Source organism: Hydractinia symbiolongicarpus, chromosome 11 (genome assembly GCF_029227915.1).
Source record: "Hydractinia symbiolongicarpus strain clone_291-10 chromosome 11, HSymV2.1, whole genome shotgun sequence".
Lineage (NCBI taxonomy): Eukaryota > Metazoa > Cnidaria > Hydrozoa > Anthoathecata > Hydractiniidae > Hydractinia > Hydractinia symbiolongicarpus.
This window is the reverse complement of record NC_079885.1, coordinates 9633615-9775654: the sequence shown is the minus strand read 5'-3', so window position 1 is coordinate 9775654 and position 142040 is coordinate 9633615. Positions and strand designations below refer to the sequence as shown.

General features: G+C 33.8%; 13 protein-coding genes across 23 annotated transcripts; 3 read left to right on the top strand and 10 right to left on the bottom strand.

The window, feature by feature from the left end:
* Positions 1–1331: 1331 nt before the first annotated feature.
* On the bottom strand, positions 1332–5490 carry LOC130614341 (uncharacterized). Its single transcript, XM_057435765.1, has 5 exons — positions 5165–5490; positions 4469–4574; positions 3057–3245; positions 2181–2372; positions 1332–1660 (listed from the first exon to the last, which is right to left on the bottom strand). Exons 1-5 carry the CDS (start codon positions 5182–5184, stop codon positions 1574–1576), a joined length of 594 nt encoding a protein of 197 aa, XP_057291748.1. The 5' UTR covers positions 5185–5490; the 3' UTR covers positions 1332–1573.
* Positions 5491–8814: 3324 nt separating this feature from the next.
* Positions 8815–12547, bottom strand: LOC130614587 (uncharacterized). The gene is made up of 4 exons (XM_057436013.1): positions 12424–12547; positions 11576–11887; positions 10452–10539; positions 8815–10280 (listed from the first exon to the last, which is right to left on the bottom strand). The coding sequence occupies exons 2-4, from the start codon at positions 11672–11674 to the stop codon at positions 9877–9879; spliced, it is 591 nt and encodes a 196-aa protein (XP_057291996.1). The 5' UTR covers positions 11675–11887; positions 12424–12547; the 3' UTR covers positions 8815–9876.
* Positions 12548–19438: 6891 nt separating this feature from the next.
* On the bottom strand, positions 19439–23106 carry LOC130614415 (uncharacterized). Its single transcript, XM_057435841.1, has 2 exons — positions 21255–23106; positions 19439–20749 (listed from the first exon to the last, which is right to left on the bottom strand). Exon 1 carries the CDS (start codon positions 22967–22969, stop codon positions 22517–22519), a length of 453 nt encoding a protein of 150 aa, XP_057291824.1. The 5' UTR covers positions 22970–23106; the 3' UTR covers positions 19439–20749; positions 21255–22516.
* A 5250-nt stretch (positions 23107–28356) lies between these two features.
* Positions 28357–35514, bottom strand: LOC130614254 (uncharacterized). The gene is made up of 4 exons (XM_057435672.1): positions 35278–35514; positions 35008–35196; positions 30707–30868; positions 28357–29903 (listed from the first exon to the last, which is right to left on the bottom strand). Exons 1-4 carry the CDS (start codon positions 35386–35388, stop codon positions 29631–29633), a joined length of 735 nt encoding a protein of 244 aa, XP_057291655.1. The 5' UTR covers positions 35389–35514; the 3' UTR covers positions 28357–29630.
* Positions 35515–36949: 1435 nt separating this feature from the next.
* On the bottom strand, positions 36950–52383 carry LOC130614194 (RNA-binding protein 39-like). 5 transcript variants are annotated; one of them, XM_057435611.1, is made up of 18 exons: positions 52235–52383; positions 51197–51271; positions 45184–45245; positions 44090–44143; positions 42835–42873; positions 42713–42751; positions 42079–42111; positions 41779–41823; positions 41659–41700; positions 39737–39793; positions 39411–39449; positions 38921–38968; positions 38569–38791; positions 37990–38461; positions 37776–37884; positions 37502–37607; positions 37340–37418; positions 36950–37255 (listed from the first exon to the last, which is right to left on the bottom strand). In XM_057435611.1, exons 2-18 carry the CDS (start codon positions 51257–51259, stop codon positions 37155–37157), a joined length of 1611 nt encoding a protein of 536 aa, XP_057291594.1. In that variant the 5' UTR covers positions 51260–51271; positions 52235–52383; the 3' UTR covers positions 36950–37154. The 5 variants fall into 5 exon arrangements, with proteins under 5 accessions (XP_057291594.1, XP_057291593.1, XP_057291595.1 ...); XM_057435610.1 differs by lacking the exons at positions 51197–51271; positions 52235–52383 and adding exons at positions 46594–46668; positions 47773–47927; XM_057435612.1 differs by lacking the exons at positions 51197–51271; positions 52235–52383 and adding exons at positions 46594–46668; positions 47773–47927 and having other exon boundaries at positions 41779–41820.
* Positions 49887–51116, bottom strand: LOC130614201 (uncharacterized). Its single transcript, XM_057435621.1, has 3 exons — positions 50677–51116; positions 50177–50252; positions 49887–49944 (listed from the first exon to the last, which is right to left on the bottom strand). The coding sequence occupies exons 1-3, from the start codon at positions 50867–50869 to the stop codon at positions 49902–49904; spliced, it is 312 nt and encodes a 103-aa protein (XP_057291604.1). The 5' UTR covers positions 50870–51116; the 3' UTR covers positions 49887–49901.
* A 1886-nt stretch (positions 52384–54269) lies between the features above and the next one.
* Positions 54270–61471, bottom strand: LOC130614192 (organic cation transporter-like protein). Its single transcript, XM_057435604.1, has 10 exons — positions 60980–61471; positions 60657–60760; positions 59750–60073; positions 59155–59364; positions 58581–58715; positions 58157–58257; positions 55861–55969; positions 55160–55368; positions 54660–54735; positions 54270–54427 (listed from the first exon to the last, which is right to left on the bottom strand). The coding sequence occupies exons 1-10, from the start codon at positions 61385–61387 to the stop codon at positions 54385–54387; spliced, it is 1719 nt and encodes a 572-aa protein (XP_057291587.1). The 5' UTR covers positions 61388–61471; the 3' UTR covers positions 54270–54384.
* Positions 61472–65560: 4089 nt separating this feature from the next.
* On the top strand, positions 65561–72841 carry LOC130614196 (organic cation transporter protein-like). 2 transcript variants are annotated; one of them, XM_057435615.1, is made up of 10 exons: positions 65561–65622; positions 66625–66984; positions 67667–67770; positions 68606–68929; positions 69216–69425; positions 69862–69996; positions 70155–70249; positions 70801–70909; positions 71897–72093; positions 72649–72824. In XM_057435615.1, exons 2-10 carry the CDS (start codon positions 66634–66636, stop codon positions 72693–72695), a joined length of 1572 nt encoding a protein of 523 aa, XP_057291598.1. In that variant the 5' UTR covers positions 65561–65622; positions 66625–66633; the 3' UTR covers positions 72696–72824. The 2 variants fall into 2 exon arrangements, with proteins under 2 accessions (XP_057291598.1, XP_057291599.1); XM_057435616.1 differs by lacking the exon at positions 71897–72093 and having other exon boundaries at positions 72649–72841.
* Positions 72842–75032: 2191 nt separating this feature from the next.
* LOC130614193 (organic cation transporter-like protein) lies at positions 75033–90883 on the bottom strand. Of its 5 annotated transcripts, none has more exons than XM_057435606.1 (11): positions 90796–90883; positions 82002–82375; positions 81262–81365; positions 80068–80391; positions 79535–79744; positions 78281–78415; positions 77959–78053; positions 77674–77782; positions 77090–77298; positions 75906–75939; positions 75033–75781 (listed from the first exon to the last, which is right to left on the bottom strand). In XM_057435606.1, exons 1-11 carry the CDS (start codon positions 90866–90868, stop codon positions 75751–75753), a joined length of 1698 nt encoding a protein of 565 aa, XP_057291589.1. In that variant the 5' UTR covers positions 90869–90883; the 3' UTR covers positions 75033–75750. The 5 variants fall into 5 exon arrangements, with proteins under 5 accessions (XP_057291589.1, XP_057291590.1, XP_057291588.1 ...); XM_057435607.1 differs by lacking the exon at positions 90796–90883 and adding an exon at positions 85455–85602; XM_057435605.1 differs by lacking the exon at positions 90796–90883 and adding an exon at positions 83932–84025.
* Positions 90884–91739: 856 nt separating this feature from the next.
* Positions 91740–98293, top strand: LOC130614198 (solute carrier family 66 member 2-like). Its single transcript, XM_057435618.1, has 5 exons — positions 91740–91805; positions 95258–95555; positions 95710–95843; positions 96507–96723; positions 97862–98293. Exons 2-5 carry the CDS (start codon positions 95299–95301, stop codon positions 98034–98036), a joined length of 783 nt encoding a protein of 260 aa, XP_057291601.1. The 5' UTR covers positions 91740–91805; positions 95258–95298; the 3' UTR covers positions 98037–98293.
* Positions 98294–107854: 9561 nt separating this feature from the next.
* Positions 107855–113166, bottom strand: LOC130614191 (contactin-associated protein-like 2). The gene is made up of 3 exons (XM_057435603.1): positions 112177–113166; positions 109127–110625; positions 107855–108984 (listed from the first exon to the last, which is right to left on the bottom strand). Exons 1-3 carry the CDS (start codon positions 112410–112412, stop codon positions 108221–108223), a joined length of 2499 nt encoding a protein of 832 aa, XP_057291586.1. The 5' UTR covers positions 112413–113166; the 3' UTR covers positions 107855–108220.
* Positions 113167–115612: 2446 nt separating this feature from the next.
* LOC130614200 (charged multivesicular body protein 4c-like) lies at positions 115613–127205 on the bottom strand. Of its 2 annotated transcripts, none has more exons than XM_057435620.1 (5): positions 126895–127205; positions 119068–119245; positions 117468–117582; positions 116609–116732; positions 115613–115914 (listed from the first exon to the last, which is right to left on the bottom strand). In XM_057435620.1, exons 1-5 carry the CDS (start codon positions 127073–127075, stop codon positions 115847–115849), a joined length of 666 nt encoding a protein of 221 aa, XP_057291603.1. In that variant the 5' UTR covers positions 127076–127205; the 3' UTR covers positions 115613–115846. The 2 variants fall into 2 exon arrangements, with proteins under 2 accessions (XP_057291603.1, XP_057291602.1); XM_057435619.1 differs by lacking the exons at positions 115613–115914; positions 116609–116732; positions 117468–117582; positions 119068–119245 and adding exons at positions 120863–121353; positions 121566–121689; positions 122632–122746; positions 123041–123218 and having other exon boundaries at positions 126895–127200.
* Positions 127206–132742: 5537 nt separating this feature from the next.
* LOC130614197 (uncharacterized) lies at positions 132743–136548 on the top strand. The gene is made up of 4 exons (XM_057435617.1): positions 132743–133052; positions 133590–133902; positions 134760–134847; positions 135563–136548. The coding sequence occupies exons 1-4, from the start codon at positions 133045–133047 to the stop codon at positions 135964–135966; spliced, it is 813 nt and encodes a 270-aa protein (XP_057291600.1). The 5' UTR covers positions 132743–133044; the 3' UTR covers positions 135967–136548.
* Positions 136549–142040: the final 5492 nt, after the last annotated feature.

Here is a 142040-nt window from a genome sequence, read left to right as displayed (position 1 = left end):
CTTATCTTAAAATTGAAAAGAAATTGATTTGAATTTGGTTTTTTGCTCTTGCCAAGGACTGCCAACGCTAATTTCCTATCGAATTTATATTCAAATTGATTTGAAATTTTATGTTAAAAAAAATTGAATTGGATTTTTCTTGTTAAAAAGGTAATAAAAAGCAATTCAAACTAAAAATTAGCTGTTGAAATATAGGAGTTAGCTAGAACACGTGATGTTTGGTTATCAGCTTGTCATATACCTGGTGTATTAAATACTGTAGCTGATTATAAATCAAGACAATTTCAGGATAACATTGAATGGTCTTTGAATGTGGAAAAGTTCTTGCAAAGATTAATATGGATCAAGCCACAGGCATTCTTATAGTACCTTTTTGGTCATCGCAGACTTGGTTTCCTGAAACGATTAATATGTTATACAGGACACCTGTGTTTTTTCCTCCTTAGTCTAGATTGTTGTTTCTACCGGAAACAAAAAGACAACATCCTCTACACCAAACTTTTTCGCTGCTCATGTTGCCTGTCTCCGGGAATCGTTACAAGATAAAGAGCTACTGTCGATATCATTGCAGTGAAGAGAAGGTAACAAGAAACAAAAGTCATCTCCAATCAGACAAGGTATTTCCTTATGACCCAGATTTATGCCAAATAAAATGTACCGAAGTCTACCTGTTAAAAAGAGAAGTTGATACCTGAGAAAATTGCTCCCCTTTTTTTATCCTTTGGGAAAGCCCATCATGTTGCCTCTAAGGATACACTCTCACGATGTATACAATCAGCTATGACCTCGGCTGGTATTGATACCAGTGTTTTTTCCGGGTCGCTATCTTTCAGCAAAGCAAAAATTACAGGGGCACTTTTTTAACGTCATTTTAAAGTATGGCACTTGGAGTATTGTAGAGATGTTATTGGTAGTGTGATAGTCTTCATGATCTTGGTGCCTCGCTCTTGGATTCAGCAATGGAAGCGACAAGTCATGAATCTTAGTTTGCGTTTTTTAACATTTACATACTGTAACATTATATTGTTAAAAGACGTTTGCTCAGTTTATTAATATTTTTCTTTATCTTACCGTTCTAACTGTTTTTTAAGCGCACTTGCTGGCCGTGTTTATGCTTTGAAGTCTAATACTCACCTTGCGCAGAAGACTGGGAAATAAAGTCGGGATCAATCATCGTACGTAAGTACTCAATTAATCCTTCAATATTACTGCATTTTGCGCTATATATACCGTATGCGGAATCTGACAAAAATTATAGATTTTGTACAACTGCGCATGCGCTAACAAACAAGCCCGTAAGCAGTCAAATGGAAACGATAAAATCATACAAGTACGTTAAAAGTACTTTGTTTCAGTATGTGGAAGGTTTAGTGGAATGTCTCATTCACCCAAACAGAAAATAATATAACTCAAAATGGTCTGTGAGACAAGGCTTTACTTATAGGCAAAAATTGATAACTTAATCTGAAGATTCTCAATCTATCGCAGTAACCATACAAGAAGCCTCATTTAGGCTTCAAATGAACAACCATCACATAGGACTCCACTTTCATTTGGAGGATTTTTTATTAGTTTATTTTGCGGTACGATTTCGATAAAGTGCAATGCAATGGAGAGCAGTTTGAATGAGACATCCAATCATCAGAATGAGTGCTAGTCCCTAAAAGAAATATCAAACACATGAGCAAAGAAGAAGAAGAAGAAGAAGAAGAAGAAGAAGAAGAAGAAGAAGAAGAAGAAGAAGAAGAAGAAGAAGAAGAAGAAGAAGAAGAAGAAGAAGAAGAAGAAGAAGAAGAAGAAGAAGAAGAAGAAGAAGAAGAAGAAGAAGAAGAAGAAGAAGAAGAAGAAGAAGAAGAAGAAGAAGAAGAAGAAGAAGAAGAAGAAGAAGAAGAAGAAGAAGAAGAAGAAGAAGAAGAAGAAGAAGAAGAAGAAGAAGAAGAAGAAGAAGAAGAAGAAGAAGAAGAAGAAGAAGAAGAAGAAGAAGAAGAAGAAGAAGAAGAAGAAGAAGAAGAAGAAGAAGAAGAAGAAGAAGAAGAAGAAGAAGAAGAAGAAGAAGAAGAAGAAGAAGAAGAAGAAGAAGAAGAAGAAGAAGAAGAAGAAGAAGAAGAAGAAGAAGAAGAAGAAGAAGAAGAAGAAGAAGAAGAAGAAGAAGAAGAAGAAGAAGAAGAAGATTTACTTACCACTGCAGCAGCTAGTAGTTCACACTTTATAGAGGATTTTTGGGTTTCACAAATATTAGTATGATTTCTAACTTGGAGATGATAGTGTTTGTATTCTATAACTTTCACATCTATCCAATTGTGTAGCTTGGTAGCAGATAATGATCCACCAATCAGAAGAAAGAAAGCAATAATTAAACAGTTGACTGCACACTAAAAAAATAGCGTTTGGTACATAAAAATCATATTTGATAACTTTGTGGTAGAGAATTCAGTTCAGTCTTATGTTCAAACCCCAGCGGAGCCATGTTAGAGGATATAAAAGAGTGAATCGATCCTTTTAGTATAAAAATAGAATTATATTCTTAACCGATTACTGTGCCTCTATAGCTGCCATAGTTTAAATGGAAGCTTTAAATGCACTAGGACCTCTTTTGCAGGATGTTTTTGATAACAGTATCAATAGAAATTAAAATTGTCTTGGGTAAATAAATCTAATAAATAAATTATTAAAATGGTCCACATGATGCTCAACTTTGATTTTAATTGCTTCATTTTAATTTAAACACATATACATGGTCGTTCAGCGTTTTTGTTTTTCTTTTAGTAATATTTCAACCTCCTTATTGAAGGTCTTCATCAGACTATACAAAAGTTGTTGTAACTGAAGGTTATTATTACATTGATATCAAATCGACGTTACTGCAACGACTTCCGTCTAAGGTACGCAAACATTGGTCTCCAGAATTTCGTCGTCACATACTGACCATCGTCTAGATTAAGACCATGTTCACTACGCGGCGACGTATCCTGCAACTGGATTGCTTAATTTATCAAAGTAACGGTAAATCTCTTTAGACGACTGAGATCAGGGAGATTCTTTACGTTATCACTTACCACGCCATCCACTATCCTGGGATTGAATTTCTTCTTTCCAAGCAAATTCAGCATTACAAGAATGACTAACACGACAAAGCTGTGAATGGTGGTGTACATGAAGAATCTTGTTTTGCTGTCTCTTGTGTGAAGCTGATAAACACTGTCACTCCAATAGCCCATGAGTATTAACGTGAGCAAAGCAAGTACCTTTTTAAAACGAAGAAAGCGTTATTACAATATGGTATATATAAAGGTTGTTTTTATTTTACTATAATTTTAAGGGCAATTAAAAATTACGTTAGGTCAATTATTTATTTTTTATGCCCTCCCCCTCCCTCACCCCTCTGAAATTGTTCGCTAACGTTTTCTGGTGTTATATGTCCTGTTTGTATATTCGTGCATAACATCCCCTTCCCAGAGAGCACGTGACGTTTATTTAACGTCACATGCAATATCTTTTAAATGTCTGTTCAAACTGGGTTCTTCTTTGCGAAAACAAAGCGCTAATTATTATTTTATAATAAAGAAATGCGATGATCAAAAGGGCATAGTTTTTACACTTCTAGCGATCACTTTCTCACCCCTCCCCAGAGTTCCCCTGGGGTAAAAGTACTTTTTCAATGTCCCCTTTCCAAGTTTTGCTCCACATTAAGAAAGTGCTAAACTTTGCTTTCGCTTTTCTTGTTAATAACAAGGCTCGGAGTTCCATTGGTCTTTTTTCCCTGTTCTTCTGATTATATTTTAATTTTGGAATTCGTAATATGAAAAGATATCTCGTACAGTCAATTTGTTCCTTCTGATATCTCTGATATCTATATTATAATACCCGTACACGTCTGTCTGTCTGTCACGCAAAATGGTAGCTTAGCTGCGCAATAGCGAGAAGCACGCAATGCGGTATAAAAAGGACGGGCGAACCCGTGGATTTTCCACGGGCTAACGACTATGTACGTAATTCTTCTGTCTACTCACTGGGGCTGAACAAGTTCTAATAATTTTTTTCTAATTTTTGGATTCTGAGCTCAATTGGCTAAAAAATGAAAGGTAAGATTAAATTTGGACAAATAAAGTTTGTCAAATGTTGACGTGATGTTCTTGTAGATTCATAAGGCTTCATGGAATGTAAGAAAAGAAGCCTGATTTCTACATAACTCAATCCTGAAAAAAATATTTGTAAACTTGGTGTATGCTATTATTAGAGGCTAAGCAAAGAACGACTCAGCTCAGGGAATCTCCACAAATTTCTTAACCGCACAATGCATGTTAGCACGACAACTACAACATAAGAATTCCTTGGGAATCTCCTCTTTTCAGAAAAAACAGAATGGTAGCCTCACTTGCGCTACTTGTTCAAAAACCTTTTATTTACTTATAAGTAAACTATATTTATATTCTGTATAACTTTTTGAAGAAAAACTACTGTAACTCACGGTATTGACCGCATTCACGATGACAAGATAACGTCCGTGGTCCAACCTTCTCTGAGCAGTGACATCACCCGGTTGCTCAACAATGGGGACTTCATCATCCTCAGGGCTAAAAAAAAAATGAGAAAAAAACAAAAATTAGGTAAAATACAACACCGTTCTATATTAGAATATTGTTCCTTTGTTTCAATACGAATATTTTTATTATTTGGGCAAAAATCATTTTGATATATTCTTAGCACGGTTAAGATTGAAAGATCTGAGAATGCAAATTGGTATAAAGCGTAGAAACATAGACGAATAGAATCTGTGAAAAAAAATCATCCAGGTATGTTCTCACCATATTCTTGGTACAGTAAAGATTGAAGAATCTGAGAACACAAAGAGAATACTGTTGTTTAACCAGCCTAATTCAACTTGTAAACACACAACTTGAATTATTTGGGGAAAAATACTTCGAAATGATACCTCACAAAATACATTATATATTAAAAATAGAATAAAAGTTTCTATGAATTAATGCAAAAAATAAAAAATCCAACGTTCATAATCATGGAAGCAAAATTTCAAGATAAGCATATTCTTAAGATATCATTAACTTTTTGTCTAATTTCATCTTGAATATTATGATGAGTGTATTCTTATAAAAAAAACTTGTGTTTGTTTATTAGAAAAGGTTTAAGATACTTAAATACAAACCTCGCATTTATTGTGAACATTTTTTGTGTCGTCAAATAATGCGTATAGATTTATACAGTGTTATGTTATTGACTGAATATAATTTTCTACTTTGTAGCTGTGTCTAACGAATTGTCAATTAACGCTAATGAGTTGAAAACAGTGATTCAACTTAATTGTGTACTACATCTGTTTATTACTCATCTCGTAAAATACGTCGTTATCAAGAAAAGAATTGCCAACAGCAATTAGTTTCCGGCACGTAAAAGTTTTTTTATGAACAGCCGCACATGTTAACAGTTATGATAAAACATAGCATTCAGATCCACTTCAGTCCACTTCAAACTATTTCAATCCACTTCAAACAACTTTATCATTATAAATATTTGATTGTTTATTTTAGTTTATGCGGTTTGCCAGAGTCACAAACTAGTACCCAGGCTTTGTAAAATTTACTAGAAAAGCACACACATAAATTAATATCGGGTTTAGCATAACTTATATTACATTCTTGTTACGCTCAAAAATGATTCAATTTCTTGAAAATATTTTCGTTGGTGAAAAATTAAAAGTTTTTATATTTTTAAAAACCTTTTTAGCCCCGCATTACAGGTTTGTCGTCCCAGCTATACCTGCTTTAGCCAGGTTCTTTTCTTATCGCTTAGTTTGTGTTCGGTAAAATTTATAAATGATGGCCGTAAGAAGCACATTTTTGTTTGATAAAATAAAACATGATTTTGAACTTCTAAGAGAAGCATTTCATAAACTTGCATCATAGCTAAATTTGCTTAATGTTGTTCGGGGCCATTCAAAGATTACGTAGCACCTGCGTGATGGGGTTGGGGGGAACTGTTACGAAAATTTAGAGGAGGGGATGGGTAGAGGGTGGACAGAACTCTTTTGTCATGTAACAGAAAACTTTTGTGTATTACGGATATTTTTAGTTGGTTTAATGTATGATCTACATCGTGAACTTGTTTCTCGCCCCCGGATTTACGCAAAAGTACCCAAAAATGTCATATAAGAGCATTAAATCATATAAGAGCACCAGTTTGCGTGGTTATTTGTTATATGAAGGTTTTTGGTATTATAGGATATAAAGAGATGAGGTCTTAAGATTCGAAATATTACCTAACAACGGGATGTGTGGTAATAGATTTGTTATGATGAGTTACAAGGGGTGGGTGGTAAAAAATTAGCAATTTGGGTGTTACGTAATTATTGAATGGCTCTTTTATCCTTTCCTACTTTTGGCAATGTTAACAGGTGGCATATTTAACTTACCAAGCTGCTGTGATAGGATTATCTAGATGGAATAAGACTTAATGTAAAATGATTTGCAGGAATATAGCTCAGAATGATTTAGGTTTATTCTTGAAGGAAAATTAGAGACCATGTAGCTACCTCATTTCAGGTGGTGCGTTTTACGGAATTGTACACTAAAGTCTTTTTGACAAAATGTAAATGCGTTTAAAACGCTTTTCCGCAATAAGTCTTTTTTCATGAAGAAAGTATGTTTTCGCGCGCATTTATTTTTAAAAAGAACTACGGACCAAATATTGTCCACGCAAACGCAATGCTAGCTGCTCTCATTTAAAGGGACCCTCATAATAGTTGTGCACAGCTGTTCTTAACCGTTATTGTGACTCACATAAGAGGCTATTTTAGTATCTTACATCACCGCTAAATTTACAGCGACTCTAGCACATTGAAACCTACGCTCTCTATCCATTCAACTATCTTTTCGAAGTTACGTTTGATTATCTGCAATTGATCAAAAACACTTTAGTGGGGTAGAGTAGGGAAGGGTAGTATAGTATACACTTTCATACTATTACGATTAGAACATGGAAGAAGAGGAATTGTGATGTTGTTATTATCATGGAAACATGCCAATGGACGGGGTCGGAGGAACAATAAAAAGAACTGCGGCGTAAAACCAGAAAAAAAATTAAATAGCTGATGCTGAACTCTGCAGGCATGTCATCAGATCCAGATTTTTCAAGACAAACAAAAAGAAATATTATTTCATGGAAGCCACCGATATCGATCTTTATTTCGTTTGATTTGACTTACAAATTCTTTCTAGGTATTTAAAGCAAATATTCCAATATTATAGAAAAGAATGAAGAAGTGTATGCTGGAGAAAAAAGGAAGGAGGGGGAAGGGGGTGATTAAAATCTAAACACTTAATTAATGTTTATCTAGTAGCTTTTCAATTTATTCTTTCTGTTACGTTAACAAAAGCGAATTGATAGACTAAAAATAATACAACACTGCTCCAACCATATACTTTCTGACATTTAACTCTGGACACTACTGAACAGGAAGTCTGTGAAACACGGTCATGCGCAAATTAAATCTACAATTTCATTAAAGATTATAGATCGAGTTTCGACAAAATATACTTAACGGTGGAATCAGATTCTCTCAGGAAGTTTTCAACCAATATAGCAATCATTTTTATACAAATTTATACTATATCGCAAGCACACACGAAGGTGCTGTGTCAGTTATTTTGAAGCTGAAAGCTCAAGGCTAGGTACCAATAAGAAAACCTAAAAATAACTGGAAACAAGAAAGAGCTGTTGGGTGTTTAAAATAATGTGTTCAAAAATGTGGTCATGATGATCAATTAAATTATGACCTTATTTTTTTATTTATTTCATGAAGCTGAAGTAATACAACTAAATTATTACTATTTTGATGACGCATGTGTTTTTTTTAGACGAACCTAAAATTCTAAATTGAGATTTCTTTTTGCTTTTGTTGTATTTTGAGCGCCCCTGTCGAAAAAGTATCCCTCTTCGAAGTATCGACCTTTCCTAACTGGTTACTTTGTGTTAGTGCGTTCGATTCCTGTTTGAAAGAATTAATATTTGGCCAACCTCATCCACAGGGCTTGTTAGGCTTTTTATATTTGAAAAAGCCTAACAAGCCCTGTGAATGAGGTTGATATTTGGCTGGTTTTAGCCTTTTTCTAAGTAAACACATAGGTGTTTACTTTGCTATTGTGACAAAAAAGAACTCATTCTGGGACAAATAAAAATTCAACTAGCCCAAATTTGTAAAAAATGTATAGAGGGTTGATGAGACTAAGGATGTTAAAGATGAACTCAAGCTAGGAAATGATTCAACATGTAACCTCGTCCATCACCCATTTGATTCTCCATTAAATATCTTGCAAATTCTTAGCATCTTTTGTTCCAGAACATTTTCAAACATCAGCGCTACGTATGCCTATAGATAGACGATGCAATTTTTGTGATTTATTTATTTTTCTCTCAAATTATAGTTACTCTAAATTTCTGTGCAAAATTAAATACATAATACATTTATTATTATAAATTCATGAAATCTAAAATTATTTTTAATAACTTAACAAAAAAACTAGAAACTACAAACTAAAATTATTAAAAACAATACAATTGAGAAATGTAATGAATCTCATGTCAAGTTCTTGAAAATTCCACAAGATTACTTCCAAACTTTTCAAGTTTCATTTTTTTATTATTATTGAATATATTTTTTTACATCGATGTTGCATCGCCACGTCATAAAATTTAAAATTTAAAAGTATATAGATTAAAAACAGATTAAATATAGTATAATTCAAGATTTAAATAAGTAAAAACAACAGGGGGAGGGGTGTATTAAATATACTAAGCTGATTTGTTGAGTTTCAAGGAAGTCGTTCATTGCAACTCTTCATAGGACTATGAGTTTCAACTTTTTGGCTTCCTCAAATGATGCAGCGATACTTCCTATATTTTTCACATCTTAAAACCTAATTACATAGATAAAAATAAATAGATAAATATGGAAATAATGCTCACTAGGAGAAAGATATCAGCACTTGTAACTCGTTGGAAAAAAACATTGATTAAGAGAATTATCATTTTGTTGAATCTTCTATGCACATTAATTGGTTAATCTACACAACTATGCCTCTTTTTTAATTATGTAGTCTTAAAGTATAATTTTTTTCTTTTTACTGCTTTGATTGGTTAAAAATTCATTGAGCCAGGTTACTCTTTCCTTAAAAGACGAGAAATTGCAGCTCCGTGAAACAAAAGTTAACAGCAATATTACAAACAATAATTACCAACAAAACAATAATTACCAACAATAATTATTAACAATAATTAACAACAACAATTATCAACAATAAATATCAACAAGAATTATTAACAATAATCAATAACAAAATAATGATTAACGACAAAATAATAATTATTAATTTTCAATAATAATTATCAACAATAATTATCAACAATAATTAACCACAACAATTATCAACAATAATTAATAACAATAATTCACAACAATAATTATCAGCAATAATTAATAACAAAATAATAATTAACAACAAAATAACAATTCTTAATTTTCAATAATAATTATAAACAATAATTAGCAACAAAAAATTAACAAAAAAATTAATAAAAAAGTAACACAAACACCACACAAACAAAAAATAAACAGCAAATATAATATATGCGTATCCATAGAAACGCTTACTTATTGTAACATTTTAACTTTTAAATTGTAAAAAATATACACTTTGATGATGTCTACTGAAATGTGTAGACGAATATATAGTTTTTAAAGAAAATCCTTCTGATTTTCACAATGATTAAACTTCTGGTTATTTTATTTATAATCAAGTTAAATGCCCGAAATGATATTTTCCAAACAACAAATAACAAACAACAAAAAAAAAAACAATTTTTTTACACATCTCCGTAAGGTTTCATATTATACGCACGCACGTATTGAGCACCATACCCAGCTGTATTGTGCAAAACCACATATCGTCCAGACAAGGGATTAGTGCATTCCACCAAAATTTCAACTTCCCCGTATGGAGGGAGCGATGAGCAAAACCTGTTACCTCTATTTGCATTTGTGTTACCAACACGTATTTCTTGGGAGGCGCCAGACGAGTATATCTTTACCATGACGAACCTCACTAACTTTTCCATTCCGAGATCTATCAAGATAAAGGCGTCCACCCGGCTGACCGTGCAAGCGTAGGTTCCTGAATTGCCATCATTTAGGTATTGAGCTGCATAAGCGGGATCAAGAGCATTTGGAGCTATAACAACCGCTCCAGACAGTTCTTGAAATTGATTGGCTTAAATATAAATTATACTTTGATCCACTAAATAACTAATTTATAAGTCGTAAAATTAGACTTTGTTGGTCATAAAATAAAGTTAAAGTCTTCTTCTACAGAAAAATTCAGGTAAGATATCTTATTCGTAATGTCTTGTACTTTCCTATCTCAGTAACGTAAAAAACATACCGATGCACTGGTATCCAGGACTTTCGCATATATCCTCACAAGCTGATGTGTATGGACAAGGTGCTAAAGATCTACACACTGGACCTCTCTAAAAAATACATTAGTAGTTAACAACATTCTACACAATACCATTTCCACGCTAAACATATCAACACCTAAGGCTACAATGACAATGTCATTATTAACTACACGAACGTTTTGGGGTCGTGCCATAAGTCGCCTGCTCTAAATTTTAAAAACTCGCTCATATTTTTTAATAATGTTTTTCGCAAAGGTAAAAAAAAATCCGCGCAAAGACAACTCTCCTGAAAAGTTTATGTTTATCTATAACAATAGAATTATCGAGTAACTGCAAAAATTTCAGCTGGTTTGTTATAACTTTGAAACTGTGGATTACAGGATATCCACAATATTTCAGTCACTTCTCTAATCAACGCACAATCTAAAAGGCGGAAACTTCTAATTAACAGACAAAAAGTGAATACATCAACCAAGCAAAACTGATTATAATAAGTTAACTAGTTAACGGACTAAAGCTCCTTGAAGCCTTTTTTTGTCAAAATTAGGTGGGAAGATGACACCCTCAAAATAGCAGAATCCGCTAATTAACGGAAAAAGTGAGTGCACGAAAAGGTGTCCTTTGATTAGAGAGCTAAGTTTTTATTTTTGATTAACATTCAATCATAAAAGGCTTGGGAAACCGCGAAAACTACAAATACACAGAATTAAAAAGTCAGTTTTTACAGTATCGTACTGCTTGCAATAAGAAGGTGGCAAATACTGATGTTTTCTACTTCTAAATTCACACTGTTTGAAGGTAGCACTAACCCTTTTTCAGCTTTACAAACAGCCATATGATTTACTTAACTAAAGGTGTAGTTACACAAGACAAATTTAGACAGTGGGAGGCGCTAATTAAGCTTGTATAAAGAATTAGAAAAGTTCGTGTCTAATCAAAGCACCCATAACACTAGAAAAAAACACAAAACAGAAGAATATTCACACCAAGGATGTGCAATATGCTTACCATGTGGTTAAAAAGTCTCCTATCTGAGCCTGAATATGCTTATGGACAAAGGTACGTCCCCTTTGGATTGATTATAAACTAACAAATAATTACATACGTTTGGTGTGCCATAGCTTGTTGAGTAGAATTTCCAACCAGATGCACTTTGTTCTGTGCCAGAATTGATTGTTAACAGCTCACACGATGTGTTATCCATTTTATGGTTGAAATAAGCGCAAGCATCGCGTGAGAGACACAACAAAGCGCAATCACGCGCTTGACATCTGCATGTGTTTCGAACACCGCGCCTGCATATCTTATATCTGGTTTCATGACTGTGAAGTTTGCATGACGCTTGCACGGCAATCTCGTGATGTATGCGACACAAGTCGTGATCCAGAGAAGTGTGATATAAGCGATGTAACAAGTTCTAAAATAAGTTTATGGGAATGATTCATTTTTGCGTGAACAGAAAAGTTATTTTTAATCATGGCATTTACATCCATATATAATAATTTTTAATAAAATTTTTGCATTGGTTAAGCTATTGTAGAAAACCTTTTTCTGTTCTGAACTATCATCCGAAAATCTTGTCCAGGCTTTTTGTTTTATGATCAACAACCTTAAGAATGTGGAGGAACTGGTAAACAATAACTTGTGTGAGTAAAGAGAAAGCAAACTTAATTATACCTGTAGTGAGTAAACACGAGAAAGAAAAACACCATGAACAGATACAATATGTAGAATTATAATTTTTGGCAAGTTTCAAACCGCGTGGTAAAAACTAAAGATGAATTTCGATTGGCGTGGTAGCCTAAGTAAAAGCCTAAAACAAGTGAATATCGTCTTTTCTAAGTCAATAGGCAAGTAACAGTTAGGCTTGCTAAAGAGAGATTATGAACAATATTTAACCTCTTACAACAACCTTATATAAAAAAAAACGTTGCATAAAATTCTTGAATTTACCTTCCCATTTTCAATGCCGTTCTTTTTTTCTTTATTTTTTTTTAGCTCTTTCCAACTTAAACCTTGCGCTTCCGTTCAAAATCGTTTATGTATCTTCGATAGCCTGGCAACAAATATTATAATTTCAAGATTATTATTTCAAGATTATGAGTTGACATTTATAATTTATAACAGATCGCTTCTTCATTTTATTATAAAAAATTGAAATGATGTGTTGCGCTTAACTCTATTCAGACAGCGGTGAGGCGCGGGGCAAAGGAGGGGGGTGGAGTATTTTTTTGTGTGAATACTACACAACTTTATTTTATCTATAAAAAAATTCTATAAAGTTCGAACACGTGACTAATCCGATTTACTATTTTTGGGGGGTTTTGCCCGAAAATCTGAAAAAAATTGGACAAACTTCAAGCTTCCATTGACGTCACACAAAGTTCTGGATATGGGAATTCGCCCTTCTTTTTTCCCCGGTCATAATATGTTAAAAAAAACCTGGATCTAATAGGGTTAAAGTGATTCATTATGTATTAAAAATTAACCAGTATTAACAAGTATTGATCAATCTCACATTTTAAACTATTTATAGTGGTTTTACTTCCTGTCGCTTTATAACAGTGAAACACGTTTGGCGCTCAGTACGTCTATTAATTTTAATTTTCGTCCCCAGAGCTCTTTGAAATTAAAACCTCGAGGATCAAAATTGCATAATTTATCGTTGATTGTTTCGACATTATTAAAAATTATAAAAAAGTAAAACAAGATGCCTTATTTGTTCAAGTTTGAAGAAAATTTAGAGAGGCAACTTTACCAGCAGTCAACGTGGATAGGTATTTCTATGGATAAAAATGGAGTGGTACATAGCCAAAAAAGAATGGTTTCTACGAAAATTTTAATAAAATTAATATTATTATCCTTTCCACGAGCACGACAAAACTGCACAGCTGTGTGGCAAAATCATATCTATGACAATTTTAATGGGGGCAATTACACACCTAAAAACCATCCTACGCTAAATTACAATATAAAGATTGTCCTCAGTTCTGATGCTAACTCCACTGGGATGGCAGTGCATGTTATCAACAGAGAATTGCATATAGACAGTCTCTACAGAACGAACAAGAAAAAGCTCCGCTTGAAGGGAATTAAAAGATGTAGAATACTAACTGGAGTCTTAAAAAGCATTTTGATAAAACAAAAAATTCTATGGAAAACGAATAATTTCGCAAAAAAACAGGAATGATCTTCAAATTATTGGTATATGCACGAAAAACTGAATTTATCTAACTGCATTTATTTATTTTGTTTATTTATTTATTTATTTATTTAAAAATATTTATACAGGATGAGGACTTCAGTAATTTGCAAATATATACATAAATACAAAAAAACTGCTATCAATGTCCGTCCTCTCTGAAAATAAAAATGGAAAAAAGCAGTAAAAACAGTAAAAACGGTAAAAACAAACAAAAAATTGATCAACTAGAAATGCAACAGTATGCATATTACTAGGTTCCAAAGGAACACTTAAGATTTGCTGACACTCTCCGTCGTATTATAACTTACGATGACTGGCAAGTAAAAAAAAACGTTATTTGATCATTTGAACTATAGGGTTCTCTTACTGTTGACAGATTTGCTGACAACGATAGCAAAGAATAAATCGGTTTTATTGAAAGTTTCACTGCTCCAACACAGGAAAAGTAAATGCGCTAAATTACGACTGGAAAGGCGAAAACAACTATACAGTACCTTCAACAAGTCTTGAGGGAAAGTTTTAAAACATATGAAAAAATGTCAAAATGTAAAATAGTTTTACCTCTGGCCTTCTGTTTATTTCTGGCTTCTTCCTTTTTTAGAAAAAAAAACAGCAATTACAGATAAAAAGGTTTTCTGACGACCTAAAAGTGTTTCATCGCAACGGCAGCAAATTTCGTTTCGTTTCACCAATACTAGCTGGTTTTTTTGGATTTCAGCTAAATCAATATAGAAAGAGTTGCGGAGAGGTTGCCAAGGCAAAGGCATTAAGCACGGCAAGGAAAGGGCAAAGGCAGGCAAGGAAACAGGAAGAGGAATCAGGAAGGCAGGGGTGGGTAAGGCATGGTAGGCACAGGCATGGGAGGCACAGGCAAGGACATAGTAGGCAGGCACCAAAAAAGGCATAGGAAGGGTAGGCAAAGAAAGGCACGGTCAGTGCTGGCAAGGAAATGGAACGGCAAGGCAGGGGTGCATGACTTTAATAGAAAATATCCACCTTACAACTCAAAGATTGTGTATACTCAATATATCTAAGATAAGTATCATATTAGTCCAGGAGTATAGAAAGTATTGAGGTGCAAATATTTCAAATTCAATATCTCAAAAAAAAGTCTCAAATTTATCTCAGGTCAATATACAGTGAATCATGTTAGCAGAATTATGTGCCATTACAAGTATTTAAACAATCGGTCATAACGCCATATGATTTTTTGATAAATCTGAGATTAACTTGATTCCAATGACAACAACATTAAAAAGTCAAGATATGGAAATAATCAGAGAAGTCCACGAGAAAGGCAAAAAAAATTTAAAAAACGCCTTTTTTAGTTTCTTGTGCCTACCAGGTATGTCAACACAAAACTTTTTACCATAAAGTGATAGATCTATTACAAAAAACAAAGCACTTTTGGGCTCTATAAATGAAAGTGATAAATGTATGCAACTCCCCCCCCCCTCTACAACTCAAAGATTACCTATTATATGAAAGCCTGGTTGTTGTAGGTGCAAGATAATTATGTTTTTCCTAGCCCTGTCCAGGATTCGAACCTGGATTTCTCATTTGCATGAGTGTCATAGCCATTAGACCAGCAGGGCATAAATATATATATATACAAAACTTTACAGGTGAACATTATATACACTTAGGAACTTACAGCACACAGCCTAGTTAATTAACCTTTTGAGAAATGCTGGTTAAGCCACAAGTAACTGTGTTACCTGGCGTAAAACGCTTGGTGGAACAGTTAATACAAATTGAAAACTGTACCACACATTCAGGTGGAGCGCCTTAGTACAGATGTGCAGTATATCGTAAATCGAGTGAAACACACAACATTTAAGGTGTTTTGGGTGTAATTATATTTATCCTTTAGCTTGAATAAAAACACAATTTACATATTGTGCCATGTCATAGCGAAAACAGTCAGCAAACCTTTTTTATTTTTCACAAAATGTTCCCGGTAAAACTTAAAATATATGTACTTTAATCTGTGGTGCGCCATTAGTATAGGTAAAAAAACCCTTTCAAAAAAACTTTAGCGCAACTTCTGTTAAATAGAAACACAGGTAATAGCTTATCGTTAACACTAGGCTGAGTGATTAGTACAGATATACTGTGACGCACATATACGTTTCGACATAACATCCCTTTCGGAAAAATATCCTAACTTTGGTTCAAATAAACAGACAGTAAACACCCTGTTGTTATCCTACACAGCTAAAACAGTCATTCAGCAATTTTATTTTGCGGAAAAGTTTTTGTAACATTTAAAAATAAAAACATAGTTTAAAACCTGTTATTACACTCCTAAAGCAAAAAGAATCCTGCAATAGTTTATGGGAAAAAATCTTGTGCAAGATCAAACATTAATCGTAAAATCGGATAGCCGTAATACATTTTTCCAAAAAACTTTACTGCAACTTCAGTTACCCTGCATGACAATAAAAAATTCTTATTTCTAACTGAGCAGAAACTTTAAAATAATAGCAATTAATTAGACTATTGAGAAATTAAATCAGAAATACATGTTTCAATACATGTTGATGATTGCACGAGAACAGCTTGTCAGAATTTAAAAAGCCTCTTAACCCTATTCGGTCCGGGGGGGGGCGGATTCCGCCCCCCCTGACGGTTTTTTTCTAATAACTCCTGATTGCTTTGCTATATGGCTATGATACTTACTGAGTTTCAACATTTATCTATTAGACACCTGCATGGTAATTTTTTAGGTCCCATACCTTTCAGAGGCTTTGATATTGGCCATTACTCGAAACTACCCCTGAAAATCTCTATGAAATCCTTATAATGGGGAAAATATAATAACTCCTGTTAGGATTATCCTTAGAACTTGAAACTTGCAACACAACTTTGTTTTATCAAGAAGAATCATTTGGAACAATTTGAACACGTGACTAATCCGATTTCCCGATTTTGTCGGATTTTACTCGAAAATCGGAAAAAAACGGATTTTCGGGCAATTTTTGGCACTTTTTTATCCGATCCATGTAAAAACCGGAAGATATGTTAAATAACTTTCATTTAGCTTTCAGAAACTTCAAACAGAATGTAAAAATTCGCTCTAGAACAAAAGTAATTATATTTCAAGCAGATAGTGCCATTTTTAACAATTTTCAAGCTTCTGATGACGTCCCAGAAAATGTGCTGACGCAAGCAAAAGTTTATTGGCGCCATTTTGTTCCTTTTATGTCGTAATATAAGTGTGCCAAGTTTGATTCAATTTAAACAACCCTATGAAAAGTTATTGAGGGGGGGGCGGAATCCGCCCCCCCCCGGTCATAGTATGTTCGAAAAACCCCGGACCGAATAGGGTTAACAGAAAACGTAGACGTTGATGTTAAAGTTAGAATTTAAAACGCCTGGGTAATAACAAATGCAGATGTTGAAAAATTAAATAATAAAACAGGTATGTTGCACATCCATATAGGTTTAATACCATTTCAAACCAGACATAATCAACATTCAATGTGGCACAGTTTACAAAACGTATAAATGGCGCCAGGTGTTATAGTTACTTGTGACTAAACCAGATTAGCTTAAACTTCTGTTAAATAGAAACACAGGTAACAGCTTGTTGTTAACACAGGGCTGAGTGATTTGTACAGGTAGCTATACTGTTTCGCACATACGTTTCGGCACAATATGAATGAATGAAATGAATGAATCAAACAAACAGACGGTTAACAACCTGTTCTTATCCTACGCAGCTAAAACAATTTTATATACTTTGTGGAAAATTTTGTAACATTTAAAAATAAAAATACAGTTTATAACCTGTTTTTACCTTCTCTAAGCAAAAAACCCCCGCAATATTTAATGGAAAAAGTTTCTGTTAAAGATTAAAAATTAACACGGCACTATGATTGAGTGTATTATCTCACTCACTGTGTAGTATATGTAGAGCTATAGCTAGCTATAGCCAGAAAATCTATTTCTTTGTAGCTAGCTAGTTTTATACTAGCCATTATGATATTGCTTGATCTTTTTTATGCTATTAGCTAGCTAGCTCTTCAATTCAAGTAGCTCTAGCTAGCTATTTAAGTTCTATTATTATTCCAGCTCAGTCAGTAGTTTTATGCTAGCTAGCCTTAGGTGTGAGTGAGAATAAGAAAGGGTTCGTTACATGTAAAAAATAGTTAGCCTTTCTTCCTTTTCTTGAACAATACGATATAGCTTTAGATTAACGAAAGTTTGAGTTTTAACAAACAAGAAACACTCCTTCGCCGTGCTATAAACAAGTTGTCTCGCTTACTAAAAAATGTACTAGAGAATGACCATATTAAATTGCTAGATTACTGTGATCCTTTGGACGAAATTTTAATATTTCCATAGTAACCATGATAATTTGGATGTATAGGGACGAAATCCTATATACTCTCCACCGTACTTACATTTCCTTTATATTTGGCTTATATAATGAGGAAATAGGCTCCGCTACGCTCCGTGCGCTGACGCGCACTCCGCTTCTCTCCGCAAAAATGCCACAAGGTAAATACGTGTGCTGGGATTATGAATAGTTTAAACTATATACCGCAGGGTACGGTCATTTGTTCACTGGACTTTGGTTAGAAAGTTCTATTGGAATTAATCGTCACACTTTCTCTTTATTAGACTTTATCACAAAACACTTGAAAATTGAGTAAGAAAGTAAGTAAAGAACGTTTTAACGTCCTTGGAGATTTCATCATAACACGTCTGGCTCCTTCTCTTCTACGACTGTAACTATGTTACATTACCGCTAGAGATACATATAGCATTGCTCTAACTTGCTTGTCTGCCACGCAAGCCGATTAGCAGTCACTAGATGGCACTAAAGGGGCTGACAACACTACTTTTAAAATGCGCCAGAGTGGGGACTCGAACCTGGAATCTTCTGTTTACAAGCTAAATGCGCTATTACTACACCATCTCCGCCCTTGAAAATAAATCTTTAAGGCATTTGGCTTCTGAGCTACCATTATATATGTTGCGCTGTTTTTAATGACCCTATTCGGTCCGGGATTTTTTGAACATATTATCACAGTGGGGTGAGGGGGTTTAAAATCTTAGGGCAGCAATTGAGGGACAAAAGTACCGAGGGTCGGGATTTTCATCTGTATGGTGTGAGTGCTCAAACCGATTTGATTTCTTGGGTTCTTTATGAAACGGAATCAAAGCCTGGACTATGACCAAAAATGCAAGACATCAATGTAATGTATATATTTTACGTCAGAATAATTTTTTGTACATGTTTGTTTACAATCAAATAATGACTGGAGCAAGTAGAAGACATATTTTGTCTTATCATCAAGCCCCATCTAGTTGAAATAGGTTAAAGCATAGTCATAAGAAAGAGAGATAGTCTGGGTACCGCCGTGATTGAGCTCCGCTCCGGTATCTGACTCGCGTTCAGAAATTTTCTAGTGCCCAGTCTACTTTTAGGGGGACCAAAAATTCAAAAACAGGCGGGAAGCTTTGTATGCTAGGTACTTTGCAGAAGTTTACCTGGATTTTTTGGTATTATAAACTATGGTTGGAGCTAATTGTTCAGTGTTTGGTTGCTCTAGCTCCCGTAGAACAAGTGGAATTTCTATTTTCAAAATTACATAAGCGAATGACGAGTACAACGCATCCTGGAGAGACAAGCTAGTCGCTGTGATAATCAAAGATCGCGTTATTGATAAACAGTTGAGAGCACAAATAGATAAACGTAATCTGTATATTTGTGAGAAGCATTTTCTACAAAGCCAGATAGTACAACGCAAGTGTGATTCAATACACTTTCAGATATTTCAACTACAGAAAAAGGATATTTCACATATAATAATCACGACTGTGATAATAATGCATATATAATACTTTCTTCTAGATGATAAAAGAAAAACACTCATTCCTGGTTCCATACCAACATTGAATTTTCCAGAGAAAAGTATTCCTGCTTCAAGGTATATATATATATATATATATATAACTATAGCTATATTTACATTTACAAAACATGTCACATCAGTCAAGTATATAATGTTTGTGTTTACTCTTTTACAGCACATCAGTCAAACCAAGACCTTCAGCAAAAAATATTGCAGAGAAAAAGTTAAATACAACAGTGGAACCGACCACCCATATATGCTATCAATCGTTCGAGAATTTTGTAAATCGAGCCAAAATGCTTAAGCTTCCTTGTGGTTGGAATTTGGATATATCTGCTGCTGATGCAGTAAAAGTTTGGGCATGTGACAATATTCATGTCAATCCTAAGTTGGAAATATATGTTGATGACTCATTATCATTCACTATCCGTGGATACACTTGGAGTCTTCCTGACCATCACAATATTTATAAACTTTATAAACGATCAGTCCGAAATATCACTTTATCAAACTTGATCAGAGAGATTTCGAAATATCAAAATTGTCCTGGGGTTACCGATTCATCCATTTCACAAACATTGTACTTCATCAAACACACCATCTCCAAAAAATTCACAATACATTCAGATGAAAGTCCATTACAACAAACCGTATTCATTCGTTCTCTGGATTGCATGTTATTGAATTTGGACGGTGATATATGCATACAATGTACTAGTTTCGTAAAAAAAGCACATATTTCAGTGAAACGCACATCCTCAAATCTAAATATTCCTGCTAAGTTAAATGCACCAATTGCATTCACATCACCAGAGCGTGTGTTATTGAGACTTCGAAGAACGTAGTGAGAAAAAAGCATTGCAAATAGAAAACATATCACTAAAACATGAGATAAAGTTACTACAAGAAGAAATATCTGCATCATCCATCTCTGTCAGTTCTGATCTTGGTTCGGATTTCAAAACGATCATGTCCAATACTGATCCTTCAAAAGTTTCTCCATTCATGAAATTTTTTTGTGTAATGATGGATGGATTTTTTGATATTCTCAACATTAGGAACACACAAGAATACAAGCACAAAAGAAAACCATTTCTTGCTCCATTTACAGATATCAATGATACTCGCTTTGTGTGGTTACGTCAGGTTTTTCTCCAATATTTTGATGATTGGCTACAAACCATTGAAGATCGACCAGGTAATTATTCTAAAAACGCAAAGGCTAACATGTTTATATCTTGGCAAACACATGAAGGTATTAAGATTACTGTTAATTCGATCATCGAGTTGACTCAGTACTTACTGAATAATAATGTGCCTTATGTTCTTACTGAACGTTTATGTCAAGATCCTTTAGAAAATTATTTTGGTCGGCAAAGATCTATGGGAGCACGAAAAGACAACCCTTCAATGAGAGACTTTGGCTACAATGACAACACCATCAGGAACCAGAAAATTTTCAAACCTATTTCTGGTAATGTAGTTAATAATGCTGTAGTTGATTTTAGTGATGAACCTGTACCATGCAGAAAAAAGAGGAAACACTGAAGAAGAAGCAACACTAACAAAAAACGGTTATTTTTATAGCCACACATTCTTATAAAAACATTATTTGGTAGAAAACTAGCTACACAGCTCCAGCTTTCCTTCACAGCAAATATTTCTACCTTGGCGTAAGTATAAAGTTGATGTACTTAACAGTAAGTTATTACCTTTTACAAATATCTTTCAGCTAGCTAGAATTTACACAAAATTCCCCATTCGGTTTACTTGCAGTTTGCTTCTTGTCAAAATGCAAATCTACAAGCTAATGTTTGTTTTTAATTAGTTTTCGAAACAGATCGGCCAATTATTAGAGAGATAATAACTATCACTGTAAGAATGTTGAGCTCCATGTTTTTTTAAGTACAGCCATTTCCCCGTAGGTTTTTTATCTCCATTGTAACTAGCCTCCCGGATTAGCGGAATTTTCAGACACTTAAAAACGGCCTCAGACGTTGAAATAGATACGGGGTGTAACATTTATTTTGTTTGAAAAGTATATCATGTTTTTTTTCGAAAAATATTGTCAACCATCTCTACGGTTTTAGCATTGGAAGATAAATCATATTTTATTTCCTACTTAACATAAATTTTCCTGATTACAGTTGGATGATATTTTTTTTATAAAGTAGTAACCCTGGTAGCATAATTAAACAAAATGCCAGTGAAGGTTTTTTCAACCATAAAAACTTAGTTGAATAAGGAGCAAGTATTGCTTGATCCTTTATGACTCTCAGAATTTGACCTGGGCATAGTTATGATCATATTCATACTAGCTACAATTTTTTTAAAAGTATAGTATATATTTAAAAAAAATTGTGAAAACATCAGAAATTCAAGATCGGAAACTACAGCTAGCTCACTAGCTATAGCTATGCCAGCATAATGATTTTTTATAAATGTGTAGCTATAAAAATAGCTGTTTTTTTATGTGATAGCCATTTTATTAATGACCTTTTGCTGGTGTATGAACGAAAAAGTTCTTCAGCAGATGTAAATATTAAAACCACTTTTTAACCTTCCATAAGCCACCACGGTCCCTAGCATTGACTAATTTGTTTTGTGGTATATCTTGTGTGTCCTCAGATTTTCCTGCCAACAGGATAGCTAGATATTGTTGGTGGTATATGTGTTGTGAGGTCTTTCTTGACGAGAAGCGTATACGACGATACATGGTACTGAAGACATATCCACCAAGATAAGATATCACAGATAGTTCTTTATCTGAAAAGGTGTATGATGACTTATTTGACACTTGCAGAAGATCGTCTTTGTATGTTGAACCAGACAAGTGACACAAAACTAGATTTGCTAATTCAAATCCCAACAGTACGCTACAGTTGCGACTCAAGCTTGAACCAAAGGGATGCTCTATATCCAAAATATTCTTATAAAACAATGGATAAAACTTTTCAGCATCCCCATCGAACCATTATATAAGGTCTTTCACAAGAGCATAAGACGGTAAAACATTGTCTAGGCCACCAACTTTGAACATTTTAAATTCATTGGTGATTTCTGATGGGTAACATTCATCACCAGCCAATTTTGAAACAGCTTCTTCCATATATTTTTTAAAATACAATGGATGTAACATCTTCTCAGCTTCCTTGAAATCTCTCTCACCCGATCCTGCAGAGTCACCTTTGTCGTGGTCACTATGTTTCGCGTTGGTGTGGCGTGTTAATCCTCTTTTAGAAACACAAACTTTAGGACACAAACTACAGCTAAAGGTGACTTTTGTGTCCTCCTCCGGTATGTCGTTAACAACTGTGGTTAGTTCCACGTCAAAATCTGAATTACTTAGCAAAATGTCTTCATCTATAGCCTCCAATATAGCATTAAGGTCTTCACCATAAAGGAAATCTTCCTTCGCCGCAGCCATTTTACAACATTCAGTCCCCTTACTTTCGGACCACCCGTTCTAGGTCAGGTACTTTTACCGTAGCGGCCCGAAATGGCCGATTACCCAGACTATCTCTCTCTTGTGACTATGGTTAAAGAGAGGAGATTAAAATTAACGTAAAGTGTAGAAGCTAGGATTGCGCATTGCGCATGTTTCTATTTTTTGTATATAGTATTGTGATTGGTTATATTTGGTCACGTGCTTATATTCTGTATATTAACGTTACCTCGTAAATAATATTTCTCTTGCAAATAGCCTTTCGAGAAGGAAGTAGAGTTGTGTCTTCTAATCTCGTTTTTACATAACGAAAAAATATTTACAATGGGGGGGCTTTAGCTGCTATAAGTGCATAAAACAATAGAATAAAAATTATGCACAAATATTTGACTATTAAAAGTGAGGAATTTTAAGGAAAGTGAGCGGGTATTATGAAAGTGAAACAAAGTCCATTCGTATGTGAAAAAAACAACAACATGAACATGAGTGGAAATCAAAATATTCACGAAGGATACCAAGCTTACATAGATTATTATAGAACTGCATTTGGAATTGGTGCACCTGTACCCACATTTACCGAATGGTTGTTTCAAAATCAGATATACGGTCAAGCAGTATCTTCAAATTCTCAATATATGCAAAACTCTGAATCATCCCCGTCAATCGCATCAAGTGATAACGAAATACAAGCAAGAATGTTAGTCGATATGTGGAAAGAAAATTTTAATGATTTGGAAACAGCACAACAAAAAAAACAGCAAATCGAACCAATTTTGATCATACTCAAACATCCAGTACCTTCTTTGGATGATAGATCGTGGACAATATTAAAAAAATTGTAATTATTTGTATTCATTAATAAAATCAGAACGAGAAGTAAGTGTCTCTTTCTACTTGCAGCATACTTTCGTCGTAAAAACGTTTTGAGTGCAGGGGCGGATCTAGGATTTCTGATGTACCCCGTCGTAAAATGTACTTATATTAGTGACACGCGAAGGCCCACCATGGTTGGGCCTGAGGGGCCAGAAAATTTTTAAACATTGGAGGATCCTAGATTGTCTGAAAACAACATTCCCGCATCTAAATTGTAAATTATTTTGAAAATAAAAAGGCTATTTGTCATTCATACAGCATAAAACGAAAATCGTTACCGTGTCATCTTTTCAACAATGTTGTTTGGTTGCTTCTCTTTCTTGCTGAGTTTCTATTGTTATATATGAAGCCTATGAACTAAAGAAACAAGATTATCTCATATAATTTATAGATGTTAATAGGCTGTTTCGCTCAATATCAGAGCTCATCAGCATGCCTAGGATAACAAAAAATGTCATCCAGACATGGACAGCCAAATAAAAAAGAAGTAAAGAATTAAGATAACAAGATACAATGATGAGGAAAAAATAGAGAAAAATTTAGCTGTCATTGGCATATTTATATTTAAAAAATACAGGATAACTTGACAACTGCAACTATGTTCTACTATTTCTTGACAGTTTTCAATTAAATGATAATGAATATTGCAATGAAATGGTTTGATATGAATAAAAATGAATGCAGGATAAAATGACAACTGAGTAACCCCATAGTCCCTGCAACAGCAGCATGAGATACTGACATTGCTAAAATATTTGATGGACTTAAAGATGGATATTTGTCAACAAATAAATTGGGGTGAGAACTATAATACTCAGAATTGACAAAAAGTTTAATGCAAGCAAGTAGCTATAACTGTTGCGTCAAACTATTATCACCTACCAGACATAAGGATATGGAGCTAAACAAGCAATTTCCAGATGATTCGGACCTAAACAGTGAAAAATAAATAAATATTTCTTAGAGAAATTAAAGAGAATTCACTCCTCAGAGCAAAGACACTAAGTTTTAACATTTTGAGAAGAATCAAAACCATTATTAATTCCACACACACACATCCCAGCTAGCTTGTGGCGCCGTAGATTAGTGGTTATGTGGCGCCGTAGATTAGTGGTTATGTGGCGCCGTAGATTAGTGGTTATAGCTCTCCTACTCTGTGCGGGAGACAGGGGTTCGATTCCTCTTGACGGCGATTCAACATGGGCCAGTGAATGTTAAATTGGGAAGATGGCACACTGTGTGGGCCGTTGGATGTTGCCGGGAGTTGTCTAGTAGAGCGCGGGCTCTAATTGGGTCTGCGTAGCTTAAAATGAGCATTAAATACTCGACTCTCCATCTACGCCATGGCCCCTCCTGGAAATAATAGACAGGGTATATCCCTCGATATTTGTGAGGCTAGCCATGTAAAATATGCACATCTATCTATCTATCTATCTACCATAGATACGGTTGCTAACTCTCCAAGAGTAATAATCAAAACAAAAACCACGAATACATGTAGCTAGCTAGCTAACCATAAGTAGTTCATGGTGATGACATAGTGATGTACACTTAATTACTATGGTAACAAATGGTCAGCAAAAATCAGAAATGGAAATTACAGAAAATAAAATCTTACCTCAATGCAACACAATTCTTGGAAGAAACTGATGCAGGAAGATAATTCAAAGCATCTTCATTCACACCAATTTCTCCACAAGAAAGTACAGCATAAAGCTGTTCTGTGTTTAAATACACATTTTTATTTGAATTTATCCATTTCTCAGAATAAATATTAAATACTTCAATCAATTTCTGCAAATCTTCGTCTTGAAATAATTTCAAAACATCTTCTCTCACTGAACTAAACGCCATGTTGAGCAATGATGTTGAGGAAGATATGAAAATGAAGACTAGCGTGAGCATTTTGGCTTTTGCAGGGTATTGATTTTTAGCCAATCACAACTTAAGAAAACTTCTGTAATGACCAATCAAATCCTGCCGGTGTTCTTCTCCTGCAAACCCGGCACTCTAGACCAATAAGAGTTAAGAATAACCTCATTGCTCCGGCAAAAACCTGCAGGGCCGGGTCCATATTTTTCTATCCGCCATCACGGCAGCAACAGCGGCGGCAATATTATTAATTTTTATATTGATGAGCGCTCAAATGAATACATTATTACACGCCTCAAATATTACTGGTTAGTACTAAATATTTGAAAATTAGATAAACTATACTTGTTATTTTTAAACCCCGTCCTTTGACCCAATTGACGGGGTTTGGATCCGCCCCTGGAGTGTTGTCAACAACAAAATTTTCTTCCTTGGATCCATTTGCACATCTGTCTCCCTCACATGTAAAAGAACATTTGTTATGTATGATTCTAAGTTTCGTTTTAAATTTTGTTTACAACTCTCCCTTTGATGTTGCTGGCAACTTGCTTTAGTCAAAGCATGCTTTATTTTTATACTAAGCATTTTATTGTGACCCCCCCCCCCCCCCGCAATACCTCTAGTGTTGCAAAAAATTACAAAAATGTGATTCTAAAAATACTGCGAATAATCTAAATCATTATATAACAAGAAATGTTTTGTGGTTTTCTTAAAATGCGTCAAGAAGCAAATAGTTTTTTTGTCTCCATCTAAAATTGTGTTCCATAATAATGGCCCACGACAAGATATGGCGTATCGAGTGATCACTAGAAAGGTCTTTGAAATGTTAAAATTGTTTGTTGAATATCTTGTGTCATACCCGTCTTTTATTTCTAAAAACTGATTTGTGAAGGCCTTGGTGCAATGCTGTATCTTAATTTATACATAAATAACAAAACCTGGTCTATGTTCAATTTATAGATAATCAAGGCCCTTATTTTTGTCAATAACGGTTCTGTGGTGTATCTGTCCGTGCCAAATATTATACGACATGCGTGCTTCTGTTTACTGTAAATACTTGGTTGTTTTCAAAATATTCCAAATTAATTTCAAATTTGATTATTCTCCTCTTATATAACATTGGTGATAGTTTTCGTCGTATATACATTAGCATATACATACACCAAAGCAATTTTTTTTCAAATGTGTGGCTTTAAAAAAGCCGTTTAATTAGGAGTACTGTAGGAATATTCAATTCCTCTGATACTTCAGTACTTCGCGAAGTTCTTACAACAACATTTACTATTTCTTTTAAAATATCCTTGCATGTAACAATATTATGTATTCTTTTTTCAAACATTTCTGGCAAGATATCCATATTGAAAAAACCCTCCAAAAGTGAAATAACATTAATGAATTCTGAATCTTTAAGAACTCTCACTGTGCATGACTCTTTTGGTAGATAAACAACAAAATATTTGTATGTAGAACCAGTAACAAACATTTGATGCTGTACTTGAATGTAATATTGATGTGTAAGCTTTGAACCGTATACACTAGATTTTAATTCCAACCATGCATCTTTCTGTTTCACATACTCTTCAATAGTTTTGTCCCGATGAGTAAACAGACACTTAATTTCCAGATTCACAGGTTCACAGGGCCAGGTTCACAGCAGGAGCATTGCACCAGTCCATCTACACTAGCACCAAGTATATGTTTCTCCTGATGGATCTTAAGTCCAGATTCTGGACATTTAAATTTCCTGTGAAGTTTGCGGTTTGAGGCTATGTATCTTTTATGAGCATATTGCTCATGCTCAGTTCCCCAAAACAAAGCCGGCGCACGAATCAGTTTGTTATAACCCTAAATTTTTGCAATCAAATTATCAACAGATGATTGTGATGGGTTTTTATTTTTTGACAGAGAAATAACACTGTGTGGAACATGTTGTGATTATACCGTGGCGGTAACTGAACCAGTGTACTTGCTTGACCTTTAGGCAAATTTTCAATAATGTTAATATGATTCTCTGTCCTGTTTTCTGCAAATGATTGTTTGCAGATGTCTTCCATGGTCAGTGGTTCCACATTTAGTAGATTTCCTGCTACAAAGTTGTAGCTAGCTATGTTCATTTTCAAGGTGAACATTCTTTCGAAAACATAAAACAGAAGCCTGTCCATCAGTAGCCGATGCTAATTGATCCCAATTAATATTATTAGCTGTACGTTGATGCACAGCACGAGGATCAAACAAAGTTTGTGGTACTTTAACATGGTCTGGTAGATGCTCGGGATGTGGTTTTTTAAAAGATTTTGACAACATTTTTGCAGGAAGATGAACTTTTTGTCGACCTTTAGCCACTGTTTTGTTCAAAACTTGAGTTTTGGACGAACATGTTTTATTTAAACCCAATGCAACCTGATGTACAACAAAATGGAGCAGTGCAAAAACATGCAGCTTTCACTGTATCAAGCAACGCAACCACATTCACCAGTTAAAACTTCATGGTTATTAATGTTCATACATACCCAGGTTTTATAAGGAGCTTCATTAACCCGTGTTTGTGGTATAACATCTCCACGAACAAAAACAATAACGCAGACATTGAGATGTGTTATTGAACTCAACATTTTTAACATGTCCAGCATTCATTAAATTTTCTCCCTCATTTAAAGCTTTGACAGCCAGACTTTTTGTGCATACTCCAGAAGGCATTTGGTTGTGATATCAGGATAGTGCATGTATTCAGTTATCCATCCAGTGGTTATCTGTTCTGGAAAAGGTATTTTGATACATGCTACAGTTACTTTAGACACACGTCGGTTTGGAATTTCTTCTTGTTTTCTTTCCAACGATGAAGATACAGGGAGATTAAGCAATTCTGCTGAAAGCACTTTCTTTATTAAATCAGCTTTAAGTAATTGAATTTTTAAACAAAGGCGCCAGACTATGTTTAAGTCATCTTTGTAATTTTATGATTAATGTTATGCTTTTTTTGCATGGTACTGTAACCGCGCTTCATATATTGTAGGAGAAATTTCTTTTTTCATAACATTGCCATGAAGAACAGTTTTCATAGCAGGATATCTTACTGTTTCTTTATTAGGGAAAACACCCCAATTTCCAATTGATTTTGTGTTCCTTAAATCCCTGTTTTCGCAACTTGTCTATCTGTGAAGAATAAAGAGATTCTCCCATGTTAAAGAATTTACTGAAACGTTCTCAAGTGAAACAATTCTTACTTAACGCATCTAGAATTGGTGTGGCGGACCATTTGATCATTTCTTATAATACAATGTAGTTACGCAAAACTTTTAAAATAAATTCTAATAATTTGGAAACTAATTTCATAATCGCAAGTTGATGTTTCCTACATTTGAATCGTTGCCTTCATGTATTGTTTAATAGTGTAAAGGCAACGTAAATCGCCGAAAATATATTTATAATAAGAAAGGATAAAAACTATGTGCACACACACATAAAAATACGAAGCGACCACTATTCGCACATCTTATCAAGGTGAGGTGAAGCAATCTTTAGTATCATGTATTCTTTTTTTACTTATAAAGCTCACCTCCTACTTCACAACGCCTTAATCTCAAAACACTCATATAACATTAGTATTTAAGACAAAATATCTCTTTTTTGCCTGAAAAGAGGCCAAAGTGGGGAAAACACTATCTTTAAGGTTAAATTGCTAGTTTATGCGATACGAATTCGCTAAACGAATACTCTTTTGCTCAATTTCAATGTGTTTATGAACATTTTAAAATTAATTTATATGGGCAGGTAGTCTTTAAATCGTTGCCTATGAAATGGTAGCAATATTATCTCGAGTCTCTGGAACGTCGCTAATGTCTGTATTTTCAGAAGTTCCTGCTGTTGTTGTTGTTGCTTCTGGAAGGCTTTCTGTTTTCTATACATTTTCATATATTGCTGTTTGTTCTTGTTGTTGTGTGGTTATTGACGTTGTCTCTGGAAGGCTTTTAGTTGCCTCTACATTTTCATGCGTTGTTGGTTCTTGGTGTTGTGTATTTGTTTGTGATGTCTCTGGATAGGTTTCCGCCGTGTTATCAAATGTTGTTGCTTCTATTGTGATTGTTGAACTTGTTGTTGGTGTGATTCGAATCATACAGTAATGTAAAATGGCTTGTATAATACACCCAATGATCAAAAGAAAACTCATTACCTGAAAAGAATGGGAAAGTTGATCAATCTTCATACAGTGGGTAAATGAGGCAGAATGGCCAATTTTATTTTGTTTCAGACGAATTCGTAAAGAAACTGTTACAAATTAACCTCGATAAAACAGGCACTTCTTTCTGCGCGAACATATCAGCCGTATCGTCCTCCATAAAGCGGATATTATCAAATATTTTTTCTACATTTTCTACTTCTTTCGTAATATTTTTATAACAGCTATAGGTGCATTTTTAAGAATAGAAGTTATTTTCAGACAGACAGACAGACAGACAGACAGACAGACAGACAGACAGACAGACAGACAGACAGACAGACAGACAGACAGACAGACAGACAGACAGACAGACAGACAGACAGACAGACAGACAGACAGACAGACAGACAGACAGACAGACAGACAGACAGACAGACAGACAGACAGACAGACAGACAGACAGACAGACAGACAGACAGACAGACAGACAGACAGACAGACAGACAGACAGACAGACAGACAGACAGACAGACAGACAGACAGACAGACAGACAGACAGACAGACAGACAGACAGACAGACAGACAGACAGACAGACAGACAGACAGACAGACAGACAGACAGACAGACAGACAGACAGACAGACAGACAGACAGACAGACAGACAGACAGACAGACAGACAGACAGACAGACAGACAGACAGGTACCGTATACGGGTATTATAATATAGATAAAAGATAAGTAACGTTTATAAAAAGTTAGACTGATATTATTATTAAAAGCAGAATCATGTAAGGAGAAAGTTTGAGACATACCGCAGCACTTGTTAACAGGTCGCATTTTATGTCCTCTTTGTGCATTTCACAAGAGCTTGAGAATTCGCCAAATGGTCTGTGTCTCCATTCTCGTAGGGTATCAACGCACGAAGATGCGCCGATTAATAAAAATAGGATGGCAAACATCATGTTTATTAAGAGCTAAAAATAGAATAGACATCATCAAATATTAAACGTACAAAACGAGTTGTTGATTTTTGACTTTAGTGATTTACACGAAAGTCGAGCTTATGGCGAAGAGATAGTCTGTGAGCAGTGAGGAAAAAAACAGATCTTTAATCATTTTGGATATCATATTGGACACCCAAATATAACTGAAAACGACAGAAAAAGTACCTTACAAATACTTAATATCTAAAATTTATTCTATATAAGCACTACCCTTGCTTTTAAATCAAGTTTTTCTTGGTAAAAGAACCTTTGAACTTTTTTGATTTAGCTAAGCTAGCTATTTTCTTCTTAATTCTTCACAGAATCATACTAAGTTATTGCATGTAAAGACAGCTGCAGCAACAAGAAGGTCTTTAAAATTTTTTTTAGCATTTTTAGCAAATACAGTCCCTCGTGTTGTCTTTGCTTCCGCATCAAAACAAACTTTCAATTTTACTGTTATATATATTATATATGCAGACCATTTATTTTATTGCCAAAAGGGAATACAGAAAGATAATATATTCTATTTTTAAAAAATACCATTAAAGAAAATGGAAATCATAAGATTATGCATTAACATGGTGTCTATATTTTGGAAATAAAGTGGGTATAATCTCTTGTTGCTCGACCTTCTGAGTTGTCTGGTTATTATACAATGTTATTTGGAAGGTACCAGGACGGAAAGTAACATCAATGACGGAGATCTTACTGGAGCCGTTTTGTAGCGCCTTTAATAAAATTGCATGCTGAGCTGTACAAGTGGGAAAACCGTATGAAAGAAAAAAATAAAAATCTTTGACATTGAAATAAAAATTAAAAGAGGTTACTGCTTAGAGTACGAGTGTTGTATACCTTCTTCCATGAAATTAATTTCATGACCGTTAATTAAATGCCGTGTTAATTTGCAGACTGTTAATTTCATGACCCATTAATTAAATTACTGTTAATTTCGTGACTTTTTGTAATATATAAAACCTCAAAAAACATAAAAATACATTTTTTTTTACATATTTTATACTATTTCCTCCTCATCGGACGATAGCTCAACAATGCTCTCTTTTTCGGCGATCTTTTTTAAAAAAGCTTTGGTATCATCTTTGACTTCGATTTCTTAACCGCCTTGTAGTAGAGGAGACCGTTTCATTACCGTGGATTCCACTGTTGCCGTAATTTTTACTTTGTGTGTTATCGCATACCGAAATATCTGCTGATCTCCCGGGGAATATGGCCAACGACACACACTGCTAAATGATGCGGTAGTTTTGTATATCTAGCTACTGCATAGTTATCAAATTTATTGTTTTTTTCTTTTTTCAAATCGATCATTTGTTTAACATATGGTTTCCATATTGTTTTGTACACACGAAAACCCCTTAATCCAGTAAAAAATGTAATCGAATCGTCTTGACAAACAGCCATCTCTACTAAAATTGTTTTGTTAAGAGTTTTCTTACTTTTTCACTTTTTTACTTCTGCCTTTTGTTTTTACTAGTCGTTAGCCCGTGGAAAAATCTACGTGTTCGCCCGTCGCAGCTAAGCTACCATTTTGAGTGACAGACAGACGTATGCGGGAATTATAATATAGACTAGTCGTTGCCCGTGGAAAAATCCACGGAGCCGCCCGTCCTTTATATATACCCGTCGCAACAAAGTGGATAAAAATATGTCGCATTTGATATTCGTGTTTCCGTAACATCATTTTCTAACTTAGCGGGGGGTCCACGCAGAGACAGACAAAATACCGCTATTATTAAAGGGATAGTCGTTAGCCCGTGTAAAAATCCACGGGGTCGCCCGTCCTTTAAATTAACCAGTTTTAAATACTTTACCAGTAGTAGCAAGTCGAACTCAAAAAATCAAACAGAATGTAACATAATTCTTTTATCCAAAGACACTTTCACGGGTTTATCAGATACACAATATGGTAGTGTTATTGAAGTTTTCAATGAAATGCAATCTCGTAACAAAAAACAACGTGTGACATATGTTGTATCCTGCATGTTAGGAATCAACTGCCGTGTATTTTTATATGTTTTTAGTTCGCACGTTGAATATTATAAGAAGAAGATAGTCTTCTGTTTTGAATGTGTTACTAATACATGGCTGTGTGTATCCATGTGATCCTAAGACACAACAACATACAAAGAAGGGGACACGGAGAAAGTTGCTAAATACGCTGGGTCGCATGGTGTAGCTAATGCTATCAGGTTTTTCAAATAAAAATTTCCTAACTTGTCTAATAGTATTGTGCGTCCTTGGCTTAAAACATATAAAAAAGAAATTAAAACAAAACCAGCAGAATGTGCAGTCATCTCCTCAAAAAGAGGTAGACTACTTCTTCTCCCGAATGAACTAGATACAAAGTTGTATCTATTTATTAAGAATATAAAAATGGTAGTAAGCACTATTAATACGCATGTTGTTTGTGGAATTTTAATGGGTATTATTAAAGCTGATCTTGAAAAATATGGTTCTTATTTGGAGTTTTTGGTTACAAAAGGTTGGCTTCAATCGCTTTACAAAAAAATGAACTTTTCCATGATTGCTACCTCCAGACTGATTGTAACAACCTCGTTATGGGAAGAAGTGAGAAGGAAATTTCACTTTAAAACTGCTTCAGCAGTAATTAAGTATGACATTCTCCATCAAATCATTATAAACATTGACCAAACACCGTCAAAGTATGTGTCGACAGAGAATGTTACTATGGCAGAAAAAGGTTCTAAACATGTCTCCAGAAAAGATGCCAATGACAAGCGTGAAATTATTGCAACTTTATAGCAAACGCTAGATGAAAAGATTTTGCCATTCCAACTAATTTACACCGAGAAAACAGTTCGCTCAGTCCCAACAGTTGAATTTACTAAGAGGTTTTTGTTTGAGCTTCAATCCAAAACATTAGAGCAACGAAGAAAAAACAGAAGTACTTTATTCGGAGAAACTTTCGCGAGAGAAACTTTCGCGAATTTCGCGTTTTTTGGCCCTTTTCGCGAACCTTAGTCTCGCGAAACTTTCAAAAATGGCCATTAGCGAAAGTTTATTTAGTACAAACTTTCTAAATTCTCGATTCGCGAAAGTTTATCAACTAAAATTTAAAGTTATTTCTTGACTCTCCCTCCCGATAAAAAAAGAGACAACTGGCGCTGAAAACGAGATTGAAATAAACTTAGAAATAAACAAAAGCGATGATGTTTCAAATGTATATAACCCAGTTACTGACAAAAACGACGATGACGACTATGCGTGGGAGCCGGAAGAAGACGAGCCTAAAATGTGTTTGATTTGTTTTGAGATTTTAACGATGAATCCAATTTGTAAATAGAAGTTTTTACATACGATTAGGAAGAAAATTACATTGTTAAAAAACAATTTTCTATCATAAGAAATATAGGCCACTTTTATAAGATATAAGGACATTAAAAATACGTTCATAATCATGAATCGCGAAAGTTAATCTCGCCAAAACTGTTCAATTTCAAATTTCGCAAAAGTTTATCTCCATTTTTTAACTTGTTGATTCGCGAAAATTCAACGTAAGCATTCAACGAGCTTCAGCTTCTTAATATTGTCCAAGTCATGGTGCCAAAAAATATGACTCACCTCCTCCAATCTCTTGATTTAACAACAAATGCATCAATGAAAAAAATGGAGAAGAAATCATTCAGCGAATATTTTACAAATGTTATTACCAAGGAAATGCTTCTAAACCCCGGTCGTGAAGTGGCAACTATTAAAGTTGATCTTCGTTTGTCAACTTTAAAACCAGAACATGCGAAACTCATGAAGAGCATCTACGAGTTTTTCAAACTGAAAAATGTCGTGACATCATCACTGCTGGTTGAAGGACTGCTGATATAACAGAAACAATAAAAAGCGCCAGAGAAGAAGACAGTTATATCAACATGGACCCATTTTTGTAAAATTACAAATTTATGTTCTTCTTTTTCAAATTCGCGTTAATTAAATGCATTTTTGAAAACAAACTTGCTCAACCGCGTTAATTAAATGCCCTTTTCAAAATAATTTTATTGAATCGCGTTAATTTCATGACCGTTAATTTAATTCGCGTTAATTTCATGACTCGTTAATTTCATGGAATACGGTAAGTATAAGTATTACATAATTACCACAAAATCCCAAGCTTTTGCGTCACAGTTCGGCCGTACCATATTAACCGCCAAACAAACAAGAAGTGCAAGAAATGCGTGCCATGTAGAATAAACAAAAAAATATATCCCTAGATTTCCAAATCCTGTTGGACCTAACTGTAAGTTACCCCAGTGGCTTGCCAAGACTAGAGTCATGAATCCAGTTACCTAAATGGTGTAAAAATAAACAGCATCACAGAACTACATCGGGATAACAACAACAGTAGCAATAATCAGGAATAGACTTACAGTATTAATTATGTTCATGACGCCAACCGGCCATTTGAAATACTTGCAAACATTTGAGGGTGAACATTTAATTTTCAACTCGTACCCAATATCATTGTGTGATAGAGACATGTCATCAGACCTAGATTTTTCACAATCCTTAAAAGTAAAACGGATTGGTTGAAGATTTGGTTAACCTCACTAATGTAGAGAAATATACCTTGTAAGTTGTTTCACAGAAGAGAGACCACAAAGGTCATTTGAACTACAAAAAACTCTGAAGTTTCAAACAACACATTTAAGTGAGGGTCAAACAAATCCACTACCTTTCAGTTTGAGTCGACAGCTCTATTAATTGAACTACGTATCCTCGAATGCATATTTATAAAGATAAGAATCATACTAAAAACGAGTTGAAGGTGTAACAGATAAACGATATTTTCAACAGAATTAAATTTTTTACCTACCTTTAAGACTTTTATTTATGTTTCCTTGTTATCAAAATTTTATTTGAAAACGGACAAACATGAACATCATTAGCAAATGTAATTAACTGCATGTAATTAGCAAATTAATTGGTTGATCACCTTTCGCCTACTTAAGGTTTTTTGTTTATCAAAATGAAAGAGTTCTTTAAAAACTGTATGATCATTGGAAATTGATTTTATTATAATACACCAGTTGTATTACTTGGTATTTTTGTAATCCTATTGCCTTGTATAAATTGTTTTTTCACACCGCAAGATTGCTGCACTACTATACTATCGCGAAACACAAGGTGGAAAGATACATTGTCCAGAAACTAGGAAGGGTGTCAACTTCAACAATTAAGGGGGTATGTTAAATCTTGATTGTGGAAGGTACATGTTTGAAGGTTGAGGAATTCTTTAGAATAAAAAGATTACGATTTTTAATTCTTTTTTTTAAATAACTGTCAATAAATCTTGGTACATCAATGACCATGCGCAATGGTATTAGTATGAAATATTACGTATACGTATACACCACCCTTGGAAATATAAAGACTTTTTTGAACTATTTGTAGAATTTGTACATTTACTTCGGGACTTCTTATTATATACAAAAATATAATAGCATAACATATACTTCAGAAGTCGCCTTCCCTATTTTCCATATTTCAAATGTGTAACAACAACAAAGCATAAATTACCGAAAAGCTGACGTCAGTGGTTATTCTCGTTCGCTTTATAATCACAAGGTCCATGGTTCGGTCTACCGGGAGGGCATGTTGAGTAAATATCTTTATCACAGCTACAGGTCAACCCATGCCATGTGAGGGAAAATTGGTAGGCTAGCCGGTGTATACTTAATGTATCCACCGTTTCCAACACTGAAGTGGCTTTATCCTGTATAAATATTAGGAAATATAATGCATACAGAACAAAAGGTAGCCGTGATAAAGCTCAAAAGCATTCGCAAAAACTCGTGAAACACAAATCCATTTTTTATATTTGTCCAAGGGAAACATTTTCATTTACCCTGAAAGTTAGTCAAGTACAAGTAAGTTTTACACGATTAACTTACAAGAAAATTTTTGGTTAATGTTTAAGCATTGTTTGTTTTCTGTACTAAAGTTGCAAATTACCGAAAACTTAATAAACTGGTATTCAATTTATCAAGAATTGCAATTGTAGGGAGGGGATCAACTGTTTGTCATACACAAAAGAGAATATTCTTGTTAGGTACTATAATTAAAATAGTATTCATTATATATTTCTTAAGTAAAATCTACAAGCTAAATGCTAAACTGCGATGCACAACTGTTCGTTAAAACTTCCGTCTCGTCAACAGCGGGTGAGACATTCGCTTTTTCTTACATCACGTATTCGCCTTCACAAAGAGCGTCTAGGAATCCAGAACTCATAACTTCAAGTCAATTAACTTGGATCCGGCTTAAGCGGTCGTACGGCGCTTGCTGCGGTAGGGAACATTGTATGATAATTCGTAACTGGTATAGGAACAGCACGAATAGTCCGACCTGAAAAAATCAAATTAAGATTTTATATTACGTTCAAAATGATAATTTTTTTTAAGAGATAATAGATCTAAATTCTTGTTATACCTGCAAACCAGCGACCATTAAAAGACTGAATTATTTTTCCTGCCACGTCTGTTGTTAAACATTTCAGGTAAACATTTCCCTAAAAAGACACACGAGAGGTGTTGGTTAGTTAGTTATAAGCAACAGACAAGCGTCAGTAACGACATGACTACAAATACTCACTTCTGGACTGACTTTGTCGACCGATATATGCACGACTATTCCTTGTTTCGTAACTTCCTCAAGTACATCGTTTCGATAGTCTTGTTCCCAGTCTTGATCTGTTTCTCTAAACAATTACTAATAAATCAATAAACAAATACTGTAATCTTAAAACAGAATGTCGTTGGGCGGATCCCGCAAAATACTAATTGCACGGTTCTACACGAAATTCCTTACTTCGTGTATTGAGAAATCCTGGCAGGTTTTAGACAATTATTCTAATAAAAAGTCTTACTTCCTTGGGTCAAACAGATTTGACAATACAAGACATGTACTTCCACCCATGGGCGTAAGAGGAGACGCTAACATTGCTGGAACTACTGGAGCAGTTGGCACATGCATTCCTAGACAATAGAAATAAGTAAACTTTATTGAAACGTTAACAAAGAACTAAGATGCAATTTTACTACCAAGACACTTCCATAATTCTTATTGTATTAAAAACCTACCTGCCCCATGGGTTTGTGCCAATTTTTGCATTAGTGATGCTCTTGATTGCGCATTCATTTCAATGCCACCTTTTTCAGTTTCTTCATCATCTAAAAAGGACATGGAACCATCCATACGTTCAGAAACAGTATTCACTTTCATAGGACGGCCAGCTAACTCAAACCCATTCATTTGTTCCATTGCTCTCTTGGCTGCAGCAGCATCTCGAAAATTCACAAAACCAAATCCTTTGGAATGGTTAGTTTCAGTATCGTACTGCAGTTGTACACTTTCAACTACACCGAATGGTTCGAATATAGCTCTCAGCATTGGTTCAGTAATGTTATAATGCAAAGACCCAACATATAGCTTCATAGGTCCTTGTGGTTTGACCAATGCTGCCTGTGCAGCCGCAAAACGATTTTTCTCTGCCATGGTAGGCGAAACCATGATTGGTACACCAAGGAGACGTTGACCTGATAGCTTTATTGCCTAATAAGAAAAGTACAAAATATAAATACAGTAATATAAAAAATAATAAAAATATAAATAAAAAAATAACAAATTAAAGAAACCTGCAAAACAAAATTTGTACCTACCAATGTTACAGCACTTGGATCAGTAAACTCTACATAACCAATTCCTTTAGATCTCCTTGAGTTACGATCAGAAATTAATCGAACATCACGAACTTGTCCAACTTTACTGAAGAAGTCCTGAATATCACGTATCGTGACATTACGGGCCAACTGCATAATGAATACAGTACGAGCATCCCTCTCTTCTTGGGTTATACTATCATCCTCCATTTCACGCTCACGACTACAAAATAAAAAAATAAAAATGAATAACTGAATGAATAAGTAAATACACGTTTTATAGTGTATTTATATATTTTTTCTTCGAAATTATATATAAATCACTCTATATAAAGAGAAATAGAGGACTTACTCTGTTCTTAGTGATATTGTGGTCACTCCATCCAAGCTACGACGTACCCTAGAGCAAAATAACTATAATTTTCAAACTTAATTTTATAAAGACAATACCACAACCATATATAACAAGTGTTTTGCATTTTTAATATTATATTTATATAATATTTATTTATATTTTTTAGCTTCTGCGATTTTCATTATTTCGCATCTGCTCCATGGTTTTTAAAAGTAAACGTTTTGGGGATTAAAGTAAAGTATAGATAGTGAAATACATGTGCAGTGTGTTATTTCCCAAATGAAATCGTCTCTTGGTGATTTTTAATATTTTTACTTTATAATTCACTACAGGCAAGAGCTGAACTCTTCGCACACTAAATTAGAATAATTCGAGCACATTAACAGGTAAAAAAGCTTGAGTTGTGAAAGTTTGAAGATGACATTGTATACAGTGTAAATCAAACTAATATAAGAACAATTTAACACCTATGTATGTACGTTTGTACCTATCATTCGTAGTTGCTTTGCCAAGACCATCAGATTTCCTTTACACATAAAACATAAGTAGACCATTTCCATAAATATATTATTACCATTATAGTACAGCAAAGTTAAACAACACGGCTTAAAAAATTTACCGCAACACTTTTACAAATTTAAAAATTAACAAAACAACCACAGCATAAAATCTGGCCAAACATTTGATGGAGAGATTTTGAATTCTGAAAAATGTTATTTTCTAGGGGTATATAGAAGTTCTTTGGGATTAAATTTGAAAAGGTTGACATGAGGATCAATGAAGTGATGCAAATCTAAATTACTGTATACTCACACTTCCTGGCTGCGATCAGGTGAAGATCGTCTCCTTCTAACAGGACTGACGCTCCTTCTAAAAAATAAAACAAACAAGTGCTCTATGAATTGACATATTTCGTCAGGTCTGTGTTGTTAGCAAATTTGTTAGGCGATGCTGTTTTACATATAAACAGGACTGTAGGTAATTAAAGGAGTTTTCCCACGAAATTTTCGTGTTTTTTTTATTTGTTCTTTGGATTCTGTTCAATCAGCATAAAGTTTTTAATCTTTTTTCGAAAAATTGTTTATTGATCTTTTCATCAATGCGCAAAGATTGTCTTTTTATTAAGAACCTTTCGCTGTGACGTCATAATTGGCGTTCGTGAGAGAGAGATAGAGAAAGAAAAGCTTGATCCTCAGATCACATATATGAACACAGACACAGCGAAGAAGAATTAGAGTATGATATTATTGAAGAAGAAAACAATTTTGGAGAAGATGAGGACGGTGATAATGAGATGGAAACCTTTGATGAGCTTTTATTTACAGGCACAGGGCTGCAACTTTTTTTAATTCGAGACCACTAAATAAGATGATAATAAAAACATTAACTGAGAGAGAAACGATATTTTTAGTAAAACATTGGGAAAGTTTTCGTGTTGGGAGAAACGAATGGTGCAAGTGCGATAACTGCAAGACTGAAACTAGGGAGATTGATTGTCTTTGTTGCACGAAAGAGGATACATTAACAGACAAACAATTCCAAGGTATATGTGCTTAAACATATTTTTTTAATATGATTAAGCTACATAAAAAGTATTAAAATATGAAATAATAATGATATGTATCGTACAAATATCCGTTGTTTTTTTAGGAATAAAATGTATAACTAAGAATGAGAATTTCAAGCAACTTTGTCTCGTTTTAATATTATTTATATGAGACAAGAGGGAAATTTCTGCAAGACACGCCTACAAACAAATCTTTTCGGTTTGCTGCTTACAAGCAATTTATTTGGTTCGTATTCTAACGACTTGGAAAAGGCAATCGCCGAGTTATAACATCGCGTGTTGTGTGGAAAATAAGACAAGTTTTTCCTGAAGAGGGTGGTGTGTATGTCCCTTACTCGAAAGAATAAACACAAAAATATATAATATATAATATGTGATTATAATTATAAAAAATGAAATAAAATAAATATTTCTAATTATGAAATTACGATCTTGGATTCTCTAAAATATCATTCTATTTGCTGAATTGTCATAACACACAAAAAATCATTCGCCAACTATGACGTCACGGCTATTTAAACAGGATTGTAAAAAAAGGGCCGAATAAGAGAAAAAAAAGAACTTTTTTTAAAAAGTTTTTTATAATAATAAATAAAACATTTCCGATAAAATAAGACGAAATTATTTTTTTTGATTTTTCGCGAGACCACTCCTTTAACTTCAAAATTATAGTCACAGTTTAATGAAAAATTGATATACAGAGGACAAAATAAAACAGCTTTCTGTTCCATGTAAGTACAACTAGTTTTTGAACATTCTTTTGGATAGATTCAGTGGAGTCAACGAGGAGGAGTGCCTAACTTTTCATAATTTATTATTTTTCTAAATGAAATATTCAAATTACCCACTGGACTTTCAATTTCTGCTATATTATATCACACACAAAATATATAACATTGTGCCCTGTTTACTATAGCAGCTATGTTACTGCTCTTGAGGGTATAGACAATTCGTTCCTTTTTAACAAAACAAAGAAAAGCTTTTCACGTAAGGTTTGTCTCACAAAAGGTCCCTTATTTTTCTCGTTATCTGGTTGTAAAACTTGCATGAATGTATGTATGTTGTACTTACAGAAAAACCAACAATGACGGTAGATATGTGAGAAGAATTTATAACATGGTTAAAAATTTTTATAAACAGGTTGCCTGCTGATTTGTACATTTATTACCTTCTCCTTCTATCCCTTGAGGTAGATCGACTGCGACTATGCCTAAATGAAAAAATTCTCAGATTTAATAATTTTGCAGCCTATACAAAAAATATTCTGACAAAAAATGGTTTCACAAACCTTCGTCTCCTGTCTCTTGATGCAGATCTGCTACGACTACGTCTACTAAAATGAACAAAAGAATGTATATTTATTGGAATTATCATTTTTTTATTGTCCGCCCATATTGGGCTGCATAAACTTACACAAAAAAGCAATAAATACGTTAAAACTATACTGTGATAGACATTTTTTTACTGTAGGAGTGAGGTAAAACAAACCATTTATAACATCTTTTACATAACACAAAATTCACAAAAAATTATGTAATTTTTAAATGTTAACATTATGCACCACTACAATGTTATCTAGGTAACTAACCTTCTTCTTCTTTTGTCTTTTGACCTTGAGCGTCTGAAAAAAATTGTTTAAATAAAGGCAAAGAAGTCCACAAAAATTAAGAAAGAGAATACAACACATTTAATCATCATCATCATCATCATCATCATCATCATCATCATACTGTGCTGAACTTTTGCACTAAATTGTTTTGCTACAATCTCTTCCTTCAGCTTCCAGACTTTTCGACGGGGCCTGTACTTTCCCTTGGCTTCTCTGACACTCTTCAAGATAATATCAAAAACCAGCAACCTATGCTGGGAAACACACTCTTCCCCCGATATAACTTTCACGTCCTTCACCACTTTCTTGTCTGACTTTCTAACCAAAAAGTAATCTATCTGTGTCTTACAACCACCTGACTCATATGTTATCAGCCTACTCTGTCTCTTACTGAATGATGTGTTGCAAACCACCATGTCCGTTGCCATTCCAAACTCAAGCAATCTCTCCCCTTCCTTATTTCTGCTCCCAAATCCATAGCCTCCATGCACACCTCTATAACCTTCAGATGACTTCCCAACATGACCATTAAAGTCGCCGCCCACCATGACAAGTTCAGTGTCTCCAAACTTTGATGTGATGTTAATAATTATGAAAATACTAAATATCTTACCTGCGTCTTTCCTTTGAAGCAGACCTGCTGCGGCTACGTCTAAAGACAAAATATAACGTATTACTTTTATTCCCCATGCCGCAATATTACAATTATTCTTTTTAGTTTATAAAAAAATGTACCTGCGCTTTTCTCTAGATCCAGATCTACTACGGCTACGTCTAAATAACAAAAATATACATGTATGTATTGTTAAGTGTCTACTGAAAAAAAACATTATACTGAAAACAATTATGCTAAAGAACAAATTTTTAGTTGCTAAAAGAACTTTATTAAAATGTGGTTATTTTATAAAATTATTAGAAGAATCTAGTTTAAAATGGGGCATTCCATTCACCTTAGAGCAAAAGATATCTATGCCAAGCAGGGTTGATACTAGTCGGTGGCCATATATGAATCCACTGGTTCACCTGTGATTTTGTGTCTCACTATGGCAGTTACCATTTTGCGTGACAGACAGACGCATGCAGGTATTATAACAGACTAATTGTTAACCTGTGGAAAAATCCATGGGGCCGCCGGTCCTTTTTATATCGCATTTTATGTTTCCTGAACAGGACAAGCTTTTTGCGGACACACAGACAGACGGAATACAGCTGTTATTAAAGAGGTACAAGGATGTAAAGAAGGGTGAATGAAGATTCTAAATCCAATTTCGTCCTGATAATCGTAAAAACTCACGGATATTAACAAGATTAAAGAAGTAGGTAATTGTAAAAAAGACCATACCTTTACATTCAGAATTAAATATGAAGGGTTGTATTTAAAGGGTGCAAACACAGTACTAAACATGGAATAGAACACACCAAAAGTTTTAAGAGGTATTTAAAGAGGTTCTTTAGAACTTAATAGATACTCATTTAGAATTTTTAAGGTCTGGCATCCTAAAAAGCAGTTTTTTAGACAAACATTTTTCATTGCAAATGGAAGGAATTTGATTTGATGTATGATATTATTGCAATAATACAGGCATGTCAATAAGAAAATAACACCCAAACAATAAATCACTCCCTCAAGGTTACAATAATTTAAACTGGGCGAGCAATCTGAATAAATAGAATAAGTTTATAAACGCATATTTTATCACAAGTCTTTTTATCAATTTTATTTTATCTTTTCTATATATTCTGGTTCTTTTTTACTGTAAATAATAAGAAAGAGAACATTGATTTCCATAGAGATAAATTAATATTGCTCAGCCGAAAAAATTTTTTTGGGAATTGGGGGAGCTATTAATGGCTCATCTAGATTCTCCTTTATCAGTTGGGTGAGCCTTTCCTTGAGGAAGAGCAATTGCTATTCCCTTTTATTGATAGGCCTGGTAATACATATTTTGTTTTTGAGTGAGCCCAGATATAACTACAGATAACATCTAACCTCTTTTTTCTTTCCTTTGATACTGACCTTGACCGTGATCGGTTTTTTCTAGAACTGTAGAGAAAGAAAAAGTAAAAAATTTTGAAATCAAACGCAGGAATCTAGCTTGCGCGCAGGCAAAGAAACAACGCTAGCAGACACTTCGCAACTCATGGGTGGAGGAAGTTATCAAACCCAACTAGCCATCAAGTATAAATAACCTCTAAAGTTTGCCTCTCCATAATTACAGCAACATAATATCAAGCCTCTTCAATCAAACCTATATTTAAAAAAGCCTTGCACCTACAATAAAAACAAACTATTTAGAATCAGTTGGTGAAAATTATTTTTATATTTCTTTACGGTTTTCTTTTAACATTAACAAAAACAATAGCTGCAAATTCTTTTTAAAACCCTGATTGTTACCTTTTAACTTATGTAGAGTTTTTTGCACCTAAAATAAGAATCTTTAACAACAGAGAGAACAGGTGTGTCACTTTTTTTAATGAAAAATTCTAATTGTTGTAAAAAAGAAAATATCATTAATTAGAGATCTCAATTCCAAGTGTAGATTCCAAGAACAAAAATCTAGGGACTATTTCAAGAAAAATTTCAAATTCTGCAGATTGCAGAGGATTATAAATATTAGCATTAATTGATCCTTCAGATTTAGCAGACAGGTGTAATTTTGATATTTGTTTATAACAAATTAAGCCAACTTTGATCTAACGATTAGAAGAAAAAAATTAACAAAGAATGCAGAACTTTACCGAGTAACTACCCTGTAAAAACATAAAATACAACAAGGACAATACACCACTACACAGAAAACTACAACACAGAGAAGAGGCTTTATGTGTTTGAGGTGGTTACCAGTTAAGATCTATAAAAAATAAAGAGAGATTCTTGTCAAAACATTATTTGGAATCGAACAAGCCACCAAGGCTTATATGTCACAAGTTTTATTATTCAAAGCAATTGAAATATCATGACATTGCTAAGAGCGTGCAGCTAAATGTATTTTAGTTAAAACATCTTAATTTTTAAAAGCAACCATTTTTAAAATGAATTATAAAAATTTTTAAAGCAAATTGACAAAATCTAAATTAGCAAACCTTTTCTTTTTCTTTATGATGGTATCGACTTCATCACTGGCACTTGATGCATTTCCATTTTCCTGGCAAAACAAGAACAAAGATTAAAGCCTTTTTAATGCTTTTTCTGTATATAAAAAAAACAGTTGGTATAAGGGGCCAAGAACAAAATGCTCAATTTAAAAAAGGTGAAAAGTATTAATAGAAAAACACATGACAGAGAAATACAGGAAAACAAAAATACAGGAAAATAAAAATACACCAACATAAGAATATTATCTCTTATTGTGGAAATGAATAGCAGTCTGCCAAATTTCTGTTTCTATGGGCAAAAACAGCATGTTGTTACTGGTTTTATAAATATACTTTTGAGTCTCCAGATTCTTTGAATGATACATTTTAATTTTGCAGTTTGTAATTAACTGTTTTTTCAGCAAATTTTAATTTTTGGGTTGTAAGAAATCTGAATGCAAAACTGCAAAATTTTCATACTGTTAAATTCTTTTCACTATTTAAATAACATTATAATAGTCACAATTAGCAGAATAGAAAAAATCTTGTGACAATCAAAGGTTTTTTAAAAATCACAACTGCGAAGACTCTAGTTTCATTCTTCACAACCTGCGTACATTTGTTTGAGCGTGACTAATTGTACATGTAAATGTTTCCATCATGTCTCAAAAACTATTTTAAAATTATTAGAGCACGATTTAAAAAGGCTTCGCAACCCGTTTGATTTTATTTTTTTTCTTTCCGAAGTCTATTTAATTAGTTTGTTGTACATGTGGCTGCACTTATCACTAAATATTGGTATAAATAAAACAGGGATATTTGCTCCGTTCAGTAGCGATTTTTTGATTTAAAAACAAACTTTTAGGCTTTATTTGTTTGGTATAAGTAAAATGCTTTTTCTTAATACTACTGTATATACAATGGTCATATTTTTTGGACATATTTTGGAGAATTATACTTAAAATTTATTTAAAAAAATAAAATTAAAAAAAATCTTATCACAAAATGATTTCAAGTCATGCCTTCATGATCCATTGTTGTAAGCATGAGGCTTATGTTTAATAACATTATTGGCCACTATTCAACTTTTTATTTACTATATACAAAAAAATGTCAATTGTCCCACGCGTAGTTTCGGAGTTTAATTAATGACCTTACCTGACTTGCTTGTATATATATAGGTTAAAGTTCACTGTTTTACATTCCAAAATAGGAGGCCCTATATGGTGCGCAGGAGTAAAGGAATTTTGTTGTTAAATTGTTGCTAAATTTAATTTTTTAAGATTACACCTTATGCGCACAATAATTGAGGTGTGGTATTGCCTGCATGTATCCAAAAAATCTAACATTTCAGGAATTGGTCTGTTCTTGTTATCTTTGTTAGTAGAAGTTTCGATAATTGAAATTAAAGGATCTTACTTCTTGTTTTTTGTATGGAGCCTCTAGAAGGTCATCAACATCAAAGTCATCATCTCGTGTCATGGTCTGGAAGTACTGAAAATAAATAAACAACAGCATGTTAGAATGGGTTAAAAATCAGGGTGTTAGCTAGCTTTTATTTTCTGGCTGAGCAATATCAATTCATCTCACATGGAAATCAATGTTCCTCTTAAAAAATGTTCGCTAATTTTAAGAAATTTTTTCAATGGATTTGACGCCGTAGATTAGTTGTTATAGCCGTCGTACTTTGTGCGGGAGACCAGGGTTCTATTTCTCTTGACAGCAATTTAACATGGACGAGTAAATGTTACCATAGCCCTGGGTTAAGCCATGTGAAGGAAATTGGGGAGACAGTACACTGTGTGGGCCTTTGGTTTTTGCTGGAAGTTGTCTAGTAGAGCGCGGGCCCTAATTGGGTCTGCATAGCTCAAAATGAACAATAAATACTCTAGGACTCTCTATCTAAACCATGGCCGCTCCTGGAAATAATAGACAGGGTATATCCCTCAATATTTGCAAGGCTTGCATGTAAAATATGCGCATCTCTCTCTCGTCTCTAATAAACTCTTATAAAAACCAGTTTTTTACCTCTTTTTTTCGATATCGTAAAACAATGGAAAACTGTAGGAGCTGAGGTACAATTGAACTACCATAAAGGTGTATTAAGAACTTTTGTCTCCATTTAAGTAATACACAATGCAAACTTGTCAATGTTTACAGCAGACCTAGGTTATTAAATTTGGTTCGCCCATGTTAAAGTAGAATTTTTGCATCTTCCTAGCTGCAGCACACTGTACAAGTTTACACTGGGAATTTCAAAAATATTATTTCCAGGGCTGGAGCTGGAACTCTGAAATTCCACATCATTTTTACTTTACTTTGTTTTAGCACACAACATGAATGATATAAAGTGAAAGAACAAAACAAAAAAATTGGAAATAGTGAAACATTTATCTTAAGACATAAAGTTACTTGGACTAATAATTCATCATTATAAAAAGGATTTCTAAATAGGTTTCTTAGCTAGACTTTTTAGTATTTTGGGCAGATCTGATTTAATAACGAAATATATTAGCTAGCTAGTTTAAAAATGCATATAAATATAGATATAGGGAGAAACACAGCTTAAAAAATACATATATATATAAAGCAATCTACCTAAAGTTAAAGTAAAAGCAGTAAATATTGTTTCTTGGGAAAAAAATTTGCTTGCTCAACTCTCACACGGCGTGTAAAGCTTCTGGGTGAAGGATCTACATCAGCATTGCCAATGTCTTTTTTTTAATTCACACTTGGTGAAAGTAAAAGGCTAAGTTTCTGCGCAAATGTTTTATGTTCGTTTGACCAAGGAAAAAAATAGGGACGCAACATTTTTTTGCTCAAAGAGGACTAGGTACAAGGGCGACCGGGACAGTATTGTCCGCGCCGAGGCTTTTTGTGAGTGAGGTTCACCAAGTATCCACCAAATGGCGAGGAGAAAATTGACGATATGCAAAAGCGAGCTTTACCCAGTGAGCAACGTTTGAAATCACGGTCTCATACCGGTATTGACGAAGGAACATGTATGCGAGTAACAAAGAATGCAATTTTTTCGCGTCGCCTGTGCGGATATAGGTGGTCTAGCGATAGCAATAATCAATAAACAAAGCTGTTCAATCCAAATTTAAAAACTAGTGTAAAAGCCTGTCCGACAACCTCGCATTCCAGAATGAACACACTAACGTTAATGTGACTGAACAAGCTGCTGCATCATCATCCAAATGAAAGGAGTAAGTCCACAGAGATATATTGAGTGCATATGTTTTTTTATGAAAAAATACAAACTAACGCCTTTTAATTGAGAAACTTTTAATAGTTGTGAAAATGTTAAATTTCTGAGTGAACATCAGCTTGCTAGGGCTACGTCAGGTCTCTCAATAAGCATAGAACTGGTGAGAGCGAAAAAAAAAACAACCTAAAAAGAGGTGTTTTTTATAGAGAATGAAGACTTGGATATGCATGCCATAATCTTCGTAAACATATCTTGTGCATTTGTCTTTTAAGATATCATTATCTACCCGGTATAAAATCTACTTTCTATGCTAAAAAAATGTATTATCACAATTATAGTTATAATTATTATTATTATTATTATTTACTTATTTTTGTTAGTCCAAACAATTTTAACTCGAAATGTCAGCTGAAAATTGTAATTAACTTTATTTTTGAAGCATTTTGCTTTTTAATTATACTGCACCGTGAGGCAAAAATTCGGGAAAGGTTATTTGAACAAATTAAAAATCCAGCCGGCACAAAGACATGCAAATTTCAAATACCTTTTTAATTTCGTCTTTTATAAAACCTAGAAAAGACATCTTTTAGACGTCGTAATTAAACACCCTATTACTAGACGTCTGAAAGAGGTTTTTAAGACGGCTAATCACAACGCGCTTTTCAAAGATATAAAATAGACTTTAACGTCTTGTGCAGGCTGGGAAGGTACATAAAGATTATTAGTCGGTAAAAAATGCTAGTTGGCTACTGAGCCAAAATTTAATCAACATTTTTCCAACATTTTGTTTACTGATAAAATAACAGCGAAACTACACGCTTTCAGAATTCGCAGCAGTTTTTTTAGCAGCCTTTGTGTATTTCCAACTTCCAAATCGCTTTTCCGATAACATTTTGTCTTTATAGTTATTGTTAATTAGCATGAAGACTTTCAGGTAGATCAACCTCCTTGGGTATTTCGATCATGTATTTTTTTTTATCAGAACCTGCAATTTCTGTCAAAAGGATTTGCGATGGCGAATATTATCATTATTATTACTTTTATCTAGCCAGTTTAACCCCTTCAGTTTCTCTGGGAACTGTTATCAGTGAGTGTCCTGTGAAGGGGGTCCTAGTGCATTCAAAACTCCCTTTTGAGCTACGGAACGCGTACAAGCAAAACAATCGTTCAATTAGACAACCGTCTAAGATATGAATCCTATTTCATGCTGAGCGTTAAGTAGAAAGGATAGATTCACACTTTTATAGTCTCTGGCATCACTCGGTCGGAGTTTGAACCCAAGACCCTCTCCACTGGAGGCGAAAGCTCCTACCATAATTCGAAAGCCACCAGTCAAAGTAGCGTTCAACACACTGTTGATTGGTGTTGGAAGAAGTGCTCTAACCATTGACAATACAAGATATTAGTTACAATTTATAATATATTGCACATAAAAACATTGCTTAGAAGCGTGAATATTTTGCCGAATACAAATATGTTTGCATCTCTCTCTGTATACCTCTTTTGTTTCATTTCTTTAGAGAACTGTTGTTTGTTTTGCATCGTATATCAAACTCAATCTAAAAAAGAAATGTCATTTTAAAATTTCAAGAGAAGTAAAAGAATTGTTCATCGACGCAGACAGTTTAATAAAGTTAAAAAAACTCAGATGAAGTGACGTAAGGCAAAGTAAAGAACGATTGATTGGTTACCCCGTTCCAAGGGCATTTCGCCTTGTTGATGAAGGCTTCGTAATACCGGCTCAGGGGCCACAAGACACTGAGGAAGAGATTGAAAAAAATGACATCTCACCTGTTTTCAGAACCTGTACGACTGCTGCTTATTGAATGGCTATCTCGAACGTTATCTACCAATGATTTTATTCTAGCTAAAAAAAAGAAATTATATTATTAAGATGAAAGGAATTTCGGAATAACAGGCGCTGTCTGAAGGTGAACATATCACAGTTCAAATGAAGTCATCATAAAATTATTATCTCAGATTTGGGAAAATGCATTCTTTGTTTAGGCTCCAAAATGGTAACATAAATTTTAAAGAAACACATATTGCATAAAACTATTCTTTCAACGAGGTGTAAAATGCTTCCTGAAAGAGGATGGGTTATGAGGATATGGGCTTCCTGAAAGAGGATGGGTTATGAGGATATGGGCTTCAAAATTTGCAACTTGTAAGGATATGGTAATTAATTATTATTAGGAAATATATTGCATATTATAATAACTACCATTGAAAAATATCACAAAACACTTTGGAATTTAACGCTTATTGTTTTGTTTTCATTTTCTACTTACTGGATGCTTTACGATCATCTAGTAGCTCAGGCGTGGGAGTATCTTTTGTCTCTTTCAACATCGTAGTAATCCAACCAGCTAGTGCGCATAGAGTAGCCATAATAGGGAAAGGTAGCCTAGCGTGTATTTGATGCAAACCAGTACTTAACCAGGGTGCAGTTGCTCCACCAATCAACATTAAAAATTCCAACATGCATATCACACGCGATCTAAAATTTAGGAACTATTTTCAGTTCATTGAAAAAAAGAGAGAAAGACACCAGTTCTTATACCTCTTCAAATTTAATGGTTGTTGGCTGCTTAATCACTACTTCCTGCTGGAGATGCACGAAGTACATAGCAAGTAAATAAATAAGTAAGTGACGAACGGAAGGTTTAACAGCGAGTCCATCCTAACGGCTGGCTCTTACCTCCACTCCCACTCTAACTATATTACATTACCGTCAACGATACGTGTAGCATTGCTATAATTTTATCTTTGTTAGTAGAAGTTTCGATAATTGAAATTGAAGGATCTTACTTCTTGTTTTTTGTATGGAGCCTCTAGAAGGTCATCAACATCAAAGTCATCATCTCGTGTCATGGTCTGGAAGTACTAAAAATAAATAAACAGCAGCATGTTAGAATGGGTTAAAAATCAGGGTGTTAGCTACAGCTTTTATTTTCTGGCTGAGCAATATCAATTCATCTCACATGGAAATCAATGTTCCTCTTAAAAAATGTTCGCTAATTTTAAGAAATTTTTTCAATGGATTTGACGCCGTAGATTAGTTGTTATAGCCGTCGTACTTTGTGCGGGAGACCAGGGTTCTATTTCTCTTGACAGCAATTTAACATGGACGAGTAAATGTTACCATTGCCCTGGGTTAAGTCATGTGAAGGAAACTCTTATAAAAACCCGTTTTTTACCTCTTTTTTTCGATGTCGTAAAACAATGGAAAACTGTAGGAGCTGAGGTACAATTGAACTACCATAAAGGTGTATTAAGAACTTTTGTCTCCATTTAAGTAATACACAATGCAAACTTGTCAATGTTTACAGCGGACCTAGGTTATTAAATTTGGTCTAAAATAAGTAATTTTTAGCATGTGCCAATTCAACCATATTTCACACCTTTGGATTGGATTAGTTTGGTTACTACCCTACGCCCATGTTAAAGTAGAATTTTTGCATCTTCCTAGCTGCAGCACACTGTACAAGTTTACACTGGGAATTTCAAAAATATTATTTCCAGGGCTGGAGCTGGAACTCTGAAATTCCACATCATTTTTACTGTACTTTGTTTTAGCACACAACATGAATGATATAAAGTGAAAAAACAAAACAAAAAAATTGGAAATAGTGAAACATTTATCTTAAGACATAAAGTTACTTGGACTAATAATTCATCATTATAAAAAGGATTTCTAAATAGGTTTCTTAGCTAGACTTTTTAGTATTTTGGGCAGATCTGATTTAATAACGAAATATATTAGCTAGCTAGTTTAAAAATGCATATAAATATAGATATAGGGAGAAACACAGTTTAAAAAATACATATATATATAAAGCAATCTACCTAAAGTTAAAGTAAAAGCAGTAAATATTGTTTCTTGGGAAAGAAATTTGCTTGCTCAACTCTCACACGGCGTGTAAAGCTTCTGGGTGAAGGATCAACATCAGCATTGCCAATTTCTTTTTTTTTTAATTCACACTTGGTGAAAGTAAAAGGCTCAGGTTTCTGCGCAAATGTTTTATGTTCGTTTGACCAAGGAAAAAAATAGGGACGCAACATTTTTTTGCTCAAAGAGGACTAGGTACGAGGGCGACCGGGACAGTATTGTCCGCGCCGGGGCTTTTTGTGAGTGAGGTTCACCACGAATCCACCAAATGGCGAGGAGAAAATTGACGATATGCAAAAGCGAGCTTTACCCAGTGAGCAACGTTTGAAATCACTGTCTCATGCCGGTATTGACGGAGGAACATGTATGCGAGTAACAAAGAATGCAATTTTTTCGCGTCGACTGTACGGATATAGGTGGTCTAGCGATAGCAATAATCAATAAACAAAGCTGTTCAATCCAAATTCAAAAACTAGTGTAAAAGCCTGTCCGATAACCTCGTATTGCAGAATAAACACACTAACGTTAATGTGACTGAACAAGCTGCTGCATCATCATCCAAATGAAAGGAGTAAGTCCACAGAGATATATTGAGTGCATATGTTTTTTTTATGAAAAAATACAAACTAACGCCTTTTAATTGAGAAACTTTTAATAGTTGTGAAAATGTTAAATTTCTGAGTGAATATCAGCTTGCTAGGGCTACGTCAGGCCTCTCAATAAGCATAGAACTGGTGGGAGCGAAAAAAACAACAACCTAAAAAGAGGTGTTTTTTATAGAGAATGAAGACTTGGATATGCATGGCATAATCTTCATAAACATATCTTGTGCATTTGTCTTTTAAGATATCATTATCTACCCGGTATAAAATCTACTTTCTATGAAAAAATAATGTATTATCACAATTATAATTATAATTATTATTATTATTTATTTATTTTCGTTAGTCTAAACAATTTTAACTCGAAATGTCAGCTGAAAATTGTAATTAACTTTATTTTTGAAACATTTTGCTTTTTATATATGCTGCACTGTGAGGCAAAAGCAAAAATTCGGGAAAGGTTATTTCAACAAATTAAAAAACCAGCCGGCACAAAGACATGCAAATTTCAAATACCTTTTTAATTTCATCTTTTATAAAACCTAGAAAAGACATCTTTTAGACGTCGTAACTAAACACCCTATTACTAGACGTCTGAAAGAGGTTTTTAAGACGGCTAATCACAACGCGCTTTTCAAAGATATAAAATAGACTTTAACGTCTTGTGCAGGCTGGGAAGGTACATAAAGATTATTAGTTGGTAAAAAATGCTAGTTGGCTACTGAGCCAAAATTTAATCAACATTTTTCCAACATTTTGTTTACTGATAAAATAACAGCGAAACTACACGCTTTCAGAATTCGCAGCAGTACCACAAGTCTAATACCTCTTGTGTTAAAAGATTTGGTAGGTTTCTTTTAGCAGCCTTTGTGTATTTTCAACTTCCAATTCGCTTTTCCGATCACATTTTGTCTTTATAGTTATTGTTAATTAACATGAAGACTTTCAGGTAGATCAACCTCCTTGGGTGTTTCGATCAAGCATTTTTTTTTTATCAGAACCTGCAATTTCTGTCAAAAGGATTTGCGATGGCGAAAATTATCAATACTATTACAGTTTCTCTGGGAACTGTTATCAGTGAGTGTCCTGTGACGGGGTCCTAGTGCATTCAAAACTCCCATTTGAGCTACGGAACGCGTACAAGCAAAACAATCGTTCAATTAGACAACCGTCTAAGATATGAATCCTATTTCATGCTGAGCGTTAAGTAGAAAGGATAGATTCACACTTTTATAGTCTCTGGCATCACTCGGTCGGAGTTTGAACCCAAGACCCTCTCACTGGAGGCGAAAGCTCCTACCATAAGTCGAAAGCCACCAGTCAAAGTAGCGTTCAACACACTGTTGATTGGTGTTGGAAGAAGTGCTCTAACCATAGACAATACAAGATATTAGTTACAATTTATAATTTATTGCAGATAAAAACATTGCCTTAGAAGCGTGAATATTTTGCCGAATACAAATATGTTTGCATCTCTCTCTGTATACCTCTTTTGTTTCATTTCTTTAGAGAACTGTTGTTTGTTTTGCATCGTATATCAAACTCAATCTAAAAAAGAAATGTCATTTTAAAATTTCAAGAGAAGTAAAAAAATTGTTTATCGACGCAGACATTTTAATAAAGTTAAAAAAACTCTGATGAAGTGACTTAAGGCAAAGTAAAGAACGATTGATTGGTTACCTCGTTCCAAGGGCATTTCGCCTTGTTAATGAAGGCTTCGTAATACCGGCTCAGGGGCCACAAGACCCTGAGGAAGAGGTTGAAAAAAATGACATCTCACCTGTTTTCAGAACCTGTACGACTGCTGCTTATTGAATGGCTATCTCGAACGTTATCTACCAATGATTTTATTCTAGCTAAAAAAAAGAAATTATATTATTAAGATGAAAGGAATTTCGGAATAACAGGCGCTGTCTGAAGATGAACATATCACAGTTTAAATGAAGTCATCATAAAATTATTATCTCAGATTTGGGAAAATGCAATCTTTGTTTAGGCTCCAAAATGGTAACATAAATTTTAAAGAAACACATATTGCATAAAACTATTCTTTCAACGAGGTGTAAAATGCTTCCTGAAAGAGGATGGGTTATGAGGATATGGGCTTCCTGAAAGAGGATGGGTTATGAGGATATGGGCTTCAAAATTTGCAACTTGTAAGGATATGGTAATTAATTATTATTAGGAAATATATTGCATATTATAATAACTACCATTGAAAAATATCACAAAACACTTTGGAATTTAACGCTTATTGTTTTGTTTTCATTTTCTACTTACTGGATGCTTTACGATCATCTAGTAGCTCAGGCGTGGGAGTATCTTTTGTCTCTTTCAACATCGTAGTAATCCAACCAGCTAGTGCGCATAGAGTAGCCATAATAGGGAAAGGTAGCCTAGCGTGTATTTGATGCAAACCAGTACTTAACCAGGGTGCAGTTGCTCCACCAATCAACATTAAAAATTCCAACATGCATATCACACGCGATCTAAAATTTAGGAACTATTTTCAGTTCATTGAAAAAAAGAGAGAAAGACACCAGTTCTTATACCTCTTCAAATTTAATGGTTGTTGGCTGCTTAATCACTACTTCCTGCTGGAGATGCACGAAGTAAATAGCAAGTAAATAAATAAGTAAGTGACGAACGGAAGGTTTAACAGCGAGTCCATCCTAACGGCTGGCTCTTACCTTCCCTCCCACTCTAACTTTATTACATTACCGTCAACGATACGTGTAGCATTGCTATAATTTTCTTGTCTGATACAGCAACAGCACTACATTTGAAGTGCGCTGGAGTGGGGACTCGTACCTGAAACGTTATCATTACTAGCCTAATGCGCTACTACTACATTATCTCTGCAAATATACGAAATCTGGAAGTCTGCAAGGCAACCACTAGTTAATATTAGAAATACCATTCATGTTGGTATTAATTATCCTACCTAAAATACTATTGCACACAAAGTCATGCTGTCATACCTGATAACTGTTGCGTAGGTCTCACCAGATAAAAGATATATGGAACTATACGAAATGGAAATGAAAAATTTTGCCAAAACTCCAAGTGAGGATCGAATAGCAGAATACTCTAAAATTATAAAAACAATTTTGTGATCGAATTGTAGTGAGGGTTTCTGATGTTATTACTAATTCGAAGCCGCTTAAATTACCTGGAAATCGGCTATAACTACTCTTTAAAAAAATTGGTTGCAATTTGTTATATTTTTAAATTCATAATTACATGCTGCGTTAAGTAAATTCTAGTAGGTCTTAGGTCTTGGTTTTATTGCGTTTAAAGTTGATAAATTAATGCACCCTTTTTCCTATTTGTTCTACATCTTTAGCCGGTAGAACTTAAAAATGGGCTCCTTTTTTTTGCCGTTTTTACTACCGAGACTAGTGCAGCACGGCAGGATTCCAGTCTAGTGTAGCGGTGCGGGAATTTTTATTTTGTGATTGTTATAACAGACTACTCTGTTGCACAAGGTATAAAATCCTATTATTTTCACAAATAAATCACCTTGCATTATATTTTATGTTCAGTTGGTTTTGCTTGTATCAAGCTACAACGATTGTGTGTTATCTTTTCTGTGATCTGGAATTTTATGAAGCTAAATTTTTTTATTACAACGAGTTTCAACAGGCTAAAACTCGTTTTAAAAAAATAAAATAAATGAAAAATAGTTTTGTTTTTATTGTCTTTTACGTTTCATTTGCAATATTTACAAACTTGAACTCATTTTTCTACTTTCATATTTTTCATTCTCTTTTGCTGTGCCAGTTGAAAATAATTAATTATTAATAACGTGAGCATTTTTCTGCACAATTAACTACCGTAATGCTTCGAATAAACGCCCGGGTGTTATTAAATTTTTTGACATTTTTGGGGGGCGTCTATTCGGGGGGGCGTTTAAAAGAGGGGGGCGTTTATTAAATTTTTTACACTTTGTCTCTTTTGCAGTTTTTAAGGATGCCTATAATATATATCTTCACAACAGAAAATAAAAGATATTCACTTGTTTTAGACAATGAAATTCAAAAGCGGAAAACTAAATTTCCAACCTTTAATGTAAGATTTAGGAAAAAAGTAAGTAAGTATACTTTTCTATCGCCTCGAATAAAGGCCCCTTATGAGGGAGGGGGGGTCTGTTAGAGGGGGGCGTCTATTAGAGGGGGGCGTTTTTTTAAAAAATGACTGAAAAGGAGGGGCGTCTATTCGAGGAGGCGTTTAAAAGAAGGGGGCGTTTATTTGAAGCATTATGGTAAAGCAAATACTCCCTTGTAGAGGACTACTAAATCAGTAATACGCCTTAGAACTTGCCGAAATGGCTGGTTTATTCAATATTGCTTTGAACTGCCTTAAAGACATCGCTTTAGTTTGGAGCAATCCGCAGCCAAATGAACCCGAAGTTGGAAGAAGAAAAAGGGAACAGCGATGTAGTATCAGAATTTTTTTTACAAAACATATCAAACAAGCTTTAGGGCGTTTTATGTCATTCTGTCGACGACTGTAGTCAACTTTTAAAAACATTTTTGCGCTCTTAGGATATATAAAATGTAATTTTCTGTAAGACACTTTTCGTTTTTAACTTCAATCATCGTGAACAAGCGACAAGAAACATTTCTATACCAAAGAAACCGATGTATAAATTGATTGGTCTAGCATAAACAATGTCGAACTACCACAAATCAATTTTTTTAACTTCTTATTTTACGTGGTACTGACCCAACCAAATGCATTCTATTCGCATAATTCATTACTTATTGAGCAAGCATGTTTTCAATTTACATATGGGGCATTTTGGCTTGTTATATCAAAACATAATTTATCTCTATAATAAGCTGTCGTCTGTCTGTTTGTCTGGTCTGTTACAGAAACACGAAATTCGATATATAAAAGCCGCGCGACCCTGTGGATTTTTTCACAGATTGACGACTAGTTATTCAATATTGTTCCTTTCGTTCACAGCTAATCGCAGGGCTGGTGGTCGTGGTTACTATTTTGGAAAGGTCGTGGCTTTTGGATCCTCTAGATCGGTTTTTCTGAAAGAAGATTAAATTTTCTACATAAGTAAAAAGATAACACAGAGAAAATGGGTTAAGCAGACAGCAGTAGTAATATAGTAAACTAGTCGTTGGTCCGTGGAATATCCACTGGTTCGCCTGTCCTCTTTATACCGCATTGCGTGCATCTCACTACTTGCCATACCATTTTTCTTGACAGAGAGGCGTATATAGATAATATAGATATTCTTATCTGTAAAAAGAACTATACCATTATAGCCATTCTCTGTAGTCACAGGGATGACAGCGATAACCACTAACAATATAAGGGTTGAAAATGTTGCCGCCATTGTTGTTTTTCGACGTCCAAATCTGAGTAAAATAATGAAGAAAAAATAAAAAACGAGTTTAAAAAAGTTAAAATGAGTTAGATAAATTTTGATTATGTTATATGAAGATATCATCCTGCAATTTGTGAGTTACAGAAGTACTGTGCCTAATTGTATTTTTCTTTCACCTTAAAAACGATAAAATATAAAAAGAATAAATAAAAATTAAATGATTCAAACAAATAGAAAAGGTGAATTTTTTTTTTTACAGCACAGTAGATAGCTTTCACAAACAGAGCCACAATCAACGAATGCAAACAATATCACAGCATGTGACACATTTCATACAGAATTTGAATGTCATACCTATTGCAGCCATATACCGAGAATCCTACAGCAGGAAAATTGACAGCACTGACCACAAAAAAATCAGTATAGACATTGTTACTGAAATACGTTGTAGCTGAACTGATACCATAATAAATAATGGCGTAGATGCACCTAAGAAAGTTTTGTACACATTGAAAATATAACTGTAAAATGTACTGGTGAACCTGACCTAAACCTTTTACATTGAGAAGTTCTGCAAAGTTGAGAAACAAAATAACTACCCCCTTCCCCCCTCTCGAGTGTCGTCTGGAACTTGCCAGTAGGAAGAATAGCACAATTTCCGAGATTTTCCAATCCTATTACACAACTAAATACGTATATTTTTTGCTTTTACGTAAATAGAATATTTAAAAGATTGTATGACGATAAATGACTGATAAATGAGTTTATCATCTCCAAAAATTTTCGCGCCTATAATTTTTGAGTACCTCCGAAATTTTTATGTTTGTGCATGGTATATTTTTGCGCATCTAAATTGGTGTGACAATTCTAATCCAACTTGTTGGTTACATATCAACAAAATATTTGGTTCCAATCAACAATACCTTACCACAGAACACCGTGACTTAGGATGAGAAAAATCCTTTTCTTTTTTTGAAATATAACTTTCATCGACACCTTTTTCTCACATGCAGCAATTTCTTGTAGCTTTGCATCAGGAAATTCTATTTTATTAAATCTTGCTATATTTTTTAATATTTTTTCTGCTTCTTCCGTGCGTTGGTTTACACGAAGCCATCGTATTGACTCAGGAATTAACCTGAAAATGGAAGATAGTGATTTTACTTATTCAATGCTTTTATGGTTTCTTAAAAACATTTTTATTTGGAATTATTTCAAAAGAAAGACATTAGTGGCTCAAACGTTTACATTTCAATCGTGGTTAGTATTGTGGAGAGCCCTCATGAGTATTTCTCTTCCCATTGGTGTATCAATACTATATAAAAAATTCACACCATATTGATTATTGTCATATCAGCCTTTATTAACGAATAGTTGTTTGAGTGTATCCACAAGGTTAACGATGGTTGAATACGATGTCAGACTCTACAATAAATACAAATATACCCCCAAAACATCACCCTTGTTCTCACTTACTAGTACATTACCATGGTAATTTTCTTGCAACAAATAAACTTTCTTACCTCCAAAATAAAATCGGCACTAAATACGGAGCTGTTATAATTCTGATCAGCGTTCTCCATTTTTGAACATAGTACGCTTGCACTGATAGCAAACAAGCTGACAATGCAAATGCTATCCAAATCATATGTGTTACCAGCGCACGTTTTTTCGGTCCTACTAATTCCACCAGAATGATATAAATGACAGGGAGCACACCAAAGAGGCATAAACCAACAACAGATCGAATTATAATGAATATGTGGATTGTTGTTGCGAAACTTTGTATCAAGCTGCCACTAACGACGATGAAGTAAGAGGCGAATAAAATAGGCTTTCGACCATACCTAGAGTAAATGTAGTAAAGGAGAAATTGTTTTTGACAAGTTTCTTGTTTAAACATTATAAGGCACTCTTAATAATTATATTGCGTAACTTTCTGCAGTTCTTCCAGAGCTATTGGGTCTTTAGCTTTTTTCATACAGACTTGCCTTAATTCATTTTGTGGGACTTCCTTATTCTTTTTTTCCACAATGTGTGTTATTCTAATAGGGTACTGGAAAATTGACATAAAGATTTTAGACTATGTATAGCTACTTCACTTTATAATAAGGTCTGGTGGAAAAATAGCCCTGGAGAAATCTATAAGAATTCACCCGCCATACATATTTCGGACATCGCTGTTTTACTCTGTGTGGTCGCAGCCAAATCGTTAAAAGTATACAGAATTTATCCGTTTCAGTTTAAAGATTTTATGCGTCCAGTAGCACTACCGGGTCTTAACCCACAAACAGTCAAATTATGGATTTTAATAAAAAAGATTTGGAACGTGGATCTTAGATATATGTAAAATTAAAGCTGCCTCTTATCAAATATTTACAGTAATTCAGAAAAAGGTTTTACAGTAAATCTCAACAATAATTTTTTTACCTGTCTGATAGTATGCCTAATATGATCGTACCAATGGCACCGCCAAGAAAAGATGCTGACTTGGCAACTTCTGCAAATACCTTTCTATCGCATACTAAGTCGAACTAAAAAAATGTATTATCGTTAAAACAAGGAAAACAAGTAAAGGAAACAAAAAACATCGACTTTGCTTGTGGTGAGGCATAAAAAAAACATAATGTTTTTTATCCACAAAATTTGGCTTGGTTGGGTTTTGTCCTTGAATAGACAAATCTGAAACTGCTAGAGAATGGGGAAGAAAATTTTTCTTTAACGAGTGTTTTTGTCACGACGAAAATACTCACCTCTGTCACAATAGAATAGCTAGCCTCTCTTTCAAACTCCCATGCTGTCCGGTTTATTTCGCATCTTTTCTCATATAGTTTGTTGTTTTCATCTATAGTTCCATTATATATACATGCTCCCTGCGTGAAACCATACGCAGAGCACCTCCAAGAAGAATTTAAAGTTACAAATACAGTTGAAAGAATGTTATATGTAGCTCCAAACATAAACAAACACAAGAAAAAAGTGAGACATTTTTGTCCTCTACCGTATTCGCCAACGAGTAGAAGAAATTCATCAACATTGGCGCTTTCGTGTCTCTTGCTAGCTGCTATCAATAATCCCTTTTCATGGTCTAACACACCGTGATGTATAACATCAGAAGGACCATCTATTGCATCATTTCTATATACATCTACGCCATCCATGATAAAATAATTTTTTTAAACATTTTCTGATTTTTGAAGTTAAAAGAATATCTTGATTTTTTATGTGTTTTTTTTATGTTTACATAAAAATATTATTAAGCAAACAAAATTTTTCTTTGCCAACATACAAGATGTTGTAAAGAATCTTATTGACAAAACTTGAAAATGTTTACTTAGTAAATAATTTCTGAAAGTTTTTAAAATCAAGTAGTTTGTTCTCTCTTCCTACAATATCATGTCTAACAAAAATTAATATCCCCCAAAATAATCCTAAAGGTTGTAAAATTTACCAATTTATAAATAATTTTAGTTTTAGAAAAAAAAAATTGGCCAATTGGGGTTTTTATTTTAGAAATATCTTATGTTGTGCTGTTATTCCTTTAAACAACTCTTGAAAAAAATTTCCCATTTGCATGATATGCTTTCCCTTCCATCAAAGAAGAGGAAAAAAAGACCTTATAACAAGAATTAAAATCATCCTAAATAACTGAATAATGAGGACGATCGTACAAGATTTGAACCTGTCTAGGCGCATTTGATCGATTGCTTTTTTCTGTGGGAAAAAAATAATTTTATATTTTCCGTGACAAACGACTGTTTATGACGTCATCATTCAATATGGAGCACGATCATTTTGTTTTAGTCTCAAAACTATATATTCACAATATATTAGAGTTTTGTTTTTGAATCTGGTTCGAGTTTTGCGTGGCGCGTTCCAATATCATCTTATATAATAATGCGAATTAATATAATATTTAATTGTTTTCCAAGAGTGGCATAAAAATAACTTTGCAACATTTTCCATTGACTTTTTTTTCTTCAAATTGGTTTAATGATTTAAAATTTTTGTTTCTATAATATAAGGTGATGATGAACTTACTTCCGAAGCCGGACTCCGCTGGGTTGCGGTAAATTTGATTGGTCTGTTGTCTGTCTGGCTGCGCATCATTCGGTGATATTTGGTTAGTGTGTGTCAGTACATACGTCTCACCCTCGACTTGCAAGAAAGTAGTATGCTCGCCTCGTCTACAGAGTATGTACTTAGGCACAGCATTGTATCGATAGTACAAGTAAATGTTCGTGGGTTCAAGTCCTATTTGATGAAATATTTTTGCTTTACTTGAAATTTGAGGGTTCACTTGTACGCACTATAAAATCTCATTTGCATTATTGTTACCAAATAAACTCTTCCAGGCTATGTTTAATGCATTTTTTTTTTTTTTTTTACGCTAATCAAAAAATTCCTGATATATAGCGTTTGTTTTATAACGTTCTTTCACTTACTTGATTTGTTTCAGCTAGCAAAAACTCCTATTCAATCCAAATGTCGTTCATTAAACCACCGATATCTGCACTCAAATACCCAGTATCCTCTTTCAATGTATCTGTTTGTTTATTTTGGTCTCATACCTATCACCTTTCCATGTTTTGGATACCAGAAACAGTGCATTCTCTCACTTTTTCTTCTTTTTGTGTCTGTAATAATGTTCAGCGTAGTAGATAGTTTCGGTAGATAGTAAGCATGCAATAAAACACATAATTAAATAATCAAACAACAAGCTCATGTTTTTAAATTGCAGATCTTGCTCTTCATGTTATATTAAGGTAGATTCAATCAGTGAAGCTATCGTAATTTTTCTAAATATATAATTGAAGAATCCAGTGTACGATTTTAAGTAGTATCTTGTTGTAAATATATAGTAAGATGTTAGACTCTTCTCCCACGTGCTACGTATGTCTCCAGTTTAGACACATTACGATGGCTTTACAGATTATCTGAAAAAAAACCTTACCGGTCCAGAAAATGTGTTGGTTCCAAGTTACAAAATTTTTAACTGGTGACTAAAATTACATCCTATAGAAAATTAGGGTGGACGAAAATATGCTAAAATAGATATAACCGAGTAGCTGAAAAAAAAACTGATGGAAATCATCATATTAGTTATTAGATAGATACTTTTACGCTGATGTGACTGCTGCATTCAGTATGTATTCTTTTCTTTCTGGCCTATAAGTCAATTTTCTTACAGAGTTTCGTCTTTAATTAGCATACTGTCAACAACTTTTTAAACGCCAAATATTTTATTTGTGACTGTACTGAATGCGTTAGGGTTTCCGTTTAAATGCTCCATATCAGTATCATTATAGTATTTTTATTGCTTTATATCTACCCAGTTTAACCTTGATTGTTTTTCTCGACGCCTGACGTCTCTTCCTTCGGTGCGATTCCTGGCTCTAACTTTCTCGACTTGGGCCAAAAATTGTTTAAAAAAAAATTGTTTTTTCTTTCAAGAATTAAATTTCAAGTTGATTTCTGTAAAGTTTCAAATTATAAGTCCTGAGCTGCTAAAGAAAACAGTTATAACAAATAAGCATTTATAATATAAGATATACCTCAAAATAAATATAAAGAGCAATTTCCGCCAACGAATAATTTTAAAAACACATAGCAAAATTGGCCAACTACCAAAAATATCCATAATAGTAGCAGAAATATATCGGGATATTGCCTATGCTGAAGTCAGTTAAATATGCGAAAATATTAAAGAATAAACATATCTTTACTGCAAGGATGCTTGCTCATTCACAAAGCTTTGTAAACAGAGGAAACTCTTCTGGCTAGTTAGGTAGAGAGCTAATATGTAAATCAAATTTTGTATTTTCTTTATGACAGTTAATAATAGCTGACTTAATGTGATACTGAGTTACTTTCAGTAACAATTCGAGTCAACAAACGCAAATATACAAACAGAAAAGTTTAGCTAGCTAGACATAACGTTACAAGATCATAGGGACAAACACTATATCTGATATTCAATAGAATAAACCAATGTTTACATATGATCAACTCAGTTATGTTTCTTTAAGAATTAAAACTTTTCGAAAAGGGCAACTGACAGCATAAAACAAAAGCATTGAACATATTCAGATAATTGAAAACAAAAATTTAACGACCAGCGAAAAATTGATTATTTTCCCATCATTGTAATGTCATGGACATGAGCAAACATAATAAAACAGCTATCTTGTACAAGTAATTTTAAATTTAGAATGGAAAGTAAAAACATGCTACTACTGTAATGACCGGTGCAAAAAATATGTCACGAATTACTGTAAAATAAAATCGTACAACAGTAATAAACAACACATGGTGTGTCATATTAAAGAAAACAAGACGTATGATATACGCAAACAACCTCGCCAAAAAAGTGTATAAAAAGCTGAAGTTAGACACGACATATTTTGCTATTCAGATAGGCAATAATATTGATAGAAAATTTCTTAAAATTTCAATTTTCGTTAGGTCAGTCTGCAAACACGTCCTCGCGGGCGAGATAGAAAAAAAAAGTAAAAATAGTTAACAAAATGAGATTCGAACACACTCCCGTGTCGGTGCTCAGAGAGGCAAAAATTTCCATTCTTGTAGGACACATTTGCGTTTTAATACAAGCTCACGAGCTTGTAATAAATCTTGCTTGCAAAAAACGAAAACATTATAAGGAAAGAAAACAAGGAAATTTGTCTTTATGCAAATTTAGTTTACCTATAAGTATCTATCATTAAAGATATATCTCAAAAAATTTTAAACGTAGATATATTTAGTACAAGGGTGTGACTGATTACATACCGAGAGCAAGCAATCACAAGATATTTCAAACAACTATGGACATTGAAATTAGCACTAAGGCTAGTAAATTGATTCCGATAGAGAGTAGTGTGGCACATCACTTAAGCATTTAAAACGCATTAACTTAGAATTGCACTTGAATAACTACTATCAGCTTTAACTCTGATTTTAGATCACTTTAAATTTTTTTTCTGCTGTACTTTCATATCAAATTTTTATTTTGTGAAGAAAAGTAATATAACCATTCAATGATAGTCTGATCTATTTCGTCTACATTTGAGGTGAAAAAGTTATATTTTTGGTTGGATATTTTTGTTGTGAAATCTTTATTGTCATGCACATAAGAAGATACCTTCGATAATGTTGTGTAAAAAAAATGTTACCCCATTTGATCTCTTCCTTACATGCAAAAAACAACTCCTTATTTTGGTTCAAAAAACTTTAAAAAGATTTTAACATTTGTTTAGATCATGTTACATTTCTTCACAAACAAATTTGAATAAAGTTTTATATAAATAAATATTATTTGAATTTTGTAAGCCTGAGAAATACTGAAGCAGTGAGGAAGATCATCAACGTTTTGGAACAAACTTAAACCTTCAAATAGGTAAACTAAATTTACGTATTTAATAGGTATTGTCTCTTCTATGCAAATCTTTACTGACAATATGTAATACAGTGTGAGATGAAGTCACCCTTGTGTGAGATTTTTTAACATTTGCAAGTATTTGTTCTTTATCGCCTTGTGGTAGAGCGTTAGCCTCAAGTGCGGAAGGTCTTGAGTTCAAACCCTGGCTGAGTCATGTCAGATACTATAAAAGTGTGAATCGATCGTCTCTGCTTAACGTTCCGCACGAGAATGAGATTGATTTCTCAGGTGGTTGTATAGTTGAGCGGCTGTTGTGCTTGCACGCCTTCCGTGGCTTAAATGGCAGCTTTAAAAGCACTAGGACCCTCATCACAGGACCCTCATTGACAACAGTTCTATTAGAAATGGTTGGGTGGTAAAAACTTGGTAAAAATGATTGGGCGGTAAAAAATCGGTAAAAAAATTTATAAGTCACTGAGTCAAAATTTGGTCACGTGTTACCGACGTTTTTACACCGATAAGGTCCAGATGGTTCATTTTTTTGAGTAACTATTGATAAATGACAACTACTATTTTTTTGCAAAATGTTTACCTCGTATTTCTATACAGGTGAGCGAGGCATGTGTCACTTGCTCATTCAACACATGCGAAATACAAAACAGCCCTTATGTGTAATTAAAATGTTATGGCGACGCAAATAATTCAAGGTGTTGCTAAGTATGCGCTGTAGATATAGATATGGATATATTTCGACTTATAATAAAATGGTAGAGGCAAGTGGAGGGTATTGAAATAAGCCTCTATTGTTTTATGCTAATATTTATTATTGTACATTCGAATTACTATTTACAACTGCATATAAAATATATATTTATATAAATAAATCGTCCTCATTTAATAAATTCAACATTAATCAGGGTTGATATAAACACAGATGTAACCGTGTAGAGAAATTTGATAGCTTCTCCACATTTTCATCCTTTGTTCTTTAATTAATTCGGTTTATTTATTGAATCATAGATAGATCTGATGGCAGATACAAAAGATAAGCAAATTTCAACTGGTGAGCTACAGAAATGTAATGTTAAATCAGCCTCAATAGACGATATCATTATTCAAATAGGTGAATATGAACGCAGCCAAATCTTCTTGACAGTTCTACTTTGTCTGTTAATGGTCCCTACTGTATACCCGTTGTTTACATTGGTGTTTTTGACACACCTTCCGGCATGGAGATGTTCAAGTACCGGTGAAAAAAACGGAGAATGCTTACTTAATAATACTTTTAATGTTGGAGATGGTTTATACAACGAGAGATGCAAGATGAATCGAAGTTCGTGGGAGTTTGTCGTTGCGGATGATTTCTCCATAGCTACCGAGGTAGATAGTTATTTTTGGTAAAATATACCTTGAAGGTCTTTTCTCCGGTGATGGTGTAGTGGTAGCGCATTTGCTTGTACTCATAAGGTTTCAGGTTCGAGTATCCACTCCACCGCACTTTAAATGCAGTGTTTTCAGCCCATTTGGTGCCATCTACTGACCGCTAACCGGCTTGTGTGGCAGGCAAGCAAGTTAGAGCAATGCTGTACGTATCTCTAACATAGTTTACAGTCAAAACTCTAACAAATGTTTTAACCAGAAAAAAGATTCTTTATCTGAAGTGCTAAGTTTACTACCAATATAAATAGAAAACTGTCGAGCTTAAGTGCTGTTTTGTTAACATTGCAGTTGAGTCTTGATCAAAACGGGTAAAGTCATGTTACGAGCTATTTTTCCGCGTTTACGTAAACTAGATTTTTGCAACATATCAATGCATATTTCAAGTAGATTCAACATTTAATCATTAATATTATTAAATTGTTAATTAAGATCGAGATATTATTAAAACCGAGCGCGTTTTCCTTTTTTTAATTCCCTTCATTGGCCTTTTTTTTAGGCAAATGCAAATTTATCAGTCAAATCTGGCCTCCTAATCCATCAGTTTGTACGCTTATGTTTGTGATACGGGCATTATATGTAGCTGAGACCTCTCTGGATCATTACCTCTATTTTTTCTCCATAGTTTAATCTTGTTTGTGACAGAGAAATACTTTCTGCTTTGGTTTTGTCTGTGCCAGTTATTTCAGCAATATTTGGAACTATTGTCCTTGGTGAACTTTCTGCTCGGTACGTTTTTTTTTACTAGCTTTAATTTTTTTAATTTTTCACCAGTTTTTACAATCAACATCTCTATTATAATAGCCTTTGTCTGTCTGTCTCTGCGCAGACCCTTCGCTGAGTTAGAAAATAATTTTACGGAATATCAAATGCGATATATCTTTATCCACTTTGTTGCGACGGGTAAATATAATGGACGGGCAAACCCGTGGATTTTTCCACGGGCAACGACTAGTCTGTCTGTCTGTCACGCAAAATAGTAGCTTAGCTGCGCAAGTAGCAAGACGCACGCAATGCGTTATAAAAAGGACAGGCGAACTAGTGGATTTTTCCATGGGCGACCGACTAGTACAATCAATTTCTGATCGAACACATCTTCTTAGACCGAACTTTGTTTAAATGCTAAATTACCTTAAGAGGAATTAATTTTTTCGGGAAATACGAATTTTTCTTTCCTTTTCGAAAAAAAGATTTACACTTTACCTAAACTACAAATGTATTATGTGTAAATTTTACCTTCAGTAGACTCTGTTTATCTTCAACATAAACATCTTTTAAAACAGCATAAATTAAAAAAAAATTTAATCAAATTCTTACTTTTGCGAACTTTAATTCTCGCCATATATTAGGACTTGCCAGCTTTGAGAAAATTAGTTCTCTTAAAATTAAATTTTTTTTTAACAAAAACTCTCGCCAAAATTAGTTCTCAGGAATAATAAATATCAAGGTTACCAATGATGCTGTAGCTACCTTTAGGTTTGTAGGTACAAGGGCAAAAATCAAAGGTGAATGTTATAGACAAATTGGGATTTAATTGCATACGATGGATCTTCTTTTTTTATAGGCATGGACGAAAAAAAGTCATTTTTATATGTTACTTCATAATCATGGTGATTAGTTTCGCACAATCATTCGCTCCAACCTACACCATCTTCTTCTGCTTAGCTCTTGTCATTGGTTTCTGCACAAGTGGTGTTGTTCCTATGCTATACGTAACAATAGCTGAATTGGTTGGCTCAAAATACCGTTCGTTAGCCTCCAATATGGTTTGGGTTGCGTACGCCTTATCAGTTGTTTTTATTGGGGTACATTCTTACTTGATAAGATCATGGAGAATGAGAACTATTATCTTAAGTGCGCCTTACATCTCATTTGTTTTGTTTTGGAGGTAGGTAATATTGAGATTTGTTGTTGTTGTTGTTGTTGTCGTTGTTTTTGTTGTGGTTGTTGTTGTTATCGTTGGTTATTGGTTGCTGGTTGTCGTTGGTTATTGGTTGCTGGTTGTCGTTGGTTATTGGTTGCTGGTTGTCGTTGGTTATTGGTTGCTGGTTGTCGTTGGTTATTGGTTGCTGGTTGTTGGTCGTTGGTTATTGGTTGCTGGTTGTTGGTCGTTGGTTATTGGTTGCTGGTTGTTGTTGGTTGTTTTTACTTTTAATTCGATTCTAAATTTTTAGATGGGTTCCAGAATCTGTAAGATGGCTTTGTATAAATCAAAGAAATAATGAAGCAGAAAAGATACTTCGGAAAATTGCGAAACAAAATAACAAGCAATTTCCCAATGTGACACTCGTTGAAATAAGCAAGAAAGAGTCTGAAGGTACAATGTTAGATTTGTTCAAAGATTGTCAACTCCGACGTTCTGTTCTCCTGCAAAGCGTCGTTTGGTGAGTAGACATTTTGTTGCCTAAATTACAGAAAATCCTTGATTCGTTGTTCTTTCTCGTACTACTGAATGAAGCTGTCATCTTTTATTGTATTTCGTCATGCTAAGTAAGAATAAATGGAAAACCTTACAAACACCTTAAGAATACCAGCCTTGTTTGGCAAGAAGGATATGCATTAAATGTTTTAGGCTCTTTAAGAAAAATTTTCAAGCAGTAATTTATCGCCTTAGATCTTAAATACTCCATTTTTTCGATTTCCTCTTTGGTGAACTATTTTCCAGGGTGATGGAAAAGCTATTTATTACAAGTCGCTAATATAAGTTGAATTTATGTTGCGATAATCAAATGTCAGGCGAAAAGAAAGTGAAAATATGGCTGAAATCAAAATAAATCTTTTTTTATAGTGCGCGCCAAACAAACTAAGTGTTCTTTTTAGGTTTATCAACGAACTGATATACTCTGGAATCGTTCTTGCAACTTCGTATCTGAGTGGAAGGTTTTATTTAGATTTTATTTTAGTCAGCCTGGTTGAAATTCCAGCAAATGCAGTTGTCATCTATGCTTGTAATAGGTTTGTAAAATATGCATGTCGTTATTGCTTTTCAAAACCCAATTTAACAGTTAATTTTTATAAAAAAAAAATACAATGCAATGATTCTTTGATTCGGCTTCAACTTGTTCCCATATCAAAAAAAGTAACAAAGTTCATATCTTTATTAATTTGTTTAGGATTGGACGAAAGAAGAGTACCATATCTAGTACTTTTTTCGCTTTTTGGTGTCTACTTGCAGTAGCTTGTATACCAGAGGATGTAACGCACTCGGGTAGGGCCTCGTTGACAATATTTAAAGCCTCGTTGGGCCTCGAAATTATGTGTTAATAATATTTCCAGAATAATTACATGCTTTGAAGTGGAAACATCCAGTGTGTTAGATCATGGCTTTAATCTCCAGCAAAGTCCTTTTAAGGAAAATATAAGAAATCGAAAGTGTAATTGATGTTGAAACAGTTGTCTAGTTGAACGGTTATTGCGCTTGTACGACATCTGCGGCTTGCGTAAAAGGGAGTATTTAATGCACCAAAACTCTCTGTAATAAAAAAACTCGTTTGTTGCAGATTATTACTAAGCGTAAAATTTCAAAAAAACTCATTTGGTTCGTAATAACATTATAACGATGGCTCGTGATAAAGCATTTAGTCTGCCAGTCCGCAAAAAAAGTGTTGTGTAACGGGCACACGAAATAGCGTGTAATTTTAAGAAAGACGACCCCTGTAGACTTTTAAAATAGGTTCTCAGACTGAAAAGTGAAAAAAGAAGATTTTACTTGAAATTATAACCAGCTTATTTCTCTTCTTAATTTTTTCCTAATTTTAGGTTACAGCATATCAAGAGCATTTTTTGGAATCATGGCAAAATTCTTCATTTCCATCTCATTTAATTCTGTATATTTACTCTCAGCTGAAACCTTCCCCACTGTTGTCAGGTACGCTTCCATAACTAAGTGTATTAAGAAGTCATTGCTTTGAGAAAAGATACGAATCTAAGGACAGTAACATCGTAACATTGTTCATATATAAAGAAAGGCAACAAACAAACAAACAAACAAACAAACAAACAAAAGAAGCCTAATTGTACTTAACACTTTCAATAATATATTTATACTAGTCGTAAGCTCGTGGAAATATCCACGGGTTTGCCCGTCCTTTTTATTCCGCATTGCGTGCGTCTCGCTTCTCGCGCAGCCAGGCTACCATTTTGCGTGACAGACAGACAGACAGACGTATACGGGTATTTAATATAGATAAATGGACGTATATAAACAGTTAACAATGACGTATTAAGCCGTTTGAATATTATAATTAAGAAAATGACAAGAATGAAAGACGCATGGTCTATGTGGTTATAGAGTTCGCTACGTAATTACAAGGTCCGTGGTTCGGTAGGCAATGTCGTTGTATAGTTAATGTATACATTCAAAATATAGGGCCCACATTGATAACAGTGAATCCAACACTGAAGTGGCTATCCTGTATAAATAGTCGCAATAATAGTAATAGTAATAATAGTCGTTAGCTCGTGGAAAATCCACGGGTTCTCCCGTCCTTTTTCTACCGCATTGCGTGCTTCTTGCTATTGTGCAGCTAAGCTACCATTTTGCGTGACAGACAGACGTATACGGGTATTATAACATAGACTAGTCGTTGTCCGTGGAAAAATCCACGGGTTCGCCCGTCTTTTATATTTACCCATCGCAACAAATTGGAAAAAATATATCGTATTTAATATTTGTCTGTCCGTAACATCATTTTCTAACTCAGCGGGGGTCCGTGCAGAGACAAACAGACGACGGCTATTATTATAGAGATAATTATTATCGATATACTTGTGTAATCTATTTGATTGTGATCAACATTCAAGCACGATTTAAATTTGTGTATTTCTGCAATCATTGTCCAATTTTTTATTATAGAACTCAAGCAATGGCTTTACTTTCTACGATGTTATTACTCGGAGCAGCAGTTTCTCCTTGGGTGTCCAACGCACTACGTTTAGTTTATTTTCAACTTCCATTCATCGTACTTACTGTATTATGTTTCGGTAATGTGATTTTGAGTTTCTTTTTAAAGGAAACAAAGGGTTTGGTGTTAGAAGAAGTGTTGACAAAAGGTAACAATTATCTGTCCTTCTCATTCTTTGAAAAATCACACTTTTGTAAGGACAGGATAAAACTCTGTTTAACATAGTATTAATTTCATGTCATTAGTGGACAAACAGAAACTGTACATCTCTTTAATAATAGCCATATTCTGTGTGTTCAAAATGGCTGCTCCCCGCTTTATTCTGGGTCCCCCGCAGAGTTTATAATTTACTGACGGGTGACCCCGCAGATTTTTCTACGGGTTAACGTCTACATTTATATAATGGTGCTAAAAATTTAGCTGGCTTGTGGACATATCCGCTTAATTATGAAGACAAATAAATAAAGAAATTCAATCATTACCAACAGACATCGGTTTTGACTCAACTTATTCTGTAACTAGAAACTTTCGATTTCATTAGTCATCATATCTTCACTGAGAACATCATAGTCATCTCCACAAAAAATAAAAAGAATATAAAAACAAAACACTGAGGGAACATAAATAAAATGCTATAATGAAAAGTACTATTATAAAAATTTATTATTTGTATGAAAACAACTATAGTCAAACCTTTTTTTAGAGACACCACCTCCGAAAGATCCAAATATGGCAGACGCTTCTGTTTGACCTTGTCCGTGTCAACTGCATTCTTTTGGCGAGAATAGTTCGAAACAAATATGATTTGTGGAATTTACGATAAAAATTAAATTCCCTGTTCATATAGAATTTTGTATAACTTATATTTATTTTCATAGTGAAAGATAAAAATAAATTGCGTCCTTTAAAATTTTATTGAAAATCGTAAAGAACCGAAATTAACAGGTAGCCTGATTAGCGTCTCGACTTTACGAAAAATACAAGATGGCGAAATTTTCAGCCAAAACATTTCTAGCATTGAAATGGTCGGACAAAATATCTTTTTGTGTTACGCATATAAAGAGGATATGTAAAAGTGATTTATAAATTCGTTTCTTTAATCGTACAAACTATTTAGGCAAAGTAGTTAGGAATTGTCAAGCGATATTTAACGAAAATTCAGGTACTGCACAACCGGTTCTAGGATCTCCTAAAACAATCTACTTCCCTTCATCATGGCTTAATTTATATTCCTTTGAGACTGTAAGTCGGTGTAATTGATAACCATGAACTATTTGAATGATTGACAGTTGCTTGGCGAGCTATTATTTAGTTGGACTTAGAAAACGTAGTTAGTTAGCTATTTTAAAATAATTGGGTATCTGTTTTGCTAAGTTTGGGAAACAGCAGCACGTTAAGATGGTGGTACCTCCTTGCTTGATTTTCTTCGATTTACAACCTTTGTCTTTCCATAAGATGTATGAACGGAGACAGAAACAAGTTATTATGATACTAAAAGTCTTTAGTCTTGAACGATGAATATGTTAGATCTTTCAGTATGTTTAGGGTGAACGTTCACTTCAATTGCGTAATTATCGCTACACGAACGCCCGTTCAAGCGTTACCATATCTAATAGAAAGAAATATGCATGCATGAGCTCAAAATAGCGGCTTTTCAAGCTAAATCATTGGGCGGAATCATGAAATTACGTTAGCATACACTGCGCTTATAGCGTTCTTTAAAAAGTCAGAATACTTTTGACTTTCGAAGCGATCTGCGTGTGCAAAAGCGCTAATACATATTGCGCAATTTTTATGAGCATTTTGATGCGTCCGCCTTGAATCGACCTGCTAAAAGATTGAAGTGCACTTTTGCTTTTAAGTTAACGTAATTATCGCTACACGGACGCCCGTTCAAGCGGTACCATATCCACTGGGAAAAAATGCGCACATGAACTCAAAATGGCAACTCTTCAAAATAATTGGTCGGAATCATGAAATTATGTTAGTAACACTGCGCCTATAGCTTTCTTAAAAAAGTCCGAATAATTTTTTCTTTCAAAACAATCAGCGTGTGCAAAAGCGCTCATAAATATTGCGCAATATGGAGTGCTTTAATGCATGCGCCTTGAACCGACTTACTAAAAGATTGAAGTTCACTTTCGGTTTTAGGTTAACCTACACATAATCTTCTTGCACTTGTTTGTGAAGAAAAAAGTTAAACAACTCAAGAATTGTTAAACTTCAATTTAGCAACAGAAGAAAATACCTTGATTGAAAAGTTTGTTGATATGCTCAAAGTCCAAAGAAACATCAAATTAACCTTTGTTATTTCAGTTTTTTATTGTTTGTCCCTTTCATCAACACACAGGTGGCTTTTAAGCTTCAGAATTAATAAGGCAACCATAAAACAAGCTCTTGGTATGTTTAGAATCTTATCAGTAACACCTGCGAAAGTGATAAACACATTTTTGACATTACTGTGGAAAGTTTATCATTTCTTGAACATGATAGTTTAGTAGGCGACGTTTCGGGAGATCCTTCTCCCATCATCGGGCAAAGTAAAATGATGTTGAGCATGTATTTATATAATTGCAGAGGATCGAAATTCATAAAAATTAAATAATCAGAAACGAGCTAATAATTGCAGCTCGTAATTATTAGCTCGTAAGAAATGATAAACTTTCCACAGTAATATGAATGCTGAACAGGCGGGCCGAAATAATATCTTCAATAACATTTTTGACACTTCATAGGGCTCAGCTGTTCTTTAACAACATCTTCGTCTCATTAAACTTCTAAGCTTCAGAGCATACTTGTCCTGTTTGACTGTGTTCCTTAAGTCCTCTACCTTTATTACCGAAAAAATGCTTTTTTTTGCATCTCATATTCAGTATTTTGTGTTTTCCTCCAGCATTGGGTGTCGTGTTATGTGACGTTGAAGCAAAGCTTAACAGAGGAAGAGCTGGGCTTCAGTTATTCGTTGAAAATACTTTTGTTGCGTGAAGTATGCAAATCTTTCTTCATACCGTCCTTTGAACAAAAACGCGTGTGTTCGACACTGATAAGGAAAACAACCCTCTCGTTTCGAATAACAACAAGACAATCTCCCAATATTTTGGTTTCGTTGATTAGAAAAAAAAAGAAAAAAATAATATACATCACAAAAAAATCACAAAATATATACATCACAAAAACTTTGACTCTTCCCAGTCTAATCAAAGTTAGAAGTTTATTCTATCTACAAATCCTATAACACCAAAATATAAAAGACAAAACACTAACTAATATCATCTATATGACATAGTTTTAAACCACTCTTTCATTACACCATCTACTTATACTATACAGTTTGAATTTTATCAGCGGGGAAGTGACTCAGATTTAAAGGGTAAAGAGGCACAAAATTCAAAATTTGTCTCGCATAGTTGGAGTAGAAAGAAAATTTAGAATGTCAAACACCATGGAAAGGTCCGAACAGATAATTTTTGAATAAGGGTTGACTCACAAATGGAAAACCGTAAGCTGAATGTCAATTCACAGTTTAGGCTTACCCCTAGCGTATCCCTAGCGTACAATCATCGATTTAAAACCCTTTTAAATGGGAAGAAGTACTTTTCTGTTCATAACGAAAACAACAGCTGTTACGTAAAACGGTGTCTTTTAGGGGTGGGAGGAAGGGGGGCTACGGGGGGTCCTTGTCATCCCTCTGTTAGCTCTTTTTTTATTGAATTGTCATTTTCTTAATATTTATTAAACGTTCTATATACAATGATAAGATATTCGGTCTCTGTTAAAAATATTATATTTTAACTGGAACGATACTTTAGTTGACAAGGTTTTCTTTATCAAGGGAGCTAAAAAACAAAACAAAATAAGTTAAATCGCTGTTGTATTTTTTTGAAATTTTTATGCGTAGGCAATTTAATTCAGAAGCAACAGTCTTAAAACAAGAAGAAACAAAAGAAATTACAGTCAGACCTTTCGCTTTCCGTTTTAACTTCCAGAGTCACAGCTAAAAATAAAGCAAGAAAAATTATTTTATATGTACTTCAGCTCGAGTTCTACTTTTATCCTGAGGAATGTCGTACCCAAAACTTCTGGCTGTTGCAAAATATCCAGGTGACTTTTTTTACCAATATCATAGTTTGTTTTTATATTTACTGGAAAGATTTTTTATTTTCTAAGCGAAAATTATTGTAAGCAATCGATCAAGCTTTATTTAAGTATGGGCGTATTAATGAAAACAGGGCGTATCGATGAGAAAGGGGCGTATTAATTGAAAGGGGGCGTTTAGCTACTGTTTTTAGAGGATGCCATGTTGCCATTTAAAAAACTTTAAAAAGATGAGCTAAATGAACTGCAGAAGAAAAGCTGATCTATTAATAAATTATATTAATGAAGGAATGAAAATCTCTTGTTTTATAAGAAATTATCATGTACCATTTAATTAAAATTTATTTAATTCAAATCGGCCTGGGGCGGCATATAGAAAGCATTAAGAAACAAATATTTATTTATTTAGATGTTCCTATAAAAAAATTCCTGCATAGTTACGTGGTCTGTTAAGTAAGCTTTCAATTTCATGGATTAACAGAACTATTTATTTGCATAAATATGATGAATTTGAAAAATTTGTTTATTTCAAGCATTTTTCTAGCAATATTAAGTATTTTTCCCGCCGAAAAGCAGAAGTTTATTTCTTATAATTGGTGAACAATGTTATAAAAAAAAGTAACAGAATATATCTATTTAACTTGGAGCACTTTATCAGACAAAAAATATATCGAAGAAATTTTCCTCAAACATACTCGTAAAAAATTATTTCTCAACCAGAGAAAACAAGATATTGCGTTCTGATATATGAATTAAAAACAATAATGTGCGCATTTTGGCATATCGGCATTGCATACCCAATTGTCGATTAAACGGCTTATAACGTGTAGCATTATGAAGGCAATAGCGCCTCTATGATGAAGTTGGCGGTCTTTAGAAAAAACAAGATATGTGAATGGCGCTAAATGAAAAACTGGACTACAAACGTTAAATTCTGAGTTTTTTCATCTTGAGATATTCCCTATTTCCAATATTAGTAGGATATTACACTTGTGATAGCGAAGCAAACTACGCAATCACTCAGCCACGTGATAGAACTTAAAACTTACAGTTGTTTGTGTCGCTACAAAACGTCTCTGCGGTCGGTTTTCCTTTTGTTTCTGTTAATGTCAAACACATTAACGCCGCCACTAAGGTTAACACTCCCATAAAATAAAACGGAACTGTAAAATGAAGCACCCGTAAGCCTTGTGCCACCCATGGCGCAGAAGCAGCACCTACTCTGCTAACAACTGAGAGAAGGGCCATCGCTTGAGACCTAAAAATAATGATAGTAGCAAAAGTTTAAACAAAGAAAAATGTTCGCTATAGAGGGTCGTTACTTGAGGGGATTAATTAGATTGATGCCTCACGATGAGAGAGTTACGCATTTGGTAAGAATTTTTCAAGACTCAACAAAAAGACTCAACAAAAGAAGGAAAATTTTGAAATCCTATATCAAACCGTAAAAGAGGGGTGTGTCCCCTCTAATATAAACTGGGTTTCCGCAGGAATTTATTATGATCATTTAAGCCTATTAAAAATTCAAACTTTACGTATCACTTAGGGCATGCATACTGAAGTACATTTTATGTTGTCATGGCAACACTTCGTCTTTTTACGTTTTAATTGTTATTTACACATCAGTTCATACCTTACTACCGTTGGATATAGTTCAGCAGCTAAAATGTAGACAGAATCAAATGCTGTGGTAATGAATAATTTTCCCAGCATGCCAAAGCTTACACGTGACCAGTTATATGCTGAAAAATAGAAACAGAGAGTGTTACAAAAGTTGTACCCTGGTGGCTATCATCGGTGCAAAGCCCTACGCCAACTGAAAAGTTGTAATATCGCCGTATAATGCATTAAAAAAGTGTACAATAAAGGGTTCCAAAAACTGAAAATGGTATGCAACAAAAAAATTATAGTAAACTACCATGGTTTTCTGTTCTTCCTGGAATGATGGCTACCACAAGTAAAGAGAAAGCAGTAATAAACATGGATCCTGTAGTTGCTTTTTTTCGACCGTACCTAAAATCGATAAATTTCTCTAAAAAATTATTCTCCAATGAGATAAAAAAGTACTAATCTAGTGAGATTCTAATGACCTACCATTATGACTTCTGTTGTTTTTGTTTTTCTTTTCTTAGGAAACATAAAAAACTTTAAAAATGGCGTGTTGTATTGGTTTCATGCCAGATGCCAGATATAGAATTAACATCAAATATTTCTAAACAATTAGAAAATCTTTTCTTTACCTATTCGACAGCACAATCACAAGTATATTTCCTGGTATTTCAACCAAGCTTGTTAATACGAAATCACGATACATGTTGCCACCAAGATCGTCAGAAGCTAAGGAAATTCCGTAGTACACCATCCCGTTGACAAACCTAGTGAAAATACAAAGGGGAAATGACCTAAATGCTCTAATAAACGCCCTGTTGATTGTCCGGTCGCTAATGAGCAAACGTCTTTAATAAACGCCCCATTCTTCAGTTAAAAACGGGCGCCCCGTAAGCAATTTATTTTGCGTTGGGTTTATGAAGAAAATGTAGGTCAAAAATAAATAGTCAAATTTCTTAGTTTTTTAATAAACGCCCTGTCTTAATATAGCGCCCGTTCTTAATAAACGCTTCCCTAAAAATCTCAAAAATTAAATTAACGCCCAGGGTGTTTATTAGGGCATTAACAGTATCTAGACTATATTTTCCAACTAGCCGGTATAACAGTTTCAGAAGACTCAAAATCAACGTTTACCCTTTGTTTTGACTCGCCTAGAGAGGTATAGGAAAAAAACATTTTGAAATAAGGAATAATTGTTAAAAATGAAACAATTAGACTTAGGGTTCTTTGGCCTTGTTATTATGACGGAAAGACGACCAACAAATATAAAAACTAGTCATAAGGCCGTTGGAAAAATCCACAGAAATTCATTCGTCGGAAAAACCAAGGGGAATACATTCTTCTGAAAAACCCGCGAAAATTCCCCCGTCGGAAAAAACCGCGGAAATTCCCCCGTCGCTACACACAGCTACCATGTTTGGCTCACAGACGGAAAGTTAAGTATTTTAATATAGTTAATTTTGTGAGCGAAAGTGTTTGTTAGGATCGGTGGTTAGGATGTCTAGTAAAATCTAGACTAATCCTAGGCACAGTGCAGTCGTTGTTGCTAAGAAAGTTGAACTATGTGGTTAAGAACAACAGCTTATTGTAAGCAAAGTAAAGCCACGTCTGATAGTAAACTATAAACTGAAGATTAACCAGAGCGTTGCATTCATACCAGATTACTGCATAGTAATTTATGTCTGTTTCTAATTTTCATACGATGGAGTTTAGTGACGTGTTTGGAAATAAAAAACAAGTATTCCTGTTTTCTCTGTAGTGTTCTCCTTGGTCGGATGAGATGAAAACACAAAAGCGGTTAAACTTATTAAATAATAGTGGTCAAACTGACCAAATAAAACATAATTGTGTCTAAACAGACAAAATAAAGCTGTGGTCAAACTTACCAAATAAAACACATACTGAGTGTGAGCATAGTAATCTTCTTAGTTGAAAACAAGTTGCGAAAACTTCCTGAGCTCTTTTCTTGTGATATTTCACATAATTTAGAAGCGGGATACGCATTTTTATTTACTTTGGCGACTTTTCGGAGAATTTTTTCGGCTTCATCATTCCTTCCTTTCACGTGAAGCCAACGGACAGACTCAGGTATAAACCTATGAAAAGAGTTTTTACGTTAAATTTTACAGCTCCTAAAAGTGATGTCGCAAATATACACCTAAAACGCCGTCTGCCGGCATATATAAACCTTATCTAAATTGCTAAGTTCAGACGTTATAGTACAGAATATTTTATGTCTATAGTAATATCCGAATTTTGTTTGCGTGTGCACGTGGACAGGGTCGTGCAAAAGGAGGCACGAAATGTTTATCTACTGATATGGTGCATCCGCTGAATAAATTAGGATTCTTGCTAAGGATGCAAGAAATATTCCGCCGGGTTTTCCGCTATGTAAATAACATGATGTAAAAAAACTCACTTCCACAGCAGTATTAAAATAACATATGGCATGGACGTTACTTTCAACAGCAATCTCCAATCTGGAAGAAGATAAGCTTGCAAGCCCAACATACAAAGTGAAGTGGTGAACGCAAACCAGACCAACGTAGAGGCCAACGCACGCTGCTTGGGTCCTACTAGCTCCGCGCACACGATAAACAAAGTTAAAATTACTCCACCAAGAAAGAATCCAATCATGCCACGTAAAAAGAAAAAGAGTCCGAAGTTTGGAGAATATCCAGCTGCAAATGAAGCAAGGATAACCACGAAATATGATGGGAAGAGAACAATCTTTCGTCCGTATCTGAAAAAAAAAAAATATCATAGGAATAGTAAGTAAAGGCTTAATTCTGTTGCATTCAAATCAGAAACTTCTATTTTCATGTCATCAGTCTGTGAAGGGCGGGGTTTGCTCATTGCAACCTCCTTTTGCTATTTTTACAAGCTCGTGAGCTTGTATTAAAACGCAAATGTGTCCTACAAGAATGGAAATTTTTGCCTCTCTGAGCACCGACACGGGAGTCGTCGTGTGTTCGAATCTCATCTTGGTAACTATTTTTACTTTTTTTTTCTTTTTTCTTTTTTAAAAAGAGAAGACAAGTGTTCAAAACACTTGTTTAACTAACTAGTAAATAAAGTTGTTTCCACCAAACTTTTTAAAAGTGAATGTAGGCAGAATTAACTGAATTAATGAATTTCGCAAATTTTGGGGTTTGTGGGTTTGTGGTCTTTCTTCTTCCTGTCAGTCGGTTCACCCAAGACGGACCCATCGAAAATTAAAAGTTCGAGGAATATTCCGTTCAGGAAGGTCTCACAAATCAATTTTGTTAAATAAGTGTGTAACAAATATTATTGCGTATCTGAATAGTAAAATATGTCGTGTCTAACTTCGTAACAAAAATCCCAATTTGATAGACAGCTTTTTGTAAACTTTATTCGCGAGGTTGTTTGCGTATATCATACGTCTTGTTTTTATTGAAAAACTTCTTCTCATTTAGGCGAACCACACATTGGAAATGTAATTTATGTCAGGATGAAACGCGTACGAGTTTCATTGTTAGATCAAAAAAAGCTACAGGTCTTGGGATCGAGGTTGATCTCTAATGTTTAACAGCCAGAGGGAACACAAGATCTAGGAAGATGATTTTTGAAGTATTATTCCGAAAATAAATACCTATCTGACACCCATCCAAGCACAATTGCGCCAACCGCCCAACCAAGATACATTGCTGAATTTGCCGCAACCGCCAATTCCTTTTTTTCACAAACCAGATCAAACTAGAAGAAGAAGAAAGAAAAATTGAGTAAATAATATATAATTTACAAAGTATATGTTCACCAAATAAAAGTAAAAAATTGACATTGAGATCTGATGTTGATTTTGCGATAAAAGAGATCGGATTGAGACGACTAAGAACGTTTAAAGTATCCTAATGAAAAAAAAGACAGTTTGTATGTTATAGACAATAAAGTCTCTTTTATCAAACTTTTCGGAATATTGCCATGAATTCTCGTCCCCAGAACTCTTTGAGATTAAAAACAATTTTATGTTAAAGAGTCTCAAGAATGATTTCCATATTTCCATGCTTTCAGGTTTTAGAAAAAGGATGAATTTGGCTACCCAATAGTAACAAACATGAAATGTCTAGATCTTTTCCTTAGCCACCAGTTTCAACTTAGGTAATTATTTTTTAGCCAAAGAAGACAAACAGCTGCGTATTCTTTAAGGAATAGTACAAGGCTGAGATTTTTGCTTTATGCTAACGCACCATAATCGAACCCCACGGTAAAAGCGTAGAAAATCTAGCTTACCTAACTTCATTAAAACATATCCATGGACAGGATTTCCTTAGCAACCGTTCAAAATATTTTCAAAAGGTGGGATACTTCATTTCAAAACGCATAAGAAATTACCTCAGTTACGATAGAAAATTTTTTTGACTTCGTAAACTCCCATGCAGATCTGTTCATTTCGCATCGAGCCTGATAGCCATCCTCACCACTACTAAAGGTACCATCTTTAGTACATTGACCAGTCACCTTCCCCAACTCTGAACATCTCCAGGAAGGATTATAAGCAACAAAAGCCATACTTAATGTCTGATAGACCGGTGGTATCATGATGAGACAAAACATGGCTGTTAAAATAATCTGACTTTTACCATACTCTCCAATGCTCACAATGATGGAATCAACATCAGTGAAATTGTCGCTTGAATCCACCAACACCTTCTCATCTTTCGTCTCTTCGTGTTCACTTGACATAACTCTATTTAGTTGTTTACAATCTGAAAGAAGAATTTGAGTATCTTTAGAAATCATTTTAAAACTTTTATACTCCATCTTCTCGTTTCATCTTCTTGATAATGACAATTTTTATGTCACATTAATTGCGTATGTATGTTGATGGGAATCCCCCTTACCACAAAAACAATAGGAAGTTTGATGGTGAAGAAAAATATGACATATGAACGCCAAGGACCCTGCAAATTTGAATCGTCACCACTAGCCGTTCCATCAAACATCTGTTTTAAATGTTTGATAACGTTGTTTTATGAACATCTACAGACAAGTTTTGTTAGAATGTATCAGTGTGTGTGTGAACAGGGATAGATTACGTTGATAGGATTGGTCTGATTAATAAAGATTTATTAGAAGAATTAAGCGAAAAATAAACAATGTGATCAAAGCATAGCTGCTTTAATAAAATTCTTAAAAATTATAAATGCGGTTTTTTTTTATTAATCAAATTTTCTGTCTTTAAAAAAACGGGAAATTAAAAAAAAGACTGAAAAAATCGTGCTTTTTTATTTTGTTTACGTGTTGTTTTATAAGAACTAAGTTTATAAGGACATGTAATTCAGAGGTCCAAAACGTAAAATATGTTAAGAACATTTCAGGCTTTGTCAATAGCAACATGTACTGGCATCCTCCTTCTAAAATAAGAGGAAAATTAAGAACAATTTAAGAACATTTTAAGTCTTCAAATTGAAAAAGGTAAGAACATTTAAAGGGTTCTGTCAAGGTAAGTGTTCTTATAAAAAAAAACGTGTATACCAATATGAATCTTGAAACAAGAGAAAGGGAGTAGACGAAATTTCCGAAAGATATATATATATATTTTGGATAAGATAAGATATATTTCGCTGTTAAAATAAAAGTAAAATGCTAACAAAAGTTACAAACATGTTGGCTGGAGCAAGTAGAAGACGCAGATTGTGTTATCATCAAGCCCCCCTTAATAGTTGAGAAATTGTTGAATCACACTAAGACATCGAGAGAAATCGAGTCACGTCATTGTCATTATCAAGGAGGAGATTCTTTATAACCCTTTTGAATCGTCCTATAGTAATATTCATCTTAAACTTATGGTCTAAAAGTCTGTTCCACAACTGTGGTCCTCTAGTTTTAATGGAATAACCGCTCAATTTTAGAGTTGTTTTTGGTATAACGAAGTTAACTTTGGAGTACCTTGTGTCGTATTTATGCCTAAAAAAAAAACATTTGTCAACAAAGACTGGTAGTGACGTGAAACAGCATGAACGAGAGTTTAAATGGACAAAATAATTGACTGGAAAATTAGTATTATACACCTTCCCCCTGATATCTTGAGTTTCTTGGAGATTTCCCCGGATTATTTTTTATACTGTCCAATAGACACAGGTTAATTAAGTTAAGTACAACACGCAAGGTGGTAAAACTTCAGTGTTTTTTAATATTTACACTCACGAAAGGTATCGAAAAAAAATACAAACTGTTGTATGATAATGAAAGATACAAATGCTTACCCAAAACGGACCCAACATAACACTCGCTGCACCAGATGTTTCAAGACAGTACTTACCTTCAAACAATAAACAGCTCAGTAACACAAACAAGTTTGAAAAATATTTTTTTAAGCCAAGCTTAGTACTTAAACCCATTAATTAAATCGGATATGTTTTGAACAAAAATATTTGTAATTTCAGTAGATTATAATCAATTTATATATTAATTTCTCTAATTGTCTTAAAAATACGATAGCGGCTGGAATCTATATGACGAGGTAAATTTTGTGTAGCAGCCGTTGAATATACAAGAAGAGAAGGATATGTGTATACTCAATATTAACGTCTGTTTTGTATACAAAAAGTATAAGACGTTTTGCAATAGAGTCTCTAATGGCAATTGATACAGCTGCAACTGTAGGAAAGAGAAGGAATGGGAGGTTCTGCTATTTCGATAACTCCAACTTTTGTTAACAGGTTGAAAATTAGATAATAAGTTTTCTCGTTCTTTTAAGTATTTTTCTCAAACCTATAGCGTTTAAATATGTCAAAACAGTGTTGTGTAGCAAAAACTGTCAGAAAATTCACTTCAACGGTAGCGGTAGTTGTTGATCAATTTGCCTAATGGAAAGTCAAATATAGCTTTTGTCTCCAACTTATTTTACACAACATATCAACAAGAAAAAAAAAATGTCTATCAAAAAAATTTTTTTAAATTTAAACTAAAATGGGCAATATTTAAAACAATGACAACAATAAAGTTACACGCTTTTTTGTAACAATTCTCAACAACATCTAACGAAGTTTAATTTCCGAAATTGTAAAAAATATTATAAACATAATGCGGAAGCTCGAACAACAGAGACTGGAAATTTTTTTGGGCGCGAAATTCAAATAAACTGAAATGTAGATTATTTTATTGTGATATACATTGGTTCGTTTAACCATAATTTAAATGCCTTCACATTTTCGAACTGTTTTAACTAAGATCATTGCTTAAAATATTTATTCAAGTATAACTTTGAAAATTATTTAAGGCATAAAATGTCGATTTTCTAAGAATTACAGTGCTGAAACAAAAAAGTGTAAGGTACAGCACAATAACAATGAAAACAGCGATGATGAAGTAGAATATAACGATATGACGAAGACAACGACGGCAATAACTGCAGCAATAACGAAGCAGATGACGGCAACAATTGACAACAGAAGCGTTAACGAAGCAGATGACGGCAACAATTGACAACAGAAGCGATAACGAAGCAGATGACGGCGACAATAACAACAGAAGCGATAACAAAGCAGATGACGGCGACAATAACACCAGAAGCGATAACAAAGCAGATGACGGCGACGATAACAACAGAAGCGATAATGAAGTAGATGACGGCGACGATAACAACAGAAGCGATAACAAAGCAGATGACGGCGACGATAACAACAGAAGCGATAACATCAGAAACAATAACAGCAAAGATAGCGAATAAATTTAAAAATAAAACAAAACCGAAGATAAAACTAATCCTGAACATTTAAAATTAAACAACGCCACAAGTTGTAAAAATAAAAAATAAAAACTAAATCTGGATTGTGTTCATACCTCTCACTCTATGTAATTATGATTTCTTTCTCTCTCTTTTACACGACAAATCTTAACACATCCTCTTTGAGAACAAAAACATATTATCGACTATAATATTGATATTATATATAGGATTAATTATCCGCTGATTAGATGAAATAGTGGGAAAAAATTTTTGTACATTAAAGTTCAACTAAGTAATACCATTGATCTAAAAACATTTCATGGCATGTTATTTAATTCTTACGAGTCCGAAACAAAACAAAAAAAATAATTAATTTGCCTCCTTGGGAAAAAAATAGATAAGTGCCTACTATTAAAATCCCTGTGTGGGAGAGCAGCATTGCGATTACTTCAGTAGGAAGAGTAGTAAAAATCGGACGAACTGCACTCCGTTGTAACGCTTTTGATATTGTGCATTGGAGTTTAAAACTTAGAGCACTGAACATAAAGATAGCTATAGTAATTTTGCTGTCAATTAGCTATTAACGATGAAAGCATACATGCCGTGGGAATAGCTAATTGTTGTAGTTAAACTCGCTACAAACTTGTTTCTGAGTATTCTAATCGCTTGATAACGCAAATCTTGTATTTTAATAAAAAGTTTTCACCAATCATAACAAGCACTTTAATCGTTTTCCAATCTGGAAAGTATTCCCAAGGGAAATATAGTGCACCATTTTGTGACCTTATTAATAGATCCCAAAATATAAAAAGCACTACATTCCAGTCTAAACAACGTCAATAATACGCAAATTCTTGCTAAATGTAGCTAAGCAATCGTCCAACAACTTGTTCCATTGAAAGTTACTTTAACATATGTCTCCTCATCCTTACCATTCAAAATATATATGACATAATTATTTTGTTTAAGCAAGACACTATAGGCTTGTTTTTTTCTCAATGGCACTCAAAATATTCAACCCTGAAGGAAATATTAATTGCACAGCAACAATTAAAGATATAATGAACACATCAAAAGCGTTATTTTCATCCATTATATAACTTTATGCAATGAGCGTTATTAAGATATAATGGGCTGTACTATAAAATATCTAATAGAGCATATGTATGGAATTATTTGATGAAAATACCGCCTGGTTGCTTTTTTATCGATTCGCACACCTACGCATCGTGATATGTAAAATTCTCACATGAACAAAAATATGACAGAGAATCGCAAAGTTCTCAGGATGTCAGATGAAATGTTTGCTTTTACGGTCCTAAAATCGATTTTAAGAACGCATACAAGAACGTTTCTGTTCGTAGTTTTTACAGAGACCTGAAGCTGCTTATCAGATTTTTAAACAAATGTAATCTCATGCCCTGAATTTTGAATCTTTTCTTGACAATTTCGGACGAAACGGTTTGGGGACGAGGTTGGGTTTTGTACATAATGACTGTATGGTACAGGCTTAGCGTTACTTACTTTCAGTAGGCTGGAAACCTGAATAAGCAAGTATAAGAACATATTAAGGTGTATTTCCGTAAAGTAGCATTTTGTCCTGCACCGATTAAAGAGCCCGGGCGGTTTCTTGTACATGCGCATTAGACAAACAACGCTGCCTGCTTCGGAAATGTTTTGTGATAAAGTAAAAAAAAAGTTCCCTTGGAAAGTTAAATGAATTTAGCCTTGTGAGGTATAGTTTTTGAGCGATAGCCAATCAGATCACTTATAAATAAAATGATTGCATTACTCTTTACATCGATTGCGGCATGTAGAAACAAAATGGTATACGAACTTAATGGAAATCACACAAGCGATAAAATCTTCGTCTTAAAAATCAAATCTGCGAGAACGCAGAAATATTACCGTTAATCATGAAAAAGGAACTCTAAACTATCCGCACACTCTCGTGTTTCTGTCAGCTAAAAATGGCAGCGCGGGGTCTTACTTTGAATCTATTTATTATTTAAACCTAAATCTATTAAATCTTTTGTACGTAACTTGTAATTCATACCCCCGTCCATTCATATCATATAGATAGATTTGAGCGCCAAAACGTTTCGTCATACAGTATGTTTTTGCCATAATAGTCCGTGCGTATCTACCAAAACAATCTCTTTTTAATTGAATGCACATACCCGGCTAGTTTCTGAAAATAACAATAGTGGCTATGTCATGTCAAAACAATGACGCAAAACACAGTGTGATTTTACATCAAGACTGAAAATTTTGGGCGTTGCTATTTTTTTTCTTTTTTTTTTTTTGAATTTCCGATATAGCTATACCGGTTTGTATTATCCTTTTGTCCATTTGTCTAAGCATTTTTATATTTTAGACTAAAAATATATAAGTTAAGATAAAAAGTCCTAAAAATCTTCATTTTTTGTTTTGTTACGTTAGTACTGTTTTGTTATCGATTTATGATATGAGTTACTTATACTTCATCCCCGTTGTTTTCTCTTTTCTTTTCTTGAATAATAGTCAGAGTAGCGTCACGTGGTACAATTCCTACTGGAGGCAAAAGTTCTACTCTTTCTTCTTCCAGTTGTACCTTTATTTTAATCCCTCTCTGCTATTCCCTGAATGACTGAATTACTATCAAAGTAGCGATAAGTGAAAAAAAGTTACTGAAAAAGACGTTTGACTTGTTTAATGTATTTGGAGCAACCTTGTCCCCAAGGCTTTTGTCTCTCATCGCTTACTAACATGTTTTTGGATTTGCTGTCCTTATTTAGAGTATTGAGTAAATAGAAAGAAGGTTTTGTGGATAAAGGGATGACCAAAGAAAAAAAAGGGCTTCATTAGATACACAGGGCTTGTTTCTAATATTGTTTTCTGCTCGGGTAGTGAAGTTGATCCATGATAGAATTAAAACTACCCGACATAGCGTTAGCGGTCAGTCATTATGAAGGGTCTGTTTATAACAAATAGTTCTTTCTCGATTTGTTTGTTGGCCATGCTTAACAGATTTGGTAATAGAATAATAACAAAATCCGTGCGATTATTAGCGAGGTTTATAAGGATAGAGAAAACAGCGTCTTTCTTCATTTCTAAAGAAAACTAAGTGACTCTATGGGTAATTATAATTGTCAAATAAATTGCATCTGTAATGGTGAGGTATTGATTGGTTCAGAGAACCACTGCGCCTTAGGTAAGTAACGTAATGTACAGTTTATGAGTAGTTAATATCAAACGCCGAATACTTGCACCTAGCAGGAATCGGGATGAATTTAAAAGTAAGCTGATGACAGAGCTTGCGTCCATGCAGTACGCAAACAGTCGATAGAATGTGCACATAAGGATAAAGGCATGCGGCTGCTACAAAAACAGTGCGCATGCTAAAACGCCTGTCTTATGTTATTTGTATTTACTGGAGTGGTCTAACGCCTGCGATGTAAGAATGACGCAAACGCTTAGTGGTTACACGAGCCACGATGGGCGACGACCCTGTACTGACTAGAGTTTGTGTAGGGTTAAATGTCAAAGCGAAGGTCGGGCGAACTGAAATTAAAATAGCCAAAGACTATTACGACAGGTCTGTTTATGACAATTAGGTTACCTCTATATAATTCTTTCTCCCCAAGAGTGTTACCATTTTGCTATGGATATTATTATGGCTACCCTCTACTATTAAATTTACAGCACAAGGTTCACTGTTTCCATTCGTGTAGTTTTGTTTTCTCAGAAAAGTCTACCAGTTGTCAATAATACCACTCTTTTACAAATATATATATATATATATATATATATATATTGTAAAACTACTCTACTTTGATGATCTGTATATTCAGTTGTTGTGTTAAGAAAAACTTCGTTATGAATGTGTATGTTTTGCCTTAATGTAGTTACCATGAATTCATCATTGCTTACATTCCCAAACAATTGTACATATGCTTTGAACGATTGTTCTGCGTCCATAGGCGCTTGCAAGTAAAGTGTCTGCATATAACTAATCAATAAGTCATGCGAATCTTTGTCTTTAAAGACTGTGTGATGACTCTTCCCTATGTTTATTTCTGCCACAGATATTTGTATACGATCTACAGGTAGTCCCTGATTTGAATAGCCAATTGATGATGAGATATAGAAAAGTAAATCTGGATGGCCTCCTGGTGTGCTTGAAGATTGTCATACGTTGCTTGAACTCCACGTTGTGACAATATCATTTATTTATTCCTGTTGTAAAACTGGAATGTAACAAAGAAATAGAGCCTCCTCCTAAAAACACGCGGCTACGCTAAATTGTATGCGGCTGCGTAAAAGTATGCGCATTATGATTTCGGATTTACAATATGTAGAAACAAAAGTGTTGTAATACACCACGGTAGCATTCAACTTTGTAGATTGTTTGTTTTTGTTTCAATTGTTTCCTGTGAGTGTTCAAAACTCATTACAGTAGATTCCTGCGGTACTTACGTAGCCACAAAAAATAGATTTTCAAATCTGATGCCGGTATTTTTACGTGAAAAATGCCACAAGCTAATTCATTAGTCCTCTGTTTCGCGGAACAAAACATCATGAGGTTATACATAAGACAGTGACGTGAAAGTCTAAATTATTAACAGAGTTCCGTCTATTATCTCCCGATTAAAAGAGCGTATTTAACGACGCACATTCCTTTAATTCGTGAATTTTTTCTCAATGTATTGCACATCTTTCAACAGAAAAGGTTTTTGCTGTATAAAGGGAAAATTGTGCATGACTTAATGGTGCCCATAAGCTTCGTCAGTCTTTACGTCGACCAACACTAACAATGTTGTGATTATCATTGTTAACCTTTAATTTTATAATTCTGCGTAAAAAGGTTTTACGAAATTTTAACTCTCTTTATTCGGGTTTTTTTTTTCTTTCACGCGACCTAATCCCGCGTAGCAAAGTTCGCAAAAAATAAGTATTTTTGCGCAACATTTTTTTCCGCGAAGCGTTCAATTCTCAACCTCGTTCTGGGGTATCTTCTACGCCAATGATATTCAGTTTTGATGTGTTCTCTACAGCTCCACTAAAATTTTAGTACCTCACCGTAGTTTTTTTTATCGCCAAAAGTAATTTACATACAACTATTTTAAAATTACCGATAAATGTTCTACATACACATAAGTACAAGCATGAATATCTACAGTGCGATGTATATGTATATGTAGCAGGAGTAAGTAGACGACTCATATCATTCTACACCTTACATAGCCGTCATTAAAAGAGCTGTCAAATAAGAATTGACAAATAAAAAATTTAAATAAAATATTTAACGTTACGTTAAATAAAAGAAAGCGTTTAAATAACACACGTAGAGTTGTTTCAGAAGAATGCTTTTTATCTCATCATTTAGAGACATGCTCCAAAGTTTTGGACCTCGGTTTGATATTGAAAATTTTGTTACATTAGATATGATTTTTGGCCAAAGAAAATTGTTACCTGAAAATGTAGTAGTATTCTTTCCTCCAAGGATAAATATATTTGGTGCTATTAAATTTTTAATCTTATACATGAAAATAAGGACTTGAAAACTTTTTAGCTGACATACATTAAGAATACCAAGTCCTTGTAGCGTGGTCTAGAATGGGAACATTTGTTCTGTCGTAATATAATCCTACTGGCGTGTTTTTGCTGAATGTGCAGTTTTTTTAATCTCGTTATATTAGTGCTACCCCATGCAACGTTTGCATAATTTAAATAGCAGTGCATAAAGGAAAAATATATGCTTCTTAAGCAGTTCTTATTCTAAACGAAACTGCCTTTATATAAGATTCCTAAGCTTTTAAAAACCTTGTTTTCCACTAATGTTTACATGATCAATAACTAATCCAGGAAAAATCCAGGCATTTCATCTTTTTTACTAAGTTTGTGAGAAAAGGCATATCTAGTGTTTTTGATCTAGTTTTTAATTTATTTGCTTTAAACCAATCAGCCAATTTAGTCAATTCTATGTTAGTAGTTTCAAAAAGGGCGTTTATATCTTCATGATTAAAGAATAAATTTGTATCATCAGCAAATAAAATTAAATTTAAGACACTAGATGCTCTAAATATATCATTGATATAAATAAGAAACAACAGTGGTCCTAAAATTGACCCTTGAGCAGGCCCGGCGGAGCATACATAAAAGTGGAGGGGCTAAATTATTCAGTATTAAAGGAGGCCTGGCCATGGTAGGGTTCGACAGGCTAAGACCTGCTTGATGATTTCCCAAATAACTATACTGCCGCTGTAACCAATTATGATTTCCCAACTCTTCACTGCCATCATTGAAGTCCGAAACCTTTGTTAATGTCTTGTTTTTCTTTCTACCACCGATGTAAAAAGTCAAGGGATCCTGGAAACGAGGTTGACTGTACCCGTGACGAGTACCAATATTGGTACATCTTTGAATGTCGGTCTGTAAACTAAAAGCTGAAAACACAAAAAGGGCTCCCGGTGCAGTGTAAAGTAAGATGCTTTTCTTTTTTTCTTTTTTTTGAAAATATAAGAAGATTAAATACACAGATATGTGCCTAAAAACTCGTTTTGATCATGAATTTGTTTTTAATATACTTTTAGTTTCTTTCTCCATCCTTTTATGTATGTTTTGAATGTGTTTATGGTTTTTTAGCAAGCTATAGCACTCTCGCTTCTGCTTCATTATTGTCTTGTAGCATTTACCTGTAACTAAATAATCCTTTCAGAATAGAAAAAAAAGAGAAATAGAGAAACATTTTTTATTCACATGTCCCTTGAAGCCACTGCTTAAATTAGTCATTCTTGCTCACATTTGGACAGTTAGCTAGGGACAACTACAAAATTAGACTATTCCGCCTAGATAGTCTATGATAGACAAATTAGCCTTCTGGTTTGTGGTCGCACCAATCTTTAGGGTTAAAAATGATTTAAAATCCTCCCTTGAATGTAGAAGTATTATTTTCGTATATGTTGGTGCGTTTTGAAGATATCGCGTTTAGTTTGTTATGCCGGTGATCGGCATGCGCACTAAGTTTTCCGGCATGTTTTAAAAAACCGCCCAAATAGACTATTTTGATTTAAAAAAGATGGCAGATGGTTAGGTTATGATATCATAGACAAAATAAGCTATTTAAACAATCTCGCTCCGGACCTTGTTCTAGTCGATTGGAAAAAATTCGGTTGGTGGGCACGTTTACATGTATAACTTTCATATCTGCCATAAAAATTCCATGAAATTTGACCTAATGAAAGGGGCACTCCAGTGAAAAAAAAAATTGAAAAAAATGTTATTTTGTTAAGACAATAATAAATATGCTAGAATAAACCTATTACAATCGTTTAAAATCTTTATTTACACCTTAATCGGGTCTGTAAACATCTTTAATTTTAAATAAATTTGCAAGGCCACGTAAAGTCAAGAGGACTAGGTCCGAATAAATAAGCATACGTCACATCGTTCAGACAGTCTGTGAGCTCAGCAGCACACCTTCTAAAAGGTTCATTACATTGTTCGTTGATAAGACGTCTTGTAATAATGTCAAAGATTATAACTTAGAAAACATAGAATCGGATAATTGTCTTAATTGTTATAAGACGTTACAAAGCTACAGCCACACGACTTTGAACCTCTTGTCTCACAAGGGAGAAATTAATAATGATGCAAAGTCTTTTACTGACTCAAAGCAATGTTAGCAAAATATTTTCTTTTTGAAGAAATAAAAAAGATATTTAATTGCTTTTTTTAACATTCTTTTTATCAAAAAATATTTTTTCTCCGCTCACGCTTTTTTGCGCACAAATACAAACAAATTTTATGTAACATTGAAATTTTCTCCGTGTTTGAGGACCATTGAAATGCGTGATGGAAAGATCGAATAATGTTCGGGTTGTGATGAGTTGGTAAAACAGGGGTATTAATATTGTATGAATAAAAATCATTCTTATGACTATGGTAGGACATAAATGCGTTGCAGAAGCTAATGACTTATAAGTGGTTGTTTTGACAAAGCTGTTTTAGATACTGCATTATCATCATTACACGCAGCCTTAAACAGTTACAAAGATTGAAGAAAATGGGTACATTTACCCCCTGAAAATATTCGACATGTCCTTCCAACAAAAGAGCTTCTTTTGTGAAAAACTAAGACTTGAAACTTGAACTTTACGAAAGATACATGTGTAACTAGAAAACTTTTTTGTCTGTGTTTGTAGGAAATTGGTATATATAATGTTCTTTTATTTAATTTAAAAATGTACAAAACGTTATTTGATTGTGTTCTGTGGATATAAGTACAAATAATGAAATGAGAAGAAATGAGAAACTTTGATTGCGTTCACTAGCTGAAATGGCATTTTTACAAAGTGGCAATATTTTAATATTGAAGTTTATTTCCTGGAGATCTCTTTTAAAAGAACTATCTGTAAAGTGCACCAACCAAATATAAAAACAAATAATAAAGTATATATACGTCGAATTGTGTCTTTCATCAAACACGATTGGACATCACTATCGAACATAGGAAAAGGATTCTGTGTTAAGTGAAGAAAAAAGCAAAAATTACTGAAAAATGGCTTATCCTAAATTAGAATCAAAATTTGTATATATGCATAATATATAATGAACTTTTTTCATGTGAGTGTGTGAACATGCAACATACATGTTTTAAATAGTAATTAGCAGTATATCAACAAACTTTTAAAGGAGAAAAGCATATAGCGATTTGTAAGCATACAAGAAAAATAAATTTTCCAAAAGATTAATTTTTAGCATATAATTGACTTGGCTTAAGCTCCAGTGTCATTCAGTGTGGTTGTTTGGCAATATAACATAACTTTATTAACTTGTTGCTGTTGTTATTTATAATAAATATAGTAATGTTTTAAACATATAAAACTAGGCATACTACTACTTCCAAGAAATAATGAATGTGACAGAAGAAGCTTATGCTTTTTACCTATATATACACAAGCCTCAAATTTTTGTGTTTGAATACATTTACGTCATTATTGTTGTTTGTCTCAGACCATCAGTACAAACACATTTCATAGGAAAAAACAATTCTGCAAGATGGAACAGGAGCTATAGTTTATGAAGAAAAAAGATCTAACTTCTTGGGCATATGCTTTTAAAACTGCACTATCAATCTTCTTAGTCCGTGCAGTATATGGGGTGAGAACACTACCTCCTTGGTTTGGCCTCTTTCAGCATACCTTTTTACTAACATGTATCAATATGATATCGTCAAATGATGCACAGTGTCACTTCAAGTACTATACTAACCAATCAATAAGATTTGTTTTTATAATTTTGCTGATATCACGAAAAAGTATGTAAAGTATACTAAACAGTAATAAAAATCTTGAGGGTATTCATGCTTAAAATAAGAAATTCCAATGTTCAAATTATTTCAGCAGGTTACTTTTTCATTTTTTCATCATACCACAAAACACAACAGAAAGTGATAATTATGACTTTCTGTTCAATAGTATTTCTCAACTCTTTATGCTAAATGTAAATCTCATTATGTTTTCCATGTGGATAATCCAAATTAAATGTCAAAAATGGAAGAAGTAACATTTTTTATAAGCTCAGAATTGGAATTTCCCCATTTAAACATTGCATGCACTTAGGTTTTTTTAGTCATTATGTTGTAAGATATATTTTTTGTTACAATTCCTGTTTTGTTAACCTAGCTGACTCCAGGAGAACTCCTGGATGTGTCCACCCTGAACTAGTATGAATATTGGTATCGGTGTCTGAATTCTGGCAAAAAAATCAACTTTATTTAATGATTACTCTGGTATGCCATCAAAATGTTAGTATAAAGAATTTTAAATCCACTCTGTGTGGTTTCCCCCCCCCCCCAGATGTTGAAGAACAGAGGTTATGCAAGAAGATACAAAATGTGAAGGACGTCTCTATCATACTTTTTTTCACACAGTTATTATAAAAAATAATTGACATTGGCATTGGTGTGCAAGCATGGGGGATGTTGTTCAAAATAGAGTGGCAGAATTTGCTCATGCTGTCAAGGAAAGATTTGGCCATTATCCGCATTTTTCGGCTGTCAATTTCATGACATTAATTTCATTAACTGCATCAGGTGCTATGGTGTTTGGTGGAGTTGTCCCGTATATACCGCAATACCATGACATATATACTTCATCTAACACTGATGGTTTTTCTACGTATGTTTGTCTGGCATTATTGATTGCTAACATTTTAAGAATTTTGTTCTGGTAGGTACATCTTATATATGTTAAACACACGTCAAGCATTATTAAACTTTCTAATAATAATCAAGCGCACTGATCCATGATTGTCAAGAGTTGGCAGCCCTGTTATGATTTTTTCTTATGATAAATGTAATCTGTTTTGTTGTTGTGTTTTTAGGTTTGGTCATCCATTTGAGCTGCCATTACTTGCACAGAGTGTTATAATGATCATTGCTATGTTGGTGATGTTAGAATTGTGTATAAGAATAAAACGTGGAAATGAATTGACAGCCAAAAGACGAAAGTTTACAGGTTCGGGTTTGCCTCAATAATGTAAAATGTAATGCGTACTGCAGAATCTTTTTGTTATTTTTGCGTGCATATGTACTTAGTAGGTTTGATTATCCAAGAGTTGTTTTTAAAACATTTGCTAGTTTAGGTTGGAGATAAAAGAATGCATTTTATATTCTGTTGTTGGTGTATGTTTAAAATTGCATTCTTTACACTTCATCGAGAACAGAATTAGTTTTTTCTCATAAGTAGCGCCTCTGATCTTTTTGATTTTTTTGAAGAAAATATTATTATCTCTTTGAAAACAATTGAAAATTTACCTCACTTCAATTGTTTTTAATTTTTATCCTAAAAATTAGTTAAAATCATATAAAGGGCTTCTCAACTGACTGCTATTTTAATTTCACCTTCATTAAATTTTAAGAGGGACAATGTCCAGGACGACTAATATGTCTGACACATGTATCACCTTTATTGTTCGTTTGTTCGTTTTTTGTTTTTTTTTATAAAAAACACTGCTCCAGAACTCATTTTCAATCAAATCAACCTAGAAGGCTATTGACAGCTTTGACCTTAGATTCCATTACTCCACCAACTGGCCCAGTTTACATTCGAATCAATTATAACATATGGCTAATAAAGCAAACTACATTGGACATTGAAAACACTTGTTTTTATTCTTAGATTGCGATTGGGGAAGCTTTTGGAATTGGACACACTTCAGTGACTACCTCAAGTTTTTAGTTCTCTTTGTATTGGTTGGTTCTATCGTGACATTCTGTCTGGCGAATTATCCTGTCTATTTGGAAACTTTAGGCTTTGTATCAGTGTTTACTGAAGCCATGCTTGGCGCTCCTCAGTTTTATAAGAATTACTATAACAGATCAACTCATGGTATGAGGTAAGTAAAATAAGAATTCAAACTCCCTTCTTGAATTGATACCTGGGTAAAAATACCCCTTCTAGGTCATTGCTCGGAGTTAGATTAGCCTGTGACCCTTACCACGTTGTAAACATTATAAACATTAAGCACTTGTTTTATAGCTACTAAAAAAGTTTTTTTTACACGTTTTGGTTCAAAGAAACTCAAATACCAAAAATCTTGTATAAGTAGGCCGCTGCTTTATACGGGAGAAATTTTATATCACTCATAACACAGCGAATAGCCGGAAAATGCATTATCTGCCATGATGTTGCGCTCGAAATCCAAAAAGTTCATTTCGATTTTCCAAGGAATTGATAATTTTTTTTCTTATTTTTTGATCTGCATTTAATTTGGAAAATGGTCAAATAATCCGTGCTCTGAATCATTAATCAATTCTCAAATAAAAACACAACATGAATTAAAAAATTACGAAGAAATAATCAACAAAAGATTTAATGGATAAGTTTTGACCATGATAGTTCTGGTTATTCTAACAATTGTTTTGCGCTTTGAGTAGTAGTTTCTCACTCGGATTCGCCCTTATCTAGGTCAGCACGGATGCGCCCTTTCACGGTGAAATGAATTAATAAAGTTGTCACTAAAACAAATATCTTTTTTATGAAAAGTTACATAAAAATTGTGCGCTAGACCACTTGTTCATAACTACCAATCAAGGACAATCCTACAAATTTTATTTCTATAAAATTATGTAACTTTTTTATATTAAAATATATTTGTTCTCTAGTGACAACTTTACTAATTCATTTCGCCATAAAAGGGCGCATCACGACCTAGATAAGGGCGCATCCGTTCCGGCCTAAATAAGGGCGCGTCCCTCCCGACCTAAATAAAGGCGCGTCCCTCCCAACCTAAATAGGGGCGTATCCCTTCGGACCTAAATAAGGGCGTGTCCGTCCAGACCTAAATAGGGTTGCAGTTAATTTTAACAGTGTGCAGAGAGAATAATTTGTTATCAGAAGTAATCAAGAGTTATAACTCTACTGGTCAGCCAGGGACGACGAGAGGTTTTGTGTAAGGCCGCAGTACCTTCGCAGCTTAAATTAATTTTGTTTTCTGCTTCTGTTTGATAGGATACAAAAAACTTTTATTTTAGTGTCAAAATGGTTGCCATGTGGTTTTGTGGTGATACCTTCAAAACAGGTTATTTCATCATCAAAGATGCCCCTGTTCAGTTTAGTGTCTGTGGAAGTTTACAAGTCACTATAGACATTGCCATTTTGTATCAAGTTCTCTATTATCGTAGAAAACAGATTACTTCTAAAGATTAGGCAAAAATATTACTCTATATTTTTTTTACTTATATGACTTGCTTGTAGCGTTTTGTATTTATAGACATGTCTGTTTCAGCTGTACAAAATTATTTGATATGCTGTTATTTACAGCTTTTAAAAACAATAAATTATGTATAGTTTTTGGAAACAATAATCGGTCGTATGGTGAATATTTTCTATTGAATCTTTTTTTAATCTTAATTCTTGTATATAAATATTATTATTGTTATTATTGTTAAAATTCATAAGGAAGAGTTTGTTTGTTTGTTTGTTTGTTTACTTTTTTTTGCATTTTCCTCACCGGCTCGCGAAGATTTGTCTTTTTGGAAGTTTCAGAGTAAGTTCGGAAACGTAGTGTTTTCGGATTGTAGTAAAATCGAATTTTCATGTGTTTTGAGTATGATATCGGGTAAAATAAGATTAGGCGTGTTTTTGAACTCTCAAACTCAGTTTTTATCGTATTTAATGCATATTCTTCTTATAGGTTTCGTTGTATTGTGATTGGTCTAATGATTTCAAAAAGCGTATATGTGCGGAATAGTTAATAGTTTGGAAAATGTTTTTAAAAATTCAGGGAATTTTGATATTTGATCTTGTACGGCTTTGAGAGTTCTCTCTTTACATCAACCTTGTTCTTAGGGGCTTTTGCCTTTTTGACATCGAGGCCAGCGGCGACAAATCTGTTTAGCCGTCAAGTAAGCACTAGTGGCTTTGACATGAACAACAAACCGTGCTGCTTCGATTTGTCATTTAACTGTGCAATGACCATGAAATACTATCATGTATCATATTTTTAACATTTAACTTACGAAGATGGTTTTAAAACTTTCGCATAAATTTTCGAGAAAATTTTCCTGATTTGGGAGGTTTTTAGAGAATCTTGTGCGAACCCTGAGATGTGAATATATATCTTCCTCAACCTTTTTTTTGAACTATTGCTCATATTGCGCCATCTTTTTTGTTACCCTTAAAACGACGTCAAAAAACCCTTATAATAAAGGTTTGTTTACATTTGGGTGAATTTTTTGCTTTAGCGTTAAAAACTACCTCAAGGGCTTTTTATAAGCGCGTGCTCAATTTCTTAAAATTACTGCTGCTTGAAAGATTTTGTGTTTAAGATCATCAGCTCTTGAGCTCATCCTCAGTCCCAGGGCCTGTAGCTTTTTTTATTATGAGAATGAAACGTGTACTCATATCAAAAAGCGTTGCAGGCCCTGGGATAGAGTTTGCTCTTGAGTTTAGATTCATTCTACTTGTTTTTCTCTCTAGCATCAAATAGTATTTCGACATATTTTGTAATTTCGCAAATTGTCAGAAAATGTAAAATCACAACATGGAGTTTAAAGACGAAGGTGTATTTAAAATAACGCAAAATTTAAAGTACTTTATCAACATTTTTTCACAAAATAACATTCTTATTTTAAATGCCTTAAAAAGAAAAGAGTGAACAGCATGACAGGAATTTGGGAAAGTTAATTTTCGCTCAGGAACAAAAATGTTTTTTGTAAAACAGGTATTTAAAAGACAATATAAGAGTCGATTTCATGACTAAGTAGGATGATACATAGAAACAGCGTCCCCAAAAATTAGATTAGAATTTTAGTCTACAACACCGTTATTTTTATCAGTAAGAAAAGTTCGTTATTTTGAGCTAAACCTGTGTCGTTTTGGGCTAAATCTGTGACGTTTTGGGCTAAACCTGTGTCGTTTTGGGCTAAACCTGTGTCGTTTTGGGCTAAATCTGTTTTATTATGGCTATTTATGTAACAGTTTGGTTTTAGTGTCAAAGCATCAGCATAAGCAAATGTATCAACAACCGCGTTCTGGGGCATGCTCAGGGGCCACAAGACCCTGGGGACGAGGATGATATATCAAATGATTCGGCTCCAATAATTCAGAAATACATTTCGCAGAATTTAATTTTACAAAGAAGCTCGATATTGCGGTATTTAATTACGTCTTTTTTCGAAAAATTACCGCGAATTTTTTTTCGCGAAATTAAGGAATATGTACCTAAGTTGATTCATTATTGCGTAAATTAATTTTTGCGAATTTAGCGATATTTACCCATATTTGCAATAATTTATCTATGGAAAATTGCTGAAAAGGTTAATTTAAAATGAACTGGATTTGTTTAAATAATTCTTTGCAATAAAACTATAAAAATAGTTTATTTTCAAGAAGAAAAATTTCGCTAAAAATTTCGATTTACGTGATTAGCGAAAATTAATATTCGGGGAATGGCAGTTTTGGACGTCGCGAAAATAAGTCATGTGAAATTAATCAACCACATATTATTATTACTTACGTTAATCGCAAAAGAAAAAAACGATATTCAAAAAATAATACCGTAAAGCCGAATTTTCACTCAGCGTTCCAGAACGCGCTGAGTGTGTCGGCTATTGTTCTTTCAGTCTCAAGCCCGCTAAACGCGGTCCGCTCAGCGCGGTTTCAAAAGAAGACTTTATTCGACTTTTACGCGCGTTTCCAAAACGCTATCCAATTAAAATGCTTTAAGGCCACGTGATATAAACAACTTTTTTGCGAGAGCCATCAAAAGCATCACCTGTGACTAGATATCTCATTGTGGTGACACAAGACCTTTCATTTGCACTTATTGACTCTCTCGTCTTTGTTTCACTTTTCGTAATTAAAGGAGCAATCCAAAATAAAAGAGTGAAAAAATACCGAGAAAAAAGCTGTATAAGTCGCATTTAAATACGACGGCGGTTGACTTTCGGTAAGAAGCCCTGGGAACGAGGTTGGTGCAACCCAATAGCGAGTTTGATGCTGATTTTACGAATACAGAGTTTTTATTCTGATGCTAACAAAGTTCCTGTTTCATATTCATCATAATTGATCCGTGACCGACATATTTAAAAACATTCGAAACTGTTTAGTAGAATTTGCCATGTTAAAGTTCTCGCACTTCCAAGCAATGTGTTATAGAGGTGCAGACTAGCCCATTTTGTTGCCATGTAACCCGGTTGACATTTGCCATGCAAACGCAAGCAACACGTATGTGAAATGGTAATTTAAAAAATCTGACGCAAATGCAAACGCAGTGCGTTTGCACTGGAGACATAAACAAACATAATTCATAAAGACATATAAGAATTACATTTAGCTTATCTCCATTATAATATGTTATAATTACCGAAGGGAAGAGAAAAAGAAAACAGAATAAATAGAAAATCTAATTGACCATGCTGTAGCAGGATCGATGGTAAACGAAAAAAAAAGTGGTTCATCACTTTTCTTGTCATACTTTTTATCATTACAAATTATATATTTCAAAAGCAACTTTTTATTCCATCTTTTCTTCGGACAATATTCTTGCGTTTGTTGTTGCGTCTGTGTTTACTTGCGTTTCGGAATCACACTTAGCCTGATTCACACTTACTTGCGTCTGTGTTGCGTCTGCGTCAATCTTGCGCACTGTGTGAACATGTATGAAGTAAGTGACGCAAGAGCGACGCAACAACACAAGAATATCAAAAAAAATTTATATCTTGCGTCGTTGCGTTGCTCTTGCATCACTCTTGCGGCATATTTTTATAATGTGAACGCAATGTGCGTAAGAAACGCAAGGATATTTTTCGAGAAAAAAAAATTGAAAAAAAAATCATTTCACTGAAAGAAGTGAATAAAGTCAAAATTATTGCAACTGAAAAAGAGCAAAAATTGAGTGAAGCAGTTAGAAAAACCCGTGTGTTAAATTATAAACAAGACAAAAGTTTTAAAGATAAAAACAAGAAATAACTTGCTTGGAAGGATGTAGCCAAAGAAGCAAACTTGTTAGATGGTACGTACACATTTTTTTATAAAAATACAATGTTGAATCTATTATATTGATATATGAAAATTATAAACCATATTCCAATAATGTTAATGTACTTTTTTTTAGCCAGTAACGCTAAAAAATCGTTCCGAAACATAAGAAACAGATATGGGAGAGAAAAAAAGTAAATAGTTAAAAAATCAGTGCTTCTTCACTATCCATATTGCTTAACTTTTTTGTGGAGTGTGAACGGCTTGCGTTTTTCTTGCTTCACGCTTCCGTTCCTCCTAAAGAAGCTACTGCTGCGCATGCGCACTTCACGACGCCGACGCAGACGCAAGCAAGTGTGAATCATGCTTCAAAATTATGCTGCAAACGTAGACGCAAACGCAAGAATATCAAAACTTTTTTGATAGCTTGCGTCGAGCATATGCTTGTGTTTATGCTTGCGTCGAATTGTGTTCGCGCTATCGTTTGCGTCAAAAGTTTGAACCAGCCTTTAACGATCAACTTTTATTGCATTGTACATAGTATTTAAAAAAACGAAAGCATAAGTAGATAGGCCACTATTTGAAAGAAAGCAGGTGTTCAACATTGCATGTTGTGGAAATCAGTGCTTGTTGTTCGTCAGTATGCACACAAACAAAAAATAGTCCTCTGACAGTATTCACAGGTAAACTTTACATTATTTGTTGTTGTTTTTCGTTTTTGTTTTCCAATTCTTAATTAGAAATGTGACATTTCACTCAATTTGAATTTCAAAAGTGCTAAGTATAGTTCTTGCATAAAAATTATGATCAATGGCGAACCTACCGGGAAATTTCCCCTTTTAAAAAGTACAACGTTTGATTCTCGCTATGGTACCTGATTTTGTTTACGTCATGTTAAAAAATAAGAACGGCATTTCAAAAGATAAATTTGTTTACAAAAAAAAAAATAAAAAATTGGGTTCTCGTGCATTGAAAGAAAACACAGGGATGTCTATCGTTTAACAATTTTTTCGCCATGTCAACTCAAGGCTTTTCAGCAAGCTAGTTTTGTCGGTAATTAAGTATAAGTTATCTTATGATTTAGGTAGATTACTTGGCTAATTATCCGCTAGCTTGTTCTTTATTCAAGGTTATAGGAACAACGGCACACATATATTGGTATAAATAAACCTGCACAGTATCTACGATGGCCCCTATGACTTTTTTAAGTTGAAAGCACTTCTCTTCTATGATTTAATCAGTTTTCTTTTGTATTCTCATACTTCTCTTCTGCATGTTGACACTTCTCTGTATATTTTTTCACTTTTCGCGAGAGGTATACTTAGCAGACGCGCGCTCAATTTTACAACAGTTTTTGCAGCGAAACGTCCCAGTGGATGTGCATTAATGAAATAATATCAAAATTATGGTAGCAAACTACATACTTTTTCTTTTATAACGATAAAGCACTTATAAGAAAATCAGGTTGGGATTTTAGGTTAAAAATAATAGGTCTTTTGTTTAAAACAATTTTGGTATTCTTATAATAAAGGTGTGTATTATTGAAAAAGATAAAAAAACGCCTTAAACAGAACAACACAATGTATTTTCATCTAAAGTTTACAGTCCACTCGGCTCTTTTTTTATTGTCAGGGGAGCCAGTATGTCATTTACTTCAAAAACGCGAAATATCAAAATGCAGCTCAATCAATATTCCGGACTAGAATTTAGCCTGGGAATTTTTTGAGGTTCAGTGTTACGGAAGATTTCGGATGAAAAAAAGAGAAGTGTTTTTGTTAAGAAAAGAAGTGATCCATAGGAGCCGTCATAATTATCTTGCCAGGTCCTACTCGATTTATCATCTTTGCAACTTATTAAGCGATCGGAGGAGGTAAACATCACACTGTTATAAGAGTTTATTAATGAGAAAACGCGTTTTTTCGTGATAACTTTTCTTGCCGCGTTTTGTTTTTAATGAAAATTACACATAAGTTGTATCTTATTATTATTAACGTTTACTGAAAATTTGAAAGAAATTGATACGACAGAAGTTAAAAAACTGGAGAAAACACCCTTTCCTCTCTAACAAACTCTCATAAAAACACGATTTTTACCTCCTTTTTTTCGATATTGTAAAACGATGGAGAGCCGTAGGAACGCATGTACAATTGAATTATCGTAAAGGTGTATTATTTAAAATGTTTTTGAGATATTTAACATTTTAATATGGCTGGGTTAAGCAGGTACCTCAAAACATTCACAGTATGCGAAAGAGGTTTGTTTTGCGCTTATGCTCCATGCACCGAGAGTGAAAAAGTCCTAATGAGGAAGCACCTCACTGATTTTCACATCAGTAAGTTCAAAATTTTTTTCTTGATTTAACAACAGACTCATGTCATAGACAAATTTCCTCTACATTTGTTTAAGCTGGTATCATTTATTAGATGAAAAAGACCCATTTTTCTAGGGATGGCAATTCGATTGTTAATGTGAGGTAGAGAGGGAGGAAAGGGAGTGCAAGTCCCATTTTTGCCGGACCTGTTATTTGTATGAATATTTACTTCTTTGCGCGACGAAGTGGTTTAAGCTTTGCCCAGTCTTAAGCCGCTGTTAAAAGTTAGGCTTTACATAAAAAAACAAGAAATATTTCTAATACTAATATTTTTATACATTGTAATATATATCTACTTGGGTTGTAGCTACAAATATATCTCTTATGGTAGGAATTATTTTCAAGTAATATGTATTTTTGTTCAGATTTGATTGGACTGACTGTAGCTATGTGGGCAGGTATATGGTGTTTAGTGAAACGCGTGGCGAAAATTACAAAATAGGTGGTCTTCAATCCCTCACAAAAATGACTGAGACTAAAATTAATAAGCTGTGCCTTGGTTTGTATGATAGATTCCCCTCCCCCCTACCTCAATGTTGAATGTGAATCTAGCAGAACGTGTATATCGAAGCCAAACCTGCACTTCAGAGACATCAACTTTGAATTTAGGGGGGAAGGGAGGCAGTCTCAGAATTTTTGTGAGGGAATGTAGATATTTCAGAGAAGAAGCTGTATGTGCTTATTTTTGACTTTAATAGAAATACTTTAACAAGGAATATAAAAGCGGGAAAGAATGAAATTTTTCGCAAGTGACTGGATTTTTCGGAATTTCCAATTTTAACTATCGGTTAAAATTTCCCGATTTATTAATTTTCGTATTGTCAGCTAACGAATATATACAAACATTTTTCTTATTGTACAGTTTCTTTTACTGACTGGCAGCCTTATGGTAGAGCGTTTGCTTCCAGTGTAGATATTCTGGTTCAAACCCCGGCCGAGTCATGCCAGAGACTATAAAAGTGTGAATCTATCCTTTCTGCCTAGCGCTCAGCATGAGAATAGAATTGATATCTTAGGCGGTTGTCTAGTTGAGCGATTGCTGTGCTTGCACGACTTTCGTAACTCAAATGGGAGATTTAAATGCGCTAGGACCCCCTTCGCAGGACCCTCGTTGATTGTTAAGTGGATAAATTTTGGCGAGTATTTAATTTGGCGAATGACCAAAAATGGAATATATGGCGGAGATTTAATGTGGCGAATACAAAAAAAATGTTTATTTTTGCGGGGATTTATTTTGGCGAATGACACAAAGAAATGAATTTTTATGTCCTGAAATGTTTTATTTTAAGATTTGTTACAGAGTTAAAAAATCTATTCTTCTTCATTGTGAATATAAAAAAAATTCGTTATTTGGGAAAAAAAACATTTTTCTTTTCTTAATTAAAAAAAAACGTATTTTTTTTTTTAATTTCGGCGGGATTTAATTTTGGGAACGGATTTTTTACATATTAATAAGAACTGCTGGGATAGTCAGCTCATTCAATAATTATTGTTATCTTTCTTTATTTAGATAAACATTTGAGTTTTAAGTTCGAATCCTTTTAGCTAGTTAGTAAAACTCGAGAGTTTCACTAAAAATGAAAATATATTTTAACAAAAACAACGCCTTACAATTGATTACGTCAAGCTTTTTCTGCTATGCCTGGTTTAATAAAAGAATTTCAAAATACACGTGTTTTAAAACACATGTTAGTGCACTTCTCGCGAAACCATACTTATTGTTAAACTGTCAGGACTCACGTAAATCATTATACTATTGATGCTGTTGTAAAAACGTTAAGACCAACTCTTTAATCTGGTCGCTACAGTTTCATACGTCTGTAATTGGTTATTGCGACACACAACCTCGTCTTCAGTTTTTTCTCTTTATCAGAACACGAGCCTCAGATTTTTCCTGAGAAAAAAGAAAAAAATGAGAACAACTTATCGGGTTTAGCCTGGACGTTGTTGAAATTTTTAGGGAGATTTTTAATCTCTTTAATAATAGCCGTCGTCTGTCTGTCTGTGTGTCCGCGAAAGCCGTGTCCCGTAACGGAAACACGAAATTTTTAAAATGCGCATCAATACCAAATGCGATATATTTCTGTCCACTTTGTTGCAGCGGGTTAATTTAAAGGACGGGCGACCCCGTGGATTTTTCCACGGGCTAACGACTAGTCTATATTATAATGCCCGTATACGACTGTCTGCCTGTCTGTCTGTCTGTCATGCAAAATGGTAGCTTAGCTGCGTGAGAAGCGAGATATTTATATAGTATTAAATCCCTGTTATATACAAAGCTATGCTTGGAAAAATGATCATTTAAACTGCCTGCTATAATTTTAACGCTTATGTCACGAATTCTGAATTATCTGCTGATGTCCAAAGAGTCTTGCAATCGAACTTTCATCGGTTTTTTTATTTTTTATACTTTCTCTAATTATCAAGTCTTTTAGTTCATTGTTATCGCACATATCACCGTGACCGAGCTGTGGAAACTATCACCGAGATACGTCTCTATCAACACAAAAGTGACGAAATTTGACGTGACGAAAATTAGATTGAAATTAAAATTTTCAGTATTTTCTATATTATTATAATGAGAGGTTAAGAATATCTCAAATGCTGCGATAGTCAATTTTTATTTTGTGGACCCTAAGTGTCGAAATTTAAAATTTAGACGTACGAACATTTTCTGACAGATTTGGGTCCATAAGGTACCTTTCTTTGTTCTGTTCTGCGATATATTTGAATGAGGAACAAAAATGTTGCGCATTACTATATGGGAAGGTCTTTCACCATAACCTTATCACCAGCCTTTGGTCAAACAAGAAAAGTAGACGAACAAGTCTTAGCTTGAACGTCAAAAAAATTTTCTTCGCAGATTGTGTGGGCCAAAACTGGGGTTTATACGATTTTTTAATTTCGCGAATTTACAAAAAGATAATTCAAGTCACGAAGGTGGTCGTTATTTTCTTTGCCGATCAACTCTTTCATTATAGAAACTATCAATCCTTCACAAACTTATCCAATTGCTTAACAGAAGTTTAAAACTTTTTACCGCGACTGACAAGACAGAAGTTTCGCGAAATTTTAATTTCGCTAACAACAACAGGTCCCGAAAACGAGGGTGATTTTACCGTTTAAAGAAATTCGCGATTAAAGACTTATTAAAATTAGGTACTTTGATTGGGTAGGCAGTTTTTTTATCACCGACAAAAAAGTAAGTAACATTTACAATCCCGAACATAATATTTTTGTATATGTCCGTTTTTTGCTCTTTTTTGAAATGGCCAACCAAAATTGGACAGTACTCTGCAGCAACATATTTACTTTGTCAAAAGTGCAGACCGAGTAACCAACGCCGAATATGCTCTGTCTGCACTTTTTGCAATCTCTACATTAGAGAGCAATCCGCTCCAGGACCCGAAAAGGTTAAAAAAATCGTGCAAATCGATAATTTGTGCCCTTTAACCTGAGATCCGAAGTCCAAATACGCTGTGAACAATGACAAGTGAACAATGTCAGGATCAAAGCGGGTGTTAGTTGCATAAAATGGTTCTCTCAATTACTTGTGGTTACGAGCTTTGTGATTACAACGCCCTCCTTTACAATAATTTATGTCCAGGATTATAACTAAAAACACATGTCTGCTGACAAGAAAAATTGAAAGACTGAAAATAAATACGCAAAATAAAGTTTTATTATTTTCCATTAAAAGAAAGTGGGAAGAGAGTAACAAAAAAATATAAAAGTAGATATTTACAAATTTTAATTATTTTTGTCAATTCTTCGGGACACCCAGTGCGATATCGCGTTTCATTTCACGTTTTATTGTTATTCATATCGCGTCCTCCGATATCTTGTAAATTTAATAATTGCAAAGAATTTTTTTTAACATTTAATGTCGCCGTATCATGGCGCATAAACGGATAACCGATTTCCGTTATTCGTGCAACGGATTACGATGTTGGAGTATTGGATCCGTTTTTCTAGGTGACCATGCAACTCAATGACGTCATCACGCAACTCCGAACGGAACAACTAAGTCTTTTTAAAATCAACAAAAAATCCCGAGATTCTTCTTTCGTGGTTTATAGCTGAGGTCTATATGTGTTATGGGTTGCATGATATCGCCAAACTCGCGATACGCAGGTGGCAGTTCATCAATAGTATCGCAGTGAAACGAATGGCGATGAACTTCAATAACGGGTCGATTTCGCTCCGATCGTGCAACGGAACCAAAGAAGGTGCACATTTCTGTCGTCTCGTTGTGGTTTTCATAGTCATCATCAGATTCGTCACCACTGGTAGATGCTCTTCGTCGCCGTCGGCTTTGACATCTTTTCACCAAGACAACAACGGCGATTATAATAACAACAATAATCGTCGCCACGGCAATGACGATGACTGCGTAAACACTCAACGTAAACTTGAGGCCGTCGTTTTCTTTTGAGTTGCTGCTTTGTCCTCCTTCCTTGCGTGGAAATTCGACCGTGACATTGACGTTCACATTATGAATGTTGGGTTTCTCAATGTGCACCTTCGTCGATGGTTTTTTCTTTTCGAAGTCAACTCGTCTGTTGTGATTCCAAATGGTGCGTCCTTTTTCTTTAAATGTCTGCGCCTTTCGAGTAGTTCTCACGGTTGGTTTGTAGTGAACAGATGTACATGCTTTTAAAATCCTTTCTTTTGCGAGATGTTTAGGGGGCGTGGTCGATGGAAACTCACAATGAAGATTTCCAACTGAAAAGTATGATTGATTCGACGAGGTTTTGAAAATCAACATTGATACTGGAAGTCGGTCGATTTCACGAAAATAACCTAAATAAATCAAAATTATTGTTATGCTCTCTTATGTTAATTAATTATAAATATATTTAGGGATACCACTTTTATTCAAAAGCAGTAAAATGAAGTGGTAGCTACTGTAATGTGAAGTTATTGAAAAAAAATTTTTTTTTACCTGAATCCTCTCTCCATATGTCATCGCCTACGTCACAGTTACAATATCGATCTGGCATTGCGCATGATTTGTTTTTGTAACACCCACATCTCTCGCTGTCAGGATCAGCACCGCCCCAGTATTTCTCATCATCACCAGTACGCCCCCACCAGAGTGCATCAGGCGGGCCCCTAGGTGATCTCATCAGATAGGAGTTTTTACATTGAAATTTGATAAATTGTTTACACCGAACTGCTTTTTCCAGCAGCACATCAAATGTCGCCATTTTAATTCTATACTTAAGGGTGTGGTAAAACGAGCCTTCATCGAGCAAACCGTTGGCGACTGGAATTCTATCTTTGTTGAGGTTGTGTTCAAATATTGTAACTGCGTTCTTGTTGTCGTTGGTCATGTTGCATAATACTTTGAACGGCTTTATCTTCGCATCGCCATCTGGATCTATGTAGCAATAAGAATCCTCATTTAACCCCAAATCCTTGTATTCTTGACAACTTGGTTGATAAATGGATTCTTCGCAATTTTTACCGCTGTACATGGTGTTTAGACAGTCACATTTATACGCCAGGTGATCTTGAGAACATTTTCCGCCATGTTTGCAAGGCGAGAACAAACATTTGTCTTGTAATTGACATTTCCCGATGGCGCCAATGAAATATTCAGAACCAAGTTCGCGATAATCGATGCCATTGCTATCCACCCATATATCATACATGCACCCAACAAAACCAGGCATGAGTTGTTCCTCACCGCCACCTATTGTGGCGTTACCGGGCATAAATTCAATCTTGTGTGACGACGGATTTCTGTGTGTTAATTTATCTAACTTATCTAGTTTCATTTCAATGATCTTCTTACTGACAGAAAACTCTACACGGTGCCAAAACCCATCACTTAGATCTTTCCCTTGTGTCATAATAATTGGCTGGTGACCAAGCATTTGGACAGTAAACAACAAAATGTTTTTGCGTAAGCCAATATGCACTGAGACTGATTTTGAAATCTTAGCAAACAGCAATCCTTCTCCGATATGTGTGCGGAATTTGAATGTGACAGATAAACTGTCCCGTAGTCGAGTAGGAACCAATGCGTAATCCTGTGGGTATTTCATCATGATCGGGTGATAAATCAAATCTTCGCATTTATTCCACAGCAAGTCACCTTTCGTGGAAAAACCTTCTTGACTGTATTTCGATCGATATAAAATGTCTGTATCGTTGAAGAAATAGTTTTTTAAACATCCTGAATACTTCCGACTTGTCAATTTATATTGTGACAAATCCACGTGGTCGGGAACACCGCCGAAATAGATTTTCTGATCAAGATCAAGTTGCGAGAAGTCTCCCTCGAAATAACGTTTCGTGTTTTGGTAATCTAAATCAATACTGACGTTACGACCAGTCAGCTTGACATGGATGACATGCCATTGGTAATCATTCAAATTGTTTCCAACTACAACTTCATGTTCTGCTAACTCCTCAAAACCCAATCGAGCTTTATACCTTAAGAAAAAAACACATTAAAAAAATGCTCCTCCCCCATGAAAAGCCACGCCCTTTAACACAAAAAAATTTCAATTCTTTATAAAACCTGAGAAATGTTTTTCCATTAATATCATTTTAAATGTGCCAAAATTTTTCAACAAATCTAGATATAATGCATATTTTTCTTTTTAATAAAAATAGAGTGTCCATCTTCAAACGTGGCATACAAAAAAACTTATACTTAATGAATCTAAAAAAACGAGTAAATATGGCGAGTTAACATTGCTTGCTAAACTTTTTCATGTCCATTATAGTGTCCCTGGAAGGATAGACTTTGTTTTATAAGCTCCAAACTGTCTATAAAAATTATTTTTAATAAAAGCACCGAGACATTGGGTTATTTTTATTGGTATGAAACAGTAAACTAGTAGTTAAAATAAATAGAAAAATTTCTATTATTTTCAACAAATTCACATTCCATGTGTATAGCGACAGATTTTGTAAATGTTTGTATTTTTCGTCAAAGAAAACGCACCTTAATCGCTCAATAAACCCAAGTGCATGTCAAATATATCTTCACGTGATCTGGGAAAACCCCAGAGCTTAAACATATACTTTCATTCACTAGGGGTGAAGCATTTTAAATGAATTGAAACCAATTGAATAAGTCTCTTTTCTAATTATTTGGTAGGTGTAGTCAGTGAAGAATCAAATAGGGCATAGAGCTAGTCTGTGACATTTAAAGGGACATTGATCGGTTGCAGAGTTGAAGGATATTGAGAAATTGTAGTAGAGTTTAGAGCAATGATAAAAATAGTTGAATTTATAAGATAAGAAGGATGTGTCGCCATTTCTTTATCTTTTCTTGAAATATTCGATAATAAATAATGATTGAAAAACAAAAACAAAAAAAATGATAAAAGTTTTTCTTTTAGAAAAAAAGATTCTTCAAAGTTTTCTGTTCGGTGAAAATAAAAGAAAAATATATGAACAAGTGAACAGATTATATGCTAGCTTCACACCTCTCTCAAGTAATTTCAAGTCATTTTCACATTTTTGTAAAACTACACGTGATCTGGAAAGAGAATTTCTTAATAAAACTCTTAGATATAAGCGAAGAACAAATTCCAGTATGCAAAATTTTCACCGCGGCTACGACAGCTAAAATTTTTGTTTTGTTACAAATCTTGTTCACAGATTCGATACATAGTTTTCTTTAGTTCGTTAGCATTTGCTTGCGAACATCCAAACAATGCAAGAAATATCTTGCACGCTTATTAAAAAGAAGTTTTTTAGTTTTCCATCGAGAAGTGATAAAACATAACATACTCTTGCGAGTTCAGCTGTGTCAATAAATTCTACTTTTATTGAAGCAGATTCTTCAAAAAATCTATCCTGACTAAGAATTTGCAAAATATAAACTTTTGTACACAAATTCTTTAAACTTTCCACGTGGTGTTCTTCGGTATTACCCCATTTTCTTTTTGCAGTAAAAAGTAAGCACAATAAAGGGGGGAAAATATGCTTAGCTTTTTTCTGCATAACAACACGAACATTTAAAAAACTTACCTCAGTCTACCATCGATCAACTCCATACTAATAAAATCTCCATGAAAAGCATTTTCAGAGAATAAAAACAAACCGGATGGGTTGATAGTTTTAAATTTAAATACAATGTTCAGATTCTGCGTGGATATCTCTTTTTTGTATAAATCATATGTAATATATTCTGCTCCTCTTAAAGATACCAATGTACTACTTGAATATTGTAGAGTGGTTGCGAAAAAAAATATCAACAAATACATCTTCTTTTATTTTGGCATTACTCTATGGAATGTTTTTTTTTATTCAAATATTCTACACAGAAATTTGTCATGGGAGAATGAACATTGAGTATGATTTTTCGCCTTTCAACTTCCGAATGAAGATCGAAAAGTCACCAGTAAATTCTTTAAAGCGATTTAAACTTTTCGGTGAATAGTCCTTTGATACTGCGAATGATACTTTTTTAGCTCCACGCTCCACAAATAGCTACCGCTATGTATGAAATAATAAAAAGTAAAACGTCAACTTTGTGAAGAATGACTTTTTAATAATTTCTTTCGTTTCTTTAATAGATATTATCCAGTAACCAATCAAATTAGGGTTACATAAAAAAGCGCGAACAATGAAATTTTTTTTTATAGTTTCACCTTTGAATAGAATTCTAACCAGGTGTTTTTTAATGCTGGGATCCAGTCTTTTTTTGCGTAAACTTTTGGCACGTGTATCAATTTGATATGTAATGCAAACAGGATTTCAATTTAAAACGTTAGGATTTTTTGATTTTTTCTTTTGTACAGCTAGTTAGGAAAATAAAAAAAAATTCTGTAACGTTTTAGTGAGTTCAACTTGATTCATAATAATTTAGGGGGATGGAAAAAAATGGCCAAGAGAAACTCTAATGGAATCATCGACATCAAACTGGACAGGTGGCTTTTTTGATTCAGTTTGTTATGAAAACAAAAACAAATTGACATTGTAAACGCCATGGGGGGTGTTGAAATAAAATTATTTATTTCTAAACATTGATATAAAAATAAAATGAATCAAATAATATCAAATAAAATAGAATAAAACTATCAATTTATCTAATTGGCACTGCTGGACTTTTTAAACTTTCAATCATAATGTAATCATGTAATGAAAATAGACCCTTATAAAGTGATTTTTAACAAGCACGTAAATACCTTTACATAAATAAACATGATGAGTAATAGCCTAGGCGTTTGATCTTTCTAAACATAACACTTTCGTCATGTCTCTGCGCTTGCGCATTAAGTTTCGAAGAAGAAAAAGCAAAAACACAGCCAGCCAGCTAGATCAAGCGTGTTCCCTTGTTGTTGTTTTTGCTAACCGAGTATCGAATACGCAAAATTTTATAGAAAACGCGTAAAATATAGCCTAAAAAATAAAAAATAATTGTAAAAATATGTTTTAGAAAGCAACCGTCCAGCCCGAAGTCACTGAATATATAGGTAAACACAGGAATTCAGAAATAACATCAGCTCCTGAGAGAGGTCTTGTCCTACAAGTTATGTAGATTTCATAACAAAGTGGTGAACATTAATGTTTAATTTTAATTGGCGCGCCAAACGGAGTGAGAAAGCGAGTGAATTTAATCTTTCCAAATAGATATTCTAAAATCATCTGATTGGAAGGATAAAGTTGACGCGCTGGTAAACAAAAGTTGAGCTTGGAAAAGAGCGCCAAAATTTTGTGGCTTATTACAAAGCGCGAATATATTCGGTTTACGATAAACAATAAATATACAATATATAAAAATATAAATCGATAAAAATGTTTTAGGAATATTTTAAATTTAATTATTTTTTTTTTCGTTCTCAGTAACCCCCTTGATTGGTGCAAATACGATTTGTTTTTCGTGTTTCTCAAGCACATGCCCAGCACAGCCGGGAAATCTCTGAGAACACGAGACGTTCGACACTGACGCGAAAGACATGTTTTGAAAAGCCTGTCTGCCATATTGTGTCCAGCAGTATTTGTAAAGTGAGGAACCGAAGATGTGTTTACAATCAACAATTGAATTATTTACAAGCTGGAATGCTCAGCGCTGAATTCCTTTGTACAAACGCATCAAAAATCTCACATTATTAACAATTAACTTAACAATGTTATTCTTTTTATAAAATATAATTTCAAAAAAAAGAAAATCAAAATGGTAGATGTTTTTTTGTGTGTGTGATATACGAAGGTCAATATTGACGTGTGGGGTATAGTTATTTGCAAAATAATTTTCAAGTCGAAAAAAAATCAAATTTTTCGTTCACTCGTTTTTAACGATAGCATTATTTTTAATTTGCTTAATCGCAGCTGTTGAAATATTTCATTGAAGTCTTCAACAATGCTTAGGAAAGGATATCAAAAGTCTCATTGTATTCAGCATGGGAAAAAGATAGCTTCGAGACTTTTGCAAAAAACAATTCTTCTACCCCTCTTCTTCTGGACCTCGTGATAGAACGTTCCGTAGACAAGGGAAAAATAATTCCTAATTAGCTAAAAACCCAATTTTTGTACCCAGAGCTCTTTAGAATAGAAATATCTTTAAAAGCTCTGGGGATGAAATTGCTTCAAAAGATATATTTTTAATATAATCAATTTTTATATTCTTTCAATTGTGTATCTATTTGCAGGGTTACAGCTGAAAAGAAAAACTTTTTCGTCTTTGTGTAGTTTTCAAAATAACTTCTTTTGATTTTCTGTTAGATGTGACGTAATACATTGATGACTAACCGATGTGATAAAAAAACCTATTGACGGTGTGAACGCATGAAATATATTTTCAATCAAAAGCGAATTCGTTGTCATAAAATAATTACACCGAGTTAAAAAATGGCCCTGGGTGTGACTTTTTCGCAGGTATAAATGAAAAAAAAGATTTTACTTTTATGGCCATGTTTGCCCCACATTGCATAACTTCAAAGAAAATATATAAAAAATTAATTAAACAAAAAGATTCGATTAATATCAAAGTTTTGCAAGATAATACCGATATAGATATTATATGCAATATACAGAACACTTTCTAGATTCGGATTCTACCAATTCTTTTATTTTTATTACGTAATCTGCGCAAAAAATGGTAAAAATAATAAGAAAAAGTACAAATAAAAAAAAGAAAGAGAAAAAAGGAAAGGATTTTTTCAGCTTATTTTAGCTTTTCACCTTTTTAATAACGACAGTTTGGACAAACCGACACTAACCACCAAAGCAGACGCGCTTCTTCACCTTGCTGTGGTAAAAGTGAGTCCTAAGAGGATGCGAGTCAAAGGGTAGCTATATTTACAAAGCCCTATAAAGTCTGCGACATCAACACCTAATGTTCCTTCTTTAAAAATAGGTGGCAGCTAGCTGGCTGCTAGCAACAAGTTTGGAGATGCAGGCTGGCAGCATTGCGAAATGCAAATTTGTATAACACTTGGAAACAGTAAGTGAAAAATAAACATGAAAATAACGTATGTATTTACAATTTTGAAAGTTTATACAGCGACATATAAAAATATACAAGCTGCATAGATAGATGATAGAGTGAAGTAACGAGAAAAAAATTAACACACAATACACCTTAGTTTTTCTTCCACTTGCAGCCTTTTTTTAAATCAACTGATGTTGAAAGTGTCTCTTTATTTTTTGCTCCAAACAGTGTGAATATAAACAGAAAAAGATGATGAAGGATGCATTAAGAAGCCCAAGCTGCTAACTCCGCCATGTCATCCTCATCCTCCACTTTCCTTCCTTTTGATTTACCTAAAATAACAAAGAAAAAAGAGACATTAAGCTGTTTTCATTGATTTAAGAAAAAAGCCTAAAATTTTCTTTCGCTCCTTTTCTCGAGCAGAACAGCAAACTATTAAACAGCAACTCCTACAAATTTGCGTGCATAAAAAATAACACATATAAAAATAAGAGGTTTTTTTCTACAAGGTAAGGCTAAAGCTCCATGTTTCTTAATTTTTCCGAGAAATAAGCCTCAAATGTTTCTTAGTTGTTTCTTATTCTCAATTGTTTCAAAAACATGCTTTCCCGATGAACAACAACTTGCAGTTTCTTTATTTTCGGAAACCAAAGATAACGACGATTGCGATGAGTTGGAGTCCGTCAAAAGTGACGAAGAAGAAAACGATATGCTAGTAGAAGAGGGCGCGGATTATGGAAACATTTATAAGTTGTTTGACATTTAGTGCTTTCTATTTAGTTCTTGGTTCTTGGAAAAAATAAGTCTTAAAACAAATTGTTTCTTGCCTTTCTGAGCCTGCCCATGTTTCTTAGATGTTTCTTAGTTTTTTTGCCAATTTGAGCCTATGTTTCGTGTATGCATGTTTCTTGCAAAAAAAAAAAACGTGTAATCGCGGAAAAATCCACAGAAATTCGCACATTGCTACTTACAGCTACCATCTTTGTCTCACAGACGGAAAGTAAGGTGGTATAATATAGATCTTACTTGGTTGGGGAAGCTCTGTGTCTGGCACACTTGGTAAATCTTGCATTGGAGCACCTCCAAGTTTAAGCATTTCTTCGTCAAGATCTTCTTGTTCCAACTCTTCTAACTCTGCGTTTAATTCGTCCTGAAAAACACAAAATACATAAAGCATTCGATGTTGACTTTGACCAATCTACAACTGATATCGCGGAAAAAATAATTGTCAGAAATTTTGACTAACAAAAAATGTTGGCTTTCATTTTATTTATTTTTAAATATCTGAAATCAAATATTGATACAAAACTTGCATCATGTTTTTCTCCCTACAATTTAATTTTGCGACTTATTTAGACTCTCAAAGAATTATCTTTTCTCCAGTGACTATCACAAAAATTAATTCACGCAAATCGCGAATATATCTCAGGAGTTTTTGTTCACTAAAACCTTGGACATTCTGATTAGTGAAAATCTTTTTAAAAAAAAGTACACAATAAGAACATTAAATTTAGTATTTAATCGATAATTTGGATTTCAAAATTAATTGAAACGAAAGAAATTGTAAAAAGATAATTTTTTATCATTCGTTGACGTTTCACTGTTAAATTATCTTCGTGGTGGTTGTTATTGGTGGTTGGTAAAAGTGGTTGTTTTTGAGTAACAAAAACCAATTTATCAAAAAGTTTATAAACATAATTATATTTTTAAAAACATGCAAACAAAAAAACAAACAAATAAACAAACAAATAAACAAAAAAACAAATAAATAAAAAACAAAAAACAAACAGATAAACAAAACAAATAAACAACAAACCAAACACACAAACATCCAACAAACAAACAACAAACAACCAAAAATAGAAACAAACAAACCAAACAATACCTCATCAATATCTTGACCAAAACCAACAGAACTTGATATCGCTTCCGATATTTCATTGGCTAGTTCTGTTTGTTCTGATATATCGTCCATCATATCCTGAACATCATCGACGTCTCTGAAAAAACAAATAATGACCATGCTATGTATCAATTGCGTATAAAAAATTACACAAACAAAAGAATAATTAAGAATAAGCGTTTGAAACCAAAATTATACGTTACGTTACGATACTTTGTATTTCTAAGTAAAAATTCGACTTTACGCACATTTTTACTTGACATTTTCTACATTTTTCTTTTTGTTGAAAGACATTTAAAAGAAAAAATTAAATTCTCTATCTCGAGTGGCCACCTCATGGAAAGGTCACCATATTTTTTAGTCCACATGCTTGTTATTTAGCTTAACCCGTCAATTTTTAAAAGCTGTAATCTGGTGTAAATTGGGTCAAAAATTCACTATTGTGGAAAGCCTATTGACAAAATTTGAAAGAACTTTAATTGAAATATAAAAACAAGTCATAAAAATTCTGATTCAGTGATCGGCCTTCTACAGCATCTGCATGTCTCCCGCAAAAAGTTTGTTTCCTATTTTGTATATGGCTTACTATATGGTTGTTTTTTTTACCTATTTTTCTCCTTTGATAGCTTTAAAGCAGTAGCCCTTCACTAAATCTTGATAATAGTCCTCTCTATTCCATTTTAGTCCGCAATATACTTTGGTTATCATTGAAGATCATATGTATATATAATTATTTCTTTTTAGAATTTTAGTATTTATACGCTTGTAAACTTGTTTTTTGTCCTATATATGTTTTGTTTTTTTAGTTTCGTGACAGATAAAATATCAAGAATGAATAGGATTGAAAATGGTTGTTTTTGTTGCTGTGTTGCTGAAATCAAATTTCGAAAACAGTTTATAGACTTATTTTTACCATTGCGTTACACTCTCCAGACTATCCTTAAGGTCCAGGATTTTAGGCCTTCCCCTTTGCAGTATGATAGTGCATTCTGATTTCAGATTCCTAGAATCCTAGAATGACGTCCCACGTTTTTAAAATGCTATTGAAAAAGTTGGATAGGATCACTATAAATTGTTACTGTTCACATCTCAACAAATTCCCTTTATAAACAGATCAAATTTTGGATAAAGAACTGTAAGATAACTTCGGCTCTAAGGCTATCATGAACAGTGCACAGCTCAATACAGGAAGGGAAGAGGCTGAATAGTATATACCTTATACCAATGCGCTTTTTGATTGGTTAATTCTACTGTTTTTTTTTACTCATGTGATCAATATCAGGAATTCATGTTGTGATCGCGAATTATTAAATATAATTAATTCGCGTACTTATTTAAGAGGGTGAGATGTCACCACACTGGCTTCGTGCTCATTGGTTAATTTTAATTCAGGGTTTGCTCTGAGAAATTTGTTTGTGTTAAATGGTGGATTTTTAGGGATTTGCTATGACAAATTTGTTTGCGTCTTACCTTTCGTATAAGAGAAACTTTATTTTAATATCTTCGAAGAGGGCTTAATTAATTAGGCTAGGTTACTTATAAAAAAATCACACAAACTATCACCACAACGAAAACCACTTACAGTTGTTGATGTGCGCTTTTCAGTGCTTTTGCAGCCACGCCCATGGTCTTCAACACTTCAGTATTTGTGCTTGCATTTTCCAGTGCTTCGCGTTGGAACTCAATGGTGGAGAGCGTACCATCAATTTGTTGCAGCTGTTTCTCTAGTCTTTTCTTTCGTTTTAACGCATTTAATGCAGCTAAAAGGAAATGCCAAATATTTAATTAAGGCCACTATGCACAGTGTTTATGAAGAAGGGAAGCTGATATCCATAAAACATTGAACAATCCAATAAATTCTTAAAGTAGCAACTGCTTGAACTTTTTACTAGCCCAATGATGTAAAAAAAATTCCTGGTTCGAAAAAAGGCCTCTAAGTCAATTAGCCTTTTTCGGCAGAAAGCAATTATCGCATAGTAGAAAGTTTGCATTGTTTATTAGCATAAATTAATAAAAACATAACAATATTAGGGTAGTTCAAAAAATAATTATAATAAATAACCTAAAAGGGAAGACAAAAAACGTCATCTTTAAAATAACTATTTTTAATTCTTTCAATTCCTGTATACACGTCATGTGGAATTTCAAATAGTTAAAGCCGCAGTTACAAATATCTCAGCCCTCACAACACATAAATATACCATCAAAACTACCCTTCTCACCTAATTTACGAGATGATGTAACTGCAAAATGTTATTCAAGAAGCCATTCGCAAAAAATCGAAGAATAAATAAATAGGACAATTTTTCATTTTACGCAAAGAAAAGCACGCTGATGTCAACATTACAACAAAGGATCATTAAAAGTTTACTCTGTGGGTTACCCTGTGATTCCCCTTAAAAAATTTTATACCCACTGCAAGATAACAGCCAGAACGTTGGATTAGGGTAAAATGCTGGCTAATGAAAACTGAGTCTGGTCATATCTGAAGGAGATAGAAATTGATCCAGGTACAGTCAGCAAAAGAAATATTTTGTCGTAAGGATAAAAGCTCCATAATTCTCATATAAAAACACACTAAAATGCTCTTAAATGTTAAGGATTTTCCTCTGGATCTAATTCAATCAACAACTACCATATTTAATCGAAATTTTTGTCGACTAAATCTTATATAAATCTCCGATAATATTTAAAAATTTTAATAATATTTAATAATAATAATAAATAGATGTTGACCGGTTTACAAAATGTACTGTTCAAGTTATAGTCTGCGATCAAACGTACAGACCAAGAACTTGAAATTAAATCTACTTATGTTACATTATCGTCGGAGATACGTATTATATTGCTTTAACTTTCCTGCCTGCAACACGACCGGTTTGCAGTCGATAGATAGGTTCAAATGGACAGACAGCTCTACATTGGAGTGGGTACTCGAACCTAAAACCTCATGATTACAATCCAAACATGCTACCAGTGTACTATCTCTACATAAAGTGTAGGGTCATACATGACTTTTTTAGGCCTTCATTAAAATTACCTCAGTCATTCTGTTCTGCTGATACCACAACGTTGCACCTTAGTGAACATAATAGAACATAGTTTAATTCATACAATCCAACCCATTTACCCTCTAAACATGTATAACAAATATAGACATGTACTTTTATAAAACTGCAGTGGTGGAAAGGAAACTTTTTGGCAAGCTCGGTGGACTTAAGTTTAAGTAGTTGGTAAACATACTAGCCACGACATATAGTGGATGAGACCTATTTTCGGAGAACAATAATGACTCCAGCGATAGAAGACCTACCTATTATTCATAGCATTATGCAGCATCGCAAAACAAAAATTGGGAGAGCAATTGGAAACGGTAATTAAAAAATAAACATGGAAATAACATATATTTATAATTTTTAATGTTTCTACAACGACATATATAAAAAATACAAGCAGCATAGATTGATTTATGGCAAAAAGAAGCGATAGAAAAGAAATTTTACACGTATACGCAATCTAGATTCAATATTTTTTAGCATACAGCTATTGTTAAAATCACCTCACAAGGATGCCATTGCATTGATTAATCTTCATATATTTACTGGAATATATTCACTGGAATACATTTCCCCATAACAGCCTTTCTAATTCAACAAATTGTTGAGGCGAACCTCGATGAACGTTAGTTGAAGATTCATCACAAAGGTTATTGTCTCGGCAATTTCTTACTACTGAGTTAAAATAGAAAGGCTGTGTAAAAAAGTTTATCTTAACGGAAAGGATGATCTAACGATGTGTGTTTAAGAAGCCCATGCAGCTAACTCTGCCATGTCGTCCTCATCCTCGACTTTCTTTGCTTTTGATTTATCTAAATTAATAAAAATATAAATAAATAATGGGTTTAGGGAGCAGGCATGGGTCAGTGCCAAATAGTGACTCTATTACGTATGAAACTATTGAGATGATTCGGGTATACCCTACTCCTTGTTTATGGGCAGTGCAGTTTAGAACTGGTATTTTAACTAAGCTCCACATTTTACTGAATCTGATGATATGAAGATGATATTAAAAAAAACTCACTTGGTTGGGGAATCTCTGTGTCTGGTACTGTTGGTAAATCTTGCATTGGAGCACCTCCAAGTTTAAGCATTTCTTCATCGAGGTCTTCCTGTTCGAGCTCCTCCAACTCTGCGTTTAATTCGTCCTGAAATAAACAAAGCATAAATTTAACATTATTCATCTCACCAAGTTTTCTACATGGTAGTATAAGGACATGTTCAAAAAACATGGGCGTAAGTGTGGACATTGATAAAAATTAAAAAAACAAATTTTAGGTGTCAATAGTTCAATTCTTAATTATGGGCTTCGAAAATTTTATCCGCCTATGATAAAAAAAGATAATAATAAAATTAAAAAAAATTGCAATTATTTTTTATAGTAAACAAAAGTTAAATATTGTTCAATTTAATAATTTACTTGAAAGTTATAAAGATTTTTGTAAAAATTTTTTTTCGGAAAAGCAAATTGAGGTGTCAACCTTTAAAAAAGTGAATTGAGTAAGAAATACCTTTAAACTATGAAATTATTAAGAAGGTAACTAACAGAATTTCAATGTCATGTTTCTTTTTTGATGACATTCTTGGTAATTTCAATTGTTTTTCTAAGTTACAAAAATTAGCTTATAATTTTTTTTTTATACGTAATGTGATAAATGTGCAACAATTTGTTTTGATACAACTACTCTAAATATATCTTAATGACTTGTGACTTATAAGTAAAGTATATTGAACATTGAATGGTGTTATATTAGTTATGTATTATGCACTAACTAGATATAATTAAGATTAATTCTCTAGGTTTGATCTAAGTATATCTGAAATATTCTTCGAGTTTTGAAGATTTTGGAATGTTCAATGTTTTTCTATTTATTTATATGTCTCTAGTAAAATAAGCTAAAATTTAGAATACAGTAGATAAATTCTTGTACACTCTGTTTTTATTATCATGAATTTGACCCTGTTTTTCATCTCAGTAAAAAGCCATATTCACAGAAGTCTATTTTAAGATATAAAAGATATAAATACCTGTGCAAAGACCTGCAAACCTGGTAATATTTTGCACTTCATTTTTAAAAAACAAACAATACCTCATCAATATCTTGACCAAAACCAACAGAACTTGATATAGCTTCTGATATTTCATTGGCTAGTTCTGTTTGTTCTGATATATCGTCCATCATATCATGAACATCATCAACATCTCTGAAACAGCAAATAAAAAGATATAAAATCTATAATAATTGCGTACTTTGGATTATTTAAAATTGCAAACTGTACAGGTCAAAAATTTGGACGATAGAAATAGTATCAATACCTGGAGACCAAGTAATTGAATCTCAAAAACTTTTAATATCTTGAGAACGAAAAGAGCTTTCCCAGCAATTTAAAAATTTGCATAAATTTTCTTTTATTTTCAGGTAACAGAAACATATTGTACATAAATTTTAAATAATTCTTAAAAAAAATATCATGTAGAATTAAATGAAAACCACTTACAATTGCTGATGCGCACTCTTCAGTGCTTTTGCAGCTACCCCCATTGACTTTAACACTTCTGTATTTGTGTTTGCATTCTCAAGCGTTTCGCGTTGAAGCTCAATGGTGGAGAGCGTATTATCTATTTGCTGCAGTTGTTTTTCTAACCTTTTTTTTCTTTTTAACGCGTTTAATGCAGCTAAAAAGGAAATCCAAATTCAGACTTTTAACATTCGTTATTTGACTGATCTGTTGCTGTGTTTTCGGTTAGGTTATTAATATTTTGTTTTTCAAAGGCATTTTTATTTCTTGAAAACTTTACGGCCGAATTTTTTTTTGTTAGTCCACGCTGCATTATTACAGTATCCTCTGTTCGCTATTTTAAACCTGACTGTCTGTCAGGTTTAAAATATCAAATCCAGTCTTCCGGCATTTAGGTGTGAAAAAAAAATAGCAGTTATGCCAGACATTATGGTAACAAGCTCAGGTACACCTGAAAAAATCCTGTGAGGATAGTTATATGAAACAAACCATCTATTCAAACAGTGACAGTAAACTACAAAACACAAACTTGCTTCATACAACTTTATTTTGCTGAAGGCAATGTACGCTTAATTGGCTGTGAAACTTATTAAAATTTTAATTTTTAGGGAGGGAGTGCTTATTCAAACAAACATACTACATCGAAAGATGCTTATAAACGAGTAATATAAAGTTGCAAAGTTTAGATGATTTTAAAAGAAAGTGTTTCTGTATTAAATGCACGCAATAGTTCACCACTGCAGTAAAAAAGTTTTCAGCGAAGTTTATATCATTCACACAATGGGTGCATAATTAGCATGAAATGCATCAGTATATATATTCCAGCAGATCTTAAAACACAATTATTCCACCGCATAGTAATGCTAAGGTTAGTAGGATTGCATATCAATACAACACTTTATATGTGGCTGTGCGCCAAAAACTTTATAGAACAAATCAAAATGTGACCTTTTTTCATGATACCTACCAGATTTGAAAAATGAGCATAATCCAAAGAAATGGAATCACGCACTCGTCCTAGCAAAATAATCTTTTTACATCTGTTCAATAAATTTTCGTACTGGAAACAAAATAACTTTTTGTATGGGAAGGATCTCAATCCTGATATGACACCAACAAGGTTATGCATATTATTATCTTTTTTCTGGAAAGCTGTATAACACAGTTTTATTTTATATGGTAAACTTCTAGCCTACAATGTTTTGACTGTTTAAAACTAAAATTATATTTTAAACAGCCGGAAATTTATATAAACCTAAGGCTTATTGTAGCAAATAACACTTTTTTTAACTTGTAGATTGGGCTTTCCAAATTAATGATAAAAACCTTCTTTTTTAGTATATGTAAAATTCTATATATATATATATACATTATTATATTGCATTGGAAAATTCAGAGATAAATTTGTATTGGAAAATAGCCATTTAAGGGCTATTGGCAACGCTTGATTACACCCTGAATAACATTGGACATTATAAGCTATCACATTATAAACTCAAAAGGTACAAAATATATCATTTAGAACTTTTTCTAATAGTGAACTTAAATTAAATGCCTGTGTTGAGTCGTGTCATTGCATTTTCTTACTTTGGCGGTACACAAAATAATGTCAACAGGTTAATACAAATATTACAGATCTTTTGAAGATCAGTAGTTCAGTTGGTGGGGCATTCAACTATGTCAAAGAGGGCTTGATCCCTAAACAAGGCAGTTGTCTAGTTGAGCAGAAATTTCATAAAAGGTTTGTGTGGCTTTATTGGGAGCTTTCAAAAAACGATGTATTACAGAGTGCAATTTTTTCAAATTTCAAGTCTAGACAACTGTCCTTCCACCATCCCAGGTTTGAATTGAATATTAAAAGTGATTTGCCAAAGTTAGGATAATTTTCTCTCTATTTTTACCCTTGAATTTAACATTAAAATATTGTGTTGTTAAGTTTCATGTACGGTTGATTTTTCATAGTTACGGAGCAAAATATGGTGTTGTTTAAGCTCCATACAAATATGTTTTGATATTTTTAGGACAAAATATGGCACTGTTTAAGGTCAATACTATCATGTTTTGATCATACAAAATGAACTTTGTTAAAATAATTTTTTAAATAAAGATGTGTGATAATTGACTCCATTTTGTCTTGAAATAATGAGTTGGCTTACATCCTTCGAAAATAACCAGAACACATCCTTTTGAAGCTTAAATATCATCCACATGTCCTTCTAAAATGACAAGAAATGCCTATTTAAGCTTTAAAATCACCATAATCCTTTCTAAGTTAAACATAAAAGTAGCTGTGTTTTGTTATAAAAAATTACACAATCAAAACTACTATTTTTAATTAAATCGAAAAGGGTTGAAAGTTGTTGCTGTGAAATAAATAATGTCCATTTATTTAAAAAAATATGTATGAAATTTCAATATAGCTTTCTTGATCATTAACAATATTAAACAGAACGTGACAACATAAAGTTTAATTATATTGCCGTTACGCCAGGCCCTAAGATTGCGTACATGTAAAGTTAAATTTTAGCATGTTGCATATCGTAGTGTTACGTTTAATTTGTAGATTTTATGTTTAGAAGGTATAGCTATATATTTGATATGTGAAAAAAAACATAATGACTTGCGAATCAGAATCTGTTAATTTGTATTTCGTGTAACCTTACTGCGCAAGAAAACATAAGCAACAGACTCCTTAGGCTGTCATCAAAAATATGTTGTGTTCCCGTCCTCCGACCGACTCCCTTTTGATAATAAAAACCCGAGTCGCTAAGCCGGAAAAAGACCAGGAAAAAATTTGGCAAGATAGTTTTTAAAAATAATTTTTTTTCGCCAGAACTAATTTATGCAAAATTGACAAAAACTCGTGAAAATTAATTTCAGTAAAAATTAATTCCTTTAGGGCACTCCTTTGGCTACTGACAATGTACAGGGTGGCAAAAAATGGTCTACAAACGATGTTGAGTGGCGCTATACTGTCTTGGCCCTGGGAACGAATATGCTTGCTCTGATCTGAAAATCCCCGGAAAAATACGCCCGACTGACTCATTTTTGCGGGGTCTTCAGGACGCGAACACAACATATTTTTGATGGTGGCCTTACACTAAAGAGGGTGCCGATAAGCCGCAAACGCCCGCATATATAAGGGCAAGTTCAGGCGACTTTTCGCATTAAATTGACGGTTGTCCGCCGAAACCGCCCCCACTTTCCTGAACACGCCCGAACTCGCCCGAAACATTACCGAAATGCAACACCTTGTAACATAAACATGGCGGACGACAATTGAAAGAACACGCTTGAAGAGAAAGGAGGTAATAAAGTTTATATATAAGTCTTATCAAAGTCAAAAACCATAAATAACAGTTTTTTAAGAACTTAGCTACCATATAGTTAATTCATTTTAATTTTTATACATTTTTAAATAATTCTTCGAAAGTCATTTATAGTGAATTTTTTTTCTTTAGGGCATTGTTCGGGACTATGCGGGTTTTTTGGGCAAATACCAAAGTTTTTTTTAAACGCCGAACTCGCCCGAAAACGCCCACACTTTTTACGGCGTATCGTTTGCACTAAAAAAAAAAATCAAATGTGCCAAAACAGCCTTATTGGCAGATCAGATGCCACTTTACATAAAAAATATGTAAAATATGAAGTTTCTATTTTATTGGTGATGGTCATATATAGCTAGCTACAATCACCACACTTGCAAGTAATATGAAAATACAGTTATGAACAGTTTAACATCCATTTAGCACTGGACTTACAAATTTATTTTGATATTTAGCTGGCTAGCTAGAGACAAGAATCAGTTTTGCACATAAGATATGGACACTTACTTCTTTTGTCTTTTGTGCCTGCCTTTTTAGCAATTATTATTTCATTTTTAATTTTCTTCTCCAAGAAATCTGTTTTCTTCGTCAGCATATCTTCCGTTTCTCTAAGTTTTTGAATAGCTTCTTGAGTTGTTGGGGCTGCCTCTTTTTTTTTCCCAGACCCAAATATTTTTGCCAAACTCATGATTGGTTATACTTGTTTTAGAATGTCCTAAATTTTAGGTGTAGTTTAAAGTTATTATATTGTGCCTTTCCGTATCGCCTCTTTCTCCAACGATGTTGCTTGTTTTGACCGAAAATTAATAATGGCGAGTAAGTACTGAAGGCTGTATGACCTCACACGCTATAGTAAAATATTTAATGTAGCGTCATTGATTTTCCTGGTTTCGTCTGACCATGGCATTACGTAATTTTTAAAAGTTTGTTTGATGTCAGCAAAAATATTTTTGACCTAGGTGTCATTTTTGGAACGTGAAGCGAGTTTTGCTCCGGTGTTGGCTCGACAACCTGTTCGAAAAATTCATATATCACATGGCAAGTACGCCCGAGATATGACCTTATGCTGTTGCCGGGTTAAAATAAAATGCGTTTATTTTTTAAAGAAATGACAAACCCAAAAGGAGTAAACAAACAGCCAGCAAAATAAAAATTATGCCCAAGCATTTTGTTTTCCAAAGGTTGGATAATTTATAATCCAAGTGTTTTTCTTTTTTCTTTGCTTCATCGAAATCTCTTAATACATGAAATAGTCATCTCTCTTGGCAAGACGAAACTTATAACACCCTTAAAACATCAACATGATTGTTTTTCTTTTGTTTTGGCTCGTATAAGCGTTACTCTTTCAAAACCACATAATCAACCCGTGGCAGGTTTTGAAAACTAGTTAGCTCACCGGGTGTGGCTGCCGCAATGTATTTTTCAAAGAAACGAAGAATTAATCTTTTTATAATCTATTAAAGAACAGCAAGACAGGAGCGTATTTTAAAACATGGTATCACAAGAAGTTGCAGAGCGTAATATTCTGTTTTCCTTTCCAAACCGTAAAGAATCGTACGGAATCTCTAAAATCACCTGATAATAGATAGAGATAGAGACAGTCCAGAGCCTGGACACGCTGCTAAATTGATAGTAATGCAGGCTAAACGGCCTCATTTTTAGGTTTTTTTTTTAATAGAAGGGTTTCTACCACATCAACGGGATGTAGCTAACCCCGACTATCTGCGTTAACAATCAGCTTTTTCAGTTTTTTAAACCAGATTCGTTGACAACCCCCTTATTATGCTGCTTTATTAGACATTTATATCTTATATAAAGTAACATATTCTCCAATTCTACCTGACAACACTTTAAATTTCAAAAAATTGGCCTACTGGCTGTTACTAATTCATGTTAACCAGGGTGTAAGACCCCAGGGTAAATTTTAACCTAAAAAGACCCCTCACCGCAGGCTTGTACATATCGACTATCTGCGTTAACAATCAGCTTTTTCAGTTTTTTAAACCAGATTCGTTGACAACCCCCTTATTATGCTGCTTTATTAGACATTTATATCTTATATATACAACATATATATACAACATATATATATATATAATATAGACATATAATATAACATATAATATAGACAACACAACATGGTTAAGTTGACTCTTTCACATTGGCATACTTATATGTTATAATTGAACAACCAAATCAAATGTTTGGTGGATGGCGAATGAAAGGAAATAGTCCCTGCCACGTGGCTTGCATATTTTTTTTTAAGTTACTCTGAAGTCATAAACAAATTGAACCTAGACTAAGCTGATTTTCCATACTAGCTGGGGGTAAGGGGGGGTCGGCGTCGTGTCACAAGTGAAAGTGTTACCCAGCGTTGAACACCCGGTGCAGCAATTAATAATAGGCGTAAACTGTGCCACACCTTCAAGTGAATCACTCAAGTACAGGTATAAATAATGTTGTAAATCGAGTGAAGCGCACACAAAATTATGGCGTTTCGGTTATTTTTAAAAAATAACTTTCCTGCACATTCAGGCAACCTCGATCCCAGGGCCTGTAGCGTTTTTTGATATGAAGATGAAATCAAAAAACGCTACAGGCCCTGGGATCAAGGTTGCACATTTAGGTGCAATTTTATTTTGTTAAAGGTTGGTATGCTATTTGTTTCTATTTTAAATTTTTTTTATCAGAAACAAAAAAAAAAAAAAAAAAATTAAAATCGTAAAATATCACTAACACCATGTTAATTATGAACGATCGTACTCTTCAAAGTTCTGACGGCGTGCTTGGTGGACGATCTTTTTGTAACGGTAGCCATTTTGAAAGTTTGATCTTTTTGACCTTCTAAACTTTGTATTGTGCTTTTTATATCTTTTGCATGTTAAGATAATATTATTGTCACGTTTTCTAGCTATGTACTAAAGGATTTTAAACAAACAAATTATAAGATGGCTACAAACGTAGATTTTGAGGGAGCGTGGCTAATTTTAGCTCTGGCAAACTAGCTAACCAGTCTAGTTTATTGCTAATCTTTTGAGGTTTATCCAAGTCGAAATTAATTAATGAAACCTTTATGTTTTTCGATTTACCCTTTTATTGCAGTTTTGTTTCGAATTCTTGTTTCTGTTCCAAGAAGCATTTGATCAGGTCAAACTGTTCCATTCCGTTTAACGGTGGTGGAGCGGATTAACTGCTGTTAGCAGTTTCTTCCAGATTATTACCCGAAGCTTCGTTCATTTTTAAAATTTATACAATTGCGTGATATTGAATACCTGAAAGTTGATTCTGCCTTCGCTTATAAAACATGTTACAACGTGAGACCGAGATTATTTCTGTGAGGCGTATTCTACACTAATTCTAGAGAATAAAACCTTTTGAATCTCTTTAATAATAGCCGTATTCCGTCTGTTTGTGCGCAAGAAAAACGTTGTGCTACGGAAACACGAAATATGCGTTACATAAAGGACGTGCGGCCCCGTGTTTTTTTCCACTGGGTACCGGCTAGTCTATATTATAATACCCGTTTACGTCCGTGTCTGACTGTCACGCAAAATAGTAGCAGCGGCTTTTTTTTATCTTTCTCGTCCTTGAAAAACTGAGGGTTTAAAATATTTCATTTTGTTATATGTTTTACTTATTAAGTAAAAAGAATAGTTATTGGTAAAATTGGGAGCATGGTTATGTCAAGCTCTAGCAAGCTAACTAGCTAATTTATTGCTAATCTTGTGAAGTTTTTATTCGGCTAGCTATAAGAACTTCTTATCCTAACCAAAATTATTTTTTTATGTTTTGGTTTGAAACTATATAGCTAGTTCTTTATTTATATCTGGTTAAAAATGAACGTAGCAAAATGCAGTTTAGCTACACCAAAACTCTTACTCAATAATTTTTATACTAAATGCAGTAAGGTAGCTATATTCCTTTTATTACTGTTAAAACTTATTCTACAAATAAAATGGCTGAGTTATTTTTTAGCTATTCTCGTCCTCAAGGTTTATCTTAAAGAGCTGTGTAATGTGTTTAAGCTGGATAAGGTAGCAGAAGGCTTTTCCTGTATTTTTATATGAATCGAAGTTGCAATAAAGTTTTTTCGAAAAGGGTATTACGCCTATACGAAAATACAAGATGGTTTACCTGTACTAAGCGCTCATCCCGGTGTCACGATTACTTTTTGAAGTTTTACGGAAACTTTTCCGCAAAGTAAAACAAAGTTGCACTATTATTTTTGCTTTTTTAAAAGTGTAAAAACAGGTTGTAAACTGTGTTTTTATTTTCGAATTTTACAAAAACTATTCCACAAGATAAAATTGCTGAGTGATGATTTTAGCTGCAAACTGTCTTTTTATTTATCATGAAGTTAGGATATATATTTTTTTGGAACAGGGTAAAATGCCTATACGGAAGTGTGACGCGATATACCTGTACTAAGAGCTTAGCCTAGTGTTAGGATTGGATGTTTCCTGTTTCTATTTAAGCCAAGTTGTTATAACGTTTGTTTTTAGTACATATATGGATGTTTACCTGACTATGCACCCAGAGCAACATTCATTTTTAAACTTTTATTGGGAACAATTTCCGACAAATAAAAAAACTTGGCCAGCTGTTGTTGCTATGAAGGGGTAACAACGGGTTGAAAACTATGTTTTTATTCCAGCTAAATGCACAGGAATAATATATTATTCTGAAACACCATAATACTCTGTGCGCTATACTCGATTTACAACATGCTGCATACCTGCACTAAATCGCTCCACCTGAATGTCTGGTACAGTCTACCGTTTTTATTAATTGCTCCACCGGTTGTTCAACGCTAGGCAACATTTTTACTTGTTGTTTAATCAGGCATTTTGACGCAGTTGCGTCTGGAAAGGGGCTGAATTTCCCGCGGTATAATTTCAACATTGCTGCGCAACGTCTATATAGTCTACTTCTCGCCTAATAACCAGATCCAAGACTTTTGACGCATAATTTATACGTCAAAAGCAAACTATACAAAATTTTGCTGGAACAAAGATGACCAAACAAGCAATCAAACTCTTTAAATGATTGTGCGGCTAGAAGTGGTTGTCAAGATAATTGTAAAAGAAGAAAAATGGATCTTCTAAATAGGAGATGGTCTCATAGCTAAGCTACTATCCTAATTTCGCGTGATAGTCTAATTTGCGGTTGTCCCTAATTGTAAGCCAACTGGTCCAGCACTGCATTGTGAGGAAAACAAAAACCTAATTTAAAACTTTCTAAAAATAAAACTGAATGCTTTGAAACTTTTTCTTTACGAAAACTTATGGTAAAAATACCAAATATTTCTTTCTCCACAAAACTAAATCCAATAAAAACAGTTTGAACGTTCTGTTACAAACTGCTCCAACATCAGTGTACATGTTTTTCTTTTTCGTCGCAATCCCTAATTTTACGCATAAATTAATTCTTCTATGAAACAACTGAAAATTAAAAAAACCTATCAGAATGCATAATTGAAAAGCCTGGTCTAGGATCTTCTTGGTTGCCCAGAACTTGAGTGACGACGTAGTCAAAGAATTGCTGATGTCGCCATAACTTTATCAAATCCACAGTAATTTAAAAAACTTTTAATTTGTGATTCATTAAACTTTTGGATATGTCTAAACTTTGTTGCACTAATGTTCCACAAAATTGCTTAAATTCACTTTATTTGCAAAAATCGACAAAGTCAAACTTTCGAAGTCAGAAAAGATACAAGATGCCCTGGGGACGAGGTTGTGTTTCACCGTTTATAACAACAGGAAGTAAAACCACTACGAATAGTTATTAAAATTTAAAATGTGAAATTGATCAATACTTATTAATATTCGTTAATCTTTAACGCATAACGAAACACTTTACCCTTACTAAATCCAGGACTTTTCGAGTTTGTTAAAACCAGGTTTGTCCAAGTTAGGTCACGCTTGGGACATGCATAGTGCGCCGAAATGTTGACAATAAATTATTGCTTATGCTAGCACTTTATCTGTGACATCATAGAAAGCTTAAAAAGTGTTTAATATCAGATTATGTTCAATTAATTTAGTTCTAGAGCGAATTTTTACACTCTTTTTAAAGATTTTAACAGCCAAATAGGAGTTATTAAACCGTCCGTTTTTATATAGTTCGCATTAAAAAAAGGCAAAAAATTGCGCAAAAAAATCCGTTTTTTCCCGATTTTATGGTAAAATCCAAAAAATCAATAAATTGGAATAATCACGTGATCGAAATTTATAGAATGATTCTGCTAGATGAAGAAAAAAGTTGTGATGTAAGTTTCAAGTCCTGAGGGTAATTTTAACCAGTGATTGTATTTCCCCGATTATAAGGATTTCATAGAGATTTTTAAGGGGTACTTTTGAGTAATAGCCAATATCTAGGCTCTGAGAGGTATGGGACCTAAAAATTTAGCTCGTGGGTGGCCGATAAATAAATATGAAAACTCAGTAAAAACCCGGATCGAATAGGGTTAAACGCAGCATGTCGTTTCATAATTAGTAGTGATTCGTTATAAATTATAAACATACGTTTATAATTTAAAATTATTAATATTTGTTGCCACGCTATCAATGATACACAAACGATTTTGAACGGAAGTACAAGGTTGTGTTGGAAAGTGTTTAAAAAAATTAAAAGAAAAAAAGAACGGCATTGAGAATGGGAAGGTAAATTCACACATTTTATGCAATGTTTTTTTTTTCATATAGGCAACACAAGGTTGTTGTATGAGGTTGAATATTGTTCATAATCTCTCTTTAGCAAGCCTAACTGTTACTTGCCTATTGACTTAGAAAAGACGATATTCACTTGCTTTAAGCTTTTACTTAGGCTACCACGCCAATCGAAATTCATCTTTAGTCTTTACCACGCGGTTTGAAACTTGTAATTGTACATATTGTATCTGCTCATGGTGTTTTTCTTTCTCGTGTGCACTCACTAGAGGTATAATTAAGTTTGCTTTCTCTTTACTTACACAAGTTATTGTTTACCAGTTCCTCCATATTCTTAAGGTTGCTGATCATAAAACAAAAAGCCTGGACAAGATTTTCGGATGATAGTTCAGAACAGAAAAAGGTTTTCTACAATAGCTTAACCAATGCAAAAATTTTATTAAAAATTATTATATATGGATGTAAATGCCATGATTAAAAATAACTTTTCTGTTCACGCAAAAATGAATCATTCCCATAAACTTATTTTAGAACTTGTTACATCGCTTATATCACACTTCTCTGGATCACGCCTTGTGTCGCATACATCACGAGATTGCCGTGCAAGCGTCATGCAAACTTCACAGTCATGAAACCAGATATAAGATATGCAGGCGCGGTGTTCGAAACACATGCAGATGTCATAGCGCGTGATTGCGCTTTGTTGTGTCTCTCACGCGATGCTTGCGCTTATTTCAACCATAAAATGGATAACACATCGTGTGAGCTGTTAACAATCAATTCTGGCACAGAACAAAGTGCATCTGGTTGGAAATTCTACTCAACAAGCTATGGCACACCAAACGTATGTAATTATTTGTTAGTTTATAATCAATCCAAAGGGGACGTACCTTTGTTCATAAGCATATTCAGGCTCAGATAGGAGACTTTACCACATGGTAAGCATATTGCACTTCCTTGGTGTGAATATTCTTCTGTTTTGTGTTTTTTTCTAGTGTTATGGGTGCTTTGATTAGACACGAACTTTTCTAATTCTTTATACAAGCTTAATTAACGCCTCCCACTGTCTAAACTTGTCTTGTGTAACTACACCTTTAGTTAAGTAAATCATATGGCTGTTTGTAAAGCTGAAAAAGGGTTAGTGCTACCTTCAAACAGTGTGAATTTAGAAGTAGAAAATATCAGTATTTGCCACCTTCTTAGTTCAAGCAGTAAGATACTGCTGAAGAGGTAAATTCTAGCGAGACTCTAGCAAGAAAAAGCCAAAAAAAAATCTTAAAAAAAGACTTTTTAATTCTGCACATTTGCAGTTTCGCGATTTTTCAAATTCGGCTTTCCAATCAGTGGACATAATTAACGCACTCACTTTTTTCCCGAGGTTTCTGTTAGTTGGAGGGTGTCATTTCCCCGCCTAATTTCGACAGGTAACAGGCTTTAAGAAACTTTAGACGGGTAACTAGATAACCCATCATAATCAATTTTGCTTAGTTGATGTAATCACTTAAGTGTCCGTTATTTAGAGAAGTGACTTTATATTACATTTATAAACATTTTGGCTCACAAATAAAAATGTCGTGGATATTTTGTGATTCACACACACAAGTTAGCTAAGATTACTAGGCGGTTACTAGATAAATCTATTATTACAGAAAAACATAAAATTTTGTGGCCTTTGCAAAGTACTAATATACTTCTTTTTAGAGAGGTCCAGTGTGTCGATCTTTAGCACCTTGTCACTTCAGTTCAGCTTGTGAGGATATATGCGAAAGTCCTGGATACAAGTGCATCAGTAAGTTTTTATTGTTATCAATATAAAAAAGCAAAAAACATTCTAAAGGACACATCATCTTGCTTAATTTTTTGTGTATAGACTCAAACCTTCTTGCCTTGTCGCTTCTTCTATTACACGACCCTTTAACCTAGGAAAATTTTACTTCAGAGCATCAGACGTTTCTACCGCCATTAGCTCGAACTTTGTGTAAATCAGTAAAGTCGAAAACCAACAGCCGTTTTATGGCCCCTTTAAAAGGTTTATTCAAGTTGTTATATTTTATAAAGTTTCTGAAAAAATATTATACAATATTGCCATATTAGCAATTTCTACACCTTCTGATTAGGCAAAAATATTTTTTTCTCGATTTCGAATACGAGTTGAAATATTTCTACATACACTGAAATAAGAAAGAACAGAAAAAATTAAAAAATACCAATACGCATGCCTAAAACGTTTTCTGCTCGAAATGTTTATAGGAAGAGCTCTAAATTCTAAGAGGTTACTTTCATCCACCAATACGTTCAATTTCTAACTAGAAAAAAAAGATTTGCTTGTATTTACAAATAGATACACTTCCTATTTCAAGTAACTCCAATTTAGAAGAAATATTTCTGGTCACTGGAATGATTCTGACATTTGTTTATTGAAAAAACCTTTGTTGTTGCGTAAGTTATATAATTGGTTTCAACTACATTACAAAAACTGGATCAAAGTATTTTTTACATTTAAGGTGGTCAATTTCAAGGAATGATTGGAACAGTTTCTGTAGCTCCAGCACCTTTAAGTTCCTCTCACGACGCTGGGACACTAACTGATGGTAATTCAGGAACGTTTCCTCATACGGTGAGCAGGGTGGACGCCTTCATCTCGTTAGATATCGGAATGGAAAAGTTAGTGAGGTTCGTCACAATAAAGATATACTCGTCTGGCGCCAATCAACAAATAAGTATTGGTAACACAAATGCGAATACAGGCAATACAATGTGTTCGTTGCTCCCTCCCTACGGGGAAGTTGAAATATTGGTGGAATGCAGTGATCTCTTGTCTGGAAGATATGTGGTTATACACAATACACCTGGGGCTGGCGCTCAATACGTGCATGTCCGTAGTATGCATGCTCACGTAGATGTGTAAACAAAATTGTTTGCTTGTTTGTTTTTAGTCTATTTAATTTACCCCTCTCCCCCCTCCACCAATGTCGTTTTTTCTTCTTTAACGCTTGAATTATACTATATTTAACCGTTTTTAATTTAATTTATATACTTTCATATTATAAATTTTCTGACGAATAGATGTAATGTCGATGTAAAGAAATATATAGATTTAAAAAAAATGAAACTTGAAAAGTTTGGAACTAATCTTGTGGAACTTAGAGATTTATTGTATTTCTTAGTTGTGTTGTTTTTATTATTTTTGAGTGTGTAGTTTATACTTATTTTTTATTAAGTTGAAAGTAATTTTAGTTTTCATAATTTTATGATAATAAATGTATTAAGTATTTAGTTTTGCACGGCAATTTCGAGTAACTATAACCTGGAGAAAAACAAGTATAAGACAAGAATAGTATTGTCTATTTATATGGATTACGTTGTGCTGACGTTTGAAAATGTTTTGAAACAACAGATAATAAGAATTTCGCAAGATGTTTAATGGAGAAACGAATTGGTGATGGACGAGGTTACATAAAAATTCTTTCCCAACCTCAAGTTTGTCCCACCTGCGGTCTCATCATCTCTCTTTACATTTTGTACAAATTTGGGCTGGTGAAATATTCATTTATCCAAGGATGAGTTCATCCCTGTAAAATAGACACTATTGCCTTATGTAACAAGAATAATCATAAATATAGTTAAGAAATGAAATGTTTTTGCCACAAAAAAACTGGATGTGTAAACTTCCTCTAGCAAAGTATCTCTCCGTTTATAACTTTCTAATAGTCTGGGTACCAGAAAATCTAGGAGCCCGAGTTAAAAAGAAAAAAAAAATAACGAAGCCATAATACACTCGTTTGACTTTGGGGCCAAATAACTTGGTGGGAAACGAAGTGGCGACGTCCGTTATTTTCACCGCGCGTGTAGCTTGGGACCACTTTGGACCAAATTTAAGTCAATTTCCAAAAGCTGGGTCAAAGACCCGTTTCAAAACAAAAGACGGGTTTATGACACCATCAAACAACCATTAAATTTCTTTGGAACGTTATTATTTTGATGCGATTTCCTAAGATCTATGAAAATGGCACCAGCTAGCTCTTCATTGTCCCATAGATTTCGTATAATCCATTTTATTTTGTTATTTCACCGTTAAAGAATTCACATTTTTTCCTAAAAGTAAATACAAAACCGGTTAAATACAAGCTGTTATATTGTAGAATCTAGAAATAAGTGATTGGATATCCTTAGGTGCAGCTAAAGCAATTAAAAATGGCAGGAGCAAAAAGAATACTGTAGTAGTCTTATCACCAAGCCCCTAAAACTTAAGGTTAGCAAGGATGCCATGCGATTTTTTTATCCAAAAAAGATGTTGTTTATGTCAGTAGTTAATAGTTTCTGTTTTAGTTTCCGTTTGAATTGAGCAAATGTTAAAAGAGTTTTTATGCCGTTGTCAAGGAAGTTGTTTCGGGTCCTCTACTAGTGATAGAGGACTTAGCAGTTGTATAGTTACTTTTGGGTTAAAAGAAGCTGTTACGTGAGAATCCATGATTGTCCATATTCTTTCTAATTATGTCAAAGAAAAAAGTTGCAACAAACTTTGCGTTTATTTTCTTTCTAAAACCAAATTGTTTACGTTAGTTGATTTTGCTCTAAAAATTCGATCAATTATATTAATTGTGAATAAAATTTTCAATAATTTTCTAGCACGTGTTATGTTTTAGTGTATGCTGACAATATACAAAGACATATCGGTATGTGTGAAGCCTCAGGATCGGCGCGCCACTTTTTTGCTAAAGTAATAATTTTTTATTTTCTGCCAATAAGTGTCTCTATCACTGCATGAAAATTTATGTTATCCAACCAGAGAATCTGCAGGTTGTCTCGCTAAATATATCCGTTTTACGTGTTTTAGGACTCTAAATATGCGTTGACTTCTGGCGTTAGCCCCCTGGACCACCCCAAAGGGGCTTACAACCTCCCCTGCGAACACAGCCGTTTCGGCAACTCGCTTCGCTCGTTGAAGTCCACTAAAATCTCAAAATCTACAACTATGCTTAAGCCCTCCCACTTTGGAAATTGTGGCGCCGCCGCTGAGCCTTTATTTTTTATGATGGAATACATCACTACCTGGGAAAAAATGCCACGGGGAGACGGGCATCTCACGGATTCTTCCGGGGTTCTTAAAGCCAAATTCAAGCCCAAAGAGGGAGATCCAATAAAATGGTAGCGGAGAAGTGGAAACAGTTGTCTAGTAAGTCCTTGCGTCCCGTGATCGATCCTTACACATTATCTCTCTCGGTTCTCTTCCGTTCCAGCTATAGTAAGATTTCTCAGAAATTCTCTGTTTTGTTTTTTAAAACATGTCAAAAGCATTTATATGCTCATCCTTTCTCTGGTTGAAAAATGTCAGTGTAAAAAAGATGCATGCGTAGCCCCCCTCTCTAAAAGTAGCCAGCAGTATGAGGAAGCTAGCTGGTTGTAGCTATAAGCTAGCTTTAGCTGGTTAAGTTTGGAGAAAAAATTTACTGTATCACAATAAATCTAGTGTTTCCAGGGGAAAATGTGGAAAGTAGAATCATGGTCAAATATTTTTTGGACAAAATCCAGAATTCCAGGATCGCTAGCTAGCCTAAGCTTTTTACCCTTCTTGGTGGTATGCCAAGTGTGTCTATAGTTTTCAATTCTTTAAAATTTTGTTGCTTATGGAGGTATTTCTATAGACAAGTTTCAATGTTTGTGTTTTGCACAGGTTGTGTGCGCATGTGCAAAAAGGATTTGAAAAATGGACGTACAGTGTACAACAGTTGGTAAACACTTAATTAGGTGACGGTAGGCTAATTAGGGCACAGCACCTATTTAGGTGACTCATCGTAGCCTAGTTAGGCCACATGTAACCTAGTTAAGACATTACAATATTTAAATGCTTTTCACACATTCCTAAGAAAAAATCGCAGAGACTCTTTGTTCAGAATAGATAGTCTACGCGACCATGATGGTTCCAAAATTGTCACTCGTGCCTCGATATGTTCGCGCAAGTAAGAATTATGTTAAAATGAAATATATATATAACCTAATTAGGTTAAGCGTCGCCTATTTAGGTGACGATAGTAAAATTAGGCACTTTCAGGAGCTTTTAGGCTTTGCGTAAGAGTCTATAATGTTCTTATTTTCTGGGCCGCTTCAAATGCAATGAGGGGTCAAACTTCCTTCTACGATAAATAGTTTAAAATTTATGGCTATTTTAGTATGCGTAATTGGTAGCAAAAATTAGAAAAAGTAATTGCATTCCAAGTAGAACATTTTTGGAACCAGAACGACTGTTTTTAAACTCATTTTGAGACCTTCGCTACATGTACAATAACTTTGGTATAACTAAACATTATAGAATGAAAATTTTAGGGTTGGTAGAATTTATGCTAAGAAAGACATTTGCAATTTTTTTTTTATATCTGATGTCATTTTGCCGCCATTTTTACTTCTTCCATATATGGTAAAATATACAAAACATTGGTAAAATAACGGTAAAAAACTAACATGAAAACGAAGAGTAATCCTATCCCGTCACTAGAAATAAGTCACTATAAACCTCACTAAACTTAAAAGAAGAAAACCTACAAAATTATCACGTGATACAATGTCTATTTTACAGGCCAGACTGTTAACAGAGAAAGACAGGGGTAAAGCTAAAAAGAAAGCAGTAATAAATAAGCCATTGGCGAAGTTGTAGTAAATTAATAAAAAAACAGAACTTTGATAAAACAGTATATAATTAAAATTACAAAATATGGATGATGTGATAATATGTGTATTTTACAGACCAGACAGTTAAATAGAGAAAGACGGGGGTAAAACTAAAAAGAAACAAGTTATAAATAAGTCATTGGCGAAGTTGCATTAAATTGCTGTGATAAAGTAGTAATTAAAACTACAAAAAATATCATGCGATAAGGTGTGTATTCTACCGACCGGACTGTTAAATAGAAAAAGACGGGGGTTAAACTAAAAAGAAACCAGTTTTAAATAAGCCATTGGCGAAGTTGGATTAAATTAAAAACAAACAGAACCATGATAAAACAGTAATTAAAACTAAAAAAAATATCATGTGATAAATATGTGTAATTTACAGATCAATTTACAGATCAATAAAAGAAACCAAGTATATAAGCCATCCACAAAGTTTGTATAGGTTAATTAACAGAATTTTGATAAAAACAGTAAATTAAAATACAAAAAGTTATTGATGTTTTGCAGACCAGACTGTTAAATACTGTAGAGAGAGGTGGGCAAAAATCCAGAAAGAAACAAATATCAAAATCATAAAATTAAGCTAAATAAAAACTTTATTATAAAGTCATTGACATAATTATAAGCATTTTATAGTCATACCAGAAATACCCTTTTTTACAAAGTATGTAAACACGTTTAACTGTACAACCACGGCATTTAGATGTTGGGCCAAGATATTTGAAGTCAAGTTCTTGTTAGTAATAGAAAAGCATATAGGCAGAGTGGCATGTATATTCTAGAATTAAATGGACTAAAATAGACTAGCCTTTTTCCCATTAAGATAATATATATCAACAAAACTAATTTATACCATGTGAACATAAACTAGTATATATACCGAATTAACGACAGAATTAGCAAACTACAGCAATATCAAGTCTCCCTTTTCAAAATCCCTAAGCAATGGAAATTTCCAAACGTTATCGTGTTGAGAAGTGTACAGTACACAATACTCGGGTCTTTTAACATTTTTAGCCATCTTACTTAAGCTCATAACTTTTCCCTGTTCCCAATTTAATAATGTTTAATAATGGCTAATCTTTTAATGTTTGTCAATAAACTACAGGAATTACACTCTACTTAAACATTAAACTCTGTCTGGAAATCTTGAGAAAGCTGTAAATGATTGATCCCTGATCCCACAGAAACATACCAGTTTAACCACTCGTTCATTTTTCATTTTTAATAAACAAATTTAATCTATAAAAAACACTAAACAAGGTGTGAAAACTAGCTAGACATTACCTTAGCGTCCATACTAGAAGCAATTATAGTGATAAAATAGCAAACACAAAGCTTAACTAACTAGAATATAACCCCAAATACCTAAAGTCGCTTAAATCTTTGTTTTAATATCTATCACTAGCTAAGCTATTAATATATATAACTATAAACACTGAACATCTCTTATTGTGAACTAGTAGTTATAACCCCATAAACTTATTTTTGAGAATTAGTCCACCATGTTTGTAGCTGTTGTTAGCTCTCCCTCTGCCAGGGGGATCCAAAAGTGTCAACAAAAAAATGTTAAATCGGACAGCTTTTCCTTTTTCTTTTTCTAACTAACTATTAATTTGATAAGAACAATTCTACATACTTTAAACTTTACTAAATGATATGATAGAAGTTTAAATAACACATACAATACAAAAATCGCAAACTTAAAATTCAAAATCATGTAACTCTTCAACATTAACAGCTACAAACTTCTATCGTCAATCAAAACAAACCTCTGGCTATTCTGTGCAAAGAGGTGTCTATCGAAAAATTCCTAATAAGGAAAAACATATTCGGAAAATAGCTTTGGATGGGCACATACGTATAAAATCTGGGGGAAATCTGTCTACGGAATATGAGTTCGCTTCAGAAAAAAAATTCTACTGCTTTTAATCACGTGACAAAACAGCCTAGTAAAATACTCAATAATCTAATGAAGACATTCTTTCACAAAACGCAAAAAAAGTGTTTTTTTATGATGGATGTGGTAACAATTACTTTGTTTGTTTTGTAATGTTTCTTTTTGATTCACATCCTGTTTTAACAACGTTAAAATCTTCGTCAAACACTACCACGTTTTTGTCCGACATTTTTTTCCTTTGGCGTGGATGGCTGAAATCCATTATTTGTAGTGCAAAACACAATGATTAATAACATATTTACAAGAGAAAGTTTTCGTTCGCCTAGTTAGACTACGGGTAGCCTAATTAAACTACATCACGTCGCCTAACTAAACGACTCACCTAATGAGGTCATGCAACCTAATTAGATGTT

Bases quoted from the DNA above. Each gene is read 5' to 3' on its own strand.
- LOC130614341 (XM_057435765.1), bottom strand. From the start codon at position 5,184: ATGTTCACAATAAATGCGAG. The intron at 2,373-3,056 runs GTAAGTGATAAC...CTATTTTTTTAG, and splicing joins CCAGGATAGTGGATGGCGTG to TGTGCAGTCAACTGTTTAAT. The intron at 1,661-2,180 runs GTAAGTAAATCT...TATTTCTTTTAG, and splicing joins AACTACTAGCTGCTGCAGTG to GGACTAGCACTCATTCTGAT.
- LOC130614587 (XM_057436013.1), bottom strand. From the start codon at position 11,674: ATGGATAACACATCGTGTGAGCTGTTAACAATCAATTCTGGCACAGAA. The intron at 10,540-11,575 runs GTATGTAATTAT...TGTATTTTTTAG, and splicing joins CAAGCTATGGCACACCAAAC to AGAGGTCCAGTGTGTAGATC. The intron at 10,281-10,451 runs GTATGTTTTTTA...TTTATATTTAAG, and splicing joins TCCTGGATACCAGTGCATCG to CCAATCAATTTCAAGAACTG.
- LOC130614415 (XM_057435841.1), bottom strand. From the start codon at position 22,969: ATGGCTGCGGCGAAGGAAGATTTCCTTTATGGTGAAGACCTTAATGCT.
- LOC130614254 (XM_057435672.1), bottom strand. From the start codon at position 35,388: ATGTCTCTATCACACAATGATATTGGGTACGAGTTGAAAATTAAATGT. The intron at 30,869-35,007 runs GTAATTATGTAA...TTCTATTTTTAG, and splicing joins CAAAAGCTTGGGATTTTGTG to CTCTTAATAAACATGATGTT. The intron at 29,904-30,706 runs GTATGTCTCAAA...CATTCTTTTCAG, and splicing joins ACCTGTTAACAAGTGCTGCG to GTAATGAGTTTTCTTTTGAT.
- LOC130614201 (XM_057435621.1), bottom strand. From the start codon at position 50,869: ATGTTGGAATTTTTAATGTTGATTGGTGGAGCAACTGCACCCTGGTTA. The intron at 50,253-50,676 runs GTAAGTAGAAAA...TCTTTTTTTTAG, and splicing joins AGATGATCGTAAAGCATCCA to CTAGAATAAAATCATTGGTA. The intron at 49,945-50,176 runs GTGAGATGTCAT...TTTCTTTTTTAG, and splicing joins CGTACAGGTTCTGAAAACAG to ATTGAGTTTGATATACGATG.
- LOC130614194 (XM_057435611.1), bottom strand. From the start codon at position 51,259: ATGACACGAGATGATGACTTTGATGTTGATGACCTTCTAGAGGCTCCA. The intron at 42,874-44,089 runs GTTAGATGTTAT...TTTGTTATTTAG, and splicing joins TCAAAGGAAAGAAAAAAGAG to ACGTAGCCGTAGTAGATCTG. The intron at 41,824-42,078 runs GTTAGTTACCTA...TGTTCATTTTAG, and splicing joins AAAGACAAAAGAAGAAGAAG to TAGACGTAGTCGTAGCAGAT.
- LOC130614192 (XM_057435604.1), bottom strand. From the start codon at position 61,387: ATGGATGGCGTAGATGTATATAGAAATGATGCAATAGATGGTCCTTCT. The intron at 58,716-59,154 runs GTAAGGTATTGT...AAACTTTCTTAG, and splicing joins CTAAGTCACGGTGTTCTGTG to GTGCATCTACGCCATTATTT. The intron at 55,970-58,156 runs GTATAGTTCTTT...TTATAATTTTAG, and splicing joins TACAGAGAATGGCTATAATG to AGTATTCTGCTATTCGATCC.
- LOC130614196 (XM_057435615.1), top strand. From the start codon at position 66,634: ATGGCAGATACAAAAGATAAGCAAATTTCAACTGGTGAGCTACAGAAA. The intron at 66,985-67,666 runs GTAGATAGTTAT...TTTTCTCCATAG, and splicing joins ATTTCTCCATAGCTACCGAG to TTTAATCTTGTTTGTGACAG. The intron at 70,250-70,800 runs GTAGGGCCTCGT...TCCTAATTTTAG, and splicing joins AGAGGATGTAACGCACTCGG to GTTACAGCATATCAAGAGCA.
- LOC130614193 (XM_057435605.1), bottom strand. From the start codon at position 84,010: ATGGGTTTAAGTACTAAGCTTGGCTTAAAAAAATATTTTTCAAACTTG. The intron at 81,366-82,001 runs GTAATTTCTTAT...TTCTTCTTCTAG, and splicing joins AATTTTCTATCGTAACTGAG to TTTGATCTGGTTTGTGAAAA. The intron at 80,392-81,261 runs GTATTTATTTTC...TTTTTTTTTCAG, and splicing joins CTTGGATGGGTGTCAGATAG to ATACGGACGAAAGATTGTTC.
- LOC130614198 (XM_057435618.1), top strand. From the start codon at position 95,299: ATGGGGGATGTTGTTCAAAATAGAGTGGCAGAATTTGCTCATGCTGTC. The intron at 95,844-96,506 runs GTTCGGGTTTGC...TTTTATTCTTAG, and splicing joins CAAAAGACGAAAGTTTACAG to ATTGCGATTGGGGAAGCTTT. The intron at 96,724-97,861 runs GTAAGTAAAATA...CTTTTATTTTAG, and splicing joins AGATCAACTCATGGTATGAG to TGTCAAAATGGTTGCCATGT.
- LOC130614191 (XM_057435603.1), bottom strand. From the start codon at position 112,412: ATGTATTTGTTGATATTTTTTTTCGCAACCACTCTACAATATTCAAGT. The intron at 110,626-112,176 runs GTAAGTTTTTTA...TTTTTTCTTAAG, and splicing joins TTGATCGATGGTAGACTGAG to GTATAAAGCTCGATTGGGTT. The intron at 108,985-109,126 runs GTAAAAAAAAAT...TGATTTATTTAG, and splicing joins CATATGGAGAGAGGATTCAG to GTTATTTTCGTGAAATCGAC.
- LOC130614200 (XM_057435620.1), bottom strand. From the start codon at position 127,075: ATGAGTTTGGCAAAAATATTTGGGTCTGGGAAAAAAAAAGAGGCAGCC. The intron at 119,246-126,894 runs GTAAGTGTCCAT...ATTTCCTTTTAG, and splicing joins AGGCACAAAAGACAAAAGAA to CTGCATTAAATGCGTTAAAA. The intron at 116,733-117,467 runs GTATTGTTTGGT...TGTGTTTTTCAG, and splicing joins TTGGTCAAGATATTGATGAG to GACGAATTAAACGCAGAGTT.
- LOC130614197 (XM_057435617.1), top strand. The intron at 133,903-134,759 runs GTATGTAATTAT...ACTTCTTTTTAG, and splicing joins CAAGCTATGGCACACCAAAC to AGAGGTCCAGTGTGTCGATC. The intron at 134,848-135,562 runs GTAAGTTTTTAT...TTTACATTTAAG, and splicing joins TCCTGGATACAAGTGCATCA to GTGGTCAATTTCAAGGAATG.